At 45.2% G+C, this 127428-nt stretch overlaps 2 protein-coding genes and 1 pseudogene across 5 annotated transcripts; 1 reads left to right on the forward strand and 2 right to left on the reverse strand.

The window, feature by feature from the left end:
- The first annotated feature begins 4149 nt into the window (after positions 1-4149).
- Il16 (interleukin 16) lies at positions 4150-108425 on the forward strand. 4 transcript variants are annotated; one of them, XM_029479675.2, is made up of 19 exons: positions 4150-4251; positions 27234-27646; positions 56357-56465; positions 61666-61799; positions 63856-63966; positions 66454-66568; positions 69998-70071; positions 71305-71521; positions 80944-81061; positions 84541-84673; positions 88140-88227; positions 90003-90490; positions 96074-96218; positions 98544-99627; positions 100446-100614; positions 102623-102724; positions 104860-105118; positions 105474-105596; positions 107360-108425. In XM_029479675.2, exons 1-19 carry the CDS (start codon positions 4212-4214, stop codon positions 107545-107547), a joined length of 4110 nt encoding a protein of 1369 aa, XP_029335535.1. In that variant the 5' UTR covers positions 4150-4211; the 3' UTR covers positions 107548-108425. The 4 variants fall into 4 exon arrangements, with proteins under 4 accessions (XP_029335535.1, XP_021024283.1, XP_029335534.1 ...); XM_021168624.3 differs by lacking the exon at positions 4150-4251 and adding an exon at positions 14590-14673; XM_029479674.1 differs by lacking the exon at positions 4150-4251 and adding an exon at positions 17747-17976.
- Positions 43732-45498, reverse strand: LOC147002946 (large ribosomal subunit protein eL33-like; annotated as a pseudogene).
- A 254-nt stretch (positions 108426-108679) lies between the features above and the next one.
- On the reverse strand, positions 108680-119745 carry Stard5 (StAR related lipid transfer domain containing 5). The gene is made up of 6 exons (XM_021168432.3): positions 119556-119745; positions 118910-118959; positions 118437-118569; positions 114681-114798; positions 113843-113936; positions 108680-111156 (listed from the first exon to the last, which is right to left on the reverse strand). The coding sequence occupies exons 1-6, from the start codon at positions 119652-119654 to the stop codon at positions 111009-111011; spliced, it is 642 nt and encodes a 213-aa protein (XP_021024091.1). The 5' UTR covers positions 119655-119745; the 3' UTR covers positions 108680-111008.
- Positions 119746-127428: the final 7683 nt, after the last annotated feature.

Below are 127428 nucleotides of genomic sequence, written 5' to 3' on the forward strand. Positions count from 1 at the left end.
TTAAAATAACTTCAAGTGATATACTAAATTGCTTTTGATTTCCCAGAATAAAAAAGTAAATGGTGATGTCTATGATCATTTGAAAAACAAGAAGTTGGTTGAACAGTGGTTAATAGTGATGGTTAGTTAATTGTGCTGTCAACTAGACAGGGTCTGGGGTTTGACAGCTACGAGGCAATTCTCTAGATATGTCTGTGAGGAAGTTCTCAATACAGTTTAACTGAGGAGGAAAGGCCTACCTTGACTGCAAACAGCGCCATCTATGGCATAGGGTCCTGTACTGAACAAGAGGAAGAAAGTAAACTGAGCACAGACATCCATCCCTCTGCTGTCTAACTGCTGATGCAATGTGACCAGCCACCTCACACTCCTGCCCCACACTATACCCTCAAATTGTGAGCCCAAATACATCCTTCTTTCTTCATGTTACTTCTCAACAAATATTTTGTTGTTTTAGCAATGAAAAAATATCTAATGCAAGCAGGAACATTGCTTTTTTTAAGGTGGATTTTAACATCCTTGGGTTGAAAGCACATGGTTTAATGCTTATCATCAGGCCAAAGCTACTTTCCTGGCTTTTCTGAGTCATCTGCAGTTCTCCTGGGGTCTCTGTCATGCAGATTGTCCCCTATCACTACATGTGGCAGGCAGCTCTGTCTATAAGAATCAGAAGTGTCTGAGGGATGGAAAGTCAGTGCTAATATATTCCGAGGATGGAGCAGGTCACCTGCTGCACAGACCTTTGTGGACAATGAACAGTGCCTTGGGAGTCTGTGTCGTGATGTGATAATATTAGGGGAACACACAGCAGTCCAGGAAATGGGAGATGGGGGTGAGAGGGAAGTGGGCGCTCCACTTGAGCAGCATATCCCTCCAAGTGTGTCTAATTGATTTGGTTGGCATGGATTAAAGCAATGACTCCATTCTGGATTCCGGGGTTAAGGCAACTGGCCCTGGGACGTACAAAGGAATATTCATGAAAATAAAAAAGCAACTATGCTCTATTTCTCCAAACTTAATTTTGTGTCATGTAGGTGGATGAACAGTGCACCCTGTTTTGTAAACCGCTTTACTCACTTAGCACAATCTCTTAGAACTCTTCCTGTGTCTGTAAATGTCACCACATCTCCCTTTATTTAGCCTGTTTCCAGGGCCACTGCAGTTGGGGATGATAGAAATGTCAGGCAAGGTGGGGCTCTTGTAGTGCACCCCATATGATCAGCACCTGGGAAGCCCAATACTTAATCAGCACAGAGGAGAGCTGACAGCAGGAAGTGCCACTCTAAGTCCTTAACCTCACCCTGGGTTACTCTCCAGGAGCTGTTCTGACCTCAGATGCTCATAGCAGGGGCCTTTCTGGCAACCCAAGAGGTTGCCCTGAGAGACCATGATCATCCGATACCAATGGTTCTCAACCAATGGGTCTCAAACCCCCTGGCAAACCTCTATCTCAAAAAATATTCACATTACAATTCATAACAGTAGCAAAATTACAGTTATGAAGTAGCAGCAAAAATAATTTTACGGTTGAGGGTCACAACAAGCAAGGAGTTGTATTAAAGGGTCGCAGCATTAGGAAGGTTGAGAACCACAACTCTAGACCCAGCTTCTTCAACTGTGGGTACCTATGGCATGTGGGGGCCCCACAATGGAATGTGAGGGTTGTGGACAATGTGCCAAGAGTAAAAGTTTTCTGAACATGTAATATTAAAATCTAATTTAAATGAAACACCAAATTTAAGGTTTTTCTGGAAGTTCTGATTGTGCTCATGGCGTCTCCCAACACAATCAGCCGCACAATGCCAATAAACACTGAGATGCCTCAGCTCAGACACAAGACCATGCCACAGATTGCAGTGCTTTTTGGACAATACACCCAAAGCTTTCTGTCGTTTCTGAAATATAATGGCTTAGTTGAAGACAACTAAGACAATGTTTTTCTATCATCACACCTCAGTATGTATTAAATTTGTAAACCCATGGATCGCATTATGTTAGAATGCTTGATTTAAAGGTTCCCGAAAGACACTCAGTTATCAGGGTGAGGGGGATGAACCTGTGCAGTGTTCAGCCTTAAGTCTAGCATCGGCATCATATTCTGAAGGCTCAGGGAACAGCGTGAAAAGAGAGTGGAAGGACTATAAGAGTTGTTGAGTGACCATAAGGAAAGAGTGCTTTCCGGATGCAACAGGGCAGTTGCACCTATGGACTCACAGAAATTGTGACATTATGCATTAAGCTTGCACAATATCAAGCCAGACAAATGACAACGTGGACAAAGGATAGCTGCTGGGAGAAGACAATCAGTCTTCTTTAAGGGAACAAATGGTTCCTGGTATGTTAACCATGATCCAGTGAATGCTCAAACACCCAAGAGCATATGGGCAGTGCAAATATGCCTCAATGATAGAGAGAGAGAGAGAGAGAGAGAGAGAGAGAGAGAGAGAGAGAGAGAGAGAGAGAGAGAGAGAGAGAGAGAACAAAATAACAAAATTGGAGGAGGGGACGGAGGGGTAGTGAATCTGGGAGGAGGTGTAGAAAGGAGAGGTGAACATGATCAAACTACATTGTATGAAATTCTCAATGAATTAACTAAAAATTGCTCTTTGAATTGCTGACTTGAGTTCTATCAAAAGGTTATTACATGTATTTCATCTTGGGATTAGGACAGAATTTCCAGCCATTTCTGAAATAGCCCCAAGCCTACTCTGGCTACATATTTATGCCAAGAAGTGTTCTCAGCACTGATGATCACAAAATAAAAAAAGTACCAAACAATTCAAAAGCGTTGAAGATGGTTTTCATTCGCTTACATCAAACATTCATCCAAGATTTCACCCTTTATATAAGAATAACAATCACATCCTTCTCATTAGTATGCAGAACAGATCTCCTCTTTAATAAATAGTAAAATGGTAAATCTGCCAAAGAATTGTCTTAAAATAAACTTCTCTATGACCTATTGATAAATGTTTGATTTAAGTATCTACTTTAAATACCTATATTCCCAAGGACATGTATATATTTCTTGGCTGAAAAGGGATCTCGAGGAGAAAGAAAGAAGCCTTGATCTCAGGAATATTTGTGTGTGTGTGCAGGTGTGTCACTGTGACCTGGAAGACTTGAGTAGAGAGTTAGGGGTTCAGAGGGTTAATGGTGGCCTCTATAGGAGCCTGTTCCAGGGATGTCCAGGCTACTTGACAGGTACCTCAGAACTGCACCAGAGCCTGAGTCACTTCTGATCTTCCCCACTGTTAGTTCTGCTTGCCTACTTACTATGGATTATTTTGTCTTTTACGTGAAGAAATCCAAGCATTTATTTAAGCCAGCAGTCAAATTGGTCACTTAAAATAACAGTACAACATGTCCAAGTCCAAAAATACTACCCAGTATAAGGAGGCAAGCAGGGGAAATTGGTTAGAGGAGGCTGACGACATTTAACAGTGCACTGGAACCCCTGTTCTTTGATCCCTCCTCTTCCAGACGTGGGGCAGGAGCCTAGTGCCTTCTGTTTGTCTTGATTAAAGTCAGTCTCCACCTTCCCCGGAGCCCCTCTGCCCTTCTGGGGACACAGGCTGCATTCAGCACCAGCTGCTCTGCCCAGACCCTGTGCACACTTTATGAAAGGCGTTTCCCACTTGGATTGAACAGGCGCTGTGTTTGTGTGTGAGGGAGAAAATGAATCACTGTAACATGGGGCTACGATTTGGGGTGTTGTGTTTGTCCCATGCAAGTACGTAAACACAGCAGAACTCTCTGGAAACATTAGGGGCGGGCACAGAGACAGGAGTGATTCGGTGGCCCCAAGAGTGGGGCATATTTTCCACATGTCGGACCCTCTGGGTTCTGCCCTCTCTCAGCTCTCTCAGCGTTCTCCGAGGCCACGAGAAAGGCTGAGGTTTTTGCATTTCAGTCTGTGGTCCAGGAAGAGGCATAGGATCTGAGGGTTCCCTCCAGTCCAGTGAAATACTCAACTTGCTTTGTAGGGAGGCCGGAGTTGGAAGGGACCGTTGTGAAACGTTAAAGATTTTCTGGCAGTAGGAAAGGGATTTTTTTTTCCTTTCCTCCCTCCCTGCTGAGGAAAAACAGTTCTAAGGAGCGAGTCACTTTGTAGTTGTAACTCCCATTCAAAGACTCCCAGCCGGAGAAGCTGCGGATCCCTGTGCTTCTTGCGCGTGGTCTGTTGGAGACTGTCACCAGCCACACTGCTCATGAGTTTACCCAGGACCATCTTCCCCAGGAGGGAGGCCGGTAAGTGCAGCCTCTTCCTATCTGTCTCTGGGGACTTGAAGGGGCCTGATCTTTTTGGACATCTTCCCGGAGGGATGGGAGAGCCGTTTTCCTTACTTGGTGCAGCCTGTGTGTGACTATGTGCACACGTGTGCTGGGAGTCTGTTTGTCCTTGTAAGGGGTTGCCTGGATCTCACTCTTCACACACTTGGCAGAGAGGTGAAGTGCACATCACAGGAGCTACCCCCTCCCCAAGTGGGTGAGCACACCTGGCCTACTCTGAGGCTGGTGGCAAAGAGGAGCAGGGCTTTCCATGTCCAATGCTGAAGCTGTTGGGATCCCCACAGCACAGGCAGAATATAAGATGGAAATGCAAAGTGGGGTAGGGCAGTGGAACAGTTGGGGACCTCTCAAGTTTAGACTGAGGATCTCGGGTGACCTGGCTGGAGGTCCTGCCTTCCTTGCAGGTACAGTCCATGGGATGATGTCATTTCTAATGACAGCATCCTGCGTGTGCTCCAGAAACAGACACAAACAGGCTCTGGGCAGACAAGGTTAATCCTTCTGCCCAACTGTGAAAGTCAGTGCTGGTGAAACTTGGGTTCAGCTTTAACTTTGGCAAACGGAATATACACATGGTTTCCTTTAAAAAGGAGAGTGACGCGAGTCAAAAGCACAGCCTGACTTTTCCAGCTCCAGGAAGACGTGGGTAAAACTCTTGAGCTCTTTTGACTAGCTCTCACAAAAAACACTCTGAATTCAGAGGGAAAGCAGGAGGGCAGGCCACCACCCGGGCAGGGGTGTGGTGTCTGTGGCTCCAAGAGGAGCTGGCTTCCCAATCTTGAGAAAGATGTTCACCGTTGCTATGGCTCAGCTTCCTCCTTTTGAGATCAGGGATAATCCATGCCTGCCTCACAAGGTGAGAGAGACAAGAACAGAGCTCCTGAGCAGCATGGACATAACGGGGTGACCACGTGAAGTCTCAGGAGTAACTCTCCTAGGTGCTCCAGCAACTATCACAGATTTCTGGGCTCTTGGGTAGAAGCAGTAATGGTATCCTCTATGCCAGGGAGCAGGCTTCCATTCAAATGGCTCTTCTTGGAAAATGACCCTGTGGATGGGGACTCTGCTCCAGCAAGCATTGCTGTGGTACTCAGTGTTGTGTAGGAACACCTTAGCTCTTACTCACGTTCTGTCTCTGGTTATATCTCCTTCACTGAGGTTTCCTTGGCAACAGACTCTGAGGCAGAGTTGCGAGAGTGGGAATTTCCCTGCAGAGTGCTATAGGTACAGCACCTATGAGGGAAACGGCTTACAACAGGGTGGATAGCAGGACCGTGATGGAGTTGCAGCATTGGCTCTGGCTGGTCTAGCTGTTCCTGGAGAGCTTGGTACTGTTGCAATGATAAAGCACTGCGTGGGGCTGCTCCCAAGGCTGGAGCATCATCATGGGTAAGGCAGCTTCAGGACTCTGAGAAAAGCTAGAAGAGTTCAGCTGTGGTTTGTCCCAAGCAACCTCGGTGTTGGCTGTGGGAACGGATGTCTTAATCATGGGGTAAGGAAATGAGTGACAGCCACACAGCAGATCTGACTGAATGCCTGATCCTCTTCAAGTTTACCTCTAAAGAAGTTTGAGCATTAGCAATATGGCCGCCTGTCCAGTAGGAGTCTTACAGAGCAACGTGATCTTGAATAAGTTCTTGTCCATTACAGAACTCAGAGTCCCCAAGGACAAAATGGTTAGATAGGAGATGGACTAGAGACCCGAGGAACCATTCTGGTGGAACCATTGTACAAGTGTAGATGCAAGTGACCATGCTGGTTGCTTGTATCTGTCTAGGTCTCAGGACTGCAACCATCTTAATTTCTTCTGCTAGAAAATAGAATCTCAGACCCTTGGGGGACATCCCTGTGAATGGAGCAGTTGCCAGCAGGGGGTCAGTCTGCAAGGCAAACCCCAGCTCTGCACAGGGCTGGAGGCAGGAGGGCCTAGCACTGGCGACTCCTGCTGTGCACTTTCTCTGCTCCAGGGAAGAAGTTCCGCTGTATGAGACACTGTGTATCCCTTTAATAGTTCAGAGTGTTGTAACGTTTCCAGAGACAAGTATGGGTGCAGCAGTGTTTGCTTGTTTTTCTTTTTCTGTGACACAGCTTGTAATGTTCATTCTATTGCATTGTAGCTTACATTATTTAAATAATTATGCATTGGAAAGTTGTATTAGCAAAACCAGAAACTAGTAGATGTGTTGAAAAGAATTAATTGGTATATTAAGTAATAAAGTATACATTTAGGGTACCACTATTGAAAATAAGCAGGAACGAGTAGAACATGAATTATCAGGAGAATGTTGCCATTGCGGTTTTCTTGATTAGACTGCAGGCTTATATATATATATATATATATATATATATATATATATATATATATATATATATACATACATACATATATGCAAGTATATATATATGTATATATATACATATATGCAAGTTTTAACTTTTTTAGCTTTTAAAGTTAGTATAAAATGTACCAGGTTTAATTATGCATTTTCCTATATGTACCACACTATACTTTGTTCTATGTCATGCCCAGTGAAATCACTTTCTTCAAGCACTTGGGATTCATTTGTAGCACATTGTTTGTCTAGAGCATTCTATGCTTCAGGCACTGTGCTGGATGCTCAGCATCGAATGGTACATGCTAAATAAACAACAAAACCATGAAGCTAGGGGCCTCCAAGAGGCTCTGGTTGAGAAAAGCCAACCTAATCTGCTGGCTTAGAATGGACTTCTGGGAGGAAGTCGTGTTTGAGCTGTGTTTGTTTCTTTGTTTGTTTGGTTTTGGTTTTGTTTTCTATTCAGGATGTGTGGGTGTTAAGACTGCATAGGATCTGTTATGCTGGTGCATTGTCAGCAGGAAATTTGCTTAAGACGTGGGGTGAGAGGATCAAGAGTTTGAGACCAACTTATGCTATACTTTTCCAGATGGGTGTGGTTATGCACACCTGTAATCTTAGTACTTAGGAGACTGAAGCAGGAGGATTGTTGTGAGTTTGAGGATAGGCTGGGTAAAAGGTGAGTTCAAAGCCAGCTTAGTCTAGATAGGGAGATCCTGTTTGAATAAGCAGCATTACCATCACTACACAGGTCAGGGAGAGGGGTGGAAATGCAGATTCTGGGCCAAGGGTACTGGATGGTGTCAGGCTAAGGAAAGAAAGTGGCTTTAGACCTCCCCACTGCACCTAGCCACTGTACAGGAGAACATTTTTGCTAGTGAGGCAAGGTTCTTCCTGTCATCAGTCAACTGTCTCTGTCCTGGTCCCTGGATGTTGTTATAAGGTTTCCCTGTGCCTCTGGAGCATCCTTTGTAAGGTCAATCCTCTCTTCCCCTCTTCCTCCTTCTCTTCCTCCTCCTCCTCTTCCACCTGAGTGTGTTCAGCAGAAACAACTAGTAATGGCTTCCCCAGGCAGAGCTTCCCCTCCCTTCCCCACTCTGTCAGGGCAATGCACTTGTTTCTGTTTGAGAAGTGAGCTAAACGCAGGCACTGGGAGTTTCAGCAGATGGCCATGAAGAGGAACTAACATTTGAATCCTGGTCAGAGTGTTCCATGTATTGAAAAATCATGTATCAATATGCTACACTATTGCTTGAAAATAGAATTCAAACATACACACAATTATAGATATATATGCAAACACACATACACACACTCACACAAGCACACACACATACATGTACACACACACACATACACACACACAGATTTGCACACAGGTGCTTCTGCTTGACTTTGAGTCTAGATAACTACTTAGTTCCTATAAAGGTACTAAAACCTTCAGCTTTGATGGACAAAAAATACCCTGTGCCAGGAGCTGTTTTATAACTTTCTATAATGATTCTTCACTTTGCCTTCAATTTTGTGTTTTCCAAAACAGACTTATGAAGGGTTTTAAGCATACAGAGAGGCAGAAAGCATTCTACTTACTGTTCAGTCAGTGTTCTATCGCTGTGAAAAGACACCATGACCACAGCAACTCTTATAACAGAAAGCATTTGATTGGGCCTGGCTTACAGTTTCAGAGGGTTGGTCCATTTTCATCATGGCAAGAAGCATGGAGGCATGCAGACAGGTGCTGGAGCAGTAGCTGAGAGCTGCATCATGATACATAGACAGAGGGGGAGGGAGGGGGAGGGGAGAGAGAGAGAGACAGAGACAGAGATACACAGAGAGAGGGAGGGAGAGACAGAGAGGGAGAGGGAAAGGGAGAGAGAGGGAGGAAAAGGGAGAGGGAGAGGGAGAGATAGAGAGACAGAGAGGAGAGGGAGAGACTGAGTCAGGGACAGCCATAGAGAGACAAAGAGACAGAAAGAGAGACAGAGAGGTTAGGAGTGGCATGAGCTTTTGAACCCTCAAAACTCACCACCAGAGACTCATTTCCTCCAACAAGTCCACACCTCCTAATCCTTTCAAATAGTGCCACACCCTGGTGACCAAATCTATGAGCACATGCAGCCATTCTCATTGAAGTCACCACACAAACCGTGACTGTATCCAGTAGTTACATTAGATTTGTGTCATCTTCCCTTCATTGTGCCTTCCAGTCTCTTAGCCCTGCTTCCCTTCCATGCTCCATCTTTTTGTATTTGCATGTATGTCAGGTTATCACTGAGCCCGAGGGAATGGAGCTTCCCCAGTATCTGTCAGTTTACCGAGAGTGAGACACACACACCATGTCTTAAGCCAGTGCTTAGGGTGCTTTGAGAAGTGCATGCATTTCTGTGAGACACACTGCTAGGGAGTGCTGGACTGCAGATGTGGCTCAGTTGCTCAGTCGGTGGAGCTCCTCTCCAGCATGCACAAGGCTCTAGGTTTGATCTCCAGCTCTCCTTAAAGCAGTCAAGGTGCCTATAGCAGTCCTATAATCCCAGCACTTGGGAGGTGGATGCAGGACCATCAGTTCACTGTCCTCCTTGGTGACATTGTGAATTTGAAGCTAGCTGGAGACGTGAGACCCTGTGCAATCCCCCATCCCAAATGCAAGGAAGTTTTTGTATGCACTTTCAATTTGCTGGGCAGTCATATAAGGTGCCGCTAAATTTAAAGGCCTATTTACATAAAATGTAGCATCTGCTTCAATGCCTCTTAGCTCTGGAGGCAGAGTCCTTACCTGTAGTTGGTAGGCAGGGCTCACAGTGGGTATCAGTGGAAGTCAGATTCTGCAGCTAGAGGCAGCTTCAAGTGGGAGGTCACTCTCAACTAAAGCTGCTAAAGGGAAGTTATAGAGAGAATGGCCCAGGTTGGGTGAAGGTTGTATCTTTTGGTAAAATAATGTGATGAGAAGGGCAGACTGGGTCAGGGAAGAAGAAGCAGGCACATCATGGGATCCGGTCAGGGATGATGAAGGAACTACACAGAGGCTCTAAGAATATCCACATCTCTCCCAGGGCCTCCTGGGAACTCAGTACATCCTGAGCAGGAGCTGGGTTTTCATCTGCCTCCCTGAGGCTGCCCTGTGCTTCTTGATGCATCCCAGCCTGGCTCTGGCCCCAGCCCTGGAGGCAAAGAGTTGCTTTTACTGGAAAGTGTACCCAGAGCCCTCTCTCAGAGGGCTGCAGGCAGTGTTGGTGGACAAGCTTTCAACTGTCTGAGTGATGCTGTAACAGAGAGGGAGAGGGTCCAGTTACAGCCTGCTGCAGCTGCTGTGCCCTGCTGGTCCCTCCTCTTCTCTTTGGAGGGCAAATGGGGTACTGCAGTAGCTTGGGGCCTAGAAGCAAAGCTGGTATTTAAGCTGCTAGCATGTCAGCAGACACTCTTCAGGCCTTGTTACAACAACCCATTTGCAAAAGAGGATCTGGCATTCAGAAGGGAGAATGGCTTGTCACGCAAGCAGTGCACAGCAGAGCCGAGGACACAGGCTTCTGAACTCTCAGAGCCAGTGTTGTGTTCTTCGGTGCTTCTGCCTCCTGTTGCCAGGATGTGAGCACTTGAGCCCAGACTGATACAAGGTTCGCCTCCTATTTGCCTGTCTGTGTCCATGTCTATGGATCTGACCTCAGCATTCCTCTCTCTGCTTCCTCTTGTCCTCCTTCCTCCCCATCTTTTCCCCCTCTTTTTCTTTCTCCTCTTCTCCCTTTATCTAACAGCATGCTGTTTGTGCCAGGCCTGGCTACTGAGGGAGATGCGAGCCACAGTGCCTGGCATAGGGAAGTCACAGTTACTGCATAAAGAAGATACACCGATGAAAAAGACAGGCATGGAGTGCTTTGATGGAAGGGTAGCCCTAAATTCAGTAATGTAATTGCTAATTCATATCAGGAAGGGCTTCCTGGAGGAGGTGAGTGAGGCAAAACTTGGAAAACATACAAGTTTGCTGGGAAACAGTAGCTGGCAAGTCTCTCTCTGTCAAAGGGGTGGGGTGGGGGTGGGTGGGGGTGGGTCATGCTGACCCTGGGAGGTGGAGGAAGTAAGGCACATCTGTAGGAGACAAGCCTCTGACCTTGGCAGAGATTGAACATTTTTACAAACCGAGTCAGTCAATAACAAATGAGGAAAAGAAAGGATTTCTTCATCTTTTAAATGTTGTTCTCTGATATGAGGCAGGAGGCAGCGTTCCTCAGATAGTTGTGTGGGCAGAGAGAGTGGGGCTAGTTACCGCCTGGCACGGCTGGGCACAGCTCTCCTTAGATTCCTTCTCACTCGGAAAATGACATCCCAGGACCCAAACCCCACCCTTTGGAACACCTCTGATACTCTTAAAAAACTGGAAAAGATGAGGGGTTCAGCCAGCTCCCCTAATTTGGAGCCTTCAGGGCCCAGTAGTGTTCTAGTTCCTGTCAGGGCTGGGCTGGGTGGGGCACCAAGCTTTCTCACCCTGTATGACCGCCAGTAAGAACTGGCTTTTCATTTCTTTTTCCAGGTGGAGGGGCTGGCGGGGTGCTGGTGCTTAGTAAACCACCCTAGTCTTGTCCCTAAAATAGCACTATCCAGGCTAGGACCACTCCCTCCAGCTTTGTGTTAACCCTTTCCAAACCTGTTCGACAGATAGGATGTGGCACAGGCAGAAATCTCTAGCAGCTCAGGCTGGCAAAGTACACTTTCTTCAAGTCATGTTAAAAGGGCAGGGCCATTCAGATGATGCAGTGTTAACATCTGGCCTCAGCATCCTGCTGGATCCTCCTAAGGGCAAGGGTAGGAACTGTGGCATCTGCCAAAGGCTAACTAAGCTATAGGCACTAGGTTGGCCATTCTCAGCATGACACTGCATCTGTGCTGTGAAAACTGTCACCACCCTTCAGGTTCTGCATCTCCAGGTGATTGCCTTTGTGCTGTGACTCTTAAATAAGCCCAGGGCTAATGGTCTCATAGCTAAACTCTGTTCCCTTGAGGGGGATAATGCTCCCCCACCCTTTCCCAGTCTAAGGCCTTGAAGGGCTGGGAGTGAAGGGTACGTTTTGAAAGTGCAATTTAACCTGAGACTAATCACATGAGTTAGATGTAAGGGCTCTTTGTAAACCGTAAAGTACAAACAAATGTGGAAAGCCATTATGAGGCATCCGTGGTTTATTTATTCACTCAGTTACGTGTTGACTCATTCTGTAAATGTTTATGGAGCCCTTATGTGGGGCTGGCACGTTTGGGGGACCCTATGGTGAACAAAGCAGATGGGGTCCCTGTCTGAGGGATTGTATTCTAGATGGGGCCGATGGATGATTCGCAGGCACTCATATAGGCTAATAGGTCACCCTCTGATGGTGGAAGGTCCCCCAAAGGAAATAAACAAGGATGAGGTCGTAGATTAGAAGAGCATGTGTGGGGCGTCATTGAGATTGAGTGGACAGGACAGGCTGTATTTAGGATGGAGCCAGCCTCAGAAAGAGTTGGAAAGGGAACTTTCTTGGATCAGGGAGTAGCTGCAGAAACATGGCCTGTGGGAGAACTAATTCAAAGGCCAAGGTGACTGGAATTCAGTGAGCAAGAGGTTCGCAGGGAAAGGTATAATAGCAAGAAGTGCAAGGAACACAGGCTTCTTCCTACCACCAGGCATTCCCGGGGCTGTTAGCATGTGCCCCGCGTCACGCTCTCTCAGTAACACCCTACACCTTCGAGTTTCTGATTTTGCTTCTTAGAGCAAGCATGGGAGGCTGAGCTCACAGAACTCAGCTGCTGAGTTCTAACCAGGACAGAGCTCTCCTGGCTGTCTCCTCTCTGCCTTCTTCGGGCAGCCATGAGGCCTATGGGCTGCTGGTTAGAGAGGGAGAGTCAGTCTTCCTCCGTATGATGTATGATGGAGTTTCCAGTTTGAAGTGTTATATCATGCAAACGAGTCAGCGGGGGATCAGTCAGGGTTCTGACTATACTTGGGAATGAGTCTGTCTCAAGAGAAAATGGATTACCTCAGAATTGAGGGAGATGAAAAAAACTAAGACCCAGGCCAGATAGTAGGAAGGGTTTGGGTCTGGCGCAAAGGGCTCCAGGATCCTCCTCAGGTCTAGGGTATAGATTCTTCAACTTTTCTGCCAGAGGGAAGTAGCTACAGTGAACAACACCCATTGCAGCCCCAGTTACACAGTTTTCATAACTTCAAGAGACACTGAGGATTAGCAGAACCAAGAGTGCTGACCAATGCCCCTAGCCCCAAGCACTTCAGAAATTCCTGCACCTTCCCCCAGACTAGTCCCACAATAGGGGGCTGTCCCCATGCCTGCTGACAAAGGCGACTTTATGTTCCGATTGCCCTCCCAAGATGTCTCTTGTGACCACCCTGGTTGCCTAGCAGTGGATGGACTTCCACAGTAGTCTTGTATGGAATGTCACGGGCATCCTACAGCTTACCCACCACACCCTTACTAATGCATAGGACCTGGAACATTTGGTAGAGTGTCAAAAAACATACCAGAGAGGCCACCTAAGAGTTAGCCTGCTGCCCACAGAGTCTGTGCTCAGAAGAGGAGTATGGAACATTCTCTTGGGCAGATGTTTTAGATGTCACCTTGAGATCTCAGGTTCGCTGAATTGATGAGAGGGAGAAAGACATGTTGGTCACATGATAATAAACACTCAGGAAGGTCATGTTTTCTTTTTCTTTTATTATTTATTTATTTATTTATTTATTTATTTATTTATTTATTTTTAATTTATGTGAGTACACTGTAGCTGTCTTCAGACATACCAGAAGGGGGCATCGGATCCCATTACAGATGGTTGTGAGCCACTATGTGGTTTCTGGGAATTTGAACTCAGGACTTCTGGAAGAGCAGTCAGTGCTCTTAACTGCTGAGCCATCTCTCCAGCCCATGGTCATGTTTCTTAAGACTGGTTTTCAATGTGCTTCATGGAAGTTAAGTAATTGCTTGTAAATGGAGCATGGTCAGTATCATGTAGAACACAGATACAGAGCTAGCTATGTCTTCTGGAAGGTGGGGCTGGGGCCCAAGAATTCCTACAGTCAGTTCATTTGTTAGGGAATATCTGGCACAAGAAGTCAGGAACACCTTGTTTAGAGCCCCCATGTGGTATTTGTCAGCCATGATCTTGGAGAAAGTTTCGTGACCTTGCTTATCTAATCCGTGCTGTGGCTCACGGTCACCAAGCACAGCACAGAGTGAGGAGCGGTGCACTGAGCTTTTGAGTGGTGATTTTGTGACATGGTTATGACAGCACCTAGTTGCGGGTAGGATTATGTGGTGATATTTTTTTTTTCTTGTTAATTTTCAGTTTTGTTTGTTCATTTTTCTTCCAGTGCTGAGGAATCTAACTTGAAGTCTTGTACACTCTAGGCAAGTGCATGGACATGGGGCTACCATTTCTTTTAAAAAATTTTTGTCTTGGGACAAGGTCTTGCTTAGCTGTCTAAACTGGCCTTGAACTTGTGAATGTCCTGTCTCAACCTCTTGAGTAATTGGGGACTCAGGCGCATGGCCATCAGAACTGTTGTCACATTTATGGAAAACTCCTGACAGGTGCCAATCAATCTCTGGTCTATAACCCTCTTTTCTTTCTAATCATACTTAACCTGTGAATGCCCGGGGCACTGAGGGACAGATAAGGAGTCTCACTGTATTTTGGAAAGGGCATGCCCAGATGGCATACTTTATTCTGAGGCTCAGCTTTCAGCCCTACCATCCCTGTTTGGACTAAGGCTTTCATGGGGAGATGTCAGATGGCTCTAGCTGGGAGTATTCACACAAATCTGTGCCAGGTTGGACTCACTTAGCCAGAGTCACCTGTCCAGAGCAGGTGGCAGCATCTGACAGGGTGTGCCATCCCTCTGAGCTGGCATGTGACTCAGGGCTGGCCTCAGTGTGACAGAGGAGTATTCCCCATTTAGTCCAATCAGGGTGTGGGGCCCTTGGTAGTGCAGATTACTGTGTGCTCTGGCCTCTGCAATTGCAGAGAGAAGCAAAGACAGTGACATCCTGAAGGGCTGTACCAGGAGGGTCAGGTGAGTGAATGGCTCCTCACTGAGTGTACAGAGCGAGCCATCGTTATCTGTAGATGGAGGCTGAGTCTTCTGGCTTGAATGGGGAGGGATTTGGTTGCTAAGATGTATGTTTTGTTTGGAGGTGGTCAGGGAAGGCTCAGTGGGGAGAGCTGTTTGTAGAGTTACCATGTTGAATGATAGGACTTCTCCAATCGTGGTGGGTGATTGGATGGTCTTGCTGTGAGTCTAGTGTTTCTGACTCCTCACCTGGTCTTGTTCTTATTGCTGTGGGTGTGGAAGCAGTTGGGAAGAGGATGGGAGGTAAAAGGCCTTGGGTACCTGGAGGATGCTTTGTTGACCTGGCCAGATGGGCACAATGAATGGGTACATCTGACAGCTTTGGTGGTGAGGAAAGAGTCACTGGAGCATTTGGCTCCCCGCTTCTGCTTTTGACCAATTCCTGTTCTGGTTCCTCCCTAGAGGTGCTAATCCTACCCTCTGCCTCATAGTGTGATTTCTCCCTGTTGCTGGGGACTCAGGTGGGGAACATGAGGGTGAAGAGAAGCAGATGCTCTGAAGCCACAGGGCAGCATCTCTCCTTCTGCTCTTACTTAGGAAAATTGTCTCTTTCTGGCTAAGCTACCCTAAAACGATGGCTGCATCCTGGCAGCTAGCTGAAGCTGTGCTGGGGCTTCCTGGGGCAGCTTGGGGGTCACTGCCCTCTACAATTTTTCTCATTCTTTCCTCGGCTCCTTGGAAGAAGGTCCTCAGAACCCTGTTTTCTCTCTCCTCTTTTGTCCTGTGGTTTCACAGTGGCCAACTTTTCTGAGCCCAGCAGGGTACTTCCCTTGCCCAGGAGGTGCCAGAGTACCCTTGTACCTTGCTGAAGTCCCACCCAGGTATTTATTGCACCCCCTTTCTTAGGCATTCTCCTAACCCCAGATACTCTGCTGGTATCTTCTCACACACTCTCCTGGTGATCTCGTGGTGTGGCTCCATGTGAATGGTGGGGTTCATTCAGCTAAAATGGGGTGTATCCTGGGCCTTAAGTGTAGCCTCTGACTCCAGGTTTTATGATCATCACTGCCCCAAGACACACCCCAACAAACATAACCTAGTCATATATTCACAGAGTAAAAACAACAGAAGAACACTCAGGCTGGAAAGATAGCTGTTGGGTCAGTAGGCACTTCTCATAAAAGCTGGAATTCAATACATGGAACACATGTAAAGGTGGAATGGGAGAACCCAATCCACAAAGCTTTCTTCTAGCCTCCCCATGTACATACTTGTACACATACACACTCGAAAAAAGCTATTGGCTCACAATTCCTTGGAGATTTTTAATTCAACTAAGAAACCACTTCAGAATTAGTTTCTGTGTACTCATTATGATGGTTTATATATGCTCAGCCCAGGGAGTGGCACTATCAGAAGGTGTGGCTCTGTTGAAGTAGGCATGGCACTGTGGGTGTGGGCTTTAAGACCCTCAACCTAGCTGCCTGGAAGTAAGTATTCTGCTAGCAGCCTTCAGATGAAGATGTAGAACTCTCAGCTTCTCCTGTACCATGCCAGCCTGGACACTGCCATGATCCCGCCTTGATGATAATGGATTGAACCTCTGAACCTATAAGCCAGCCCCAATTAAATGTTGTCCTTAGAGTTGCCTTGGCCATGGTGTCTGTTCACAGCAGTGAAACCCTAACCAAGACACTCATATACAAAGAACTAAAGCAGATTTATTTTAGGAGAAAGCCAAAAGCTGAGGACCTGTCCTCTTGCCAACTCTCTCCATTCATGTCTTCTGGATCCCACCATGAGAGACTCAAGAACTTGAAGAGGTCGAGGAGCCCTTTGAATTGAATTTGGTAAGAGCACAGCGAGGTCATATTTCTGAGGGGCATCTTAAACCTTAATAGGCTATGGCATCGCTGTTCTCTTTTCCACACCCCTAGGCTCCACAGCCACCAATAGATTTGTCTAAATCTAATTCAGAAGGGTCATGCTACCTACCTGTGACCCCTTCCAAGTCTCTGCTCGTGGGTAGGTCCTTGGTAAGATGCTTCAGCCAAGGCACTTAACTCAAGTCTCTGCTGGAAAAGTTCCTACACTAGAAAAGTATCTGTCTGTGTCTGTGGTCCCCAGTAGGCTGTGAAGAACCGTGCTTTATCCCATATGGTCCAGGTGCCTGAATCACAGTGCATGATAGAAACTGATTATTGTGCGGGTTGGGGCACACCAACAGTAATTTTAGGGATTAGGAAGATGCCTCTCCAAGCACAAGAACCTGATTTCAGATCCTCAGTACTCACGTAAAAGTGGGTTCCACTTCTTATGTCTATATGCTTAGTACTGGGCAGCAGAGACAGAGAGATCCTGGCGCTAGCTGGCCAGCCAACCTAAGTGAAAGAGCAAGATTCAGGTTTAGTGAGAGATTGTGTCTTAAAACAATAAGGTGGCTAGCCACAGAAGAAAGACAGCCAGTGTTGACATCTTACCTCAAGTGTGTGCACAGGCAAGTACACTCATGTTGATAGCTCTTGAGTATACACACACACACACACACACACACACACACACATACACATTTTATCAGGAGAAGGAATTGTTTGTGTCTGCAGTGCCTATTGAGACTGGCAATATATTTCCATATGTGAGATGTTCTTCATCTTAAACACAGCTCTCTGTCAGCAGCCACACAGCCCCATACGTGGGGAACAAAAATCCAAGGCAGTGAAAATAAACAAATGGCTGCAAGAGTCCCATGTTTCTGTTTGGGAGGCAGCTTCGAATCAGCAAGGGACTCCAAGTTCTTTCGGATTTCTGTTGAAATGAGGACCCATCTATGTCAGTCTTGTAATTAGACAAGGTTGCCTGGTGTCTGCCAGAAACATGAAGAGGTCCCTGCCCAAAAGAGCACGGAGCAGATGGGGTTGCTGAGCGCAGCTTGTGCGTGAGCACGCCGCCTGGGGAAAGGAAGGCAGAGAACCAGGAGCTGTGGTGCCTGCGACATTCGTCCCTGGGGGGAGAGAATTAGATGCCACAGAAGCAGCTCCTAGACTACTAGCTCCCTGCACTGTGACCCAGATGTCAGGATCCATGCAGAATAGGGAATCTTCATGGGTCTTGCACCGTGGGGGCAGAAGTGCATCTGTAATGGACAGGTGCAGCAGCTAGGATGTGGCTGCCCTGCTCTGCCTGCTGGAGGAGGTCACCACCAATATGCTCTTTGGCACATCTATAGGCGCACCCCGCTGCTGGGATGTCAGACAACATCACCCTGTCCCCTCTGCTCATGGCATCTCGTACCTGGCCGGGCTAACTGTAAGTAACTCTGAGCCCTTTCCTCACTCTTCTCTCAGCATAGGAAAAAGACCAGCAGGGAACATAGCCCCCAAAAGTGACAGAAAAAGGTCTGTCACAACCAGGATCAGCTACTCAAGGGCACATGGAGAGACTCAGGAAATCTGGGGAAATGAGAACTCCAAGCCATATACCACAGGACCCGGCTGGAAGCATCAAAGGAAGCTCTCAAGTAGACTGGAAATCAATACAGTTAATGAGAAATTCCCCTTTACATATAAAATGAATAGGATTCACAAATGTATAAGATTCTTCACAAAATCAATCTTCTTGCTTGTATATGTGTATAGAATGTGTATAAATGTGTGTGTTCCCGTGTGAGGGCACACGTGTGAGTGGGTGTCTGTGTATGTGTGTGCTTGTGCACGTGAAGGTCAGAAGTTGGTGTGGGGCATCTTCTTCAATAGGTTGCTGAGGCAGGCTCTTCCTCCGATTGTCTGTTTGACTAGTGTAGTTAGCTGGTTTGCCCTGAGGAATGCCTTGGCTCAGCTTCCCAAGTGCCGAGGTTATAGGCAGGCTACCACACCCACTGTGCATTCCTGTGGGTGCTATTACCTTAGCAGGAGTTTGAAACTCTCTATGTTCCTTATTCTTAAAAGGCGAGTGCTTTACCCCTGCGGCTTCTCTCTCCCAGTCATATATTCTAGGAACTTTCTAGTGTTTTTATTTATAACATAATAATGGTATTAATGTGATGCTGTCTTGCTTTAGTTACGTATATTTATTTATGAATTCATAAACATTTACTTATCTGTGTATGTGTGGTTAATGGTGTGTACCGTGATATAAAATGTAAGCTCAAACTTTGAATCAGATTATAAAAGCCCAAAAAGCAGTATTCTAGGGCCTCAGTGGGGCCGAGAAGAATGTGGGTGTGGCCCTATAGCCTGGAGTATGCCTGACTTCTCTTTGGACACAGTGACTATCTCCCTGCTGTCCAAGGTAAGGACTCCTGGCTCAGCCAGCCATGAGCACTCCTCTCTTTTTCTTACCTTATGCTCTCCTAACTGGATGAATATATCCTCAAGCCACAGTAAGGGTCAGAGGTAGTTGGCTGGTCCAGTCTCACATGTCTGTCCATCTCCTTTTGTTCCTCATCCCTCAAGGGTGGCTTTTGCTACTTCCTGCCAAACCGCACAAGTCCAGGAATGGTCATAGCAGTTGCTGAAGGAGGCAGGGGACTGTCATATTTACTGCACAGGTGATAGCTGGGCAACATTTTTCCAACACTGAAAAGTGTCAAAAGGAGAGAATGAAGTATGTGTGTATGAGGTGGGAGGGGACATAGGAGCTGTCAGCCTCTCTCTGAACATGGGGATAGCTCAAGACATTCTTATAACACTTACTCATCTCATATGCCATCTTACAAAGTTGGCCTCAACGTATGCCAACAAATAGTGTCCAAGACACATCCCTATGGCTACAAAACAATTAAGCTGGGATTTCCTAATAAAAAAATCAAGAAACTAAAAGATGTAAAATTGAAAATTAGTTGACAATAACCAAGATATTCTTCTAAAGAATAGAGTTTAAACTGGATATCAAAGCTTCAATTAATGACCTTCTGAGTCAAGAAGAAGGCTTTGGCTGTGCCTCAGCAACTGCTTAGGTCCTATGTATCTCTCTACATAATAAATATGTACAAAATAAAACATGTACAAAATAAAAAAAAATGACTAGTTATATAACTATAGATTGTGGACAAAGAAGGCTTTGGGGGAGACTTAGCTTTAAGTAATAGTGACAAAGATGGCCAGCATAGTGACAATAACTAACTAACACAGGGCTGAGAACAAACTTCCATCCTTCCATTTGTTATCATAAACTTTATGAGAAGTAGCCACTGTTATCATGCCCATTTGACACGTAACAAAACCAAGACACATAAGGCTTCAGTAGGTTTTGAAGGTCAGACTTTGGCTTCTTGAGCTCCTCCACAAAGCATGTTGCCACTCCATGACACACAGCTATATTTCAGAAATTGGAATACTTACTATGTCTTCTAGTCAGCTTAGTTCCAACAATTCTTTACTTCAATAAATGTTCTAAGCATTGAAAAATGTTTTAAATAATAATTTTTCAATTTGTTGAGACTTTTCTTTGTAATATATTTTGATCCCACTCACTCCCCATATCCCCCAGTTCCTCCCAGATCCATCCCTACCTTCTTACCCACTTACTTTTGAGTCTTTTTTAAAAAAGCTTATCAAGTTCCATTTGTGTTGCCCAAGTCTCTTGAGTATGAGGCCATTCCTTGGAGTGTAGTTGACCTACCAGTGGTCAGATTCTTAAAGTAAACTGGCTTTCTTCTCCCAGCAGCCATCAATAGCTTCTCAAGTGGGAGTGGGAGTTCCTGCCCACATTCCCCATCCATGCTGGGATTTTTGTGTGGTTTGAGTCCATACAACTGCCAAAGCATATCTGGAAATCACTCTTTTGTTGACATCTACTGCTTTTGGCCTTTACAATCTTTCTATACACTTTGCACAATGATCTCTGAGCTTTGTGGGAAGGGAGTGATATCAGTGTGAGGGAAGCTGGAGCGCTCCCATCTTTTATTCTCTGCACATTGACACATTGAACAGTTGGGAGTCTCCATGGTAATCACTGTCTACTGCAGGAGGAAGTGTCTCTAACAAGGATTGACAGTTGCAACGATCTATGGGCATAATGATAAGTCACTGAAAGTTGGTTTAATACTAAGCCCAATTAGCAGACAATAATGTAAGTTCTCCCATTGGGCCTGTGACTTGTCTAGCCAAAGGTTTTGGTCCTGATAATATTGCCAGATATGGGTTTCATCTTTTGGAGGAGGACTTAGCTCCAACGAGAAAATGTTTGCTTACTCAAATAACTACTATTGCATCAGAGGGTGCGTGTCTGTGTGTGTGTGTGTTGTGTACCTGACAGGGTTCACAGATGGGCAATATTGACTATTTTCCTCTTTGGAAGACTGCATAGCAACTTCTAGCACCATAAAAGCTAGACAGTGGGGATAAAACCTCCAGGTCAGTACCACATGATTAAAAAGTAGACGTGGCATTATATTTTTGTCTCCTAAAACACAACTTTATTTTTCTAAATGTAATGGAGAGTTGTGGCTGACATAGAGAACCAAACACAGAAAATGAGTACATAGACCTGAAAGGTTTCTTTACCTCCCCAAAGTGATCACTAGCTTTCAGTTTATCCATAAAGGTATGTTTTCTTCATAAATTAAGATTAAGTTTAGGCAACTCTTTTATAATAGTTCTTAGTTTTTGGTGACTTCCCAACATCCCACCATATCAACACATGTAGATCAGTTTCATTCCTATTGTTGGCTGTGTAGCATTCCTCAGAATGTGCCATTACCTATTTAACACAGTCTCTCACTGGCGCACCTTTAGGCTGTTCACAGTTATTTACATTCTTCTCATTTCCCCTCCTTTTTCTTTCTACTAGCTTTGTTTCTTTCTTAGTTTCCTTCTTTCTTTCTTTTGAGACAAGGTCTCTCTGTGGCTCTGGATGGCATGGGACAGAGAGCAGGCTGGCCTCAAGCTCACAGAGATAAGCCTGCCTTTGCCTCCCGAGTGCTCTGATTAAAGGTGTGTGTCACTGTGCCTATCCCTTCCTCTCTTTCTTATTAATTCAGATAACCAAGCAAGGTAGGTCATCCTTAGCTAGGCTCTTGCTTATCTTATTTTGAATGTGTGTAAATCCATAAACTTAACAAACAGACAAGTTTAAGTCCTAGTCTGAATTATTCCCCTCAGATCTCCCGGGGGCTAGCATAGTTATCTGCATTTCATGGGTAACAAAGCCATATAAGAGTTGCATTGCTTAATCCTGCAGGGATGAGTGTCAGGCCCACCATTCAGATAAGGCTAGCTCCAGGGTCCAGCCTTGGATGTTCTAGTCAGATACCCTCTTGTTATTACTGTAACTACAAGTTTGCTGGGGCTTTATACAGATATTCACTCAAGTGATTCTGCTTGGTGCCTGGAAGTGGAGGAGTCACAAGAACTGAGCCTGAGGGAGCCCCTCAGGAATCACTGCCCCGTCTGGTCCTGTGCCTTTGGACTTAAGTGATGTTGAGTTATCCAAAGATGCCCCAGCCCAACCTGTCCCATAGATTTAGGCCCACTTCTCAGGATGCCAAAAGTTCCGCACCTGTCTGAGATATAAAATATTCACCCTGGGCTCTAAGGTACTTTCCGGATTCTAGAATGTCTTTCTAGATAGTCCTTAAGCTCAGATGTCAGTTCATGTGGCTTCTTTTCACTCCGATGTCTTGTCACTTGAGTCCTCCAGTCTGTGGTCCCAAGTGGGACAGTATTCCTGTGTTTGTGCAGGTGTCAGTGGGAAGGGTCTCTGAGATGCTTTTCAGCTATTGGTCCATATGCAATGCTCCTGCAATGTGCCAAGCCTTAATGAGTACAGTTGGTTTCCTCAGAGATGGAATAGAGTAGAGGAAGAAAACTGATACGTGTAATAATCCAACACTGTCCACTTGACTAGCAGGAATACTAAAGCCCAGAGATGCTCTATGCCTTCCTAGTCTTGTGTACAGTGTATATCGACACAGAGGGTCAGACTCAGCTGTGGGTCCCTTAATTATATTAAAGATCTTCTCTGGGGTGGAGAAGGGACACTCACCTCTTCCCTTCATTTCTTATTTCTGAATCACTTTTTAGTTCAAGACCCCAAAAATATACCCCCTGGGCTGGAACGGCCAGACTTCAAAACTGCCTTTGAAATAGGACACTGTGGGAGACTGCAGAAACTCCAAAACACATTTATCAAAGGGTTCCCCTTTCGCCACATGGTGATTTACAATCCTCTCCAGTTCTGCAGTCAGTGAACGATGTTTCACCCAGACCCAAGTGTGAGGCTGCAGCTTTAGTGAAGGATTTACTCAACACACTGGCTGCATGCAGATGCGGAAGGGAAGGAGGGAGATGATAGAAAGAACAAGGGACAGAAGAAGGAAGCAGAGAGCAGGGAAACAGGAAATGGGGACTGGGGAAGAAAGAGATGAAAGAGAGAGGAAGTAAGGGAATACAGAAGAGAGGGAAGGAAGACTTGCAGACCTTGCTGCCTAGCCTGAAGTCTAGAATTTTCTTCAAGGCCTCTAAAGGAAGCGAGTGTCACTGCTTGGTAGCCCTTGGCACTGCACTCTATGTAAAGGACAGCTCGGCTGTGGTCAGGTGTCGCAAGCAACTATGAGGTCAGTGGTCCCCATTCCTTTTTTCCAGGTAATCTCCTGCATGACAGGAAAGGTGACTCTATGTAGCACCTTTGTGCTCTGGCTGAGAGAACCAATCCTATTCAGGTGTTTGGAGGAACACTGCTCAGGACATGGGAGAGTGGTTTTTCCAGTCCTTTGACCTTCCCTGGGCTAGGAAGGCAGGAGGTTCCCTGAAGATTTCCATGGTGAAGTCCTGTATGTAGGGAACTTCAGGTACGTCTTATGCAAAGCCCACCAGGGACAAAGGAAACTTGTAAGACACTGGCAAGGAATCCTGGGGCTGGGGACCAGATAAGAGAAAAGCTATTGGTTTGAACTTTCAGAGAGGGCTGAGGAGGGGGTGTGCGACACAGCTGGTTCTCAGCACCACTGGCATTTGGTTGCACGAGAGAGCAATAGCCAGTTCTAATGTCTCAGTCACCAAAACCAAGCTGAGCCATGTGACTGCCATGCTGTGTTTTCAATTATTCCTTCTCCCCTCGCTGTCTCTTTTGGTGCTAGGCCTAGAGGGAAGTCCCTTTCCACAGAAGTGAGGCTCTGGTCTCTCCACCTCAGCCCTTGCATTCCTTTCTCATTCATGTTTTCTGGGCTGATGAGGCTTGCTTAAAGCAGTCTCTGCTCTCAGAAGTGCCTTGCCCTCTGCCTTCTCCTTCCCACTCCATGGTCTATGTCATCTCTCAGGAGAGCCCAGCCTCAGAAATGTCCACTCCTTGTAGAAGGGCTTGCTTTTTATAGCTGACAGGACTCACTGGACACACTCATGGGGTGAGCAGTCTCCACCAAGAAATCTGAGCCTCATCTGGTCTAAGTCCTGCATGCAGCCAGTGTCCCCAGCCAAGGGAGCCTATGGCTTTGCACCTCAACCTCAAAGGACCCCATAGATTCTTTACTCTAGAAGATGCCTAGTGAGTGGCTGGCCATGGCTGGGGAACTTGTAGGTGAAGAGAGGACATGGGGGAGAAAGGGAATGGGGTTTATAATCTGAGGGTCTATGAAAATTGGTAGATCAAGACATTCAGAACCAGCTGCTATGAGTGAGAATGGATGGAGGGAAAGGCAAGCATTGGCTGGGGTGGAAGTAGCCTAGAAAACACACTATCTCCTGGAAATCATTGTTTTCCAGGACTTAGACTCCTAGTAGTATACCAAAAGACTTTTATTCCAGGAAGATAGATACACTTTTAAGCCTAAACCTGAAAGTTTTGATTCGTTTAGTGGAATAAACATCATAGCGTCAGGCATGGTTGGATCCAGCTGCTGTGTGACAGCATCTAGGCTTGGTTCTGCTCACATTCCCCCGACATTCTGCTCCTTGTGCTTTTCTCCACTTCTCACCACATCTGCCTGATGTCTGTCTGAACCTACCATGTCAATTTTCCTCTCCACACAGTAGTGCTCAGCAACTCATCCTTAGCTCTTCCTCGTCTGGTTTCAGAAACTCCTAGAAGGATTTTAACATAAAACTTATTTATTTTCAAGCTTTCAAATAGCTAATGTACAAGTTCTGGCACACACACACACACACACACACACACACACACACACACACACATCATGCACGTCCCACTGAGTTTGATCTGAAAGGAAGGAGGTCCAACCAAAGTTATGATCTACAGAGATGTTGCCACGGAGCTGCCAGTTCTGGGGATTTGAAAGGACAGTGAGTTGAGGACCTCCTGTGCTGGAGACAGCAGCCGGAGGGTAGCCGTGATGGTTTGGATTTGAAAGGGGATATCTGAAAGAGAAACAAGTAACAGGAAGAAAAGGGCACTGAGACCTCAAAGACCATGGACGGACGCAGATCAATCCTCTCAAGACAAAGCTAGTTTCAGCTTTGCGTTTGAGGCTGAGGACACATTGAATGTGGAACTGATACGGGAGTTTCCATGGCTCTAGGGGAGGGAAGCAAAAACGTGGTGCCGGATCTGGAAGCAGTGGTGAGCTAAGGAGAGAAAGTGCAGAGCACAGAGCATTTATTCAAGAGTAACAGGACAGGGTGACAGGAAGGTCAGCTGCAAGAATAGACTAAGGAGCCGGATTTATTTGTTTTTCAAGCTAGGGTCTTGTCTGTCCCAGGGTGGCCTTGAACTCACTACATAGCTGAGGTTGTTCTTGAAGTTCTGATCTTCCTGCCTCTACCTCCCAGATGCTGGGGTTACAGGCACCACTGTGCCTGGACTACCACATAGTTTTAGGACAGTGGAGGGTTGATGTGCGAATCTCTATGCAGCAAGAATCACTGAGCAAAGCCAGCTTGGAAGCTCAGGATCTAGCCACACTGCATAGTTTCGTGGTGGTCACTGCCCCGTGCTTTGGTCATCTTTCTGTGACAAGAGGACATTATCAGATCCCACAAGGGTTTATGAGGACTCAGTGGTAAAACAATCAGAGCACTTCCTGGCACACTACAGTAATGACATTTTGAAGTCACTGAGTGCATGACGGAGATAATTATAGAAACACAGCACATTTGTTGGCCAGTACTGGAGCCCAGCTGGTGGCCATGAAGGTTTCCTTGTACCCATCTGCTCAAGAATGAGTGTGGCCTTCAGGGCTCGGAAACCTGTCACCAAGCACAGCTGTCACTACAGAGCCAGTCCGTTATGGGTGGGATTCTATCATGTGAATTAGACGGGCAAAGAGTAAAGGAATTTGGGATATTGGCAAGGGTTTCCTCATGAGGTGGACAACACTGAGTTAAATATTTGAATAATATTTGTTTGTTTAGTGTGCACATGTATGGTTATGAACACATGCATCAGAATAGATGGTGGAGCTTCAAGGTCAGAGGACAACTTGGAATCGTCAGCCTTCTACTATGTGGGTTCCAGGGACCAGACCAATGTCATTAGGCTTGGTGGCAAGCACCTTCATTCACTTCGACATCTCATTTGGTCAGCCCAAGATGCAATGATGCTTTGTGTTTGTTTGTTGTTTTGTTTTTAACATTTAGTGTGTGTGTGCGTGTGCGTGTGTGTGTGCGTGTGTGTGTGTGTTTGCCAGGTGTTTCAGGCAGTATCCTAAGAAGGCATTCTCTTTGGGGGGCACGTGAAGATGTCTATGTCAGGAAATGTTGAAAGCTCTGTGCACCACCTGACTCCATGCTGCGGGGCCACTAGCAGCAGGGTGGGTCCCTAAGAGCATCCCACAGTTTGTTGTTCTGGCAACAGGCTTTATTTTGTGGCTTGGACCCAAGTCAGAACTTGTCTGGCTACAGCATGAGGCTACTTTACCACTTATCTCTTGGACACTGGATCCGTGAGAGGTGCCTCTTGACAAAACTGTGTTGGGTCATGTGCCTGATGGGGAGAGCCAGTTTAGGGTTATGAGGCTGGGGGAATAAACCTGGGGAGTGGCTGACAGAGTACACTGGTGTGACTTAGGGCCTGAGGAAGGGCACGTGTGTTTGTCAAGAGCTAGCTGTGTGCTGAACCGTCTGCACTCAGCCCAGTCATGACAAACTGGCAGATCTTCATCTGGGATCCTAACACATGCCTCAGTGGTCACTGGGCTGAGCCCTAGGCTCTTGAGTTCTTTTGGAGACACTGCAGGAGATACTAAGGAGAACAGGGGGACCAGGGCAGTGGGCTCCGTCCTCCTTGACCTCCTCCTTGCTATGATCTACAGGCTAGAGTTTCATTTAAAGATTAGCTTCCAAGTTTAAAAGCCTCAAAGCCACGGTCCCCTAAGCCTTTCCCATGATTCTGAGTCTTAGCCCACTAGCTAGCACCATGGATTTAAATTTCTTTTCTCTGCTCCTCGGTTCCCCTGTCTTTAGGATGTAGGTTAGAATAAAGAGTTTAGGCTTGGTCTCTATGAGCCTGGACTTGGAGAGGGCATTAACCCCTTGAGTAATCTAAGCGCTATTTGTCCTGCAGAGGAGCTGGGTGCCGGGACTCATCTGCCCTGCTTCATGGGCACCGGAGTTCAGTTCCTGGACTTGAGCCGGCAGCAAGTCACACTACTTCCCATTTCTTCTTTCCTCCAGGGACTCATGCAGTGGCAGCTAAATCCAGTTCATCTGTCACTCACTGGCCAAGGCCTGGAGAACAGGAGAGGAAGAAGCGTGGCCTCACTTCCTCTCTGAGGATGGAACCCCACGGCCACTCCGGAAAGAGCCGGAAATCCACGAAATTTCGCTCCATCTCCCGTTCCCTGATCCTCTGTAACGCCAAGACCAGTGATGACGGCTCCAGCCCCGATGAGAAGTACCCCGACCCTTTTGAGACTTCACTGTGCCAGGGCAAGGAGGGTTTCTTTCACTCCTCCACGCAGCTGGCAGACACATTTGAGGCTGGGCTCAGCAATATCCCAGACCTCGCACTGGCCTCGGACTCTGCTCAACTCGCAGCAGCTGGGAGCGATCGAGGCAAGCACTGCAGGAAGATGTTCTTCATGAAGGTATGGCCAGGGTCTGTGTCTGACAGGGCTTACAGTTGTTTCTGGTGCTCTGAGTTAGTCTTTGAATCCATTTAAGCAAAAATCAGAAGAACAGAGTTTTCATTGTACACTCAGGAGGCTGCCCAGGACTCACGGCAAAGGGCTTGATAGTGATTTAGGTACGGTCAACACTCTTCTCTGAGATATTTGTTAAGAGATGGTGTCAGTCAAAGACAGACTGAGCCTAGATCCCTGGTGAAAAATGGCAGCTGCAGTAGCTCTCATCACCACACAGGCATCCTTTAGCATAGGGTAGGCAGGTCAAAACACACCTATCCTGCATACACATATCCTGCATGGTGGATGCAGGATCCAAAGGCTTTGGATCTCAAAGCCTTCTCAGCCAACCAGATTCTTGATGAAGAATCTCAATAACATTGGAGAGTAGGTCATATGACCATTGCAGGAAGGGCATCACAGGCAGAGGGGCAGCACATGCAATAAAGAAGAAAAGAATATGTTAGGAGAATACAGGAGGCTGATTCAAGAGGGTGGCACAAGTTCAGGACAAACCTGGGCTACATAGTAAGTTCAACTTCAGCCTGGGACACACAACATTTTGCCTGAAGAAAAAAGTATGTTGTGAATATCAAAAAGTCTGGAACATGGTAGTCAGAGAGAAAGGGAAGAGTATTAGGATGTGAAGTTACGGTAGCAGCCTGGGTCCTAGGCATGGCTGTGGTGAAGCTTTGGGGTGTTATTGTAGTGGTGGAGCAGGGAAGAGACATGATTGGGTTGTTTTAATAGGAACTCTCTGGAACCTGGCTAACAGTAACGGGGCGCTTCTTGGGAGGCTGTGGTGATAACCCAGGCCAGGAATTATGTGGGTTAAACTGAGGGAGTGGGGACAGAGTCCCAGAAAATAGTCAGAGCGGGAACTCCCATGGTCCAGGCAAAACTAGAAGGGCTTGTCCATAGGAGGATGCAGAGTGTGAAGGCATGAAAGGAGTTACCTCAAGCTGCACATTCTAGCCAGAGCAGCAGCTCAGGGAAAGTATGTGTGGGAGATCAGGACAGAGAGACAGACGACAGACAGACAGACAGACATACACGCGCACGTGTATGCAGAGACAGACAGAAAGAGACAGAGACAGAGAGAGACAGAAATAGTGACAGAGAGACAGAGACAGAAAGACACACACAGAGGGACAGAGATATAGAGAGGAAGGATGCTAACCCCCAACCATGCCTCTTTGGAGCCTCAAGTCTCTCCATGATTAGGTGTGTCTTCTCCCACTAAAGCCAGACCAGACATTCCTCTGCGATATATGTGCTGGGGGCCTCGGATCAGTGCCTGTATGCTGCCTAGTTGGCAGCTCAGTTTCTGGCAGCTCCCAGAAGTCTGGGTTAGTTGAGATTGCTGGTCTTCCTATAGGGTTGCCCTCCCCTTCAGCTTCTTCAATCCTTCCCCTAATTCAACCATAGGAGTCCCAGACTTCAGTCCAATGGTTGGGTATAAGTATCTGCATCTGTCTCAGTCAGCTGCGGGTTGTCGAGACTCCTCAAAGCACCTCACAGCCACCCTCTTTGCCTTCCAGTGGGGACACTCTAGTCCCTGCTCTGGGCTCCCTCCTTCCCCTTAACAGAAGTGCCCTGTTCTCTGGCATGACTCAGTTGGTCCAGATGGACTTCTCAGCCTTCGGCAGTACCATGGTTACACTGATTTCAAAACAACATCTGGGAGAGACCCTGTGATGTCAGCCCCTGCTCTAGAAATGCTTAATGTGAAACTCGAAAAAAGAGGAAGTTGCTTAAAGAGACAACTTGAAAGTTAAGGGAAAAAAGGAAAGCATCATTGGAAGGTTGTGTGTGGCACACTCAGGACTGAGCTGACTCCTACCTACAGGTGTGCACGGCCAGCAGGGATGCTTATGAGAGTGTGACTAGCCTGTGCAGTACTGAGGCCCCAGTGGCCACTTGCTTCTGGGCCAGCTTTCCAATAGGACTTCAGCTCATTAGGCCAGAAGTGAGTGGATTTCCTGAATACTTCAGACTGGCTGTCTTTTTCCATAGAAATACTTTTTTTTTTTTTTTTTTAAATTCAATTACTCTCCGTTTGCGTGCCTGTGTGCCTGCCTGCCTGCCTGCCTGCCTGTCTGTCTGTCTGTCTGTCTGTCTTTCATTCTTTCACCTAGTTATGTGGGCAAAGATGACCTTGAGGTTTTTATTTTCCTGACTTTTACCTCTGTGACATACCACACCAAGCTTAAGCAGTGGTGAGGATGGAATGCAGGCCTCCTTCATTCTAGGCAAGCATTCTACCCGCTGCGCTTTATTTCTAGCCCCAAAGAGTATTTTTAAAAATGCCTTTTGAGCAGAATCTCAAGGCCAAGGAAAGAGGGCACTCCCTCCTTCCCTTCCTCCCCAATTCTCTCCCTCTCCTCCCTCCCCCTTCAATATTTGCTTCCAGTCTCTACAATAACTGGATTCTTGCATGTTCTAGCTATTCTCTGGAGTAAAGAAACAAATCTGGGTTCTGGAGAGATGTCTCAATGATTAAAAGCACTTATTCATCTTCCAGAGGACCCAGGTTCGATTCCTAGTACATGGTGGCTTGCAACCATCTGCAACTTCAGTTGGAGGGGATCCAAACCTCTCTTCTAGCCTTTATGGGCACCTGGTATGAATGTGGTGCACAGACATTCATGCAGGTAAAACAATCATAAGATTGAAAAAAAAATGTAAGGGAACAAGTTTGGTGCTGTACCCTCAGGGGATCTGTGTGGAGACTGCAGGTGTGAGCATAATGAATCCTGTCCCTTCTTTCCAAGCTGGTCATACTGTGTCCTTAATGAAAAGTTCTATGAAGGGCTATCATAGCCTAGACAGACTCTTCCAGGCTAACAGCTGCTCAGCTTTGTGTTGTGTAACAAAATAGCACAGGCTAGATAAATTACAAAGAAAAGAAGGTTGTTGGGGAAGGCCATGTTCACCTAATGTCAGAACTCAGGCGGTGGACGGTAAAGAGTTGTGAGTTTTGGGGATGGCTTACCTTCCCCCGTACTCTTTTATCTTCAACTTGTGCCCATACATTTAAGGTATAGGTTACACACGCAGCACACAATTATTTACTTTTTATATCACATTCTTTACATTTGCCTCTATTTTGTGTCATTTCAGGGGTTTACAACTGTGTTAACCATCTTGTCCTTTGTTTTCTAGTTGTCTGAAATGTTTTATACCTGTTTTCTTTCTTCTTATCTTTTAAGCTGATATATTTGTTGCATTTTCTTTTGGACTAGTTGCTACCCAGGGATTATCTTTGATTCTTTGATCACTAAAATACATATTATAATCTATTTATCATAATCTCATTTAAACTAGTACTTCACTAGAGCACCCGAACACTACTCAGAATGCGGAACACCCAGTTCCATCAACACTCACATCCTCTTCTCTATTGCTGCCAAAAGTTAGTTTTGCACATGTTTATGATTTCCAAGCATAGCATGATTGTTGCTCTGTGAGTCAGTACTCATTTGCATGGTTGTTTATGTTTATCCCTCTACCATCTTCATTTCTTCTTGTCTTTCTGTGTCTTGCTGAGGTCATTTCTGCCTGAGACAGGCCTCAATTTAACATGGGGTAGGACCTGAGCTTAGAACTCAAAGGACCTCCGCAGGCCAAATATTTAAAAAGTTAAATCCAGATAAAAAAAAGATCTAAAATGCATCCTTCTGTCTTTACAACTTGACCAGCCTCCATATGAGCTTGCAGACCAGCTTCAGTTAGATGCTTGGAGTCCTCAGAGTTCTGCCCTGGAAAGTGGTTGCTGGGAGGTTCATCTTGACTCTTGGCCATCACTCTTTGTCTGGCCATCCCTTCTGTTTGTCATCACAAGGGCCTTAGGTTTAAGCAAGTGATCACCTGCAATTCCCTATTCATGCCCTCCTCCAGCAAGCCCTGGAAGCCCAGAGATGTGCATACCCGTGTTGTAATCCACTCGAGATGACACACACCTCTGGGAGAGAGGAGCCTGGTGCACAAATGCTTTTGATAAAATATCACCATCCAAGTTTGATCCTCCCTTCCTCTCTGGCTGGATCTTAGCTGATCATCACATAGTCCTGAAAATCCATTTGCTCACTTGGTACTCTTTGGAGTTGGTCCTTTTTTAAAGGTTCTGTGGCACACAGACCTTGTTGAGACTGGGAACTGGTTCAGAGTAACTACCCTTTAAGTATTTATGGAGAGAACTCTGTATGAATCGGCACAATGAGGCCACCCTTAAGACAGAGAGTCTGTTGGCATTGAGCTTTCTTGAAGCAACATGTGGGCTTACATTAGACTTTCTGTCAGCATTCTCTGGCTGGAATCTAGAGTCAGTGGTGCTCCGTCTGGGAGGATAGCAGCCAGGAGGCCAGACATGTGTGGGGGGTCCTGCTCCTCCAGCTGCCCTTCTGAGAGGATGTGCAAGGCTTTGATGCACAGCGTGGCACATCCTGCTTTTCTATACAAATTTAAAATACTGGTTAGGCAAAGTCACCACTCATACAGCGTGACTCAGGGGCCATGCAGTCAGCTCAACCATCTGCATTTCTGGCATGTGCTGTGGGTGTGTGTTGGGGGGTGGAATCAATGCCTCCCTGGGCAGACCAATTTCTTCACCCCTCTGCCTATGAGCAGCCCAGTTTGTGGCTTGAGGCCTAGGCTTTCTTGGCAAGCAGGAAACACGATACCCTGGCTGCTTGTCTCTTCCTGCCACAGTAGAGTCTCTTGTGGGTACTGAGAGCAGTCACTGTGAGGGAAGCTTGGGTTTCTAGGACTCCCAAGGAGCTGGTAGGTCCCCAGAGTATATGGAAGGAGGCAGAGGGAGGCAAGGGTGGTCCATATGCAGGAAGTGGGGAGGGACAGCCCACAGGTATGATTCATGCCCACTTGCTGATGCTCACCCAAATTCTTTGTGATTTCTAGTTGTTTCCAATGCTAGAAGACATTTGGAAATATTCCTTTAGAAGTTGGCTTCATTAGTTGGCATTTTGAATCTCATTGGTTTTGGCAAGATGCCATTTGGCTAGTAAAGAGTTTGCCTGGGGAGAAGGAGAAAAGAGGAAACTGGGAAAAGTCAGTAGAGCAGCTACGTTTCCAACTATGGTGTTTAACATCGTCCTTTGTGAGTAGGTTACAGCTCATCAAGTCTTTTCCCAGTCTCTGCACACAGTCCACTCCTTACTGCTATATGGCCACCACTGTCTGGAATACCCATGAACCAAGACTGGGTCAACCTTTAAAGCCCAGTGTGTTAGTCAGCTTTTAAGGACTGTATCAAAATACCAGAGAGAATCAACTCAAAGCCAGAAAGGTTTATTAGGGTTCATGAATCTAGAGGCTTTATCTCAGAGTTGGTTCAGCTGTTTTTGGGTTCATGGTGGGGTAGAATATCTCAGAGGAGGAGGCCTGTGTGGTGGAGGAGCATGCTCAACAAGTAGCAGATGGAACAGAGAGTGTGAGCAAGAATGAGGACTGGATTCAGAGGGTGGGGAGGCTTGCTTTTGTAACAAAGTACCACTTCCAAGTGGTAAATCTGCAAGTGAGTTCTTCCCTTGAGGTCAGAGCACATGCTGCACCAGGGGACCAGTGTGAGGGATGCAGGAGCAGGAGTGCTTCTTCAGTGGAGCATCTGCCATGAAGCCATCACTACCCCCTCCCCTTGCCCTACGCCCTAGTCACCTAATTGAAACATCAACCAATAAAAAATACGTATGTAATTCCATCAAAGAATACATTCTGGGTGCCAGCTGCAGGCAGGAGGCACACTTTAATCATTTGTGTTTCTACTGTGAGCTCAGAAGAAGGTTCAGAGAAGGCCTCTTGACATTCCAGCCCTTACCTGAAAGTATAGTATATATATTTTTAAGTTTAGGATTTAAAACTTTTTATTTAATCCTGGGCAGATGCAAATAAATATACAAAATGCATTCATACTCCATCATCATTATTATTATTATTGTTGTTGTTGTTATTGTTATTATTATCTTTCATCTTTCTTCACAGTCCAGACACTAAACCCTCTCTCGTTCTGCCCTCCAACAGATTCCCATCCCATTCCTCCTGCTGCATCTCCAAGAGGATACCCTCACACCCCCACAAGCCCCACCAGGCCTCTCCACTCCCTGGGGCCCCAAGTCTTTCAAGGGCTATGTGTATCTTCTCTCACTGAGGTTAGGCCAGGCAGTCCTCTGCTGTATATGTGTTGGGGGTTTCAGACCAGCTAGTGTATGCTGCCTGGTTGGTGACTCAGTGTCTGAGAGATCTTGAGAATCCAGGTTTGTTGAGACTGCTGGTCTTCTCATGGGGTTGCTCTTCTCCTCAACCTCTTCTAGACTTTCCTAAATTCAACCACAGAGGTCCCCGACATCAGACCATTGGTTGGGTTCAAGTATCTACCTCCATCCCAGTCAGCTGCTTGTTGGGCATTCACACTCTTAAAGAGTGTTCTACTTACCCTCTTAACATCAGGTTTAAGAATCAAACTGAGTCCTGTGAGCATCCCTACCCAATGCTATCCACTCTTGCATCCTCTCATGGATGACACTATCCTTTGTTTGAGTATATTATTTCCCTGCTTGTCCGTATACTTTGCCCAATCTATTTACTTACTTGAATGGCATTTGGTTAGCCCTGCTAATTGTTGATTGATGTTTGTTTGACATTTTCACCCTTTTACTTCTGACCTACGTTTGCTTTTCCAATACTTCTGAGTTTCTTGTAGATAGCTATGTCCATGACTTCAGTGCTGGAGATTGAGCCCAGGATTAAGGTATTCTACACAAGTACTCTGCATCAAATCTATACCACCAGGCCTCTTTTCAGGTTTTATTTGGGGATAGGGTTGCCCTAAGTTTCCTAGTCTGGACTTGAACTTACTTTGTATCTCACCCAGGCTTTGAACTTGCAATCCTCCTGCCTCAGCCTCTGGAGCAACTGGGATAACAGGCATGCCTGCCAGTCTCAGCTTAGTTTTAAAAATCTGTATCTAAAGCCGGGCGTGGTGGCGCACGCCTTTAATCCCAGCACTCGGGAGGCAGAGGCAGGCGGATTTCTGAGTTCGAGGCCAACCTGGTCTACAAAGTGAGTGCCAGGACAGCCAGGGCTACACAGAGAAACCCTGTCTCGAAAAACAAACAAACAAAAAAAACCAAAAAAAAAATCTGTATCTATTCTGCTAATCTCTGAATTTAGGCCATTTACATTTAAAGTAATAATTTATATGTGAGAACGTAAGGTTTTGTTTTTTAATGTTTGCTGTTCCTCCACTTATTTCCTTTTGCTTCTCTATTTTATTTGAACACCCTTTTTAAAGTTCCTTTTTTAAAGAATGCTTTGGGGGTTTATTTTATGTTGTCACTGTGGCTGCTATGTGTATGGTCATTTATATCACACGTGACTTGTCAAATCACCTCTTGGTACCGACATTTTATTCTCCTTTTTTAAAAAGACCTTACACTTATACCCTGCCCTAATTAGGTTTCTATTGATGACATAAATACCATGACCACACGCACCTTAAGGAAGAAAGGGTTTAGTTCACCTTACAATTTATAGTCATGAAGGAAGTCAGGACAGGAGCTCAAGGCAGGATCTTGAAGCAGAGGCCATGGATGAATGTTGCTTACAAACTTACTCCTCCTGGCTTGCTCAGTTAGATTTTTCATACATCCCAGGACCACCTGCCTAGGGACAGCATAACGCACACAGTGCTGGGCCCTTCCTCATCAATCATTAATCAAGAATATGCCTCACAGAACTGCCTACCATTCAGCTGATGGAGGCAACTTTTTTTAAACTGAGATTTCTTCTTTTCAGATGACTCCAGCTTGTCTCAAGTTGACAAAAACTAGTTGGCATGGGTCTCTTGGTTTTCCTAACTTTTATATCACCATCCCAAGAATTTATAGCTTGATCTCCACAACAGAAGATATACTGTTTGCTTCAAGCATAAATATTACTAAACTCACACTGGTGACAGAATCTATTGTTTTCATATGTCCCGACACTCTTACTTCCTTTCTGAAGGTTCCAGCTGTTTTGTCATTTTCTTTCTATTTTGAAACTTGCTTTAGACCAGCAGTATTCAATTGGTTACCCCCTCTGGGGGTTGAATGACCCTTTCACAGGGGTTGCCTAAGATCATCGAGAACATGAATATTTACATTATGATTCATAATAGCAGCAAAGTTACAGTTGTGAAGAAGCAACAAAAATAATTTTTTGGTTGGGGGGGTCAGCACAACATGAGGAATTGTCTTAAAAGGCCACAGAAGGTTGAGAACCTCTGCTTTGGAAAATCTTTAATAATAGAGTGACTTATTATAAATCCTTCTTATTTTCATCCATCTGGGAATATGTTCTGTTTCTCATTTGTGCCTAAAGGATGAGTAAGTGGTTGCCTGTTTGTTTGAGACATTATATAGAATCCTCCTGCTTCAACCTCCCTAGTGCTGGGATTATCTGGGAGGAGAGCTTTGAGACACACTACATTTCTGGCTGACACTTATTTTCTGTGCTTAGATCCTGGCACATCTTTCCTTCTGCCTTCTGTGTGCTCAGATGTGACAGTGTTTCCTTAGAGATGTGTCATTTGACTCTACTTATTTTGAAGCACTTGGCTTTTGATTTTTAAGGTTTGATTATGAGGTCCCATGATGTTGATTCTTAGGCCTAGATTTGTCCAGTTCTAGCATCTCTTGTGTCTCTTTTTGTGGCATTGTCTAGTGCAAAGAAGAAGCCTGTATCTTGCTACTTACCCCTTTAACACCTTGATTATGTCTAATTTTTGTTTATTTCTAGAGGATTTGTAAGTGGTGGAGGAAGCATTTTGATGGTGGTTGCTTTACAGTTCTGGTCGGACAACACCAGCACCTGGCTTATCTAGGGATTCACTCACCATCTACTTCTCCATATAGTGTGCTCTTAGCTCTCGATGCTATAAATGCTGGCCTTCAGTTGCATGTTGGACACTTAGGTTGTTCTGGTAGAGATGATGTTGTTCTGTGCAGCACTCTGGGTAGGTAGGTGAAACACGTAGTTCTGGTCAGCTTTTTTGAATGTCGGTTGCCATGGCACTGTAGTTTTGTTGTGTTTGTGTTCTGCTGGGTTTTATCCTCATCATACTACCAGATGCTGACTGGGTCCATGAGGTACTGACTGATGGGGCAGAAGGAGCTTCCTGGGGCCCAGTGAGTGACCATTTGCTGCACAAGAAGAGGACAGGAGAAGTTGTAGAACCTAGATCTTTTCTGCCATGTAGGCAAATGGCACCTTAGTAGCTAGGTGGCATGATTTCCTGCTGTGTGCCCCTGATAAAGGTGGTGGTGGAGATGGCTCTACGGTCCTCAGGGTAGCATGTTAGAGCTGTCTGTGAGACCTGTGTAAGGGTCCACTCCAGGTATCCACAGGCCTTCCTTTTCCCTGGTGTTTTATCATACAGAGCAAACTCATTTTCTTGACTGCTTTCTTGCTTTGCCTGTTGGTAACTGTGGGTAGCTGGACTCACAAGCCCCTAAAAAAACTGTAAAACTATAAATGTTCAGAAAATCTAGGAGAAATGCTAGAGGCAGGGACCAGATTTTGACTGTAAAGCACAACAGGAAGGTTCTGTGTGGTGGTGACCATGACCTTACAGTGACACTGTGACACTGGGCTGTCATCTCTCGGGTGATACCACTGGAGGGAATGGTGTGAAAGCACTCGAGTCTCTCTGTGTTGTTTCCTTATAAATTTATGTGAATCTACAGTAACAAACAGAATGTGAGTTAAAAGAACAGTTAAAAATTGCATCCCATATGATAGAAAGCTGCAATTTGGAAACAGCACTATTAAAAAAGATGGTATTTATGATTACATTATAAAATGTTTAGGAAATAATGAAAGGAGAGATGGAGAAGTCTGTTATGAAAAAAATGACAATGTTTATTGAATTGCCATTAAAGGAGGCTTACCTGAATAATGGAGATGTTTGTATGCCATGCTTTTGAAACTGAAAGGTGCTAAGTGTCAATTCCTTCAAACATTTATTGGCGAATTTAGCTAAAATTTCTTTTTAAAATTAAAACATTTAAAATTAGCATACAAAGGTTTATATATCATTATGATTTTTTTGGAGTTAAGATTCTTTACTAGGTATTAGTTCAGGCAGATGCCCTGGTTCTGCAGTCCCCTCTCTCTATAGGTCACAGTGAGTGGGTTTCTTCAGAAGAGCCTGTGGGGCTGGGAGTGCTGAACCCCAGGGTCAGAAGCAGAACTGGAAAGCCTCCAATACATGCTGCTTCCATGTTTCCAGGCAGGGCAGCAGGGAGAAGAGGCCCATGAAGTCCCAGGGTTTGATAGGACAGCAGCTGTATACCCGCCTCTGCCAGGAGGCCGATCATAGTGGGCAGCATCACAGGGTTGGAGGGCTGAGCCCGGAATATGAGCAGGGGTTGGCCCATGCACAGTGGCACCTCTGGTCTGAAGACAGCTCCGTTGAGCATCTGCAGCATTGGTGTGGTGCCCTGGACTAAGCCCACAGCTTGGTAGAGGGCACCTGCCAGGGTCACAGTCAGGAGGCATTCCCCGCTGCCCTACTCCCCTGGAACCCCAGGCCCAGTCACCGGAGCCAGCCCTGCCTGTAGTTTCCGGAACTAAGCGCTTCTGCCCATCCAGAGCAACCGATTCTAAGGCCTGACTCTAGCAATGGCCTTCGCAAATCTGCGCAAAATACTCACCAATGACAGCCTGGACCCCTGCTGCCAGAAGATCCTGCAAGATGGAGGGCTGCAGGTGGTGGAGAAGCAGAACTTGAGCAAGGAGGAGCTGATAGCTGAACTCCAGGACTGTGAAGGCCTCATTGTCCGGTCATCTACTAAGGTCACTGCTGATGTCATCAATGCAGCAGAGAAGCTCCAGGTGGTGGGCAGGGCTGGCACAGGCGTGGACAATGTGGATCTGGAGGCTGCCACGAGGAAGGGCATCCTAGTCATGAACACCCCCAATGGGAACAGCCTCAGTGCTGCGGAGCTCACCTGTGGGATGAACAAGTGCCTGGCCAGGCAGATTCCCCAGGCAACGGCTTCGATGAAAGATGGCAAAGGGGACCGGAAGAGGTTCATGGGGACAGAACTGAATGGGAAGACACTGGGAATTCTTGGCCTCGGCAGAATCAGAGAGAGGTGGCCACCCGAATGCAGTCCTTTGGAATGAAGACTGTAGGCTATGACCCCATCATCTCTCCTGAAGTCGCGTCCTCCTTTGATGATCAGCAGCTGCCGCTGAAGGAGATCTGGCCTTTCTGTGACTTCATAACTGTCCATACCCCACTCCTGCCCTCCACCATAGGCTTGCTGAATGACAGCACCTTTGCTCAATGCAAGAAAGGCGTGCGAGTGGTGAACTGTGCTCGAGGAGGCATTGTGGATGAAGGTGCCCTGCTGCGTGCCCTGCAGTCTGGTCATTATGATGTTTTAAAACAAACTATTTTAGTGGAGTCTTCTCTGTCCTCTCACTCCCCAGCCTCCATGTCCCCTCAATTCTCCCTTGTGACCTTCCCCACGTCTCCTTCCTGTTTTTATGTCACAAGGTGATTTGCTCCCTCTCCTGGATCTCTCTTGACCATCCTTCAGTCTCCTCCCTAATGCTGTAGTCACTCTGCGTTTATACCCACTTAGGTATGCACACATGTATGTGACATGCTAGGAACTGCAGGCAAGAAGGAATGAGCAGATTTTGTCTTTCTTAGCTTGGGTCATCTTCCTTAGTATATGCACAGCCTATCTTTATGTGAATTTATTTAGGTTTATCTGTTGTATCTCAGCTTCTCAGATTTATCATTTTCTATCTTTTCCTTCACTTGGGGTGTAGTCAGTCATTATCTCCTTGGCTACTTTTCTACTTTACCTTCTGCCTTCCAAATTTCACAATCCTGGAGATAACAACATGAGATCTTTTGCTAGTATTATATAGGATGCATGGAAATTTATTTGAATTGTATTTTTGATTTATCTTGTGCTTTTAAGTAAATCTCTTTTTACTCTTAAAATTGGTACTATGGGCCGGGTGGTGGTGGTGCACACCTTTAATCCCAGCACTTGGGAGGCAGAGGCAGGCAGATTTCTGAGTTCAAGGCCAGCCTGGTCTACAGAGTGAGTTCCAGGACAGCCAGGGCTACACAGAGAAACCCTGTCTGGAAAAACCAAAATAAATAAATAAATAAATAAATAAATAAATAAATAAATAAATAAAATGGTACTATGGGCATTATATTTAGTAATTTTCTTGTTCCAGCTTCTAATTTATTTTTTTCCTCTGTCCTTTGAGCCAGTCCTCTATGGTATGTTCAATTTTCTAAGTATATATTGCAATTCTAAGATTTTGATTGGATCATTCCTATCTCATATTGCTTTTCTGAACCTTCTCATGTTTTTCATTGCTTTTAGGTACACTCACAATTTTTCTCACAATACTTCTTGGTTTCTGCTTAAAGACCTTTGGCAGTTAACTTGAGTATTTCTGTTATTTCAGTGTTGAGCTCTGTGAATGTTTTTCTTACTCATTTTGAAATCTGTTTTGGTTTGGGAATGATGGGTAATTTTAAATCAAACACTGGATTTGTATAAGTTACAACTATAAGTTGTAGCTTCTGGAACTTATTTAACGTTTCATTTTAGTTGTTTTTATTTGATATTCCTCTTTAGTCTGTTAATCTACATGTTATTTCATATATTTCCCAATATTAAACAGTTTTTTGGGTCATTGGCTGGAGCTGACTACTGTTTTCTTTGGGAGCTTACATTCAGGTGTGAGATTGTGTCTCCCATTGCCGTGCTGGTTGCGAGCTTGTGTGTGCCTCACGGTGATACCGGGATTTCCGAGATTTTTCTTTCGTTGGTTGGTATCAGGTTTGCTTCATTTCCGTGTATTGAGAATTTTCCAGTCTTGTCTGTTTTTGTCTCTGTGACAAATACCTCGGAGAAAACAGTTTAAAGTGAAGATACTTATTCTACCTTCTGGTCCCAGGAGTCTCCATCCAGTGTCAGCGGATGCCATTTATTATTGTGCTTGCTGTAAACTTGAGCATACTAGAGTGAGCACGTGGTAAGTCTAATCTGTTCACCTACTGGCATTTAGGAAGCAAAGAGAGAGAAAGGGAGAGAGGAGAGAGAAAGAAAGGGAGAGAGACAGAGACAGAGAGAGACAGAGACAGAGAGAGACAGGTGGGGAGACAAGGTACATCTTTCAAGGTCACACCCAGAGTGATCAAATACTTCCAGCTAGTTTCCGCCTTTTATCTATTCCTTCCAGAAACCCACTATAAGCCCACCAATGGATTGATCCACTGGTGAGCTAGAGGCCTCGGGATGCAATCCTCTATCAGTGATTGGATCCACCAGTTGGGGTTCAAACCTTCAATGCATGTGCTGTTTTGTTTCATTTTGTTTTGCTTTTTTAGGGCCTGCTTATATTCAAACCATAACAAATCTCATAAAATATGTGATGTGGTCCTTAGTTACCAAAGTTTCAAATGACTTATTTCTGAAATGATCTGTAACAGTTTTTGCCATCTGGTATTAGTGTTTTCCTTGTGGGGAGGCTTACTTTCCAGCTTATTTCGTTTTTACAAGGCCACAAAGATTTCCTAATTTTTCTGGAATTGATTTTGATAAAGCATGCTTTCTCATAATTTCCCAATTTCATCTGATTGCTCAAATTCATTCTGTGTCTCTTTGCCATCGTTTGGCTCTTGAGACAGCACCAATAGCTATGTTCCTTTATGCCGTTTCTGTTCTCTTCCCCCTGGGACCTCATCTGGAGCAGCATTAACATTTTAAAAGCTTTGAACAGAACCAACTTTTAATTTGTTCAGTTCTCTATTATATGCTCATCTTTATTGTTGAAGTTCCTTATCTGCTCTGTTCAGTTTTCTTTAATGAGTATCTCATTAACTATTTTCATTTTTTTCTTTTTAATACAAATACTTAAGATAGTAACTCTTTTTTACATGTTGCTGTTCCTTCAGACACACTCCGCAAGGTTTGCTAAGTACATTTTCATGACCAGTTTGTACTAAATGCCTTACGTTTCCAGTATGCTTTCCTTTGAGTCATGAGTTTCTTAGAAGGATGCTCCTTAATTTCCAGATGCACCAGTATCTTCCAGCTACCTTCAGAAATACATTTTTACTGCTTTTGAAATGATTACAGACTCACAGGAAATTACAGAGATGACACAGAGAACTTCCAAGTCTTCACAAATATTCTACATCAGCACATCTCGCATAATGAAAGTTACAGTCCCACAACATCGAAATGGCAAATTGGGGGCTCAGGAATGAAGAGTATTCATTACTCTATCAGAAGACATCAGGTAGAATACAACCACTTGTAACTCCAGCTCCAGGGGGATCTAATGTCTCTGGCCTCCAGGGGCACCTGTACTCATGTGCACACATCCACACACTTATACAGAATTTAACATAGTAATGGTGATTTTTTTTTTTGTTGTTTTTGTTTTTTTGAGACAGGGTTTCTCTGTGTAGCCCTGGATGTCCTGGAACTCACTCTGTAGACCAGGCTGGCCTCGAACTCAGAAATCCACCTGCCTCTGCCTCCCAAGTGCTGAGATTAAAGGCATGCACCACCACTGCCCAGCTGGAGAACTTCTTAAAATGGCAAATTTGACATTGCTATAATACATGTGGAGTTCTATGTAGTTTTTAATGTACATGTCTCTTTGTCATCTTTTGACTCTTGAGACAGCATCTATAGCTATGTTCCTTCACACCATTTCAAAATCATTACATCATCCAAGCATCATCCACTATCAAGAAAGTCTCCCTAGTGCTACACCACCCAGAAACACTCTGGGCCCCCTTAACAACATTAACTACCATAGCAAATATTGCTTCTTTTCTCTCCATTTAGTTTCTTTAATACCTCCTAATTTATTTGTGGTATTGCCAGTGTGACATTATAGTTCTTTGTACTGCTAAAAATTGTTTGATAATTCTGGATATAATTATTTTGGAAGTGGTTTGTATACATTTTAGAAGACCCTGCGTTCTGCAGTTACCTTAATTTTTGCCTTTGTTGACCTAGCAGCTTCTTCAGGAGTTTGATGGTTTGAATGAGAATGTCCCTCACAGACTCTGGCATTTGAATACTTGGTCCCCTGTTGGCGGTGCTGTTTGGGGGAGGCTTTGGAGGAAATAAATCACCAGGGTTGAACTTGGAGGTTTCCAAGCCTGGAGTCATTCCCGGGTCATTCTGCCTCCTGTTTGTGTCAGCCCCCAGCATTCGGTTTTAGGCTAATGCCAACTGCCACACTTGCCCACCATGATTGACCCTTATCCTTCTGGAACCATGAACCAAAATAAACCTTTTCTTCTACAAGTTACCTTGGCCATGGTGTCATGTTCTATTTTTTTTTTTCAGTGATGTTAACGATTTGTGAGGCTGTTCAATATGGGTGAGCACATTTGGAACACCTGTATTTATTTTGTGATTTAAACCAGTTATTATTGAGCAGATCAATCACTATTAATCTTTTTTTTAATAAAACAATCATCTTAGTCAAGACTGGAGAGATGGTTCAGAGATTAATAACACTGGCTGCTCTTGCAGAGAATCCAAGTTCAGTTCCCAGCACCCATATGGAAACTTATAGTCATCTGTAACTCTAGTTCCCCGGGATCCAGTACCCTCTTCTGATCTCTGTAGATAACAGACACACACTTGGTGAATATATACAGGCAAACAGCCATACACATAAAATAATGATAAATAAACCTGTTTTGTCTATAAAGTACACCAAGTTTTCTTTTTGTTTTCTCTTTCTTTCTTTCTTTCTTTCTTTCTTTCTTTCTTTCTTTCTTTCTTTCTTTCTTTCTTTCTTTCTTTCTTTCTTTCTTTCTTTCTTTCTTTCCTTCCTTCCTTCCTTCCTTCCTTCCTTCCTTCCTTCCTTCCTTCCTTCCTTCCTTCCTTCCTTCCTTCCTTCCCTCCCTCCCTCCTTCCTCTCTCTCTCTCTCTCTCTCTCTTAACAAATCTACTTTTATTTATTTACTCTCCATTAGTTTAAATCTGGGATGGGTACAGCATCACACAGATTCTGTGTCCAATGGCCTTTGCAGGAAGGTTGCTTCTGAATGTGTCATGAACCATACCACTGTTTCCGTGGGCCCGAGTTATTTTTCCCCATGGTTCTGTTTGGTTTGCCTCCAGGAGTCACTGTGGTTTTTTTGTTTGTTTGTTTGTTTGTTTTTTGTTTTTTTGTTTTTTGCTTTATACACATAAGCACATCTCTTGCCTAAGTAGAACTCCATTTCATCTCAGGCATAAACACCTTTAATTTTAAGAAGAGCTGTGTGCTCTTTTTGGTTCTGGAGACCTTGCTTGTAGCCTTGCACCACAGCCTTCCAAACATACTTGCTTTTAGAAGTCCTGTTCCCAGCAGGTCTCCACAAGTGCCAAGATGGATGGCAGAAAGAGGAGTTTTATTTTCTTTAGCATTTATTTATTTATTTTTGTTGTGAAAGTTTTATTTTTATTTTATTTTTTGATTTCATACATGTATAGTGTACTAACACTAATCCCCCTGCCACTTCTATATCTCCCACTACCTCTCAAATTGGTCTCCTTTTCTTTAATTACTAATGTTACATATATGTATATAAATGAATTAACATATAAACACAAGCTGCTAGGTATATTTAATGTTGCTTGTATGTACATGTTAGTAGGCACCCAAATTTTAATCTAATTTCTGTTCTTTTGTTTTTAACCCCACACATATAAGTAAACATACATATGGTTTTTAATGACTTGTTTCCTGTTGTTTGTCAACAACAGTTCTTGCTGAGAAGTGAGTTAATTGGTTCCTGTTGGAAGACAGTTTCTCATTTCTTTCTGCTTGTTGCTCTTAAACAATTAATTAATCTGTGTGTTTGTGGTTTGCGTTTATGTGGTGTATGTGTGGTGTAATTGCAGATGCACGTGCCTACAAAGGCTGGAGGAGAATGTCAGATTTCTGCTTTATCATTCTTTGCCATATATATATATATATATATATATATATATATATATATATATATATGTGCCATCCACAGTTCTAGTAACCAATTGGAGATGATAAAATGCATCACCTGTAAATAGTTTGAACATCTAAAATTTGATGAATTTTACTATGTAGGGGCATTTTCACCAAATTTTTTCGATCTTTGTTCACAGACTTATTGCTTAGCATTTGCTCCTGTCTTTTGTGTCAAGATTTAGAGAAATGGCAGTAAAAGGAAATACACAGGCACATGTGCACACATGCATATATACATATACACATATGCACATACACACATTATGTGTGTATATATATATATATATGTATATATACATAATATGTATATGTATGTTCTATCTTGTTTTGCCAGCATGTATATCTGTATGTATATCTGTTCACCACTTGTGTGGTTGATGCTGGCAGAGGCCTGAAGGGGAGAATATTGGATCACCTGGAACTGGAGTTCAGACAGTTGTGAGGCGTCACGTGGGTGCTGGGAATTCAACCTTGATCTCTGTAAAAGCAACCAGTGCTTTTAATTGCTGAGCTTTCTTGCCAGTGCCTCAACTTCTTTATTCTTTTGAGACAGGGTCTCTCACTGAACTTGGAGCTAGAATGGTGGCTATCAAGCCCCCAGCAATCCTTCTGTCTCCATCCCTCCCCCCAAATGCTGGGATTAGAGGTGAACACATGGCTCTGCCTGGCATTTCCCTTTAGTGCTAAGATGCATGCTCAGGCCCTCATGCTTGCCCAGAAAGTATTCTTACTCACTGAGCCGTCTCCTCCATCTTGCTTACCGCTTTTAAAAACTAAATAGCTCAGTTTTTGTTTGGGGGATTTTCCTTTTTCTCAGAAACTTTTTGCTACGCTTTAATTTCTATTTCTTTTACTTAGGGTTTACCGAGTTAAATGAATTTATGGTTTCATGTCTCTCAACCATTGTCATGTGAACTATTAGGTAGATAGAGACATAGGCAGAGGATAGATGGATAGATATATAATAGATAAGAGATAGGTGATAGGTGATGGAAGATAGACAGATGACACAGGTCTCTTCATTCTGGAAATTTGTTGCATGCATATACTTGTCACTGTGTCACATTTTGTTTTAAGCTCTCATTAGTATCTTCCATGCCTTTGTGTTGCCATCTGGGTATTTTTCAAAACTATGCCCCAGCTCTGTTCCCTTCCCTTCAATCCTGTCTAAACACCCTGTTCAGCCTGTTAACTTCTGGGTATTAATTTATTCAGTTCTTTTTTGGAGCCTGCTGAGAAATTTTCTGTTTCTCCTCTGAACTTCCAATCACTCCCGTGATGTCTTTAAAGCACGAAGCCTGTCGAATTTTCAGTGTGTGCTGTGCCCACTGTGCAGTTTGCAGTGTGTGCAGCCCTGGCTTTCATGTGTGTGGTTCTCCTGGCTTTCTCTGATCGTGGCATGCTCCGGGGAGTTTTGTTTCCATTGAACTGTTTTCTCTGACGGCTCCTATGTCCCATCACTTTCTCTGTGGGTGTTTTGTAGGCACAGTCTGTGCTGGTGCCTTCACAGAAGATTCAAATTTGCTTTGGTGGGGTAGCTGGGGTATCATTAGCCTGGAGCAGAATTAACCAAGTTCTTGTCTGGAGAGTTGTGAGACGTCCATGTGGCATGAATTAGGCTAAAGCGCCTGCAAATGCTCACTGGTAGTTGCCAATTCTACGGGGACTCCCCGCTTCCCTTCAGGGCTGTATCCGGATTATAATTTCCTTTCACTACCTCAGGATGGCATGGATCCACTCTAGTCCATATTTAAAATAAAGAGATAATCCTTTGAATCATCCTCTTGCTACAAAGAGAATGTCCTGTTAGGCTCTGGTCTTAGGAAGGAGCTGAGATCTCTCTTGCTCTGTAGTATCCCATTAGATTACAAACAGCAATGTCCAAATTCAGCCACTCATCAAATAAGCTCAGAGCCACAGAAGATTCCGGGCAAAGAAGCTGCTCCACAGCCTTTAGTGCAGCCACCAGTTGCTGGCTGTGCCTGATGGTGGTGCCTTTCCGTAGACAGGTTTCTATCCCATTTAAAACAGTTACCTGGCTTTAGCTGAAGGAACACAGTCAGTGGTCACCACACCAGGGAAAGCATGATCCTCCCTTGTCCTTCAATGTCCCACCTACCAGTGTTTTCTATTTTACAAGTGTGGTGATGGGCACCCTTCTACCAACATCCACATGTGTTTTATACAATTATTTCCTACAATAATATCTGAGAATGTGGAAAGACAGAGTTGAGAATCATTTGGGAAGTGGTTGATATTCCTTGGAGACTAGATACTAGGGTTCTTGATGGCCATCACAGATAGGATGTGATCTTGCTATGAAACACAGGCTAGTCTTGAACAAATGGGTGGTTTAAAAACATCTGCCTCAGACTCCTGAATTCTAGGACTATAGGCACATACCACTATTCTGGCTCACTTTGAATGGTTTTATTATACAGTTCATATATCATATAATTAAGTGAATAATATTCTGTGGTCTCAGCAGCATGTCTGTAGAATTGTACAATCATCACTGCTAACTTTAAAACCATTTACCACCTCAAAAGAAACCCCATAGGTTTTAGAAATTCCCTAAAGCGCACCCTCTGTCACACCCCTGTTTCCCATAAGACCATAAGCTTCAGAGACTATGATCATACTTACTCTATTCCTATCAGCATAGTTCTGGACATCTCATAAATGGAGTCACACATATGTGATATTTTTCCACTGATTTACTTTGATTACTATGACACTTCCAGTCATCTTATTGCAGACTGTATTATCCCTTAATCACTTGTAGTTGACACATAATATTATAATGTATGCATATACCAAGCCACCTATCTGTCACTTAATCAACACTGAATACTTTTCTATTTTTGGATACTATGAATACTTCCTCTTTGAACATTTGTGTGAAATTTTGCATGGGTGTATGTTTTCAGTTTTTTTTAAGTATACCTAGGAATGAAATTGTTGGATAATACTGTATTAATTTTTTTGACAAATTATACTGTATATAGTAGCACATGCCTTTAGTCTTATCACTGAGGCAGGGGCAGGGGCAGGTAAATTGCTCTGCCAGCTTGGTCTACATAGTGAGTCACAGGACATCCAGAGCCACAAAAAGAGAACCTATCTTGAAAAATCACAACAAAACATTTTTTTTGAGAAATCTTCAGCCTGTTTTCTAAATCAGTTTCATTGCCTTACATTTTTACCTTTAGTGTGAGACTCAAAATTTTTGTGTATATTATGGTTATATATGTATGTGTTCACACTTGTGGAGATTCTTGTGTATGGGTGTATGCAGGCCCACCTGTTTGCACACTCATGTACAGGCTAGGGGTTAGCTTAGGGTGTTGTTTTTCAGGTGCCACCTACCTCATTTTTATGCATTAAGATATTTTAATAAGCAAATGAAACAACTAACTAGTAGACATGAAGAGGCTATTAGAGTTGTTCTCATTTATTAAAACACTGGAATGAATTTGAAGAACTTAGTCATCCCATTTCCATTCCCAATACTGTGACATCCCCATGATTCTAATGTAGATGGATGAAGGCTGAAAGCCCACACAGTCTGCCTGAGTTTTGTATGATACAAGTAGGTAACTTTTATCTGCAGTTTTTACTGACAGGCCCAGTGGTAGTGATACAATGTAATCTATCATTGCAGGTGAATTTATCTTTTGATGGCTTTCTTCCTTTGATTTTATTATAAAATTACTTTATTGCAGTGAACTCTTAAATAAAAATATCCCACAGCTAGATTAAAGTAGCCACTCAAAGACCTGTTCAGTTCCTAACTCTACTCATCTCAGTGAACCGTTAGAATGGCCATTGTAAAACTGTGGCTCTTGGATTAGGGTTTTATATGTTCACTATCAACTGCATCTTTATACACTTAGTCATCACCTGACCCCCTCCCCTCCACAGAAACTATGATGGAGTTGAAAATAGAAAAAAACAAAACAAACCAGCATTAGCTTTATATCTTCTCCCACAACTCTTGTGCCCATTTACCTGCATTCTGTGCTTTCTCATTACCTAATGCCACTCTCTTGACTTTCCTAATTAGTAAGCTGTACCCACGCTAACAATGATTTATACATTACAGGCTAGGATCCAGGTATGAAAGAAAACACCTTGTGTTCTAAGGCAGGATCTCACTGAGTAGTCGAGGCTGGCCATCGAGCTGTTATAAGGATGGCCACCTTCCCAGAAGTGGAATCGTAACTGTGTGCCACCAGGCTAGGCTGGGGGCTGAATTTAGGTGCTAGTATTGCAAGGCAAGCATTTTTCCCAGTGAGGCACCTCCCCAGCCTCTGGATCATTTCTAAAGTATCTTCTCTCTGCTGGTGGGAAAAGTGAGGGTGTGACTTTAGCCCTTGTAGCTTGTGTGAAACAGTGCCTCACCTTGGCCTTGACTGGCATGACTATTATTCTGTTTCCTTTCTGTTGCTATGACAAACTCCAGGACCAAAGACAACTCAGGGCAGGAAATGATTTGGTCTACATTTCCATTTGCCTGATTTTCTTCTTGGAGTTTTACTGCTCTGCCTCTTTCTTAGAGACATAGAACCATTTTGAACTACTTTGTATGTATGGTGTGAGAAAACAAGTCCAGAGCCTAAACTTCTCCCAAGGCTTACAAGTCCCACTGCTCCACCAGGAAAGCTCATTTTGCATGTGGTCTGCTACCTGACCTCATTGAAAAGACTGACACTTCTGGGGCTTGCTGGCTGCATTCCTCCACAATGGAAACTTTTCTGTTTTCTTTTGAATGGAGTTGCTGTGAGTGCTGCATCTGAGGGAACCCCACATCATTACCCTCTTTCTTATAGGCACAGGACCGTTTTGAATTACTTTGTGTGTATGGTGTGAGAAAGAAGTCCAGTTCCTTTATGTAGAAATATGTCTTTCCAAGTATCATTTGTTAGAATGATTCTTTTCAAGGCATCAAACACCACGGTAGCAGGCTGACCTGAGCCAGGACTTTGTACTGTGACAGGAGCAATAATGGGCATGTTGAAGAGGCATGAGAAGATGGAGTTAGGACATGGTGACAGTGGTCATGTTGTGGATAAGGGGGTGAACATCAAAGGGAAGGCTTGGGTGTGTTTGTCCCTTCCCCTTGAGACTAGCAGATATGCAACATCTTCCTTTTGACTAGGTAGTTGCCCCACAACCAATCTGTAGGAGCCTATTTTTTTGTTTGTAAGACACAATGCCCTAGAATTCGTTGCCATCATCCTGGAGTCACCCTCTTATTCCATGGGAACTATGTAGCTTTCCATTTTTAGAGTTTAGGGCTGTTGGTCCCTAAAAGCAATATGGCTAATATTAATGTTGAAAAAGACTTTTTTGGCCAAGGCCATTTGGTCCCATGAGGACTGGTTGGTACAGAGATGGAGGTTTAGGTAATAGTGGGGTGTGTTGACCACAGAATGGCTGCCATGCTCTCAGACTCTGATGAAAACAAGGGTAAGTGTGTTCCAATGACTTTGTTAGCCCCTTAACCTCAGTGACAAAGCCTCAGCATGGAGAGAAGCCCCACCTTGGGAGCAAGAACAGAAGAATCCTGTTCTGTGTGCTGCCGAGGGAGGCCTCTGTGGAACTGCTCTCAGGGATCCTACAGAGCCTCCTTTCATGAGAAGCTGCCCCACCCAGGACTTGCTTGTCCAAGAGTGGTCAGGCTCCTCTGGGAGCCAAGAGAAGCAGCTTGATTCCCATGAATCATTTTCTGATATGTGATCATTTCAGAAAAAGAGGCAGCCTGGAGGCTTTAAGCATAACCATCTCTCAAAATCATCACTCAAAAGTACAGAGCTGTAAGTGATGGCAAGGTTTGGTTAGCACATCTCTCAGCCTAGAGAGAAGGAAACCGAGCCCGAGCAATGATACAGCAAGTTTGGAGCCAGGAGGAAGTCAGCTCTGCTGGCCTCAGGATCCACCCTCCATCTCCTCACACAATTCTGGTGAGGAGGTCACCAAGTTTGACATCTTAAAAACAACTTGTTTTGAGATTTAGTGTTTGTGTGTGTGTGTGTTGCCTGTATGTGTATCTGTGCACCACATGCATGTGTTACCCATGGAAACCAGAGGAGACAGTGATGTAAGAAGGTATTGGGTACCCTGGAACTGGAGTTACAAATGGTTGTCAGCTGCCATGTGGATGCAGGGAACTGAAGCCCAGTTCTCTGGAGGAGTTTAGCCAGTGTTCTAAACTGCTGCGCCATCTCTCTAGCTTCTTCTTTAAAAAAATTTCTTGTGACAGAGCACATACATACTCATGTGCACATACATGGGTACACACACACACACACACACACACACACACACAGGTTTGAGCACAAACTTGAGTGTCATCCTCACAAATTCTATCTACCTCCTTGAATACAGGCTATGATATTAGCCTGGAGATTGCCTATTAGGCTAGACTGGGCAGCCAGTGAACCCTAGGGATCTTTGTGTGTCTACATCGCCAGTGCTGAGATTAGTTCACCGTCATGCCAGACATTTTTGTGGGTGTCAGAGATTAAACTCAGGTTATTATCTCACACAAAGAACACTTTATCAACTGACCCATCTATTGAGCTTCCAGCTTGGCAATGAAATGAACTCAGAGCACATAAGAATACTGCGGCATTGGTGTTCCAGGCACAGAACGTCTAAAAACATGTGCATTGCCTCGTTTCAGGAACTTTTAGGTTGCAAGTTTTTTCCTCAGTGATGCAATGTTGCCGCTTAAGTCTGATCTTCATCCATCAGTGTGTTTCTTTGTCTGCCACAGTGATATCTGTGTGGTTCCATCCACGCCAGGCTAAAGAGTTTTCACACAATTATGCAGACGCTTACTGTCATGGTCCTGATTAGGTGCAGCTTTTTGGAGCTTCCGGTCTGCTCAGCAACTGACCACGTTGCTGAGGAAAAAGATCAACTGCCATGAGACTTACATCAGAGATGGCTTTGTTTGGGGGATATGGAGTGGTAAGGCAGGAGGGCTCAAATAAATGGTCCCACTGCCCTGGAGAGCAAAGTCATGAGACAGAAATGTGCTCCAGGAAGTAATGGAGTCCCATGAGGGATCAAGATGGCTTCTTCTGGATCAGGCCTTCTTCAACCAACACTGAAAATCTCAGTGAAAGACTCCCTCAGGTTAACAGAGCCCCTGCCCTCTCATCCAGGTGGGAAGGGAATAGTTTTTCTCTGTTTCCTGTGATTTTTCTGCCATCTTCATTTGACTAGCCAACAATTTCTATTTTAGATAAGGGATTTTTTATAAGAAAAAAGATTCGACTATTGCTAACAGTTGAAATAAATATCATGTTAACAATTTAGCTTGGGCCTGATTACAATGTAACAAACACCTACTGTTAAGCTGGGTGTGGTGGCTGGGTCCTATAATCCCAGTACTCAGGAGGATCAGAAGTGAACGGTTATCCTCTCCAAACTGAGTTCAAGGTCAGGCTGGGTACAGGAGACTCTGTCTTAAAAGGGGGAAACGGTACTGGGAGAAATAGCTTCCCCCAAAGAACTTGCTGTATATGCAGGAGGACTTTAGCTCAAATCCCCAGAACCTGCATTAAGAAAAAAAAGCTGAATTTAGGGCTTAGTGATGGGAATTTGTAATCCAGCACTGAAGAGTTAGACAGATGCCTCCACATACACAGGCCTATGCAAGAACATACACATACCATGCAAGAACATACACATACCCAAGCAAGAACACACACATACCCATGCAAGAACATACACATACCCAAGCAAGAACACACACATACCCATGCAAGAACATACACATACCCAAGCAAGAACACACACATACCCCATGCAAGAACATACACATACCCATGCAAGAACACACACATACCCCATGCAAGAACATACACATACCCAAGCAAGAACACACACATACCCCATGCAAGAACACACACATACCCATGCAAGAACACACACATACCCCATGCAAGAACATACACATACCCAAGCAAGAACACACACATACCCCATGCAAGAACATACACATACCCAAGCAAGAACACACACATACCCCATGCAAGAACATACACATACCCATGCAAGAACACACACATACCCCATGCAAGAACATACACATACCCATGCAAGAACACACACATACCCATGCAAGAACACACACATACCCATGCAAGAACACACACATACCCCATGCAAGAACATACACATACCCATGCAAGAACACACACATACCCCATGCAAGAACATACACATACCCATGCAAGAACACACACATACCCATGCAAGAACACACACATACCCATGCAAGAACACACACATACCCATGCAAGAACATACACATACCCAAGCAAGAACACACACATACCCCATGCAAGAACATACACATACCCATGCAAGAACACACACATACCCCATGCAAGAACATACACATACCCATGCAAGAACACACACATACCCATGCAAGAACACACACATACCCATGCAAGAACATACACATATCCCAGACAAAGGAAAAGAAAGGGAAAAGTAGATATCATTTCATCATTCAACTACATTTTTGCTAATTCATGAGAGCTGAGTTTTGTATGTCATGTCTTACCTATTGTGTATCTTCACAACTAGGAAGAGAGCCCAGTACATTGTAAGGTTTTAGCAAACAGTTGTTGAATGAATCTTGCTAGTTTGGTGCATCTATATTTAGTTCTTTTTACTATATTTTTTATATTCTGTGGTTAGACTATTATAAGGTATTTTAAAACTTATAGATTACACAAGTACAGTCACAGTAAAAACTTTTAAAAATTATTTTAAGATGAGTTTAGTGGGCTGTGTCTCATGTGTATACCATTTCCTCTTTACTTTCATATTATTAGACAGTTAGAAGTGGAAATATACAGTCTGAATACACATCTCAATTGTGCTTCAAGAATAAGGGTCACCCTTGGATGGGTAGACCAGTTATTTGCCATGCCTAGTGGGCCTGCAAAGGTCCCAAAGCCACGTTAATATACATTGTCCCCGTAGCATGCATGAAATGGAGCTGATACTGGAGAGGAGTCTTCACATTAGAGTTGGGACATGACCTTACCTGACTGTTGTAATAAAAAAAGTATCTCTTGGATATTAGGTGAGATATTTCAATATGCTCAAAGAAAGAGTTCATATACTTAACTTTGGAAATCAGAGCCTTAAGAATTTAACCAAATCAAACTTACTATTGTATATAATCACAGTTTTCATAGCTATTAAACAATTTCTCATATTAGCACAATTAAAGATTGGTAATCTTGCTCAGGTCAGGTTAACACAGCGCCATCTGTTGCTAAATAGAAAAATGACAGCCTAGGCATCTGCCCAGACTTAATCTCTGATTTTCACATTGACTTACACAGGAAATAAAAGGGAATTGATTTGTGGTTTCTTGTGTCAGAAAGGACACAAGCTTTAGTTTTTAAGGCTGTTACTGGACTTCTGGGTCCATACTGCTTACAAAGTCCACCAGATTAACTCCGCTAGTTGCAGAAAATTCTTTCAAAATTCAAGAGAAATAGAACAGCAGCCAATGGACGGAGTTTAACTGTGCTCTGGCACCTGTGAGAGATTTCTGTATGCCATGTAATGCAGGTGGACTTGAATTCAGGGAGGCTCAGTAGCCTGCCACCAATGGCACAGCAGAGGAAAGCTTTGAAATAAATGGGGCAGATGGGAGCAGTATCTTCAGAGCTGGCTTGCTGTTGGGGACAGGGTACTGAGTAAGAGGCACCAAGTGAGAGGTAGCGAATGCGAGGCAGGACAGAGGGGGACTTCCTCTCTTCAGATGTTGGAGACTGTGTACCACTTGGCACATGGAATTAACCAGGCCCTGCCATAGCTGCCTTCTCAGACAGGTAGTTATGTTAGATAGAATAGAGGTCTCCAACACAGGGCAGTACTAAGTGCCTGACCCCAAATCCCTAAGCTCTCTATAGCTACAGCTTTCAGGTCCAGTGAAAAATATCCAAAGGTCATTTACCGAGCCATTCAAATTCAACAGCCCACAGATATGCTTTTGTTTAGCGGGTTTCCCATCTATAGGTTCCCTGAAACACCCCCACCCCCCAAACATGTGTGTGCTTGTGTGTGTGCATGCATGCACTGTTGTGGAAGTAACTGATGAAACCAATGTTTTTTATAGCTAGTAAAGTTGCAAAATAGAACATAACCGCCTCACCATCCACTTCTAATCTCTTGGAGAAAGGAGAGGAAAAAGAATTCAAGTTTTTCCAGAGTCTTCTCTCACACAAGGAAGAGTCATATTTCCTTTTACCATGAAAGAGAAATGAGACCAACCATATTGTTTAACATACTCAATATAATACAGATTCACTCTCTCTGTGAGTGTATGTGTGCGTAATGTGTATGTGAGTGTGTGTGAAGTGTGTTGTGTATGTGATGTGTGTGTAGTAAGTGTGGGGTATGTTTGTGAGTATGTGTGTGAGAGAGTCTGCATATGAATGTGTAGTGTGTGTATGTGGTGTTCGTATATATGTGTATGTGTGTGTTTGTATGTGTGTGGTGTGCATATATGTGTGTATTGTGAGAGTGTGAGTGTGTGGTGTGTGTATGTTGTATGTGTGATCTCTGTGGTGTGTGTGTATGTGTGTGAATACTCTGTGTATGTGCAGAGATCAGAAGTCAACACTTCCCCATTCACTCTACACTTTATTTTTTGGAGACAGGATCTCAAACTGCACCCAGAGCTCACTGATTCAGCAAGACCTGGCCAGTGAGCTCCAGGGGTCCACCTGCCGCCGCTTCCCCAGTATTGACACAGGCATACTAGGCTGCACCTGGCTTTTCACGTGGTACTGGGGATCCAAACTTAAGTCCTCATCCTTACTCAGCAAGCACTTTATAGATTACACCAGCCCTAGAACTATTCATACAAAAAAAAATCATTGCTATGAAAGAAGCTATGATGTCATTCAATATGGTAAGACAGAAATACAAGAGAATCATAAACAACTTGATATGACTTTTAAGGTTCTAAATTAAGTGCTGACAACTAGAAATTAGCAATGTAATAAATTTACAATGCACAGAAGAATGCATGGATGTTTCAATATTCTAAAGCTCTATAATATATGTTCAACAATAATTTTGTGAGTGTCTTTGGTAGAATCTCAGGACAGAGTAGCACGCTCATTATCTCTAGCACAGCTCTCTGTTCACACCACTTCCCAAGCCACATCAGAACACTGCCTTTCTCAGTAGTGATCTTTCATATTTGCTTATGGTTAGCCTTTGTTTACTAAAGTGTCAGTTATCCAAGGTCAGCTCTTGTCTGTCCTGATCACTGCTGAATTCCTCATGTCTAATGAAGAACCTGACATATGCATTTGGTGCATTTGTTTAATATTTATATAATTTCTATTGTTAATTACCCTTTAGTTTAATGAATGTGTATCTAGGAATAAATGGTTGTGAGTGGTCCTAAATCCAGTTATCACAGTGCCTGCTACTTTAGTAGAGATAGAGGCAAATCAACAAGTATTTCTCTGGTCCGTGCCAACAGCCCATTAAGCTAAGCATACTTGTCAACTCTAACTTGCTGTATAAAAAAGATGGGAACTGTTTTCACAGGAATCTTCTACAACTTCCTCTAAAGAAAAGTCTGGAAAACCAGAAGCACAAAGTAGCAGCTTCCTGTTTCCTAAAGCTTGCCACCAAAGGACACGCAGCAACTCCACCAGTAAGTATCTTCCCAAAATATCTTCTGGAACAGGGCTGTGTTAGTTCCTTTTCTGTTGCCGATAAGACACCATGACCAAGGCTGTTAAAGAAGGAGAGCTTTTGTTGTTGGTGGTGGTGGTGATGATGGTGGTGGTTGGTTGATTGATTGGTTAGGTTTTTTGGCTTATGATTCCAGAAGGCTAGAGTCCATAATGGCTGAAAGAAACAGAAAACAGTCATGCTAGCAGGAGCAGGCTGCTGAAAGCTCACATCTTGAACCACAGGCAGAGAGCAGAGAGAGAACTTCAAGTGAGATTTTAAACTTTCAAACCCGCCTCGTTACAAACGTCCATCACAAGGACTCAGCTCCTACACCTTCCCAAACAGCACGATCACCTGGAGACCTATGGATCTACATGGGCCTATAGGGGACATTATCATTCAAACCACTACAGGAGTTTAACTGCTCCTGAATATCAGAACTAGCAGGACTGCCAGTGCTGTGAGGGAGATTAAGACTGGCTCTTCCCTGGTCTTTCAAGTATAAACCAAGATGGAAGCTGTTTGTTTCTCAGAGAATATTTTTCATGAGTGTGCTTCCCAGACAGCTGGAGAGGTTATCATTGGCCTTATCATGTCTCTGTGATCAGTTCTTCCTGGGTGACATGCTGAGAAAGAAAGGAAGGAAGAAAGGAAAGAAACAAAGAAAGAAACGAGCAGAGCAGCTCCTCTAGCTGCTGGCTGAGCTAGCTTCTTTGTGTCCCTCCCTATGACCTATGTTGCCTTATCAGTGATATGATAGGGCCTGAGGCTGGAAGACCTCAGGACTCTTGATTACTGTAAATAGAATCAGAAGAATGAAGAAATTAAGACTACAGTGAAACATAACACTAGCCATGCTAATACTGATCTCTGCTGATGTTTTCAGTTAATTCCATACTCTTCCCATGTGACTTCAGAAAACTCCTATGCACAAGTCACTGGAAATTCTGTTCTAAACACTACTTTTTTCTTTTAGTGGAAACACACTATTTAACTATATGAACATTACAATCTACTTAACCAACTCTCTCTTCTTAGATATTTGCATTATATATTATATAGAGATAATATATAATATGTAGATATAAATTGCTATATTAGTCTCTCACTCGCATAATTCATATTGTTTACTTGATACATTAAATTTTATCTGCACCCATGTTGGTTTTAAAGGGTAACCTTGTTAGCCTCCATATCTGCAAATAGGAAATACTTGAAAAAAATTACATTTGTATAGAAAATGTGTAGATTCTTCTCCTCGCTGTCTTCTAAACAGTCCAGCATAAGAAGTGCATGTCTATGCATCTATTATGTGATGATAATGCAGTAAGTTTATACAAAACATGGAAAAGCACTACTTATTCTGGTATCTGCAGGGGTTCCTTGAAGCAATTATTCTCCGTGAACACCGTGTGACAGCCACATAGGTTGAAAGCCAAGTGTGTGGTTTATAGCTAGAGTCCTACCATGTGGGAGGTAGAGGTAGGATGATCAGGAATGTGAGGCCAGGCTGGGCTACAGCAGTTCCTGTTTCAGAAACAAATCAAAATAAAACAAACTAAAACCAAACCAACCAAAGAAACAACAAAACCAAAGCAAAAAACACAAAACAAAACTCCAAAGCAAAACAAAAGAGAGCAGATTCCAGGGCGAGTGTGCTTGGGCTGGCATCTAGCTTCTTTGGAAGTGATTATCTCAGTGACTTTAGGGAGGTTTCTTGACTCTCTGAGCCTCATTATTCTATGTCACTGTCAGCCATCCTTAAATGAATTAGGACCCATTTGGAGGCTTGTGTAACTTGGTTTCTTGTTAATGTAATGACCTAGGAGTTGACTTTTGGCTTAAACAGTAGGTCGATACATCTTAAGAACTGTGGCCACACTTTAGCCTGACACTCCTTCAGCAGCAAACATGATCACCTACTTCTTCACACTGGATTATTCTTATTTTTTAATATTCGTCACACAGCCTTCTCTCTCTTCCCTGTTTCTGCTTCTCTGCTTTGCTTTGCATCTGGGACCAGTTACACACTTTTTCGGGGCTCCGTCTAAAATGAAACAAAGAGACCCTGTTCAAAATTATTAAGAATTTCAAAGTGGCAACAGCCTAGCATTAAACCAAGCTGGGAGTCTTCTGGCCGCAGGCCCTGGTGACTGCACAGGCAACATGTTCATAATCTCAACCATGCTGGTGTCCTGGGAGTTGATCTCTCAGACAGTGCCACCCACCTCCCAGCTGAGTTCAGTTACTGAGAGCATTAGTGGGTGACTGGCTATAGGACAGACCCTTGTAGGTACTGCTTTCCTGATACCCTGACTGTCCATCACCCAAGTGGCTTGTCTTCCCTAGATGTGGCTCAGTCAGCCCAACTGATACATGCCCAATTACCTCCCTGTGCCCATAAGGCCTCTGCAGGTAATGGCCTCCAGGACCCCAGCACATCTGGCTGTTTGTGTAAGTGTGCCTTTGGTTTCTTATGCAAGCTATGACTTGCACACTGGCTTATAAAACAGCTGGAAGACAGACCTCTTTAGACAAATGGAAAGATTTCTTCATTTATTTAGTACATATTTTGGTGACTTGTTGGTTTTCTACTTGGGTTATCATTGTCTTATTAATTTATCAAACTTTCAGTTAAATTAATATTGAACATTGGATTTCTTAACCACGCTTTAGAGAATCAACGGTGCCCTGCTCTGTCCTCTGTTTATACAGGCCTGGGTCCATGGAAGGGGCAGAGCATCTGGAAGTACAGTGGCTGCCTGGGTCGGGGGGGGGGGCAGATCCTAGCTCAGTGGCTTGCCCATGGCTGTCATTAATGTGCTGTCTCTCATTTCAAATTCATTTGTACTTATTTCTCTTCCTCTCCTTCATTCAGCGTAGGTCGTGGTCATGGGAAAGCCCAGGACCCAGAGGTCTGGATGATATTCTAGACTTATTTATTGCAACGAAGCCACTGAGCCTTTGTCTGCTCACTAATAATAAGTAGAGCAGGGCTCCTGAAAGCCTCTGATAATTGGCTGAATCACCAGGAGAGTTGCCCAGGCCCCATCAGTGGGCAGGATGGGTGTAGGATCTACACTACTATTCAACACTTATATAAATGTAGTGCGTATGCAGATTCGGATTAGATGACCTAAGGCTACTGGCTATGCATCCTGTCTTCCCCAGGCTTCTCCCTCCTGGCCCATCTGGGAGCAATTGGTCCCTACAAGTTACAAAGGATCAGTGTTTCCGAAAAGACTTCTGGAAGCAACCATCTTGGCAGGGAGAAGTTTTTCTAGCTACTTTCAGAGCATTCAAGAACCAAATCTCCCTCTTTGCATTGTGTCTCTACCTCTATTCTCAATGGTCTTTAGGTATCTTATGTCCTCAGGAAGCCTCATTCTGACCCTACCTGACTAGTCACTTCCTTTCTTTTGTTTATAAACAAGTCTTTCCTAGTCCCTCGCCCCTCCAGGAAGGAATTCTTCAACCTTGATGCATATTGAATTTCCTGTGAGCCACCAATCATTATGTCCTTGGAATGGAGGGTTGGGGTCTCCACTTACTCAACCTGAAGAATGCTAGGGAAACATTGTCCCTCTCTGGGCCTCTGGAACCCCTCTGCCAAGGCACTGTCCATATATAACTCCTGAACACATGGCAGCTCACTGTGGAGAACACAGAAACTTTAGAGGACATGCCTGGTTGACTAAGTATGAGGAAAAAATAGAACATGAACATCTCATTAATGTTTTTATATATTGTTTGTATGTTGATGGCATATAGCTTATACTAGTGAACAGAAAAAATTAATAAAATTAAACCAATTTATTCCATTTCCTTTTAGTTCTTTTTATTTAAAAAAAAATTAACCCATTTTGTTTGTTTTGACTCTTTGAGACAGGATCATACTGTATAGGCCAGGCTGGCCTGAACTCTCTCTTTTCCTTTTCCTTTTTCTTTCTTTGAGACAAGATCTCAGATAGCCTTTGTGCTTTTAAAACCGAGTATATGGTGGAGACTCCCCATCCTTCTGTGTGAGTGCTAGGATTATGGTATGCACTACTCTGGCTGGTCTTCCTCTTTCTCTCTCTTTCTCTCTCTTTCTCTCTCTCTCTCTCTCTCTCTCTCTCTCTCTCTCTCTCTCTCTCTCTTTCTCTCTCTCTCTCTCTCTCTCATTTATTTATTTAAGTACACTGTAGCTGTCTTCAGACACACCAGAAGAGGGCATTGGATCCCATTACAGATGGTTGTGAGCCACCATGTGGTTGCTGGGATGTGAACTCAGGACCTTCAGAAGAGCAGTCGGTGCTCTTAACCACTGAGCCATCTCTCCAGCCCCCAGTCAGTGCTCTTAACCACTGAGCCATCTCTCTAGCCCACTTCCTTTTACTTTTTCAACATGACTACTAGATGAATTTAAATGGCCTCTGGCAGCACACTTTTACTCCATGTTGGGCAGCTCTAGATGTCAGCAGGTTAAGTCTGTCAACCATAAAGATTTGCAAACTGTGATGGTTGAGAGGTGGGAAGTGACTGGTGGTGGGACACAGGTGAATGACAGGAAGACCCATATCCCACACAGACTAGAAAACTGATACTTAGCATTTCCATAGATCCCCAAAGATTCATGCTGTCTGCCTGTGTGTGACATGTGTACCTACCACAGTGTGTAAGAGGCAGTGGTGTGTCTGTATGGAAGACTGAAGGATTTCCTGGTCCTAGCCTCTCCCAGCCTGGTCTCCCTAGGTGGGCCACTCATCCTCTTCCTGCTTGGCTTCCAGCTCAGTTCCTACCCAGGAACCTCTGTGCTGTCTCCTCTTCCTTTGGTTGGGATTGGAAACTCTTCCAGCAGCCTGGACTAGAGGTGTAATGTAGCAATTGAGACCATGTCACCTCTTGCTGAGTTGGATAGGGGTGAAGAGGGAGGGAGCCCATTCTGGTGAGGAATCCTGTTGCCTGCAGTACCAAACTTGTGGATGAAGGGAGTTAAAATGATGCTGTATCTATCTTCGGCAGCCTCATGACAGCACCAACTATCCTGGGTGCTGAATGGTTTCTGCCCACACAGAATCCTGTCTAAGGGAGGACTGGAGATTGACAAGGCTGATTTTGTTCATTGTCAGGCTTGGTGTTTGAGTGCACACAAATGATTTCTTCCTGTTTGTTTCCCCACTCCTATCTCTGTTTAGGTGTTAACCCCTACAGTGCTGGAGAAATCGATTTTCCAATGACCAAGAAATCTGCAGCTCCCACCGACCGGCAGCCCTACTCCCTCTGTAGTAACAGGAAGTCCCTCTCTCAACAATTGGACTACCCAGTTTCGGTAAGATGGAGGGAGGGGCCTGGATATGTGGGAGGACAGAGGTCTGAGTTATTTCCCAGTGGCTGGGGGATGCTTCTTAGTAGTTTTCTGCTCACAGACTGCAGAGGGCTTGTTTGGTCAGCTCAAGCATCTGTCATTTAGCAAGGCCCACCTGTTAAGAGCCTCATGTGCCAGGCACACGTAACCACTGTTGCTTGTATGTATGCGGTTAGGAGCCAATGCATAGAGAAACTCCTGTTCTCAAGCTCGCAACTAAAGCCTCCCTTTATTTTATTGGCCTAGTAACTGACCTGGGAGGACTAGGGAACTATGGCTTTGCTAAGCTAAAGAGTTTATTATCAAAATTCTAGATGTAACAGAATTGGGACTTGGAGTTGCATTACTTTAAAAAATATTTATTTATTTAGCATGTGTGAATATCTATTTGTGTGTGAGTGGTGGGGAGGGTTGGGGGAGTGGATACCACACAAGTGGAGGTCAGAGGACAAATTATGAAACCTGGCTCTTTTCTTCCATCATGTGGGTCCTAGACACACACACACACACACACACACACACACACACAGAGAGAGAGAGAGAGAGAGAGAGAGAGAGAGAGAGAGAGAGAGAGAGAGAGAGAGAAACAGAGGCAAAGGCAGACAGAAACAGAGACAGAGTTTGACTAACTATCTGGGCATCTCCTGACCAGTGACATTGGTCAATCAGCCATCACTGATGCCCATGCATGGTATCACTCTGTCTGCATAGGGGCTTCCAATGGACGCAGCAAGACAGGATTCCAGAAGGGCTGTTTCTGGGGTCAGGGGAGGGACAGACTTTTGTGTGGCTTAGGGCTACAAAGCCTAGGGTAGTCTGGTAACTCTGGGCAGATCACCTAGACAAGTAAGAGCAGCTTCAAGCCAACAATAGGAAAAAAGAGAACAGCAGGGGAGGGGAGGGAAAAAGGGAGGGGAGGGAAGAAAAGGAGGGAGGTAACGGGAGGGTAAAGGAAAGCAGAGGAGAGGAGGAAAGAGGAGGGGGAGAGAGGACAGGAAGAGAGGAGGAAAGAGGAAGGGAGAAGAGAGGAGGAGAAGAGAGGAGAGAAGAGGATGGGAGAGGAGAGGAGGGGAAGGGAGTGTAAGGGAGGGGAAGAGAGAGGAGAGGAAAGGGGAAGATAAACTTTTTTTTTGGCGGGGGGTGGTGGGGGGAGGAATGATCTTGAAGCCCAAATATATTCCATGCTCCTTGCAGGCAGTTATGTGTGTGTCTTACCTTGCAACATCAGATCTGAGTGAGCAGGGACCCTGCAGCCCCCTTACACACTCAAGGCTGACACATTGCTTTAGTGGCCAGATAGGAAGCAGCAGGTAGAAAATGAAGGATGTACAGTCACCTCCTGGGGACCAAGCCCTGGCCTAAGCATCTGAATGTTTAATTATTCCTGGAAGCTGCTCACACAGGTAAATCTTTTTTTTTTTTTTTTAATGATCTTCTACACTAGGAAACTGAGGCTCCGAGGGACAAAGTCACTTCTCCAAAGCAATCTGCTGATAATCGGCAGAGCCAGGAGAACCATCTGGGAAATGGAAGTGGCTTTCAAAGTTTCAGCATACCACCAAACCATGCTGTTTGTCAGTGGGGCTCTGAGACACAAAGCTGCTCTTTGTTGACCCTTTCTGCTTCTTTTATGCAGCTGGTTAACCACCAGCTGTGGAATTCATCTTTCCCCTTTGAGTCTTTGAGTTCTAGACTTCTTGTCTACTGCACAATCATGCCTAGCGCAAGCAAGCTTTTGGAAAATGTGCTTTGAGCTGAACACAATTTTATAGTGATGTCTCGAACTCATCTCAAGGTCTTGCTTGGCCTTTGAGACTACTTCTGGGGCAGTGTGGTGTGTGACGCTAGCCAGGTCATTTGGGGCAAAGCTTCCTGCATAAGCCACCATATCTGAATGATACTCCTCGAATCACCTTCTAGCTCTTATACTGCTGGCCCTTGGGAGACAGAGAGTGGGGCTCTTCTCCTTGGCTAATTTCACAGGTGGCTCATTTCTGCCCTCTTGGGTTCCTCATTACAGGGCACTGCAAGACCAACTCGGTCACTGAGCACAGCTCAGCTCGGGCAGCTGTCTGGGGGTCTGCAGGCGTCAGTCATCTCCAACATAGTGCTGATGAAGGGCCAAGCAAAGGTGAGCAGAGACCATCACCAACGGGAAGCCGCAGAGCAGCACTCACTCTCTTCTGGGAAAGTTGCTCCAAGGAAGAGTGGGACCAGGGTTATCATCCACTGGAGGGGGCAGACAAGTTCGCTCACACGTACTTGTTGAAGTTAAGGCAATGCTGATTCTTCCAGTTCCACTAAGTGATCATTCTCTCTCTGAGGACACCACAGTGCTCCCCAACTGCTCCAGCACTCTCCAGGCTGGTTCCCTGCTCCTCTTGACATGATATCCCCACAATGTCATCTTGCCTGAAACATAAGTTAAAATCCCTTACATTGATTTACAGGGCTGGATTTCACATCCACATTCAGATGTTGATAGAAGAAAGTTGGACTCAAACACAAATTTTATAGACTCTGTGTTTCCATATGGGTCATTTGATGGCCACATATGTTCTGGCTCTGTCGGAGCATCCTGAAGAGTCAGAATGGACTCTGTTCTGTCTAGATGATGACACATCATACTAATGTCTATCCCATATCTGAGAAGTATCAAAAGGGGAAACCAAGGTATAGATAGTGAGAGAATGCCCCAGTATCTCTTGTGCTCACCCTAAAGCATGCTACCTCATGCCTGGGACTTTGTGTTGGGTACCTTCCTGGCCACTTATCAGCTTAGGGGAGGAAGGGTTTATTTAGCCTCACAGTTTGAGTGTGCAGTCCACCACGGTAGGGAAAGCACCTCTGCAGAAGCTGGCTTCACCCATGGTGTCAGGAGCATGGGGCTTCTTGCTCATATATCAGTGGCTCCAGAAATGGAGGCTGAATAGGAAGTGGGGTCAGGTTACAAATCCTATCACCAATCTTCCGCTGGCCTGCTTCCTCCAGGGAAGCTTTGCTTCCTAAATGTGCCACATCCTCCCCAAACAACACCAAGTGTTCAGACACTTCATATCCAAACTGTACCAGACTTGCACATGCTTAAAATAACTAGGGTAGGCACAGGTAGTGACTGCCACATTTTAAGGCCTGTTTAAATAAGTTAGCTGCTCAGATGAACAGCGGGCTTATTTAACGTACCTAACAACACTTCAGCGGATTTGGGGTAAGGGCTTAATGGCTGCTGTATTCCAGGGAGGGACCCCACCACATACCTGGAGCCGTCTTTCCCTGTCACCTGTTCCTTCTCAGTCCTGGGAGCTCAGCCGGGAGTACAAGGCAAGGCCCCCCAGGTGACAAGGGAGAAGTGTGTACAGTGTGGTTCTCTCTGCACAGTCCTACTGTCTCATTAATAACCCAGTCATTTGGTCCCAGTGACCACAAAGGAACACAATGCAAAGTCTCAGGCATGAGGTAATGAGTATGCTTTGGGATGAGCACAAGAGATATCTCTCACCACTGACATTTTTGTTTCCATGTGGGCTCTGAGAACCGTGCACCAGAGATGACTAGTCTGTGAAGAGTGGTGCCATTACTAGTGGCAACTAGTTGCTTTAAGAGTTTGTCTAGGAATCAAGCACCCGATCTCACCTAGATGCTTCTGAGGTGAACCGAAGGGCCCTCGCTTATTTTGCCCCTTGTGTGCTTAAAGTAGCTGTATGAGGCCAGTCATGAAAAAAAATGAAATTAGCTGACTTCTGGTAGCTCACAGTTTAGAAGGGAGTTCCCTAAAGCTGAACTCAGCTTATTGGGGGAATTGCAAAGATCCTTTATCTTCAACATAATGAATGAAGCTGTAGATATTTCCTTTGCTGCTACCTAAACCAACCCAAATTGTCTCTTTAATCCACTGGAAAGTCTGCAGGGGAATCCAGACCCTCTATCTCCTCATTATTACCCTGCATGGGGCAGCTCTGCATCGGACTGCCTTGGCTCCCTTGTAGCTGTCCCCACAGCTGAGCCTGTCTACTGAGCCCCAGCTTCTCCCTGTGCCACTGTCACAATCCTAGGATGTGTCCGTCAGCCCTGGACAACACCCATAGTAAGAGCAGGTGACTGGTGTCCTTAGGCAGGGGACAGGTTGGGCACAGGATGGAGGGTAGCAAGGGGCCTTTGTTAGCAGAAAGGATGCTTTCTGTGGCACACGCTGTGTTACTACTGATGCCGTTGATGTCTCTGTGATTCTCCTGGGTATTGCAGCTTATTCTCAAATACAACCTGTGAATTAAGTACCATTATTTTTATAACCTGAAACTGAGGTTCAGAGGGAGGAAGTGACTGGATGAAAATAGTCAAGTGGAGAGAATAGGGTACTAGTTCTAAGCCAGCTTCCATCTGTATGGGAAATGCCAGCTTCGTGGGTGAGCCTCCAGCTAAGCTGCTGATATGCCATAGCCCAAGCTGCCCATGAACTACTCTCCCTACCTTGCCTGATTAAGCTCTGAAACTCCTGGGACTAAAGGGACGTTGTCTCCTCCCCATTCCTTTCTGCAAAGGTTAGGGGTAGGTCCTTAGGAAATATCAGCTCAAGAAACAGCTGGAATATCCCTACAATATCCCTCTCTTCTTTCCCCAGGGCCTGGGCTTCAGCATTGTTGGAGGAAAGGACAGCATTTACGGCCCTATTGGAATTTATGTGAAGAGCATCTTTGCAGGGGGAGCAGCTGCGGCTGATGGACGGCTTCAGGAAGGTAGGTTTCTATCTTTTTGAGTGTGGTTGAGAGGTCACAAACAGCATTCAGAGCTACCAGGGCATCAAAGAGACTGCGAGCTTAACGTACACTTCCAGGGTTGTGGGACGGGGCTCCAGGCAGTGGGCGACTACCCCCTTGAAAGGCTCCATCTTAGTAATTCCTGACAATCATTCCCTGACAACACCACCTCCCCTTCCAGGTGCTGGTGTCAGTCTGGGGCAGAAGCATTTGTTCTGTTCCTTCCTTCTCAGTGCCCCTGTTCAATTTCTGGGACTCACTGATACCCCATTCCCTTCACCTTCTCCGCCTCCTCACCTGAGACCATGGGACAGCAGAACCTGCACTTCTCTCACAGTCCCACCAAGCTCTAGGGCCCAGGGATAAAGAATATAAGGACAGAGATCACAGTTCTCACACCAGTGAGAATAAAGGGAAGTTTATTCTGAGCCAAATACGAGCGGACATGGCCCAAGGACATGCATCTAGGTTGACATAAAGTGGGCCACATAACCTCTTTTCTGGGCACAGAACAAAAGGAAGTCATAAGTCAGGGCATTGTCACATAGAGCAGCAGGAACATCAGGCAGGTGGGTTTCAGGAACTTGGGTGAAATTCTGACCTAGGTTCTAGAGAGCATGTGATAGCATTCTTAGCTATAGGTTGGTGGAAGGTGGTGACCTTAATACATTCAAAAAGATCTTACCTGATAGTCTGAAAGATGGTATTCAGGTATAAAGGTGGTGAGTGACTCAGAGCTATTAAGGCAACTAAAGCTAGCCTAAGTTAATTTTGGCTTTTGATCTGCAACTCTCCATAGTGAGATAGTTCTGAACAGCCAGTTATTCAGCAGAATTTTAAACAAAGAGGTATCTTTCTCAGGGAACTTTATCCACAGAAAAATCAGACAGGACCCCTCTTTTGAATGGTTAATGGTCTCCCCATGAGCAACTCTCCCTTCTGCCTTCCTTCTGCCTCCCCTTCTTTCTCTCAGCTCCTTTTATATCTCATAGGACAGATGCTCCCTCTAAGTAAGAGACCTGGGGACACAGTTGACAGACACCCCACTCCACCCCACCTCAAGTCTGCGTTTGGATGATGGGCAACCAACTTGTTCCAAAGAGATCTCTGGGTTTCAGTCAGGGAGCAGAATTCAAGGGTAGGAACAAAAGGGAAGGGAAGAGAAGGAAGGGAGGGGAAGAGAAGGGAAGGGAAGGAAGGGGAGGGAAGAAAGAGAAGGGAAAGAAATTGAATTGAATTTGAGAGAACAGTTACTTTCTTGTCAGAACAGTGTCTGTAAGTCAGGCTGGCAGTCTAACCACCTGTAACATCTGAGCTATCTGGGGGCAGGGGGCTGTGGGAACACTACAGTCCTAGATGGCAGGCATATATCACAACAAAGGAAGGCTTCCAGCATTCTAAATGAGTAAAAGCATCCTGTGAGCGGCTGGAGAGATAGATGGCTTTGTGGTTCAGAGCACTGACTGCTCTCCCAGAGAACCAGGGTTTGATTTACAGCACCCACCCAATTGCCCACAACTACCCATAACTCTAGTTCCAGTGGATCCGATGCCCTCTTCTGGCCTCTGAGAGTACTGAGAGTACCAGGCACACACGTGGTGCACTGATATACACGCAGGCAAAATGCTCATACACAAAAACTGATGATTATCCATTAATAAAATATCCAGTACATTGAAAAACATCCTTTCTTGATTTTTGTGACATGTGCAAATTAGGATGAGATTCAAATTTCAACCACATTCTTTCATCCAAGGCCATGGCTGCCTTGATGTTTCAGCCCCGTCACCATTATAGAGATGTTGTAACTCCCAAGGATTAAAATATTTATGGTCTTGGCTCTTTACAGAAAATGCTGCATTTATAATTGGGGAGGCACTGGGTGTAGAGGCTTTGGATGAGTCAGGAGGCAGTGTATAGAATGCAATTGGCTGGAGAGAGATTGGAAGCAGAAGAGAAGTGCAGAGGCTGTTGTTATGGATGCTTGGAAGAGTAACCCTTCCATCGACTAGAGCCAATGAGAATAGACAGAGCCTGGGAAGAGGCAGCACAGGGATGGTGGGAAGTGTGAATGTTTCTAGTCTCTGACAACTGGAGAAAAGAAAAGGTCAAGGAAGAGAGAAATGGAAAAAGATTAAGTGGGAACTTCAGGAGGGTGATGATCCTAGGTGAGCACTAGATGGCACTGTTTGGCAGGCCTCGGAACAGAGGTTTGCCTCTGTGGGAGCTCTTGGTGGAAAAGGTGAACTGAAAGGATTAAACAAGGAAGGTTTAGAGGAGGGAGAAAAGGAGGGGGATGGGGGGGGGTGAGGATGAGATGAGGTCTAGTGGAACAGCTAAGCCTCAATCAGGAAGAAAACAAGAGCCCGGGAGAAGGGAAGATGTGTGGGTTAGAATCCAGGGTGTTTTGTAACTTTTGTATGGAAACCTTCATTATTTGGGGGTAGGGGTGGGGGACATTTGTCTCCATTAGTTAATAGCAATAATAAAAACAGAGAATTTCAAACAGTCCATTCCTGGCTCTAGCCTCAAACAATTGGCCAGATTGTTTTCCAAAGTGACACGCTCAAGTCTACTCTGTGAAAGAACATGCTATCCATGACAAGCTTGCTGTACGGATCAAAGCCACTGACCGTTAGCTTTTGTTCTCCTTCCCAAAAACAATTGTGTGAAATGGATATGGCACAAGCTAGGCTCACCAGTGCTCACCAGCTAGGAGCCAACATAGCTCGTGAGCTCATGCAAATGAGGACACAGCAGACAAGCCCAAAACAGGGTTATTGGCCCTTTGGAGTAGATATTTTGATAACTTAAAGCCAGCCTCCGTGGAATGAAGAATGGTCATCCTGAAGTTTTGACTTTGTCTATTCCCTTCTCAGCTCACAATTAAGTATGTTTCAATTGTGTTTGTTTCATAGCCTTGTCTAGCTGTGGACTTGATGTGTAGCCCAGGCTGGCCTCCAACTTCTTGTGATTCTGTGGCTTGTGATTACTAAGTATTCGAATTACAGTCATGAGCCCTCAAGGCTGGAGCATTTTCAAATATGTTTACTATGTGTATTCTCAGTCATAGAGTCTTCCAGTGACAAGGGTTGAATGCTGTCATTGTTCCCTTTGGTTTCAGAATCCCAGCATTCCGAGCTGCTCTGCAGCCTCCACACTGACACATAAAACAGTATCTGAGTCAAAAGAAACAGTTACGGCAAGCTGTTAGGAAACAGAGTTATGTCTTAGTGTAGCAAAGTCATTCCTTGATGATTGATGGCCCAGGCACTGCACAAGCATGATGAATCCAAAGGCTAAGAGCAAGGTTTGGAAAGCACACACAGGGACAGGACACAAGGCTCTGAGCATATTCCAAAATACTGAATAAAGCTTGTTAGCTACTGTCTTTCTGTCTCTCAATAGGTGATGAAATTCTGGAACTCAATGGTGAATCAATGGCTGGCCTAACACACCAGGATGCTTTGCAGAAGTTTAAGGTAACTTCTCAGTCTTTGTCCATACTCTGAGTGTAAATATTATATACTAGGCCAGATGTAATTGGCATCTCAGAGGCTTACTGCTTTCTAGTTATTTCAGAACTCTAGCTGGCAGGTTCAACTCAGCTGTCCTGGCTCAAACTCCTCTCCAAGCTGACTGATTCAATCTGGCTTCTCTCTGCTTTTCACTGAATTGATCTGCTTGGCCTCAAACTCACTCTGGCAATTTATTCTAATTTTCTGGTTCCTTCTTATTCTCTGGCTTCAGCTGCCTTTGCTGATCTGAACCCAACTTAAACAAAATGAAACGAAACAAAACAAAATAAAACAAAACAACTCTACTTCATTGAACTCACTGACTCCCCACTAACTCTCCAAACTCAACTCCACTCAGCTGAACTGACTCTCTCCCTGTTCTGCTCTTAACTAACTTCTCTTTCCTGTGCTGTTCTCGTGAGAGTTGGTCCCATCCTATATTTGACTCATTCTGTCAAATCTTTCTCTGATTTACCACTTTGTCTGCCCCTCAATTAGATATCTCTTTCAAACGTGGCTGTTTCCTTCTACAAACTAATTTTATCTTAAAGGTATATACTAAGGATGTGTTTGTATTCCATCCAGAGGGATTAAAGGTGTGTGGCATGTCTGTATCCTAGCTGGGTCACACATACCTAGGCCTTTAGATGAGATCCCTTGCCAGAGCAGCCATGTTGCTGGATTAAAATTGCTGTACATTGGAGACTTCAGGCAATAAAACCAAAGCTAGCATCACCTTCTTCCACAAGGTACACAAAATGAAAAATTGATCCTTTGCAGAGGTGCCTAGCCAATGCTGGCCCTGGGCCCAGCATTAAAGAAATTCTTCTACAAAGGGGAGTATAATCAGGACTGGTGTCAAAGGATATCCAAACTACTTAAGATTTATAAAGCTGCCTCAAAGCATTCCATGAACTTATACTAGTAGATTTATGGATATGTTTTTAGTTTTTAAGATATCACTAAAAGCTACTTTTCATCTCCATTCAGTTTGTTCAATTCATGAGTACATCATATATTATATAACATGTATACCTTGGTGCATGTGCATGCATGTGTCATGTGTAACTTGTCACATGTCTGTACATTACCCATGCACATACACCTATATTTCCTTGGGGGAACATCTATCATTGTTACTGGGCATGTTTTCTTCATCTGTCTGGAACTGCTCCAGATACGGTCACTCTTTTCCAGCAAGCCAAGAAGGGGCTGCTGACTCTGACAGTGAGGACTCGCCTGACAACACCCCCTTCACTATGCAGCCACCTGTCACCTCCTCTGTGCCGTTCCCTGAGCTCCAGCACATGTGGTGCCCAGGACAGCAGCCCCTTCTCCTTGGAAAGCCCAGCATCTCCTGCTAGCACTGCCAAACCCAACTACAGAATCATGGTGGAGGTGTCTCTGAAGAAAGGTAGGAGTACAGTGCCAAGTTTTTTTTATTGAATATTTTCTTTATTTACATTTCAAATATTGTCCTTTTTCCTGCCCCTGTCCAAGACTGTGCCAGTTTCTGCCTGTCTCTGTCAGAGCTATCCAGGCCTCTATGATATGGAAATATCACAGAATGAGGTTGGCTAGCAGATAATAATATAATAATAAGGCATATGCCTTATCCAGTTAGGTTTAAATCAGGTCCCTTCCTTCCTTCCTTTCTTGTTTCCCTCCTTCCTTCCCTCCTCTTCCTCTCCTTCCACCCCTTTATTTAGTCTGTACCTGTGTACATGCATGTGCCTATCCCCCACAGAGAACAACTTGTGGGAGTTAATTCTCTCCTTCCACCATGTGGGTCCTAATGATTGAACTTAGTTCATCAAGCTTAGGGACAGTTATCTTTGCAGCTGAACAATATCTCACTGGCTCCTCATCCTGCTCCTGGAAGCTTATTTGTGCCATCCAAACCCAGACAATATATTTTGATGAGATGGCTAGCAAGCATATAACAGAGAACTTACTACACACACACACACACAAACACACACACACACACACATCATACCATAATGGACCAGGCCCTAGACTCTGCAGTTAATATCTTGCTGAGACCTTGAGCAGCTCACTGGACCTCTGTGGGCCTATTTTCTTTCTTCTGCAAGACGACCAAGGTTTTTTTTTATCTAGACAAAATTCAGAGTTCCACAGCCATCCTCTCTGCCCAGATGCTAATTCTAGAAGGCTTTAGAGGCCTGCTCTGCCAAAATGAAGCTGAGCTGAGACTGGAAGGACAAGGGACAGTGTTAGGCGCAGAGCTTGTCTCCACCTACAGCGATAAGCAAGCATTCTGGGGACAGAGGGAAGACGGGAGTAACTGGTGCAAGTGGAAGGAGGTGGGGTTGAAAGATGGAGAGGAAGGAAAGGGTTTCAACAAAGAGGCTGGGAAACCAGAGGAAGGGATAAATGAGGAGCAAATGTGTGTAGGAATAGGGGCCAGAAGCATGCAATGGGCCCCTTGCCTGATGCATGTCTCAGTGCCTCTGCTGGACCACAAGCTTGCTAAGCCTTCAAGCATCTCTGGCACAAAATCTCGGTAGCCATAGATCTATCTTTGTACACTGCCAATAGGGCTCCTGTGGTGAAGTTCAGGGAGCAGGCATGGCATGGTATGTGGGTGAGTCATGGCCTTAGTGTGCTGCTTCTCCTGATGGCCTGCACTAGAACCAGTGCTGAGATGCTTTAAGCAGCCACATCATAGCCTCTGTCCCTGCAGATTGTTTCAGCCTTGCTTGGTGTGAGCTTCAGGGATCCACAGGCCCATTAGGCCAAAGAGCTCTTGCACTGGTTAGGAGACCTGGGTACCAGGATCGACTTTGATCTCTGTTCACAGTGCATGTCACAGCCCATAATTTTTACCTTGATAACAATAACCCACAACAGCCATCCCTCTTCGTGCCGTTGGGAGAACAAACATCAAAAGGTGAAAACACTTTTTCTAAGCTATGTATGCCTAAGGAAAACCCGAAGGAGGCTCTTTCTCCTTACTACTCCATGGACCTTCCATTTGGTCCTTCTTAGCTGCTATGTTTTTGTTTCCAAGGCTTTTCCAATCTAGCCAACCATCTGTCTCCCCTGCCATTCTGGAGGTCCCCATACCCCTAACATCACCTGCATTCTGTTTGTCTAGGACCTCTTTACCCCTCTGGACCTTTCCAGTGATCCTTGCACTTCCATTCTTTTTTTTTTTTTTTTTGATTTTCAACTTTTTTTTATTGGGTATTTATTTCATTTACATTTCCAATGCTATCCCAAAAGTCCCCTCCCCCACCCACTCCCCCACCCACCCTCTCCCACTTCTTTTTTTTTTTTTTTTTGATTTTTATTACATATTTTCCTCAATTACATTTCCAATGTTATCCCAAAAGTCCCCCATAGCACCCCCCACTTCCCTACCCACCCATTCCCATTCTTTTGGCCCTGGCATTCCCCTATATTGGGGCATATAAAGTTTGCAAGTCCAATGGGCCTCTCTTTCCATTGATGGCCGACTAGGCCATCTTTCGATACATATGCAGCTAGAGACAAGAGCTCCGGGGTTCTGGTTAGTACATCATGTTGTTCCAACAATAGGGTTGCAGATCCCTTTAGCTCCTTGGGTACTTTCTCTAGCTTCTCCATTGGGAGCCCTGTGATACATCCAATAGCTGACTGTGAACATCCACTCCTGTGTTTGCTAGGCCCCGGCATCGTCTCACAAGAGACAGCTATATTTGGGTCCTTTCAGCAAAATCTTGCTAGTGTATGCAATGGTGTCAGCGTTTAGAAGCTGATTATGGGATGGATCCCTAGATGGTCCATCCTTTCATCACAGCTCGAAACTTTGTCTCTGTAACTCCTTCCCTGGGTGTTTTGTTCCCAATTCTAAGAAGGGGCACAGTGTCCACACTTTGGTCTTCATTCTTCTTGAGTTTCATGCGTTTATCAAATTGTATCTTATATCTTGGGTATCCTAAGTTTTGGGCTAATATCCACTTATCAATGAATACATATTGTGTGAGTTCTTTTGTGATTGTGTTACTTCACTCAAGATGATGCCCTCCAGGTCCATCCATTTGGCTAGGAATTTCATAAATTCATTCTTTTTAATAGCTGAGTAGTACTCCATTGTGTAAATGTACCATAATTTCTGTATCCATTCCTCTGTTGAGGGACATCTGGGTTCTTTCCAGCTTCTGGCTATTATAAATAGGGCTGCTATGAACATAGTGGAGCATGTGTCCTTTTTACCGGTTGGGACATCTTCTGGATATATGCCCAGGAGAGGTATTGCTGGATCCTCCGGTAGTACTATGTCCAATTTTCTGAGGAACCGCCAGACTGATTTCCAGAGTGGTTGTACAAGCTTGCAATCCCACCAACAATGGAGGAGTGTTCCTCTTTCTCCACATCCTCGCCAGCATCTGCTGTCACCTGAATTTTTGATCTTAGCCATTCTGACTGGTGTGAGGTGGAATCTCAGGGTTGTTTTGATTTGCATTTCCCTGATGATTAAGGATGTTGAACATTTTTTCAGGTGTTTCTCTGCCATTCGGTATTCCTCAGGTGAGAATTCTTTGTTCAGTTCTGAGCCCCATTTTTTAATGGGGTTATTTGACTTTCTGGAGTCCACCTTCTTGAGTTCTTTATATATATTGGATATTAGTCCCTTATCTGATTTAGGATAGGTGAAGATCCTTTCCCAATCTGTTGGTGGTTTTTTTGTCTTATTGATGGTGTCTTTAGCCTTGCAGAAGCTTTGTAGTTTCATGAGGTCCCACTTGTCAATTCTCGATCTTACAGCACAAGCCATTACTGTTCTATTCAGGAATTTTCCCCCTGTGCCCATATCTTCAAGGCTTTTCCCCACTTTCTCCTCTATAAGTTTCAGTGTCTCTGGTTTTATGTGAAGTTCCTTGATCCACTTAGACTTGACCTTAGTACAAGGAGATAGGAATGGATCGATTCGCATTCTTCTACATGTTAACAACCAGTTGTGCCAGCACCATTTGTTGAAAATGCTGTCTTTCTTCCACTGGATGTTTTTAGCTCCCTTGTCGAAGATCAAGTGACCATAGGTGTGTGGGTTCATTTCTGGGTCTTCAATTCTATTCCATTGGTCTATTTGTCTGTCACTATGCCAGTACCATGCAGTTTTTATCACAATTGCTCTGTAGTAGAGCTTTAGGTCCGGCATGGTGATTCCACCAGATGTTCTTTTATCCTTGAGAAGAGTTTTTGCTATCCTAGGTTTTTTGTTATTCCAGATGAATTTGCAGATTGCACTTTCTAATTCGTTGAAGAATTGATTTGGAATTTTGATGGGGATTGCATTGAATCTGTAGATTGCTTTTGGCAAGATAGCCATTTTTACAATGTTGATCCTGCCAATCCATGAGCATGGGAGATCTTTCCATCTTCTGAGATCTTCTAGAATTTCTTTCTTCAGAGACTTGAAGTTTTTATTATACAGATCTTTCACTTCCTTAGTTAGAGTCACGCCAAGATATTTAATATTATTTGTGACTATTGAGAAGGGCATTGTTTCCCTAATTTCTTTCTCAGCCTGTTTATTCTTTGTGTAGAGAAAGGCCATTGATTTGTTTGAGTTAATTTTATATCCAGCTACTTCACCGAAGCTGTTTATCAGGCTTAGGAGTTCTCTGGTGGAATTTTTAGGGTCACTTATATATACTATCATATCATCTGCAAAGAGTGATATTTTGACTTCATCTTTTCCAATTTGTATCCCTTTGATCTCCTTTTGTTGTCGAATTGCTCTGGCTAGGACTTCAAGTACAATGTTGAATAGGTATGGAGAAAGTGGACAGCCTTGTCTAGTCCCTGATTTTAGAGGTATTGCTTCAAGCTTCTGACCATTTACTTTGATGTTGGCTACTGGTTTGCTGTAGATTGCTTTTATCATGTTTAGGTATGGGCCTTGAATTCCTGATCTTTCCAAGACTTTTATCATGAATGGGTGTTGGATCTTGTCAAATGCTTTTTCCGCATCTAACGAGATGACCATGTGGTTTTTGTCTTTGAGTTTGTTTATATACTGGATTACGTTGATGGATTTCCGTATATTGAACCATCCCTGCATCCCTGGGATGAAACCTACTTGGTCAGGATGGATGATTGTTTTGATGTGTTCTTGGATTCGGTTAGCAAGAACTTTATTGAGGATTTTTGCATCAATATTCATAAGGGATATTGGTCTGAAGTTTTCTATCTTTGTTGGGTCTTTTTGTGGTTTAGGTATCAGAGTAATTGTGGCTTCATAGAATGAGTTGGGTAGAGTACCTTCTGTTTCTATTTTGTGGAATAGTTTGTGAAGAACTGGGATTAGATCTCCTTTGAAGGTCTGATAGAACTCTGCACTAAACCCATCTGGTCCTGGGCTTTTTTTAGTTGGGAGACTATTAATGACTGCTTCTATTTCTTTGGGGGATATAGGGCTGTTTAGATCATTAACCTGATCTTGATTCAACTTTGGTACCTCGTATCTGTCTAGGAACTTCTCCATTTCATCCAGGTTCTCCAGTTTTGTTGAGTATAGCCTTTGGTAGAAGGATCTGATGGTGTTTTGGATGTCTTCAGGATCTGTTGTTATGTCTCCTTTTTCATTTCTGATTTTGTTAATTAGGATGCTTTCCCTGTGCCCTCTAGTGAGTCTGGCTAAGGGTTTATCTATCCTGTTGATTTTCTCAAAGAACCAGCTCCTTGATTGGTTGATTCTTTGAATAGTTTTTCTTGTTTCCACTTGGTTGATTTCACCCCTGAGTTTGATTATTTCCTGCCGTCTACTCCTCTTGGGTGAATTTGCTTCCTTTTGTTCTAGTGCTTTTAGGTGTGTTGTCAAGCTGCTAATGTGTGCTCTCTCTAGTTTCCTTTTGGAGGCACTCAGAGCTATGAGTTTTCCTCTTAGAAATGCTTTCATTGCGTCCCATAAGTTTGGGTATGTTGTGGCTTCATTTTCATTGAACTCTAAAAAGTCCTTAATTTCTTTCTTTATTCCTTCCTTGACCAAGGTATCATTGAGAAGAGTGTTGTTCAGTTTCCACGTGAAGGTTGGCTTTCTATTATTTATTTTGTTATTGAAGATCAGCCTTAGTCCATGGTGATCTGATAGGATGCATGGGACAATTTCAATATTTTTGTATCTGTTGAGGCCTGCTTTGTGACCAATTATGTGGTCAATTTTGGAGAAGGTACCATGAGGTGCTGAGAAGAAGGTATATCCTTTTGTTTTAGGATAGAATGTTCTGTAGATATCTGCCAGATCCATTTGATTCATAATTTCTCTTAGTTTCACTGTGTCCCTGTTTAGTTTCTGTTTCCATGATCTGTCCATTGGTGAAAGTGGTGTGTTGAAGTCTCCCACTATTATTGTATGAGGTGCAATGTGTGCTTTGAGCTTTACTAAAGTTTCTTTAATGAATGTGGCTGCCTTTGTATTTGGAGCATAGATATTCAGGATTGATAGTTCCTCTTGGAGGATTTTACCTTTGATGAGTATGAAGTGTCCCTCCCTGTCTTTTTTAATGACTTTGGGTTGGAAGTCAATCTTATCAGATATTAGAATGGCTACTCCAGCTTGTTTCTTCATGCCATTTGCTTGGAAGATTGTTTTCCAGCCTTTCATTCTGAGGTAGTGTCTATCCTTTTCTCTGAGATGAGTTTCCTGTAAGCAGCAAAATGTTGGGTCTTGTTTGTGTAGCCATTTTGTTAGTCTATGTCTTTTTATCGGGGAGTTGAGTCCATTGATATTAAGAGATATTAAGGAAAAGTAATTGTTGTTTCCTGTTATTTTTGTTGTTAAAGTTGGCATTTTGTTCTTGTGGCTGTCTTCTTTTAGGTTTGTTGAGGGATTACCTTCTTGTTGTTTCTAGGGCGTGGTTCCTGTCCTTGTATTGGTTTTTTTCTGTTATTATCCTTTGAAGGGCTGGATTCGTGGAGAGATAATGTGTGAATTTGGTTTTGTCGTGGAATACTTTGGTTTCTCCATCTATGTTAATTGAGAGTTTGGCTGGGTATAGTAGCCTGGGCTGGAATTTGTGTTCTTTTAGTGTCTGTATAACATCCGTCCAGGATCTTCTGGCTTTCATAGTCTCTGGTGAAAAATCTGGTGTAATTCTGATAGGCTTGCCTTTATATGTTACTTGGCCTTTTTCTCTTACTGCTTTTAGTATTCTATCTTTATTTAGAGCATTTGTTGTTCTGATTATAATGTGTCGGGAGGTATTTCTTTTCTGGTCCAGTCTATTTGGAATTCTGTAGGCTTCTTGTATGTTCATGGGCATCTCTTTCTTTAGATTTGGGAAGTTTTCTTCTATAATTTTGTTGAAGATGTTTGCTGGTCCTTTGAGTTGAAAATCTTCATTCTCATCCACTCCTATTATCCGTAGGTTTGGTCTTCTCATTGTGTCCTGTATTTCTTGGATGTTTTGAGTTAGGATCTTTTTGCATTTTACATTTTCCTTGATTGTTGTGCCGATGTTCTCTATGGAATCTTCTGCACCTGAGATTCTCTCTTCCATCTCTTGTATTCTGTTGCTGATGCTCGTATCTATGGTTCCAGATTTCTTTCCTAGGGTTTCTATCTCCAGTGTTGCCTCATTTTGGGTTTTCTTTATTGTGTCTACTTCCCTTTTTAGGTCTAGTATGGTTTTGTTCATTTCCATCATCTGTTTGGATGTGTTTTCCTGTTTTTCATTAAGGACTTCTACCTGTTTGATTATGTTATCCTGTTTTTCTTTAAGGATTTGTAACTCTTTAGCAGTGTTCTCCTGCCATTCTTTAAGGGATTTTTGTGCTTCCTCTTTAGTGTCTTCTGCCTGTTTAGCAGTGTTCTCCTGCATTTCTTTAAGTGTGTTATTAAAGTCCTTCTTGAAGTCCTCTATCATCATCAGGAGATATGCTTTTAAATCCGTGTCTAGCTTTTCCGGTGTGTTGGGGTGTCCTGGACTGGGCGAAGTGGGGGTGCTGGATTCTGATGATGGTGAGTGGTCTTGGTTTCTGTTAGTAAGATTATTACGTTTACCTTTCGCCATCTGGTAATCTCTGGGGTTAGTTGTTATCGTTGTCACTGTTTAAAGATTGGAGCAGAAGCTGTGTTCCACTCACCAGCAGCCCCAAAATCCTGCGGCGGGGGTCGTGGGTAGCTGGCGGGTGTCAGGCAACCCTGCTCTCCCGCTACCCTGGCGCTGATCCGGCTGGATGAGGCCTGTGGCCCTACTCCGGCCGGTTTCTGCTTCCCTAACTAATGCAGTCTCAGGTCCCGCGCAATTGGATTGGAGCAGAAGCTGTGCTCCACTCACCAGAAGTCTTAAGATCCTGTGGCGGGTGTTGTGGGTAGCTGGCGAGTGTCAGCGGACCCTGTACCCCAGCTGCCCTGGTGCTTTTCTGACCGGAAGAGGGTTGTGGCCCTATGTAGGCCGGATTTCTCTCTCCCCAGCCAGAGCAGTCTCAGGTCCCGCGTGATTGGACTGGAGCAGAAGCTGTGTTCCACTCACCAGCAGTCCCAAAATCCTGCGGCGGGGGTCGTGGGTAGTTGGCGGGTGTCAGGCAACCCTGCGCTCCCGCTACCCCGGTGCTGATCCGGCCGGATGAGGCCTGTGGCCCTACTCAGGCCGGCTTCTGCTTCCCTAACTAATGCAGTCTCAGGTCCCGCGCAATTGGATTGGAGCAGAAGCTGTGCTCCACTCACCAGAAGTCTTAAGATCCTGTGGCGGGTGTTGTGGGTAGCTGGCGAGTGTCAGCGGACCCTGCGCCCCAGCTGCCCCGGTGCTTTTCTGACCGGAAGAGGGTTGTGGCCCTATGTAGGCCGGATTTCTTTCTCCCCAACCAGAGCAGTCTCAGGTCCCGCGTGATTGGACTGGAGCAGAAGCTGTGTTCCACTCACCAGCAGTCCCAAAATCCTGCGGCGGGGGTCGTGGGTAGCTGGCGGGTGTCAGGCAACCCTGCGCTCCTGCTACCCCGGCGCTGATCCGGCCGGATGAGGCCTGTGGCCCTACTCAGGCCGGTTTCTGCTTCCCTAACTAATGCAGTCTCAGGTCCCACGCAATTGGATTGGACGCACTTCCATTCTTAACCATCCATAGTTATCTCTCCTTGTAAAGCCAGATATATTACTAAAGATGGAAGTTAAGGCATATCACTTCCTCATTCCTGACTGTCCCATGGCATCTCTTCTCAGTCAGTTTGTTTTTGTATACCTGTGCATACAAAGCCTTTTGAGTCCAGCCCTTGATCCCTGCCCTATGCCACTTCATCTCTCTCTGCATCCCGCATTCCTGTTTGCCTGGGATCCATGCTCTTGGGTCCATCACCTCTCTGCATGTCTATCCATGTTCTGCCCACATTGGCCTTTCAGGACCTATAGCAACATGATGTATTCCTCCCAGCCCAGCCTATGCATGGGCTGTTTCTGCTAGTCAATTGTCTGCCCTGTCTCCTCATCCTGGCTCTTTATTGTCATCCATGGTTTACACTAAGTGTAGTCCCTGAGGCATGAAGGGCTGTGCTGCCACCTTCTAACACGGTCCCATTCATTTCCTGCATAGATCACTATCTCCTCCCCTCTTCCCACTTCCTCTAGCTCCTGCCCGGTGTCTTCCCTCTCTCATTTTCTAGTGTTTCTCCATTTGACCTTACTACACCCCCTTCTCAACTGTCTGCTTTGGGCATCATTTGTTCCCCAAGTGGCCCCTGTGCACAGTGACACTCCACACACAGGGGTGGAATGAATGTTGTGACTAAGACACTTGACAAGCCTAGGATGTCAGGGGTCAGAGACACCTAATAGGCTAGTCCCCACCCCAGAAAGGCTCACATCTTCCGCTCTTCCTCCATTTTGCGTTCCAGAGGCAGGTGTTGGCCTGGGGATCGGCCTGTGCAGCATCCCCTACTTCCAGTGCATCTCAGGCATCTTTGTTCACACACTGTCACCAGGATCCGTGGCACATCTCGATGGACGGCTGAGGTGAGTCCTCATTTCTGAATAGACCCTTGTCTTACAGCGTGGAGTATCTTGAGTTGAACTCAGCAGAAATGGTGAAATATTCAGTCTTGATTCAGTTACACATCAACAGCTGCCATGTCAGTCACCTGATGTGGTAAATACAATTTGGGTGTTTTTAAATCTCACCTTAGATTGTTATGTTCCCAAATAAAAGACACAAAAGCTTTATATTTATAATAAGCCTTAAAAGCACTAGAGCTGGGCTCTAAGCTACTTGATCTATTTCCCTGTCAATAACCCTGAGATATCATTTGGCCTGTTCTACCTGGGTTGCTCTTTCAACTGGCTGGCCATGTTCTCACAATCCACCCACCACATGATGCTCTCTTCCTTCTTCTTCTCCTTACCTTGTGGTCTCTGCCTCAGACCCAAAGCCTGGGAACCCAAACTCTGCCTACCTTTCTCCTGCTCAAGCCATAGGCATCTTTATTGACCAATCAGGGATAATTTTGGGGGCAAGATGACATAGCATCACTTGGTATACATAGGGATCTCTTCATCCCCGAGGATCTACTCATTGGGGGCAACCAGATCTCAGGGGCCAGTATTTAGCATTGCAATGCATAGCAACAGATCAAACCTCAACAGCAAGATATGTGGTCTTCGCAGACCTACACCAGAGCTGCTATGCCCAGTGTTACTGATTCCTAAGCAGTCTGTGTGCATGTAACAGTTAAAGAAACACGGCTTCTGAGAATGCCGGGCTGCAAGGGCAAATAGAAAGGAAGCATATTTTAAATCAGATTCAACACACAGAATCCATGGTGTCACAGATGGGCATCTCTCAGGTTTACCTGTGAGCTCTACATGCAGACAGAGGTGTTTTAAGCCATGTACATGCATGTCCTTGCTGAGAGAAGCAAAATGATTTTAGATACTGCAGTCACAACTCTACAAAGAACTCCTGCAATCAGTAAATGATCTGACTGGGTAGAAATCATTTATATTAGTTTAACCTGTTACAATACTTTTGCAGCCATTCTAACATCTGCCAGTGGTATAAATGCATCTGTTGCTAGGACACATTTTTGCTAAGCAGGAAGGTTTTGTCCTGATTTTCAGTTTTCTTTTTTTCCCAGTGTGAGAGTCAGGATAGAGATGCGGAGCTAGGAATAGATCTGTGCTGCCATCTGCAGGAGAAGCACTGCTACTGTGCTGGGGACACTCCTGCAGAGATAGGGGCCCAGTAGCAGGGCTGGGTGACCTAGCTCTAGAGTCAGGGCATCTTGTTGCAGAATTGGCGGAGCCAACTCAGGGTTCGGGTGTTTATTTTATCTCTTCTGCCCCCATCAGAGGCCCACCATGGGGTAGGGACTCTTCTGTGTTGCATGGCTGGAGTCTTCAATTATTCAAAAGTCAAAAAATTAATTAAAAATCCACATCCAGAGAATGTGAATCATCTTGGCAAAATAAGGGGGTCAGCTCTGCAGAAACACAGAAGGAAGCAGAGGGTGCAGAGTCAGGAGACTCAAGTTCTCATTCTGACCCAGCTGATCACTTGAAAACAACCACCTGCTACCTTCATTTATGCTAACGTTTTATTTGAACATAGCCATGCACTGTTCTTGTTTGCTGCCCAAGGCTGCTCTGTCACCTACAGTGACAGAGTTGAACATTTGTGACACAGACATCGTGTCTTGGAAAACAAACATTTACTCTTGGCTCTTTACAGAAAAGTGTCCCTCCCCAGTATAGGTTGCAATAGAAAAGTCATTTCACCATTGATGCCCCAGTTTCTCCATCTGCAAGGGTGGAAGGAATTGGGCCATGTCTTGGGGTTACTCTTGCTATGATGAAACACCATGACGAGACGTACCTTGAAGAGAGGGTTTATTTTACTTATGCTTCCATATCACTGTTCATCACTGAAGGAAGTCAGACCAGGAACTCAAGCAAGGCAGGAAACTGGAGGCAGGAGCTGATGTAAAGGCCGTGGAGGAGTGCTGCATAGTGGCCCGCTCAGCCTGATTTCCTATAGAACCCAGGAGTGGCACCACCCACAATGAACTGGGTCTTCTCCCATCAATAACTAATTAAGAAAATGCTCTTTAGGTTTGCCTATAACTTGATATTCTGGAGGCATTTTCTCAGTTGAGATTCCCTCCTTTCAGATGATTTTAGCTTGTACAAAGTTGCCATAAGACGAGCCGGGACAGTTTATATCAATAACACGATACAATCCTGTCCTTTGTATCTTTGTTTGTTTTCTGTTTCAGTGGTTGTGTTAACCAGCCTTCTGTCACTGTAGCGATTATCTGAGGCAATCGACTTATAAGAAGAGAGGTTTATTCTGGCTCGCAGTTCTGGAAAATCCATATGTGTCTGACCAGTCCGACTGCATGTGGGTCTGTGATGAGGAAACACATTAGGGCAGGGAGAGGAGGCAGAACAAAGTGTTCACCTCTGACTAGAATGCTGACAGAGAGGAGAGAGCAGAGCCACAGTGGTCCCTGCAAAGACACCCCTCCCCCCCAGTAACCAGAGGGCTTACGCTGGGCCCTAGCTCCTCAGTTTCACCACCTTTCAATAGCACCCCATGGAGGATTAAGCCTTTGGTGCAAAGGCCTTTGGAGGGTGTCTTAGTCAGGGTTTCTATTCCTGCACAAACATCATGACCAAGAAGCAAGTTGGGGAGGAAAGGGTTTATTCGGCTTACACTTCCATACTGCTGTTCATCACCAAAGGAAGTCAGGACTGGAACTCAAGCAGGTCAGAAAGCAGGAGCTGGTGCAGAGGCCATGGAGGGATGTTCTTTACTGGCTTGCCTCCCCTGGCTTGCTCAGCCTGCTCTCTTATAGAACCCAAGACTACCAGCCCAGAGATGGCACCACCCACAAGGGGCCTTTCCCCCATGATCACTAACTGAGAAAAATGCCTTACAGTTGGAGCTCATGGAGGCATTTCCTCAACTGAAGCTCCTTTCTCTGTGATAACACCAGCTGTGTCAAGTTGACACAAAATTAGCCAGTACAGAGGGCACCATTCTAAACCACAGCAGTTGCTAGTACAAGCAACACCTATGTTGGAACTAAAATAAGTTTCCTTGGCGGATGTTCTTGCTTCTCTTTGCAAGGACCTCTGCTGCATCCTTCCTCAGTGATTTCTTACCTTTAGCACATGCTGCCCAGTCCTTCCTCCTCTAAGACACTCTACTTCTGGGGACACCAAGGGCCAGGATGTGATGAATTATGTTATGGCTGGTCAGCTAGAGAGGGTAAACCATGACCTCAATGTTGAGCGAGTCAATGGAAGAAGGAAGGGAGAGTGACAGGTGAGCAGAGTCTGGGTTGACTGCTCTACGCATGAATCACTGGCCTAGATGGTGCACAGTGACAGGAGTGCATTGCTGCATTGACACACGAGGAGTGGGCTCCTGAGAGGTGACCCTCTTTCTGTCATAGTTGTTAGTGTGTTTTAGGCTCCTGTGGGTGCTTTTGCAGGTGTGGTGACGAGATTGTGGAAATCAATGATTCTCCAGTGCACTGCCTGACTCTCAATGAAGTCTACACAATCCTGAGCCACTGTGACCCTGGCCCAGTTCCCATCATCGTAAGCCGACATCCGGACCCACAGGTAATGTGCCATCGGGCTTTTCTCTGCCCAGGCTCACTCGTTCAGTATGAACGTCAGAGCAAGAACTGAATGGAAAAAGAGATGTTGCTGGCTGGGGTTTGATCTGTACTCATCCAAACCCTTTCAGACTTTGTGTGGGAACAAATCTCTATAGCAGAGACCCACTGACAAACTCCTGGTCAGCAGAAACAATTGATATCCACGTAGGAAAATCTTATAGCTGAGTTACACGCTTCAGGACAGAGAGACAGAAACCCAGAGTCCCAGGTATCAAGTGCAAGAGATCTATTTGTGTGTGCATCTGGTGGGCACTCACAGTGAAAATATCTGGAGCTCAGCCATGAAGATTTAAGATTGAGCAAATTTATAGTGGGGATCCCAGAATAAGCTCATGGCCCCAGTAAAGAGACCACAGAGAAGGGGAGGGATCAGTAAAACAGAGGTCACTAGAGGTTAGGTTTCTCTAGAAAATCATCCCAGTAAATGGGAACACGAAGTTCAAAGTCAGAGTCAGAAGCAATGAGCCATAGCTTTGTAAAAAGGAATGTTGGGTGGAATTGTACTATAAGTGTGCTCACACTGCTGCTGAGTCTGTTCTTTTCTGGATCCAGTGGGGAGCTACAGGCCATTAGCCCGAGATGCAACATGTTCATATTTTATTGTTCCGACCTTTGAACAGGGTAGAATATGTGGAGTATAGAAGAAAGAAATAGATGGTGAGGCCCTGTGCTACACAGAAGGCATAGGAAAAGTCTAGAGAAGAAGGAACGAGAAGCCATACTTTTGAAGATTCAGCAGGGGCTTCCTCACTACTTAGCTTTGGGCTAAGAGACAGAATGTGACTAAGGGATTGGAAAAGGACAGAATGACCTAGGAGTTGGGGGTGGGGTAACATGTCTCTGGGATATCAGGATATTTAGATGTCTCTGGGATATCAGGATAGAGACACTCCATAGGCAGCTACCCTGAGGGTTGATGCTTTTGTGAGTTCCAGGCTAGACCTAAGCTTGAGACTTGGTGCCACGCTGACAGGTAGGTGAGACCACCTTGGGCTCCCTGGTGAGAGCCACTTCCACTGGCTATTCACTGTTTCCTAGATGTGAATCCCAGTAAATGAGAGCACAAAGTTCAAAGTCAGAGCCATAGCTTGTAAGTGGATGACAGGTTTTGTAGAGCAGGCAAGTGTGAGAGCTGATGTTGGCTGGAATTGTACTATAAGTGTGTTCACACTGCTGATGAGTTTGGGTTGCCAAGCTCTGAGGCTGTTGTGTTGTTCCTCACTCCAAGTCACAGACAATGAAACCAAGGCTTGAAAGGAGAAGGAAGCTACTCAATTGTTGTCTTGAGCACAGCTTCTCAGTCAGAAGTATAGTTCAGTGGTTCGAAGGCTACCAACACAGTTGTGCAACCACCACCACCACGTTTTTTGTCTTGAGAATCTGAACTCTACCCATTAAAGAATTCCTTCCACAGGGCATTAGTAATCACTTGTTTGTTTTTCTGTTATGCCTTTATACCTCCTGTAAGCACAGCCATGACTCATTTGTTCTGTTGTTACAGCCTTAAGGCATTTAGCCTTTCACTCTCATGGTTTATCCATGCCACAGCCTGTGACATTCACCTTCTTTTCTAAGGTTGGCTAATAGTCCCATGTATGCATATGCTGAGGGTTCTTTAAGCACTTAGCTTTCAATGGAGAGTTACTTGTTTCTACGCTGGACTATTGTGATAGTGGAAAAAAGAACATGAGGTATGCACATGGCTTTGAGATACCTTTTCAGTTCTTAGTTTGAGACCCACGTCTCACACACTGTAGTTCACATTGCCACACTGTAGTTCACACTGCCCTGACACCACATAACTCAAACTGACCTCAAACTTGAAACAATCTCATGTTTTTAGTGTCTCATGCTTCCAAGTGGTAGGATTTAGAGGCACGAGCCACTTGGTATTTGTTTGTTCATTTGTTTGTCTTTTGTGTGTATGCCCAGATGTGGCTCCTCTACTAATTCTATTCTAATTATTTAAGGACTGTCTACTGTCTTCCATAGACACTGAACCACTTTAAATCCTTATCAACAATACACAGAGTTCTCATTTCTCCTTGCCAAGACTTGTTATTTTATTTTTATGTGGTGTGTGTGTGTGTGTGTGTGTGAATGCAGTGCCTGGAGAGGCCAGAAGAGGCCACTGAATGCCCTGGACCTGTTCAGTGTGAGTTTTGGAACCAAACTCTTGTCCCCCAAAAGAGCAGCAATCTTTCTGAGCCACAGAGGCCTTTCTCCAACCCCAAGATTCATTCTTTTCTGTTTTGGTTTGTCTGTCTGTGTGAGTAGCTACCCTGATAGGTGTGAATTGATTTTTCTCTGTGATTGAGATTTTTGTTCAGGGTAAGTGCTATTGAACATCTTTTCACATTTCTTGACCATCTGTATATCTTCTCTGGAGAAATGTTCACCCAAGTCTTTTACTTATTTTTTTTTCAAATAAATTTTGGTTTTTGTTATTGTCCTTTATTGTCTGGATTTTATATTTTCACTAGATATATGATTTATAGGTATTTTTTTCCTCATTTGAGAGTTGTCTTTTCAGTCTGTTGACTATGCCTTGAATGCATACTTCAATATTTTGATGTTCACTACTTCTTTATCATTTATTTTACTGTTGAAAATGATGTGTGCGCATATATGTCTGTGCATGGGTCTGTGCATGGGAGTGCAGGTGCCCCAGATGTCAGGAGTCCTGGAGTCACTGCAGGCAGTTGTGAGCCACCCTGCGTGGCTGCTGGGTACCGAAGTCTTGTCCTTTACAAGAGCGGTGTGTGCTCTTAACTTCTGACCTGCCTCTTCTGCCTAGGAGGTTTATTTATTGTTTTTATCTTTTGTTTATCACATTACCAATAATTTATTTTGTAAAATACATTCTTTCTACACTGTGAAGATTTTTGTTGTTATAGTTTACAGAACAAGAAGTTGAGATTTAGAAGGTTAAGCTGTGTGTCTTAGAGCCTGTGTCTAGTCTATGAAGAAACTGGGATCAGGGTATAACTCTGCTTGACTCCTAGACTCACACTTGACTGTTATTTTACTATATGTGTATGGGTGTTCGCCTGCTTCTGTCAGTGCACTGTGTTCATGCAGTACACAAGGAAGACAGAAGGGGGTGTCACATTCCTCGATACTACAGTTATAAATAATTGTTCACCACCATGGGAGTTTTCCAGTGGTGAGAAGAAGGTTGGAGGTAGAACTAAGGTGATCACTGGTGACACCTTTATTGATGGACAGTGATCTACACCAGGAAGACCCTGGGGGCAGGGTGTTGCTCAGGGCATTTCCAGAAGCTGATTTGTCAGCTCTTGCAGAGTGGAAAGTGAAGCCATGCACGGACAACAGCAGGTTCAGACTTTGGAATCTGCTGTGCCTGCCTTTGCTTCTTGCTTGAGGTGGTTGTGGATGTTTTCCAGGTTTCTGAACAGCAACTCAAGGAAGCTGTGGCTCAGGCTGTGGAAGGCGTCAAGTTTGGGAAGGACAGGCACCAGTGGAGCTTGGAAGGTAAGGGAAGTGGTGAAGGTTGACTTGAGAAACTTTGTCTCCTGAGAAAGCTTGGGGTTTGGCCATTAACCCGCCCTCTACCTCAGCACTATGAGAGCAGTCTTGGTAAGTGTGCTTGATACTAGATGATAGTTGAAAGACAGAAGCCTGCCAGGGAAATTTGGGTCACATTTTTTTTCCTGCATGGGCAAATTTAAAAGTGGCAGATGCTCCACAGTCAGTTCCACCCCTTTCATTGTCTGCCAGAGGTAGCTATAGGCCTTGCTTAGATAGTGCCCCGGCAGGCTTCAAATTTGCAGTCCCTACTCTGTAATAATAAGCACTGGTAATTACTAATTAATCTTAATGTAATGTATTATTTCACCACATCCTCACATCTAATTTTTATGTATATATTATCAAAATAAGCAAGGCCCTGGAAGGCACCTTGCCAGTCATGTGACCAGTACATGGAGAAACTGGTCAGGGACCTGGCTTGCTAGGTGGTTCCTGTGCTTAGCCTTTGGGCATTAACCAGGTCACCTTGGGGCATCCATATTCGAGGACAACCTGATATTGTCAAGGAAGCTGAAATATGTGGGAAAATATTCAGAGGAGATGGCAGGGCCCCATTTTATTTCCGCTATGTCCTACTCAGGGCTCCACACATCCCATATGCACAGAAGCACAGGAGAGTGACAGGGAATCCCTCCCATCCCCAACACTGTCACTCGCTGTTCTTAATAGTGGAAGAGGAGAAGATGATCAGATGCAGGGGAATGTTCGCTTTTATGCCTTCCTTCAGTGATTTAGGTCTCTCATATAAAGATGTGTTATTCTGTGACCAAGATAGAGCAAAGATTTTCCTTTAAAGTGTGTTTGGACTGGAGTCTCACTCACTTTGATGTTTTCTCATAAGGGTCCCTTTGGCTCTCCTGGTTCCACTGAATGAATCCATACGTCACCAGGTCTCTGTGGCTCCCATTGCCTTGAGTTGCAGCTTCAAGAAAGGGGTACCTGTGACCATTTGTCACTAGGAAGAACTAGAAAGCATCTTAGAGATGTGTCAATGCCACTGTTCAGGAAACCATGGGTGTGGAATAAGAAAGGAAGGGAGGCAGGTGGGCTGTGTCTGCCCTTCTTTTGTTGGAAGATGGTACCCCTTCAGGTGTAAGGTTCAAAGCATCTCCAAATGTTTTCTTTCTTTGCTCTTGAACTTCAAAGAGAGCTTAGCAGGTAGAACGGCAGCTCCTTTCACACAAGCAGAAGTGGAGTGTTAGGCTCATCCCAGATAGTGTGTAGCACATAAGATATAGTTTAGATTTCCTTGGGATCTGCTCTTATAGAGGGAGTTTAATAGAGGAGTAGAGTTTGGTGGAACTGAGATCAGACAGCGCTGGGGCTCTGCAGCTAGCATGATCTACTCAAGTCAGAATGAGTTGGCAGGAATGGGTAGATCTGTATAAACTGCCCTCACCTCCACCAGACCCTGAAACTAAAATCCCTCCCACATTGGCATGGTAGCTCACCAGTCTTCCCACAGCTGGGGCACTGAGCTCTTGCATGACTAGTAATGCTGTGTGGTATGAGTGGTGTGTCTCTGTGGCTGTCCCATGCAGGCTCAGAAAGGTTGAATGATGCTCTCAACTCAAAGTTAGAAAACTCATCAGAGTCTGAACCCAAGGCTACCCAGGCTACAAGTCTCTACTAGAGCAGATGGATGCACAGGGTGCTGCCTGCGGTCCGTCTGGTCTTTTGAGGCTCTGTTTGGATGTTTCCTTGTGCTTACCATGCAGGTGTCAAAAGGCTGGAGAGCAGCTGGCATGGGCGGCCTACCTTGGAGAAAGAACGTGAGAAGCACTCGGCACCCCCACATCGAAGGGCCCAGAAGATCATGGTCCGATCCAGCAGTGACAGCAGCTACATGTCTGGGTCACCAGGGGGAAGTCCCTGCAGTGCAGGTGCGGAGCCACAGCCTTCTGAAAGGGAAGGCAGCACACACAGTCCCAGCCTGTCCCCAGGGGAGGAGCAAGAGCCGTGTCCAGGGGTCCCATCCAGGCCTCAGCAGGAGAGCCCACCCCTTCCTGAGAGCTTGGAAAGAGACAGCCACCCACCACTGAGACTGAAGAAATCTTTTGAGATTTTGGTGAGAAAGCCGACATCCTCCAAACCCAAGCCTCCACCCAGAAAATACTTTAAAAATGACAGCGAGCCTCAGAAGAAACTGGAGGAGAAAGAGAAGGTCACAGACCCTTCTGGGCACACCTTGCCCACCTGCAGCCAGGTAGGAGGGTGTGCTCAGTGGGACATGTGTCCCCTGCAACATGCAAAGTTGCCCTTGAGCATTAGAAATGTCTGCAGGTTTCCTGTACTCTGGCAGAGAGAAGCACTCTCTTTAAGCTCACTGTGCAGAGACATATGAAGCTTCGCAGAACCAAAGCGGAAGTTCAAGGCCTGCCAACGGTTGGCAGTAACACTCGTGGGTCATGTGGCTCATGCGCTGGTGTATCAGTAGCAGGGTTACTTTGTGGTGGGGAGGCTGAGCCCAGGAATCTGAAAAGCTCTGCTAACCACAAGTAGTGACCTCAATAGGTAAAAGAGAGGGAGAATGATTGCCTGTGGGAATACAAGATGTTCATGAGAAATTAGCTTTGCCTCCTGTAGGTGGGGAGACTCGGAAACCATCCTCTCTAAGTCTAGGTGTCCTTAGCTGCTACTTTGGGCTTTTTGAGTGGCTCCCTCTACGGGCTGTTGTAAGACTTAGATCTTCCCTTCAGTATATAGCAGGCTCCAGCACCATGACTTCTCTTGGAAGTGGTTGTTACCACATCACCCTGTCAGGAGCTTCTTCCTCTAGCTTTACACCCAAAGGATGGTAGGCAGATAGGAAGGAAGCTGCTGAAACATGAGCCCTTTCAACAAAGGGCACTGTTTTAGGGTTTCTATTACTGTGAAGAGCCACCATGACCATGGCAACTCTTATAAAGGACGTTTAATTGGACTTACAATTTCAGAGTTTTAATCTATTACTGTTATTGTGGAAAACATGGCACCAGGTAGGCAGACATGGTTCTGGAGGAGCTTTGTTTACCTCTTGATCTACAGGCAGAAGGAAACTGCCACACTGGGCATATCTTGAGCATATAAGACTTCAAAGCCTGCCTCCACAGTGACATACTTCCTCCAACAAAGCCACAACTACTCTAACAAAGCCAAACTCCCTACTAGTGCCAGTGCCTATGGGCCAAGTGCTTAAACACACAACTCTATGAGGGCTGTCCCTACTCAAACCACCATAGGCATTATGCTAGATATGTTCACGCACGTTGTTTTAGTTCATCCCCGTTACACAGAAGAAGAACTTACTTAAGTTTGTGTTGCTGAGGGGTGCAGTGAAGGGTGCTGTATGGGTGAAGTAAGGCCTCTGGAAATCCCCTAGAAGAAAGCAGGAGATTTGTCAAACTGCCCATTGACAAGCTTCAGTGAGGTGGATGGGGAAGGAAATTCTTGAGTTCCCTGGTGAAGACACAGTGAAGGAGGAGCTGTGTTACCAAACAGGATGTGCAGACTTTCAGGCAGCTGAAGGTGCGGGGCTGACTAGCAACCAGAGAGGGTGGGGTATCCTGTGAATGTGTTTCCCTGACTCCCCCTTCAGCAAACACTTCATTTGGGTGTGAGGCGGAATCTACAAGGCAAACCAGAAAGAAATGTTGAAAGGGTAGACATTTTGCTTTCCTCCTGCAGACCCAGGAAAGGAGAACAGGTGCCTTGATGAATCTCTTTGGCTTCCTGATTGGGTGGGGCCACATGTCTGGCAAGGAGCATTGCCAAGTAAGACAGCCAGGGGAGGAAGCAGGTGTTCTGTAGGGAAGGCCAGGCAAGGAGCCAAGGTATTTAAGAGAGCACACAGACAAATATAAACACATGTACGTGCGAGCGTGTGCACACACTTTCTCTCTCTCTCTCTCTCTCTCTCTCTCTCTCTCTCTCTCTCTCTCTCTCTCTCTCTCTCTCTCTCTCTGATTTCTCTGTTCAGCATCCCACATCTTGAGCAATCTGTCCTCCTTTGGCTTCCTTCCCTGTCCACACCAGCAATATGGTCCACACTAACACAAAGGCCATTCTGTGGCTGCTCTTTTGTCCTCTCTGCATTGTCCCACGTGGCCAGTTGACCCTTCTGTAACTTAGTCACACAACCAACAGAGCATTGTTGTGCTGGCAGAGAGATCACAAAGACAGGCTTCTAGTCTGACAGAAAACAGGAAGCAGTTGACCTTCTACACCATTCTTAACACAGCCTTGGCCACTCCCAGACCTTTCTCAATGGATCTTATTGCCTGTGATTCCATGTTCAACCCTTCTTCTCTCTCCCTTTTCTCCCTCTTCCCTTCTTTTTTCCTACCTTCTTCTCTTGTTTCTGTCTGTAGTCTTTTTTCTCTAGGGTCTTAAGACCCTTCTCAAGCAGATATGTATGACAGGTTTCCCATTTAATGTAACTGAAGGTAACCCAATTTCCTGTACCCAAATGACCTTCAAGATACTTCCCATGGACCTGGAGAGATGACTCAGGATCACTGGCTGCTCTTCTAAAAGATCCAAGCTCCATTCCAGCACTTACACGGAGGCTAGTAATTGCCTGTAACTCCAGTTCCTGTGGATCTGATGCCCAATCAGGCCTCCGTGGAAGCTTTGTGGGCACCCACATTGTCTTAAAATACCACTCACAAGCCAGGCGTGGTGGCGCATGCCTTTAATCCCAGCACTCGGGAGGCAGAGGCAGGCGGATTTCTGAGTTCGAGGCCAGCCTGGTCTACAGAGTGAGTTCCAGGACAGCCACGACTACACAGAGAAACCCTGTTTCGAAAAAAAAAAAAAACAAAAAAAACAAAAAAAACAAAAAAAACAAACAAACAAAAAAAACCCAAAAACACTCACATTTAAGAAAATAATTTTGTATTCTCTGATTAGTCTCCATCTCTCATCCTCTTGCCTTACCTCCCCCATCTCCCCTCATTCACCAAGTGCTGAGCCAGGGAACATTTGCCTGAATAAATTTTGTGTAGAAATCAAATTAAGTTTGGGATTAATTTAAAAGACCTTTTCCAAAGATAATGCAACATAAGAGGTGTTATTAAAAGGTAAAACATGGGTTCTGAGAAGACAACTAATCAATAAAGGAGCTCCAGAGAACTGTAAGTTCCTGAGCTCAGTCCAAGAACCCACATCAAAAACAACATCATGAGACCAACATGGAGAGGCAGAGGCAGGCAAATCCCTGGGGCTTGTAGCCAGCCAGCTTTGCCTATTTGGGGCACTCTGAACCAGAGAGTGACCATCTCAAAACACAGGTATGTAGTTTCTGAGGAACAACACCTGAAAGTCCCTTTGGCCTCTACACCCATATACTCACAGGAACAAGCACACATACATACAAGTACACATGAGGAAGAAAAGAGAGAGAAAAAGGAAGAGAAGAGAAGAGAAGAGAAGAGAAGAGAAGAGAAGAGAAGAGAAGAGAAGAGAAGAGAAGAGAAGGATATCCACAAAATGGAATATTTCTCTGCTCTAAAGAAAAGTTAAATAAAAAAAATCAGAAAAAAGTCTTTTCAGGGAAACAGATGACTTAGAATGTATACTATTAACCCAAGCCATAGAGTCTCGGAAATAAAGCACATGTTTATATGAGAGTATGTTGGATTTAGCCAATACTATATGTACACATGTGAACAAATGTGTTGATATTTCACACAAAGACAGAAAAAGGAAAGCTGAGTATAAGGGGACAAGGAAGGACTTTATGCAGGGGATGAGAACAAGTTGGAAAGGGGATGGAAAGTTTTAGTGATCATGTGATCGTGGATTTTTCTGCTTTGAGTGGCAAATAAGTACATAGATTATATCTGACCCTGGAAATGTAAAATTTAATATGAAGCTTCACAGCTTTCATTTCAAATCCTAATTCGAATTGTATATGAGTTGTATAGCCTTTGGGTCTGGTTAATTCTAGAGTGTGATTTTTTTTATTTCTTTGTAAATTTTTTTTTTAATCAAAACAAAACAAAAGTTCATTTAAAAAAAGAAAAGTGAGACAGACACACAGATATTGCTTTAGTTACTTTTCTATTATTGTAAAGAGACACCACACTCAAGGCAGCTTATAGAGAACAAAGAGCTTATTAGGCTTACAATTACAAAGGGTCAGAGTCCATGACCATAATGGCGAGGAGAATGTCATTAAGCAGGCCTGGTGCTGGAACAGTAGCTGAGAGCTTACATGTTGAGACAACAATGCAGTAGAGGAGGGTTGGTTGGAATGGTGTGGGCTTTTGAAACTTCAAAGCCCACCTCCAGTGATATACTTCCTCGAACAAGGCCACACCTCCTAGTCCTTCCTAAACAATTGCACCAACTGGGGAACAAGAATTCAAATATATGAGCCTTGGAGGCCATTTTCAATCAAACCATCACAGACATATACTAAAGTCTTTTCCAAGATGGTTTGATGGCATTGGGTATGCTTCTCTAAAATTATCCAACAATCTGTGGATATGGATGGCAGTCACCTCACAGAGGTGACTCCCGAATGGGCAGGACTTGAGAGCCACCCCAGCACAGTAAAATATTTCTCTTCCACACACGCATACATCAGAAGCATCATTTGTATGGGGCCCTGGCTTTGCCTTTTCTTCTAGAGGACACTATGCTTGATGTCATGCATGGTTGCCTAGGGAAGTCTCAGCTTTGCTCTAGAACCAGATGCAAAGCATTTCTCTAGCAAGCCTTCTGTGCTACTGAGGTTCAGTGTGCCCTCTGCTGACTCTGGGCCTCTTGCTCCTGAAGCTCACTCTGGCTTTGTGGTAACTCTACCTAAATAGTAGGTGGATACTTGGTATTTGGTCCAGCTCCTCATAGGGCTGTTTTAAGGAGAATTTTGAGACAGCAGCCCTCCTCATAGAGAAAGAAACTTCAATAAATGTATGGTGTCACCCTAGGTGCTGCAGAGGGAAGCCAGAAGTTGGGTGCTGACTTGGCACTAAGCTTGAGAATCTCAGTGTGGAGCTCAGTTGGTAGAATGGTTTTTTTTTTCTAGTAGAACAGAAGCCTGGATTTGACTTCCAACACTATATAAAACAGTATGGTGGCACATGGTCTGAATTCATGCCCCTGGGATATTTTTAACTACACAGATAGCTTGAAGCTAGTTTAGGATACCTAAGACCTTGCCTCAAACAAAATAAAAATTGGGGCTGGCAGGAAGGCTCAGTGGGTAATAGAGCTTGTTGCTAAGCTTGATGATCTGAGTTCAGTCCTCATGTGGTAGAGGGAAAGGAGTGATTTCTACACATTGTCCTCTGATGCTTAGGTTTGTGCTGTAAATACAATAACTAAACAAATGAAGAATGTAATTTAAAGAACTTAAAACCAGTGAGGTATGCAATGGACGTGCTTTTCTTTTGAGTGGGCTTAGGTCTTAACTTAGGCAACACTAGAAGACAGTTCCCTTGGCCCCTGTGTGTACCTCCTGGGGTCAGATAGTTTTCCAACATGCTATTTTAAGCAAAGTTGTGCTGGCACATTTGTTATCCCCAGCTCTTGTGCCCATCACAGACAGCCGGTAACTTTCCGTGTCTATGATGCATGGTATACAACAGGTCATTGGAAGCTTAGGGACACCTGGAACATCTAAGAGGGACTAGCTGTACAGCAACATCCCAGGAGGGAAGAGACCCCTTTCTCATGACTGCTGGGAATTTCCCGCTAAAGGTGTCTTAATACTCACTTTCAAGTCCTAATCAAAGAGTGCCTTGCCTTCTCACAGCTGTAGACTACCGTTTTGACACAGTCTGGCTTCCTGTTTACACCACAGGAAACCAGAGAGCTGCTGCCACTGTTGCTACAGGAAGACACTGCAGGGAGAGCCCCCTGCACCGCTGCCTGCTGCCCAGGACCTGCAGCCAGCACTCAGACTTCATCCTCTACAGAAGGAGAGCCAAGGAGGAATGCCAGCCCAGGTGAGCCGCCGTAAGGATTTTCCAGAAAGAAAGATTTTCTTTCTGGAGAAAGCTCTATGGATCAAGTAGGTGCTAGAGTTTGGTCTGAGGTCAGTGTTTTGCATGGAAACAGTGGACACAGCCTGTGACTGGGGTTGGTGGACAGTGAGGTGTCCTGGGTGCAGGGGCAAGAGGACAGTGGAAGTGTTCTTTAGAGTGATAGATATGCTTCCTGGTTGAAGCAGTGATTCTGGGGTGGTGGTGGTGGTGGTGGTGGTGGTGGTGGTGGTGGTGGTGGTGGTAGTAATGAAGCAATTCCTGAGGGTCTACATGGACAGATGCCCAAAGGTTTCAATAGTCCAGCTACCTTGAGCAACTGCTTTTAAGTGGGTGTCAGTAAGACAGCACACTTCATGCATTATGCTCAAATCTGAGAGTGTAGCATGGGAAAAGCCGAAGCAGTGGTCACCATGGCGAGGAGGTGGATAGCAAGGGTAGTTCCAAGTGGTACTTCAGTAAATACAACCTGGTATCTTGGTTATTTAACAGCTTACTAGAAAGAACAGAGGATCCCGGGTTCACCCATTGTTAATTGTGATTCTGGGCAATCAGCTTTGCCTTTGTCAGCTCATTCACTAGTGAGCAAATATTTAAGACCACATAGAATCCTAATATGTGATATACTGCTGCTAGCACATGGTGAATGGTAGGTAGGTGAGGCTGTGCTTGCTGCCAGGGATGAAGGAGGAAGGGGTGCCACAGACCCGTTCCCGACCTAAGGAGCTCCCAGTGTCGCAAAAGAGTAAATAGGGAGGCTACTAACCATATTCCCCATGCATGGGAAGGCCTCTGGAGAGTTAAGGGCACTATGAATGAATGATCTAGACTTCTCACCCAGAGAGGTGCCCCACCAAGGGAGACTCCACCTGACCACCCTCCCTTCTCTTAGTCATCTGATTGAGGACACATCCTAGTTTGCAGAGGACTTGCCTGTAGAGCTTTGGACTCTTCCATTCTTACCACATAAGCCCCTTATAGCTGAACACGTTGTAAATGTAGAGGCAGGCTGAGAGGACCAGACTTCCTTGCTGAAGTCCCATAGTCAGTAGTACTTACCCAGGCCTCCATGATCATGCAAGGGTCCTCTTTGGTAGCAGCAGAGTTCTACTTCCCTTGAGGCTAGGCCGTGTGACAGGACATAGGAGGAAGCAATATTCTTCAAACAAGGGTGCATTCTCATATGAAAACTGTCTCCGAAACATGAAGTCCAAGCAGCCTAGTTGTACGTAGAGAAGGATGAGGCATGGTGAACACAGAGAACAGCCCAGTGACTTTCCTCTTGTCTGTTAGGGCTCATGTGCCAACCTCCCCTGTTCCTCAGGAAGGGAGTTGGGTGCTGAGTCTCCCCCACTCATGCAGGTAGATGTCAGTTTAGTGTTATCTTATTCTGAGAGAGCTTCTGCCAGGCTGCCTCTTAGATATGGCAGCCTGAGAACATCATGGACATAAGTGGATGATGAAACTCCTTGTGGGCCTTACCAAATCCCTGTTGCCCAGGCTACAGCTCAGATATATCAACTCAGAACTGAGAAAGGGCTCCTCTAGTCCTATGTGTAGCCAAAGTTCAAAGTCAGTGCCACAGCCTTTCTCTCCCTGGAACAGTTTCATCAACTTTTTTGATTGAGAAAGACTTATTTTTCAAGCAAGCTGGTCAATTACCTGAGTATGGACAGAGTATCACACCTTGTGACTTCAAAAAATGGGCAAGTCCATAGCTATGAGCCGTGCCTATGAAACGAGTGGGCCCCAGTAAGCTGTATACACCCTACCCAGTAGGCATGCCCATTCTTCTTGCTTTTGAATTGCATAGATAGTCCAAATCAAATATGATGACCAACTTGAGACTTGTGGAGTGAGTTTAAAAGGCAAAAGAATTGTTTTCACTTTATTATTATTATTATTATTTGGTACGTTATCTGTGTGACTTACTTTAGACAGTGGAGAGGACATTAGAATGAACAGTCAGAAGACATGTGCTCTTGCCTGACTCTGACAACTGTGGCTCCTCATCCATCTTGACTGCTAGAGTCCTCTCTTATCAAATGATAAGAGCAGATATTTCCCAGGAACACATCTAGTTCTAGGATGTTTAGATGGCCCATGTCACTCTCCTCTGTTTCTCCAGTTTTGCCTGTTGGTACCCCAGTTAGGTGTCATCCCTTGAAGCCAGCACCCACTCTGTTCACTGTTTCTGCTCCTGAGCTCTTCAGCACTGTAACTTGAATTTAGGAGAAAATATCCCAATAGAGTATAATGCTCAGGTTTGGCTTTGTTTCTGCCCGCCAGAGACTCCAGCATCCCCAGGAAAACACCCACTGCTGAAGAGGCAGGCGCGGATGGACTATAGCTTTGATACTACTGCTGAAGACCCTTGGGTTAGAATTTCCGACTGTATCAAAAACTTATTTAGCCCCATCATGAGTGAGAACCATAGCCATATGCCACTACAGCCCAACACCAGCCTTGGTGAAGAGGATGGGACACAGGGCCGTCCAGAGGGAGGCCTGTCAAAAATGGACATTGCCAATGGTGCTCCCAGAGTTTACAAGTCAGCAGATGGCAGCACTGTGAAGAAGGGGCCTCCAGTAGCCCCAAAGCCAGCTTGGTTTCGGCAGAGCTTGAAAGGTCTGAGGAATCGTGTCCCAGACCCCAGAAGACCCACGGAAGTAGCCTCAGCCATTCAGCCAACACCAGTTTTTAGGGACCCACCAGGGCCACAGTCTCAGGCCTCCTCCTCCATCAGGCAGAGAATCAGCTCCTTTGAAAACTTTGGCTCCTCACAATTGCCAGAAAGAGGAGTCCAGAGACTGAGCCTGCAGCCCAGCTCTGGGGAGACCACCAAATTTCCAGGAAAGCAAGATGGAGGACGATTTTCTGGTCTCCTGGGTCAAGGGGCTACAGTAACGGCTAAGCACAGACAGACAGAGGTAGAGTCTATGTCCACAACCTTCCCTAACTCCTCAGAAGTCAGGGACCCAGGTTTGCCCGAGTCTCCTCCCCCAGGTCAGCGACCCAGCACAAAAGCTTTGTCTCCAGACCCTCTCTTGAGACTGTTGACTACACAATCCGAGGATACTCAAGGACCAGGTCTCAAGATGCCAAGTCAGCGGGCACGGAGCTTCCCCCTGACCAGGACCCAGTCCTGTGAGACAAAGCTGTTGGATGAAAAGGCCAGTAAGCTTTACTCCATCAGCAGCCAGCTATCATCGGCTGTCATGAAATCCCTGCTGTGCCTTCCATCTTCAGTCTCTTATGGCCAGATCACCTGCATCCCCAAGGAGAGGGTGTCTCCAAAGTCACCTTGCAACAACAGCTCAGCTGCAGAGGGTTTTGGTGAAGCCATGGCCTCTGACACAGGGTTCTCTCTCAAGTGAGTGTCTGTGCCCTGCTTGATCTTCTCTGTCCCCATTTTTCTATTTTATATTATATAGCATTTAAACATTTCTCAGATGCACTGGTTAAAAAGATCATTTTATCTCATGTGTGTGTGCATGTGGATCTGTGTGCATGTGTGTGTACACATGTGCACTGGAGTTCTGTCTTCCATGTTAAGAAGTAGTTTACATAATAGCCGACCTTGGCTGGGATGAGAAGTGGGGGATATGCCCAGGCTCTTGGTAATCTGCTCACAAAGATACAGGAGGCTAATGAAAAATTCACCTTTATCTTAAGGAGCTCTGGGTGAGGCTAGGGAATGCTCTCCAGTAAGAGTCTGTCTTGATCTTCACATGGGCCCAGGACCTGGGCAGTGAGTAGGACATTTAGTTCTGTTTTAGCTCAGCCTCTAACTCTATGAGCGGAGTCCTGGCTTGTACACCTGCCTCCCTCTTTAGGTAAAGTCAGGAGGTGGGTGAGACCAGCTTAATTTTTGTGAGGGTTAGTAGGGAATCCAAGGTCTTCTGCTGCGGGTCTGGGTCTGGGTATTCCCTCTTGAATCAGCTGTGATTTATTTATTGTTTGTGCTGCTGAGAGTGGATATGTCATAACAGAGTTCCCAAATAGCATGTAGCTAACAGAGCCCCTGGCAGGATGGAGTCGATAAAAAATCTTGCAACAGAGAAACCCTGTCTTGAAAAAAAAAACAAAACCAAAAGCCAAACCAAACCAAACCAAACCAAACAAACCAGAAAAACAAAATACCCCAAAAGAATCTTGTTTTTCACACCGTGTTATCTCTGCTTGTGAAAGCCTTTCAGAGCTGAGAGAATATTCAGAAGGTCTCACAGAGCCCGGGGAAACCGAGGACAGGAACCACTGTTCTTCTCAGGCCGGCCAGTCCGTTATCTCCTTGCTGAGTGCAGAAGAACTGGAAAAACTCATTGAGGAAGTGAGAGTTCTAGATGAAGCAACATTGAAGGTAGGTTTCCTGCATGCACATCTGTAGGGACAAGGGCTGTTGTTTGTTAGCTTAGCTAAGCCAGAGGGGAAGTAGCTAAAGAAGTTTACGGTTTGTAGCTTAAGGTTTGTTATGGTGTTGGCTGGCATCAGGACAGGTTTTGTCCTGTCAGTGGTAGAGGTACACACCATGTCACTTGACATAGCAAGTGTTAACACCTGATTTTAGCTGGGATGGGAAGTGTTTGTGTGTGTGTGTGTGTGTGTGTGTGTGTGTTTTGGAGGGACATGGCCAGGCTCCTTGTCCTGGCATCCTTTGCCATTTTATGGCTGAGAAGGAAGATCCATGGTCACAGAGCCAGGGTGCTCTGACTCTAAGGTCATGCCCAGTGCTATGCCAACATCTCATGGGCTGCTGACCTGGCATGAGTGTCCAGAGGGAGAACCCACATGGTGTAGCACTTCCAGTGGTGAACAGCATAGATGCTTTGGTTATTTCCTCTGCCCACCTCAAGGTGAGCTCAGGAGGGCCTGTGTGCCTCAGCCACATCATCCTGAAAGCTCCACTTCCCATGTAGTTGCTGAGCTCAGCCAATGGTGTGCAGCGAGGAAATGGCCCAGCCAGAGCTGGAGCCAGCAGTCAGGAGGTGGCTTTGTGGATCTCACTCTCTGGAAACCTCTTAGGCTCTGTACCCTGTACTTGAACTGGGATAATGAAGATTAGGAAGCAAGGAGTCCATTTTTATTGGAAGAATTACAGTTGCCCTTCCAAGGTCAAAGGTGTGGTAGTAAAGTCTGATGAACCCACAGTACCTTGGGGCTGTGGTTTCTCAACCCAGGGTCTCACTAATCACTTGTAGCCTGCATGAGCCATTGGTCCCCAGGGCCTGAGTCAATAAAAATAATATGCTGGAAGGAAAACTTCAAGTTCAGAGCTGCCTATCTAAAGGGTCAGTAAGAAGATTTTGTTTCTAGTATGGCAACCACTCACAGGAGAAATAAAACACACACACACACACACACACACACTACAACTCCAAATAATCTGATATAAGTGGGTCAGTGTGGGTTGATGGGACCTTCACACTCTGGTCCCTCCTCTGACCTGGGATCTCCATATTAAGAGATTGAAAAAGACCTGCAAGTCAGGGACTCTGGTAGCTCACAGCCAATGACCTGCTTTGCCATGTTTTTATTTCCTAGTGCCATATACAAACTAGTGGCCCAAGAGCTATGGGCCTGAAAATAAAATTTACTGGATCTTTTAAAGTGCTTGGTTGTCATAAGTCCTGATATTTCTGAGTGTTTTGTTTAAAGGGAATGAGCCAGTAGTGGCAGGATTGCCTTCCTCTGAGGTAGCCGATCCTAGTTATGCAGATGTGTTTGGCCTGCCCTCTATTACCTTTCACTCATGCCTGTCCACCTTGCCCATGTATGTGACCTCCATCGCTGCTGTGGTCACTGGAGCTCCAGGATTCAGCTTGAGAGTAGAATGGGAGCCTCTGCCTTTGGAGAGTGTAAGAAAGTTGTCCTGGATCCTGACTGGGAGTTTCTGTTTGTGCCTGTTTCACATTTGTACTGCATGTGTGACAGAGCGAGATGAGAACTGGGCCCTTTACTGCTGCTATGCCATGGAAGAAGGAGCAGCCAGCACCTGTGAAACAGCGCTGACCTCTGAGAGGTTGACCCAAAGCCTAGCACCAGCTCTTGTCTCAGAATGCCATGGGAAAGCGGCATCTTCCAGCCTGCAGGGCTCTCTAGCTGACTTTGCAGTGTGCAGCCCAGTCTGTGGGAAGTGGGGGTGTGAGTGGGTGAGTAGGAGCAGAAGAGAGCTGGGCTTGCTGTTTTACATACATTTGTTTACCCTCATAAGCTTCTTGTAATTCCTGTGCTATGAAACTGAAGTCTGAGGAGGTGGTAGTACTGGCCCAGCTGGTGTTTAATAAAACAAACCAGTGTGGTGTTAAAGCATGTGTTAAACTGTTCACGTTGCTGCAGTACTGTGTGAATGTATGTATTTTCGTCCACAGCAATTAGACAGCATTCATGTCACCATCTTACACAAGGAAGAAGGTGCTGGCCTTGGATTCAGCTTGGCAGGAGGGGCAGATCTAGAAAACAAGGTGATCACGGTGAGTGGCCCAGGGATGGGCACGTTGGAGCCAGTGTGGGGTTGCTGGGGGTCAGAAGACTTGCCTGGAAGGGGTCTTGTGCAGGGGAACACCAGGCCACTGGGCAGGGGTCAGGACAGGAGGTGTAAAGGAAAGTTATTGTGACCATCCTTCTCAAGAGGTACACTATGGGCTCCTCTAAGATCTGCATTTAACCCCTCGGAATTATATGCCTTTAACAAAGAAGGTCTCTGTGCACCCAGAGCAGCCTCAGTACACCAACGCAAACAGGAAATGCACGTGGAGAATCAAAAAACATTGTGAGTATGTGCACACATGCACACGTGTGTGCACGCACATGTTCTACATCATAACATCTGATCAGCAAGTTAGCACAGCTTAAAGCCCTCATCTCTGTAATTTTGAGAGTATGTAGAGGATATATTAAAAATGGAGATCAGGATCAGGGAGATAGCTCAGCCAATAAAGCACTTGCCTTGCAAGCATGGGAAGTTCAGTTTGATGCCTGGAATTCACGTTCAAGCAAAGCTGCGCATGCATCTGTAACCCCAGAGCTGGGGAAGCAAAGACAGGCAGATTCCCAGGGCTGGATGGTCAGCCAGCCTAGCCTACTTGGCAAGTGCTAGGCTAGTGAGAGGCCATGTCTTAAACAAAAGGAATGGTGGGTGCCTAAGCTGTGACAGCTGAGATTGTCCCCTATGGCTCTCACATGTATGTGCACATATATGCTGCTGAGAACACACGTATGTGTCTATACACCTGGGTGAATTGGGGACAGCTTTGGTACAGTATCACATAATTACCTCTGGAAATTAAGACCATGGCAGTCACAAGGATTTAGATAGGTCCAGTTTATGGTCACAGGGCATTTTTAGAAACCTCTAGTCTTAGAATGTAGACTTTCCCACACTATGTAAAGAGGAACCCATGAAAGGGAAACTATTGAAAGGAGGGGGCTATCCTCCTTTTACCTACTTGAAGAATTGTTCAAGTGGACAACTGATAACTGGGAATGTTCAAATGTTCAACTGACTTGTTGGTTAGCTGAGCTCAGTAGGATCCAGCCAAGGAGTAGAAGACCTTCCTGTGCAATGTGCAGGCTACACGTACCACAGTGTTCACCCAGTCTGCAGAACCTATGCCTAGTCCCCTGTTTTTCAGGCCCTAGAGTCTGGGAGAGCCCAGGGAGGTGAGCAGACCTCTATTCTAAGCATCTTTCTCTAGACTCCTAGTCATATCTGGCCTAGTCGATCTGACCAGAATGGGCTACTGTCACTGCCCATAGCTTCTGGTCACCGGTGGCTGACTCACATGGTTTCTGGCCCCCCTGAGTTCATAATCCAGGATATTCATGTGGCGTGGATCTGGGAATCAAACTCAGGCCTCAGGTGAGATGGCAAAGCACCTTTCCTCACTGAGCTGTCTTTCTGACTGTAAGACGGTTTTTAATCCTGCGCATCATGCAGAAAGGAAAGAGGGACCAGCTAGAGAATAAGGATGCCAAGGCAGCCTAGGATAGTGTACCTCAAGTACTTCCAGTAGGAAATGGGGCATGAACATCTCTCCGGAAGGGATTAGCTCTCCTGAAATGCAATTGGGAGTCACCATGTTATTACACTGCTTACTCAGTGAACCAAGATGTAAACTGGCACTGTAGGATTGCTAGCCTCTCTAAACAATGAACATTTTTGGAGCTTTTCTTTAAACTTTGCATGCCACCAAATTTCTTTGATCTTAGAAACCTGTTCTTATAAATATCCCTCCATAAGTCCCAGAGTCAGTTTTCCCAGGAAACCATCCTCAGAAATGTGCTCTAGTGTAGGTAAGGCAGAAGATGTTCCCGGGGAGTGGCTGGGGTTATAGGAGAGGTCAAGGGTATTGTGTGGGAAGAGTGCTGAGTACTCACTGGCCATCACTGTTGGTGGTCTCTGCCCTGACTAGAGAAGGAAAGGGAGGGATGCTGGCCCTGTCCAGTTGCTCTGCCTTGAGATGTATTCAGTCTGTGTTGTCTTTGGCCTAACCTCCTCTGGGGGGTTAGTTGGATACCTGTCTCAGAAGCCTCTGCCAGCCCTGCCAGCACAAATAGGGATCTGAATCGGGTGGTTTGTGGCTCCTGACTCCTTGGTCTTGTTCAGGTTCACAGAGTGTTTCCAAATGGGCTGGCTTCCCAGGAAGGCACAATTCAGAAAGGCAACGAGGTTCTTTCCATCAATGGCAAATCTCTCAAGGGCGCTACCCACAATGATGCCCTAGCTATCCTTCGCCAAGCTCGGGACCCAAGGCAAGCTGTGATTGTCACCAGGAGGGCAACTGTGGAGGCCACTCGTGACCTGAACTCCTCTACTGACTCCGCAGCCTCAGCTTCAGCAGCCAGTGACATTTCTGTAGAATCTAGTAAGCGTTCCCAGTGCAGTGGGGGCTGGTGTGGGGAGATGCGCCTTTTGAGGCGCGTTCTGTCTTTGGCCTCTTAGATCCATGCTTGGCGGCACTGTGTGGTAATGTGTGGCTCCCACACCATACCTTCCTAGCATGCTTGGTGCACTGCAGAGATGTGAGTCTGTTTCCACATGAGTGTGTGCCTGTGTATCTGTGGTGTCTGTGTGTGTGTGTGTGTTTGCGTGTCTCTCTCTGTGTATATGTCTGTGGTGTGTGTGTGTGTGTGTGTAGTTAAGCAGCCAGCATCAGCCTGGGCAGCTGGGCCTGAGAGAGAAGCACACCACTGACCAAGCCCATGTGCTTTCCTCTGCAGAGGAGGCCGCTGTCTACACAGTGACACTGGAGAAGACCTCTGCAGGGCTGGGCTTCAGCCTGGAGGGAGGAAAGGGCTCCCTGCATGGTGACAAGCCTCTTACCATAAACAGGATTTTCAAAGGTAGGCTCCTTTTTTTTTTCCTTCTGTACATTCTCTCCACTTGTGACTATGCAGCAAACACCTCCCAAACCAAGAACCTTTTGGGCCATGGTGGGTTCCCACACTCTCTTGAGTCACGTGTTGATTCCTGTGTGTTCAGTTCTGCTTTTGTGACCTTGTGCCCCTTTTCAGCCCTGCCCTAACTTCTCTTTTTGTTGGGTCCTCTCCCATGACTGAGCTCTGGGCTTGGTTCAGCTTGGCAGGACCAAGGTTAGGAAGAGGTGAGTAAGGCCCTCACCTGAGTTGAAAGGCACCAAAAGATGCACTGGGAGAGATCAATACTGTTCCCATGCAATGTACTTAAACATGATACAGCTATGATAGGACTGAGGCGAAGACAAGATAACCAGGAGCTCGAGGTCACCCTTGGCTACAGAGTGAAGTCAATAAACAGTTAGCCTGGGTTATATGAGTGAGTATGTCTGGAACCAACCAAATGATCCAGGATGCACTGAGTAAAGCCAGAGGCTGGTGTTTGTCTGATAGCCTGGCTAGATTTACCCTAGCCCTGGATTCATCCATTCTTGTGTTTATTTTCCATTTGATGTCTTATCCGTCATGGATAGGGCTGCCCAATAATGACATGTGAGTCAGCTGGATATGGATTTCCTGAGAAAATTATGAATGCCTTGTAGCTACCATGCAAATATATCATGCAAATACACCTTGCCACTTCTTAGTTGGAAGCCTTAGGCAAGGGAACAGGGATGTGCACAAAGGCACAGCTGCAAGACCTGGGTTCTCATGTTAAGTTTGCGATGCAGAGTGGCAAGTCACTTCACTATTGTGGGCCCATGTGCAACACATGGGAATGAGCCTCCAGCCATAGGCAGGCGTGGCGCCATGGGATGTGGATGCCAGAGCCTGCAAGACAGAGTTCAAACTGAGATCCTACGACTAGCCACTTTCAAGCTCTGAGTAAGGGTCTCTGTCTTTGGTTTCCATGCTGTGAAAAGGGAATCTATTATTGTGTACCCCAAGGAATGCTGCCATGGGTGCAGAACACCAGCACAACATCCACTGCATTGCTCAATAGCCTGAACTATTTTTCATTATTATTCTATACTGTTATTCACTATTGGTTAAGGCTATGGTGTCGAAAATGGTGTGTGTGTATTGGGTGTGTGTGTTAGGGAGTTCCCTTCAATATAAACAGTAAAAGAAGATTTTGTGATTTCTATATGCATCTGTGACAGAGTGGGCACCGTGCACGGTTATGAGTGCATGCAGGGTTAGGTCTTTCCGAGTGGATACAGAGTTCTTCCCAGGCTGTTTGAAGCCAAAAGCCGTGTGAAGATTGCTTCACAAATGTCTCAGCAGCTCACACCTCTTCCCACCTGTTGCCAATGATGTCACTAGAAGCAGATTGTCAACGTGAATCAGAGAGTCAATAGAGAGGTTCAGGGAGGACCCAGAACCCCAGGGGTTCTCTAGGAATTATGGAAGTCTCTAATCAGGCTCTGGCTTGGGACTGCCTGCCATTTCCTCACTTAAAAACAGCATGGATTGGCTTGTCTAGTCTAGCTTTCTATGCCCCAGAGAGATGTTCCTGGTGGCCACTGTGTGTTACCATCCTGTGAAATGCTTCACTTTAGAATCCCTCACAAGCTCCCAAAGATGGGTGTGCTATCCACTTGTGAACTTCCCTGATTCCCCAGAAAGTGTCTTTTATTGTTCCTGTTACCCACAAAGCCCAAGCTGACCTGTCATCTTCTTCATTATAGGGACAGAACAGGGTGAGACGGTGCAGCCAGGGGATGAGATCTTGCAGCTCGCTGGCACTGCTGTGCAAGGTCTTACCCGGTTTGAAGCCTGGAATGTCATCAAGACATTGCCTGATGGACCTGTCACTATAGTCATCAGAAGGACCAGCCTCCAGTGCAAGCAGACAACAGCTTCTGCAGACTCATAGGCAGGCGGCCAATGCTAAGATAAAGCAGGAGCTGGAAGCTCCAGTAATCACTGATTCTCAGGGTCTCTGCTGCCCACCTCACCCAGGCTGGGAAAAGCCCAGGTGTGCTTCTGGTAGCTGCTGCTCAGGTTTGGACCTCCTGGCACAGTGCCCATCAAGAGGGCTGTTCCAAATGTCAGGACAGAGTCACACAGAGGTGGCTGTTACAAACCACGCCAACTGTATATAGACAGCTTAGTGATAATACCCTGGTGCCGTAATAAAATGGTTGTATTGCAGTTTCCCAAGAAACAAATGGCCTGATTTGGAAATCCCCTAGGGACTATGAAAGCCAACCCATGGCAGCGCTTTTTTTTTTTTCTCTCATGCATCTCACGTCTTGGAGGGGAGCTCCTTACTATCAGCTAGAGCAAGTCAAGGCTGGGCTGGGGTCCTGTGAAGGGTCACTGCTTGTGGCTCTCCCCAGAGGTGCTGGCTGATGACTGGGGAAGTCTCTTCACGGCTGGTGCTTCTGCACCATGCGGATTCTGCACCACACTGCCCGGCCACACCACAGTCAGGTAAGGGTGCATCTTTTAAATGTTCTGCCTTTGAAGACTCATAACATTGCTCCTGTCACACTTCTACCAAGAGCAGGCAAACACCTGCCTGGGTTTAAGGACAGGGGATAAGTTGTTAGAAACAGCTCTGTGAGATGCTGCCTGCCATGAAGAACACTTTCAAACACGGAGAAGACTTTTCGGTTGGGTCGAGAGCCTAGGAGGAGTGGAACCAGAAGACAGAGGAGTGCAGTGTGAGTTAAGGTGTGGACAGGTATGTCTATAGGATGAACCAGGATGGGTACGAGAGCATAAAATAAAATTATTACTAATGACCTATCTGTCACGTGTCAGGCACCCTGCTTGGTATTAAATGATAGTTATTGGTGATCACAGCCACTTCACCAATGGCAGTCCTGCACCAATGCATTGGAGGGTACTGAGCCTCAGAACAATAAACAGCTTGTCAGGCTAGGATGCGGAAGGGCAGAGGTTTAGTCATTCCTTCAGTGACAGGAGCAGGCCCAGGAGATTGAAAACATGGCACATCAGAGAATAAAAACAAACAAACAAACAAACAAACAAACAACTGCTTAGCATTTTGCAGTATGTGCATGGCCAGTATATTTGCTTTGGTCATTTCTGAACAGCTGATAGCCAAACTCAGGGCAACTTACTGTGACTCTCAATTATCCACAGCAGATATAGCTTTCACCAGGTCTGGGCCAGGGGTTCAGATCCTCAGTCATTCCATGAAATACAGATGACACGGGAAGGCCTGGCAAGGGTCACAGATAAAACACCAGAGCCCATTTATTTTAGGGCCTTGCCAATGGAAGCTTGCTACTATATATAACTTGCTGGCTTCTCCATAATTGGAAGCCAGAAATATTTGCTGGAAGTGGACTCAGAGACCCCAGCTGGATCCTCTCTTCAGGTAAAGCCCTTCAGTGACTCTTCTTGGCTAGCTTGGTCTCACTTACTCTGAAAAATGACAGCATGTTACTGGAGCTGACATGTTTGCTTCTCCAGTTCACTCTGAGTTCTGTCCTATAGCAGACAAGTAAATGAGGAACTCAAGATACCATTTATATCAATCTATCAGGTTTAATAGAAGGTACATTTGATCTAACAGGAAAAGATATGGAGCTGGGGGAACAGCTGTCAGTAAGTAAAATGCTTGCCATGCAAGCATGGTCACCTGAACTTCATCTCCAGAGACAAGAAGAAAACATAAATAAAACCAACCAAGCAACCAACCAAACAAAAAGAAAAGAAAAGAAGAGAAGAGAAGAAAAAAAAAAAAGAAAAGAACCAGATGCAGTGGCATTCAACGTGTAATTCCAGACCTGGGGAAGTGGAAAGGTGCTGGTCCCTGGAATTTGTTGGTCATCCAATCTAGCCTATTTGGTGAGTCTAAGGCCAATGAGAAAGCTGGTCTCAAAAATCCCAAGGTGGATCACATCCTAAATAATGGTACAGCAAGTGAGTAAGCTTAATATGGAGACAAAACCAGAGAGAGAGAGAGAGAGAGAGAGAGAGAGAGAGAGAGAGAGAGAGAGAGAGAGAGAGAGAGAGAGAGAGACAGAGACAGAGACACAGAGAGAGAGAGAGACAGAGAGAACCATAGAAAGAGATCAACAGTCAGCATCCAAACCCCAGGCAACAGGGCAGCAGCAAGAAAACCTGACAGATCTATAGAGATTGTGGGAAATTCTGAACAAGCCCTGTCAAAATGAAACTCTGTCCTAATGAGCCCTTTGACTAAATCCAAGCTGCTCCAACAACAGGGAGAAGAACAAAGGTAGAAAGAGTAGGGGAATTATTAAAATTATTAAAGTCTACTAGAGAGGAGCAGCTGGCCTCCTCCTCTAGCTGAGGGTACTGTGTCTCTGAAGACAGTGTCAGCCGGCAGAGATCTTTCCTTTCTCCATCTGATGGAAAGCAAGGATCTAAATTTATCTGGAAAGCTAAGGAGAAACCCTTTGTCCCTAAAGGAATGGCAGACCTTGTGGTCAGTGTCAGATACTATAGGCAGCACAGTTGCACAGCATAGCAGACATTCTTCCCTCCTGCCTAATGGCAGCAAAGCCTGAGGGGCCAGGAGTCCCCAGCATTCTTGCCTCACCATCATGACTGAGGGCACAGTGAGGTACATGCCAGGGGGCTCACCTCCCCAGAGTCCAGCATGCACACAGGAACTGCTGGCCCCGCTTAGAGTCACTCATAGGGGCCACAAGAATTCACACTCCTTCCCAAAGATACAAACTGGCCTGAGGCAGTTACAAGCCGGTTTCATGGGGATGTGAACCTTAACCCACAAAGGGAGAAACAGATAGAAAGAGATGATTCTGATGGAAGATATCACAAATGGTAGATTGAAAGTATTTTTCCTTAAGGCTTATCCTGTGGTTTAAAACATCATTTTCCAAGTTGACACTTTTGTAAAGGGGGAAAGTTTTGTACCTAAAAATTTGTATACAAAAGCATATCCAGAAAGGGAACACAGGAGTCTGGGAACTCCAGATGCCAGAGGAAGCAGGATTTAGTGATCAGAATGGATGATGATTCTTTAAGACCCACACAGGGACAAGGTGTCTGACAGCAACCAACACACAGGGCTCTGGACCACAAGGAATCAAAGAGTACGTGAGCCATCTCTCAGGTGGCCATAGTGGAACCTGCCCTGGCCTGCCAGGCCTATGTGTGCACCACATCAAGCTGATGGTTAGCTCTTTCCACACCAAGCCCAAGAGGAGGGAGGGTGGTGTGGAAGGATGGGCTGCTCCTCTGGAATGGAACCCTGAGATTTGCTGTTAACTATGGCATCTCAAGAGGCCTCAGCAGCTCTTCCGTGTTCTTTGAGGCTCAACAGCTGTAGTTCCTGAAGGACCATAGGCAATCCCTGCCAATAGGCGACTGTCAGTGATGGAACTTCCTCACTGCCTTCTGAAGGTTGGGGTAGAACTCAGCCATGCTTCGAGGGAAGAAGGAGTCCACCACACTCTGAGGGAGGTAGCCACTCAGGTCTGTCTGGAAGAATGTGACCAGGTTGGTTTTGTTGGGCTCCCTGAAGAAATAGCAGAGGCGGGTTAGATATGTACCATGGAAGCATCTAGCTCAGAGCCATGACCAAAAGAAGTGGCCCAGACATGGTGGTCACTTCTACTCCTGCTCTAGATTCAGTGCCCAGGACTCCTCTCTGCCTCCTTGTTGTGGATGACAGTTGCTACAAACACCATGGGGAGCTGGTGCCATGCCTTGGTAAGACAGGTGCAGATTCTGCTTATGGCTACTGACAGCCCATCCTCCCAACCCCTCCTGGGCTTTGTGTGGAAGGAGCTGTCTATCAGCTTACCCCTGTGCAGAGAAAGAAAGCCAGAAGGGGGGGACGGGGGAGGGAGAGAGGGAAATACAGAGGGAGAGGGAACAAATCTTCCCCTCTGTCAGATTCCATGTTCTCCCTCCCTCCCCACCTCCCACTGATTCTGGGGTACTTCCTCTGCCCATACACCACCCCTACCCTCACCCCAAGCTCAAGCTATCCCTCATACTCACTCAGCTGTGTTCTCTTTGGAAACTTGAACAGGTAAGTAAGAAATCTGAGTTAGTGACTATGTTTCTCTCTGGGGAGCCCTGGGCTTGATGGGAGAACATCACGGAAGAGACAGACCACGTGGGGAAAGATACACAGAATAAGTAAAAGTGGATAAAAGGGGCCTCAGAGGCACCACGGCTGTCTTTACAGGAAAGCCAGGAGTTTGCCTGACATACTCATCAGAATACATGCAGAACATAGAGAGTGCTCCCTGCATACAGTAGGCAGAACACCGAGAATGCTCCCTGCATACAGTAGGCACATCACAAATGCAGCTCTGGTGCTGCGTCCTCCACAGACTCTCCTGCCCTCTGAGATCCTTTTCCTCTGTCAAAGATAGTCTGAGCCCAGACACCTCAGATCTGATCTGAACAGTCTTGCCCCCAGTGTGGCCTCTTGCCCTGACTCACAGCTCCTTCTACTCTGGGCACAAAGCAGTTTACACTGAAGTCATGGCACGGCTGCTCAGACCTCTCTAAAGCTCCCAAAATGTCTAGAGGGGCCTGGCCCTGTTTCCTCAATGATTTCTTCTGGCCTCTCTTCTGGCTCCACTGAGCCAACATAGTGGCTTCCTCCCAGGCCAGTCCTCTTGTGGCCACACCCACTCCCTCTCACCAAGAGGAACCTTGCACCTGCACAGGCCACTGTGCCAAGCGAGGCTCCAACCAGGGGGATTTTGGTGACCTGTGCGGTGACTCACTCCCACCGTACCCCAGGTGCTTTCATCATCCTTTAGTTTTCTACACAGCACTTAGCTTGTAGTAAGCAATTCCTAGTGTATGTATAACATAATTACTTTAATTTGTGCCTTGTTTATCTTCTCCCACCCCATCAGAATTAAGCACTCAGAGAACACATGTCTTTTATCTGTTTTTTTTTTTTTTTTTTAAAGAGAAAAACAAAGATAGTCAACATAAAAACCACCTGGCCGGGTTGTTGAGTCTATTCATGGTCTTGGGGTAGCTACTTAACCTCTCTGGCCTACCCACCCCTCTTATAGAACTTGTACTATCACCACTGTTACGTAGTCTGAAGCTTGCACCCTGTGTGTTCCCCAAGCCAGCCCTAAGCCTCAGCTTAAAGGAGAAATGGCTCTTACTTGTCTAGACCCTCCTTGAAATATGCCCGGCAGGTCTCAGCATCTGACTGTTGGGAACACGACAACGAAAAGTGGTCACGGGTAGTTTTCTAGGCCCACACCAGAGGGTCTGGTCTCCTCTGCACTGGGAATAAAGCTGTGTGTGTGTGTGTGTGTGTGTGTGTGCATGCATGCTTTACCACTGTCAAACTCAAAATATTTGTGACATTTAAGAAAAGCCTTCCCAGAGCTGTTTGGAGAGCCAGCTTAGCAGACATGGTGTTAGGTGGGGGTGCTCTGTCTGGGTTTTAGTAATCTAGCACTGAGACCTGCTCCTGGAACTGTGTGGGGAAGGCCACACCTTCCCCTCCGGCTATGTGCAGGGACCCATGAGCAGGTGCAATCTCTTTCACTGTTAACTTGGGTGCTGCTCATTATAAACCTGGGGCCTTAGGGTAACTCATTACCCAGAGAGCTCGCAGGAAAACCCTGGCCGTGTCTGTGAGTGAATTTAGGGCTCTTGGGCTTCTTTCCAGGGCTGATTCACAGCATGGTCTCAGAACTATCCTCCATGCCCTGAGATCTGCCGCCTTTCTTGTACAGGAAGGTGGTCGCTGAGTGAACATAGGGTGGGGAATTTGTTCTTGGAGCTACTTTAGTCTGGTGGATATCTTCAGAGAGTCCAGAAGATCTGGAGCTCAGGCAATACACTGTGCTCCTGGACTTTGACTGTGGACGCATAACTTAATTGTCCTAACCCTCAGCTTGCTTATTTGCCTAATGGCACTGGGACATTTGCCTGACCTGTCCTGTGAGGCTGGGCACCTGGCCTTTAACCCCAGCACCTGGAGGCAGATCTCTGAGTTCAACAACAACAAAAGCTAATCCAGGTAACACCTCCTTACCACTTTGCCAGGTGCCACCAAGAGTGGCACATCATGTCATGCATGCCTATGCGTGACAGTGCATTTTGTAACATCGATATTATTTTTGTAGATTACAGTTGAAGTGCCTGTTTTCTGAGTTCACAGTGGTGGTATGGTTGGGTCTAAGACAAGATTCTGTACCCACTTTCCTTACCCTGGCAGTGGTTCACAGAAGCACCCGCATGGGTGGTTAAATCCTCTCACAAAACCGGGCTTTGGGGGACACAATGGATGTTCCACATGGGTAGCTGGAAGACAGACATGAAGTCAGTGGACTCACCTGCAGACAGCAGGGTCACCACCACCAGCACTGAAGATCCTCTACCTGCACAGGCCAAGTGCCTGAAGCCCAGCATGCCAGCCAAGGGTTCTGCCACCTGTCAACTTCCTTCCTTATATTTACACTCACTCCAGTTCACACCTATGCATCCTCACCCCAATCCCCCACGCCCCCACACACATGCACTCACTACCACACACAGTTTTCTCCAACCCTTTAAGAATTTCGGAAGAAAGAGCATTCCAGAATATAAGGCTCCGGGTGGAAGAAAGACTCCTCACTCAGATTTCAGCCCAAAGAAAGGAGGCTGTGTCCCTCATCTTCCCCAGGGGCAAATACAGAGAAATCACTGGACTCTGCTCCGCAGAAGGGAGGAACCCCAGAAAGCAACCATATGGTTAAGATGCTCCGTGGACTTGACAAACTGACTTACAAAGAGATTAGCTGCTATCTGCATGTCCACAGCACAAGCTGAGATCAGCAGAGATAAAAACAGCACTGACAAAAATCTGGGACACACATAATAAAGCCCTGGTATATGGTCTCCCCATTTTAAACCCTATGACACAAAATCTCAACTCTACAAGGGAAGAGGATGGAACACAAGAGCTTGTTGGTGGCTTCCAATCACCAAGCTTTCCTTGAAGATTTAGGGGTGCGTAAGACCGAGCCCAGCATCTAGGCCAGCCAGTGAACACCGACTGCCACTTACCATTGGAGCTGATGGTGCCATCCTCATACTTCTTCACCAGCACCAAGTCCACAAAGTCCCTGGGAGAAATAAGCTTCATGGCAGCTGAGGGCGTGGAGGTTCTGCTCACACACAGCATCTGTCAAAACAAAGGAGGCTCAGGTCCACTGACGACAAGTCCACCTCATACCCAGCATCTGGGAAACTAAGTGCATGGGCAACATGGAGAGCTGTAAGCAGGGCGAAAGGAAGCCTCGGGGCACTTGGGCTCTTTCCAGTGGCTGCATTGAGGCCAAAATGATTTCATCGCTTTCCAAACAATTTCATCTCCATGTTTCTTTATAAAATAACTCACCTGAGAACAGTGTCCCTACAAAATGGGCCTCCTCCCCCACCCATCTAGTACCATCCTAGCTTGCACTGCCCAGAGTATAAGATCTCTTGGGGTGCTACAGATCTTCAGGAATTATAACTGCAATATTTGACCATGGTGGCCCATACTGGGCTCAGCTCAATGTCAGTTTCCCTTTCAGTCCAAGAAACAAGTCCATTTCTGAATTCCTGTATCTCGCTCGCAGCAGGCACAGGGGAAGTAATGGTTATTTTCTACAACCATAACAATCTTCTGGTTCCATCTGGAGCCTGAAGGAAAAGTCTAATTTTAAGAATATTGAAGACAGAAGCACTTGTTAGAGACGTGAGTTTACTCCGGGTTCATGTCTCATCCACACATCCTTTACTTTACCCATCTTCTATTAAGAGTTAGGATGCTTGAGGGCTGTCCAAAGCACGTTGACAGACACTGTCTGAAAGGGTCTTTGCCCCCAACTTCAATGTTTCATTTAGTAGATAAGACCCAGACTTGTTACTGGCGTCTCTGCTTTTCAGGATGTGCAAGTTCCCTGGCAGTCTGTGCTTTCTCTCCCTCTGTGCCTAGTGTCCACTGAAGAGTATGTCTCTCTGGCAACAAGCCAAATCTCTCCATGGGCACATGAATTAATGAGAACCAAGAGTTCCTACATATCTCATGCAGAGATAAAAAAAATTCTTTTCTTTTTGTGTTTAATCATTCTTCATCCAAATTTCTAATGTTACCTTAATAAATTACACTCATACCTCAATCTAGTACTTAAAAAAAAAAAGGCCTGTGATCAAAAGAAGTACATGATTAGAACAGTATTTTTAACTTATAAGAATATCTCTAATACAATTTGGTGATGTCCAAAAAATCCAATGAGGGCAAAAATGGACTGGAAAGCCAGGCCTAATGGGGCAAGCTTGTACTTGCAAGGCAGAAGCAGGAGGATCAGCCTGGTCTATAATATTGAGTTCCAGGCCACGCAGGGCTACATAAAGAGACCCTGTCTTAAATTTAAAAAAAAAAAAAATCAGTGGTTTATATAAAGCAAAGTGCAACAAAAATAATTACATACTGATTAAGAAAAACGTACTTCCTGTTAGTGGCTTGCTTTGTTTATTTAATTGAAACACAGCCCTGCCCAGCCTGGTGCTCATAGTCTGGCTGACTCCAACTCCCAGATCCTCATATCTCCATGGCTGCTGGGGCTACAGGTATGCAGCAATGGGGAACTTTTTTTTAAGTACTAGACTGAGGTATCAGTGTAATTTATTAAGGTAACATAATTACGTTCCTTCTGGCTCCTTTGTCTGTGTGCACTTGGCAGCTTCTCTTTACCTCTGTCAGACTGTTTCTTCCCCAAGGTTTCAGGATAGGGAGTTTGTGGTCAGGAATAGAACACCCGGTAACTGCCTTGAAAGCACTGGCAGGTTAGCCATTGTTATGGCTGCTCAGGTGTCAGCCTGTGGATTTTCTAGCTTTTCATTCTCTTTGTCCCACCAGCCACTGTGCTGACACCAAGAGGGGCGAGTGTGCTAAAGAGATGGAGCCACTCTGGTTTCCAAAAGATGACCTGCAGGGCTCTGGGGGCAGCTTAGTGGGTAGTGCTTGCTGTGCCAGGGTGAGAAGCAGAACTCAGGTTCCCTAGAACCCACACACAAGCCGGTTGGGAGTGTTAGTTCAGCTGTAATCCCAGAAGGGAGTCAGAGGCAGGGAATCTCAGGAGTAAACTGGCTAGAACTGCAAGCTCTAGATTCATCAAGAGACTTTGCCTCAATATGTAAAGGTAGAGAGTGACTGCAGGAGATACTTCTTGAAGCTCAATATACAAATGAGCATGCGTACATACACACAAGTATAACACATACACATAATACAAGTCCTTTTGTTGTGGCATACACATAATATATAAAAGGCATTAACTAGCCAGGCGTGGTGGCGCACGCCTTTAATCCCAGCACTCGGGAGGCAGAGGCAGGCGGATTTCTGTGTTTCAGGCCAGCCTGGTCCACAAAGTGAGTTCCAGGACAGCCTGGGCTATACAGAGAATCCTGCCTCGAAAAAAAAAAACAAACAAAAAACCAAAAACAACAAAAAAGGTATTAACCAAGGGTTGCTCAACTTCACCATTTATGCGTAATGATTTGTATACACTCTTTGCATTGTTTATTTTTTCTTTTCTGATGCTGGTTTCACTTAATCCAGAATAAGAAAATCCTATCAATTTATTGTGGTTTCTCCAATGTTTCCACTTAGAATGGCTTTTATAAAGGAAGTTATTTAACTGTAAATGGGGGAAAAAAGAGAAAGAAAGAAGAAAGAACAACTTGTCATAAATTAAAGGTAACTCCAAATTACATGCAAAATTGCTAGAGTCAGATTCCCAGCCCAGGTCACCTATTCATCTCTTAAGGGAAAGCAACAGCTAAATAGGATCCAAGGCACATTAGTGCCTGAGGTTCACTCTCCTCTTCTTGGTACCAGAGGGCTGAAAGAAGAGTTGAAACACGGCATCATCGTCACCGTGTGTTTCAATTCTGTCTCTGACATAAACTTTCATGGATAACAGATTGCTGAAATGAGGATTCTGGGTCAGAGCAAAGACACCTGGCTCCACAGCTTGCAAAATACTGCAAGGTTTCACAATGCTACCTGCTTATGTAAGCACCAGACAAGATAGTGCCAGACAGGGCCTAGAAGCCAACACTAAGATGCCATTCAAACCACACAGGTCTGCTCGCCGAGAGCTACTTGCATATCTGTTTCCACTGTGATTTTCTATTCTTCTGAGTTTTCTATAGTCAAAAATGAAGCAACGATCTTACAGTTATAGGTGATGCCAGGACAGGTCCATCATGATCGGAGCTGTCTCCCATAACACTCCCTACCTCACGTGGCTATTTGAATTTACATTTATATTTGTTAAAATGAATAATTCATTTCTTCAAACCAGCCACCTTTTCATGCTCTATGGCCCCATGGAATTGAGGCTGCCACACTAGACAAGGCAGTTGCAGAGCAACGTTGCTGTATCCCAAGGCTTTCTGCTGGGTAGGGCTGGTCTGCAGGATGAACACTTTCCTGAAGGAGACTTGTAGTGGTCCCGCTGTGGGCAAAGGACCAAAGTGGCTCTGTTAAGAGACAATGCTTCAAACTAGATCTGTTTGTGTAAATCCAGGCCTGCCTCTTTGTCTGGGGAGCCCAAGCCTTGCCCTGCAATTCCTCAGCTATAGTCTGTAGATTCTGGTGAGGGTTTTTGGTCTCTCAGAGACACATTGTTTCCTGCCAGGGACAAGGCTGGACTCATCTGCATGGCACTCCTCTTGCCTACAGTTGTTATAGATTCCTCTTCAGAGAGGTGGTGTCAGGGTATTGCAGCAGGACAAGACACTACAGATAACACAGCCAGAGACACTTACATCTGTGATGCTCTGGACAATTTCAAAGCTGCTCACATTATCATCCCACTTCTCCCGGAGGCCCGAAGCAACTGGCTTTATGCAATCCCACACCTCGTCTGGTGTCCCACACAGAATCCCTTCTCCTCGGTACCTAGAATGGAGAGGAATTTGATCCACGGCGTCAATTAAACTCGATTATCTTAGAATTTTATCTCAGGTCTATTACATTTTTGTTCTGGTTCTAGGACTTGCTGACAGAAAATGGCCTAAAATATGCTAGCCCATCTCCCTTCTAGCCTGCATAAACATGTACAAAGTCCTCACAGAACACAGCTTGCTAGAAACGATTCAAACCACAAGCTAATGCTTTTCTGGAAGGTAACTAGTGATCACAGAAGGTTGGGGCGGATTGGAATCTTTCATGATGCAACCCCAGAGACACCAGGAAGGGAGTAAGGTTCTGACAGACTTTGTTAAAAGTGCGCACTTACAGATTCCCTGGAAACTCCTCAGATGGCCTCCAGGAAATTGAAACTCCATTCTGTCAAAAGGCATAGGATTGTAGAATTTTAGAGCTAGAGGAATTCTTGGAGATGAGATCTCAAGACTTGATTCCCCAAGGTCACCCAACCTGTTCCTGGCACAGTTGGGGTAGCTGCCCCCTACAGCAGGCGATGAGCAGAGCGATCCTGGCTGGCTGATTCCTGGAGCTGTGGGAGTCTCTCCAGTCGCCTTAAATGCCACCAAGAACTTTTTGTTTTCTCAGGCAATTTAAGGCTTTTTTTTTTTTTTTTTTTTTTTAAATCAGAAGCGCCAAGGAAGGAAACTATTTTCCTGTCACTCCCTGGGAGAGGGATTGTGCAATAATGAACGGAGGAAAGACTTGGTACTTGGAGTTTCAGGTCCAATCCTAACCTCCTAGTAGTCAGATGACCTTGAGTGGGTTTCGAAATGAAAGGGGCAAAGATCTCCAGGAGTCTCAGAGAGCATCAACCCACAGTGGAATCCGTCTCTCAACCCACCTCTGGGGTCCAGGGTGCGGATAATCTCGGGGAGAGGAGAAGCCTGGGAGTTTGGAGGACTCCAAGCCCTGGGAGCAGTCTTCAGTCCCCTTTTCCCGCCCAGTCCCTCACTCACGCCTTCCCGGCACTTCTTCCAGCCCGACGCGTCCCGCCGGTACCGGAGCACCTTCTCTGCCACCGCCTCACTCTCTTGAGTGGCCCAGGACGGGTCCATTCCGCCAACGTGCTGGGTCCCAGCTGTGCCACACGGGTTCTGCTGGGCGGAAAGCTGGGCCTTGGGCGGAGCCTGAAGCCCCGCCCCGAGCTCCGCCTCTCTTTCTGAATTGGTTTTCGCTCTCAGACAATTCCGTCCTTTCTTGAAATTGGCCGGCCCTGCGCAGTAAGCGTCATCTCTGGGCGGGTCTCCGGCAGCTCCTGCTCCGCCACAGCAGGCTTTGGGCAGAGCCAGGAGCTAGCTAGCTTATGGAGTTTGGGTGTTTACCCCTTGGTGCTCAGGTGCTTTCGGCCCCCAGTGAAACCGTGCAAACAACTTCGTAGGGGGGTTCTGCAGGGTGGCCCGGAGAATGTGGAGGAGCCGGCCGGTGGTGGAGGTAGGCAGGAGGGGTACACACCAGTGTCAGTTCAGGAGGCCTGCACAGGAATGTCTGCTTCTGATAACAGAAACTGAAGCGATTCCCAATTTTATTTTTTTCTTTTTCTTTCCCCCTTGAGTAGCTTAATGTCTTTTCTGAGTAAAGGAAGAGACAACTTCGAATGGGTGGAGATGGAGGTGGAGGAAGAAGCTGAAATCAATGTCAGATCTGTTTGGTTCCAGACACCCAGGGAGCTCTTAATAGATATACAAATCCAGCAGACAGCACTATGCATTGACGCCAGGTGGAGACCTCAGCTTTCCCTTGAGAGATTTAATCCAGATTCTGGACATGGAAGCAGGAAGACCACTCATTAAAGGTCTGCCTGGGAAATTTAATGAGGCCATCAGCTCAAAATAAAAGAAGTAAAAAGAGGTCTAGTGGCATAGTGCAATAGTAGCATGTTCACCTAGCATGTGCCCTATCCCAGCATCATTAAATAGGCAAATAAATAATCAGCAGACTATTGGCAACTTCTGAACACAGAGGCAACCAGGCCCGTGGGAGAGTGTGGACTGGTTTCCCCTCTGTAAGAGCAGCCCAGGTTCTCTCCTCTTCAAGCCTATTTCCAACTGATTGTTTGTAACCTCTCCACTGTTTCCTCCAAAGACAAGGAAGGATGAGACCTGAAAGTCCCCTTTGGAAGAAAAGAGGGGCTGTCTGGCTGGGAAAGCAATTGGGCACCTTGAGCTCCAGCCCCAATATTGACTTTGTAGGTTTGGGCAGGACTCTAAACATCTTTGAGATTTGCACAGGCGTGAAATGTTATAATAACATGTATCTCCCTGGGCTACTGTGAAGAGCACATGAAGAAGAACATGTGAATCCTTCTGAGAGTCATAAAATAGATGGTTCACTCTGCCGTACTTTAAAAGTGAATAGAATCACAAATGATAATCTGAGATAACGTTGAGATATGGGTTGACTAAAAGCAAACTGTTTGGCTGTTTAAACAAGGCTTTAAATTGTTAAGAATTGTTGAGAAAACTTAAGCAAAAAAGAAAACCTCATACATGGAAAGATGCTTTGTGGCAAAATAAATGACCACCATGACACAAAAGGATGCAGAACCCTGGTTGTAGGGAATTACAGATCAAATAAGGGGACCCATCTAGTGGACAAACAGGAGAGGATTTGTTAGTACCTGCTTTACTCACAGTACTGAGAAAGGTTTTTTCTATATTGGGTGAGAGCTTGCATGCTCTCATCCAAACCAAGCAGTAATACATATTAACAGTTACATATTAACAGATACATATTAACTTTCTCTTCAACACAACAATCTTACTTACACAGAAGCACGGACAATTGCCCTTGTAATGGAAACTAACTTATTTGCCAATGCATTAAAATACCCATTATGTGGGATATGATGTACCCATCAAACTCATGTAACATAGCTGAGAGAACTGACTGCTGGGCCCTGGAGGACTGCTCAAGAGAGCAGAGGGCCAGACTGGGTCTAACCACATGGCTTTATAGGAGGCAGCTCTTCTCATTGACAGCCATTTGCTGTTGGAGGGACATGGATAGATTTAAAGCTTAACTGAATACAATGTGAGTTCTTATCTTTCTCCAAATGTGATCACTGTTTAAGATGGTCATCTGTTACAGCAAGTAAACAAGTCACATATATGAGTTTCAACTCATGAGGGCAACAGTGTTGTGGATACAAAGGTCTGTGCTTGGAAGCCATGCATGGTGGTGCATGCTTGTAATTCTAGCACTCGGGGGCAGAGGAGAAGGATTACCACAAGTCTGTTGCTTGCTTGTTATACATAATGAGCTACAGGCTATGCAGGGCTACAGAGTATGAGAGAGAGAAAGAAGAGAGAGAGAGAGAGAGAGAGAGAGAGAGAGAGAGAGAGAGAGAGAGAGAGAGAGAGAGAGAGAGAGGAGATACAGTTCAGCTAGACAACATTTGCATACTATTCTCAAGGCCTTGGATTGCATTTCCAGCACTGAAAAAATACAATATAAAAGTAACTTAAAAAAAGAAAAAGCCAGCACTCATCAGATCTTTCAAGTCACACATTGTGTTGGCAAGTATTTAGCACTGATGGCAAATGAGTAGCCATTTGAGACCTTAAAGTTTTCTCATTGTTTTACTTGAAAAGTGAGAAAAGCGATAGTGCTAGCAGTTGAAATGAAGGCCAAATGGCTTAACAAGGAATAGTAATTCGAATGGCAGTAAACATTCACACACCATACCATATGTATGAACGTGTGTGCGAGTTTGTTAATGTTTATATGGATCTGTGAACCACATAAGGATGTTATTGTATATTGGCTAGTTTTGTGTTTCAGTTTAATATAAGCTAGAGTCATCAGAGAGGAAGGATCCTCCATGAAATCCAGTTATTTAAAGTATTTTCTCAATTGGTGATTTGTGGGGGGAGGGTCCAGACCACTGTGGGTGGGGCCATCCCTGGGCTGGTGGTCCTGGGTTCTATAAGAAAGCAAATTGTGAGTCAGCCAGTAAGCAGCACCCCTCCAGAGCTTCTGCATCAGCTCCTGCCTCCAAGTTCCAGCCCTGCTTGAGTTCCTCTCCTGACTTCACCTAATGATGGACTATGATCTGGAAATGTAAGTCAAATAAACCCTATCCCCCCAACATGCTTTTTTGCTCATGATGTTTCATAACAGCAATAGAAACCCTAACTAAGACATCAGTCATACGCAGTACGTACAACAGTGTTCCCACGAGATAACGTTGCCCAATGATGTTGTAGACCTCTTGCACTTCATAACACACTGCAACATCCATGCAAGGACAAAATCACTTCATGACACACCTCTCAGGGCATTTCTCCACAGAGCATTGCATGCTAGGGATGTTAATCCATTACTCAGAATGTTCCAGTCTAGAAAGCTGTGATTTTAGAACAGTGCAGAGTAGGCCAGACACTTCCTTTTCATTTTAAATCATCATATGCTCCTTCATTATTGCATTTTAAAAGTCTTATTAGAGTTCAGTATAATGTATTTCTATTAAGTTCTGTGACTCTAGCTTGAGACTCAGGATAGAGCCTATTAGAATTTTGTTTGAGCATAAACAAAAATGAAAACAAGAGTAAATGGAAGTGTGTCTTGCCCCCTCCTCCCCTTTTTAATGCCGTGTATGAACCCACGCATGCGAGGCAAATGTTTGACCACTGAGCTTCACTCCAGCCCAGGAAAGCCAATTTTGTTATAAAAAATGACTCTTAGCAACTATCAGTATCGAAGAGGTGACAGGCTTACAAAGTGTAGTGGGAAGGTTTTTATTCACAAAAAGTTTTACTTTTCTTTATATGTGTCCATATGTGCATGTATGTACAGATGCCTACAGAGACCAGAAGGTGCTATAAGATACCCCAGAGTTGGAGTTACAGCTGGTTGTGAGCCAACCAACACAGGTGCTGGGAACTGAACTTGGGTCCTCTGCAACAGTAACGTATGCTCCTAGCTTCTAAGCCATTTCTCCAGGCCCTCCACAAACAAAAACAAAGTTACTTATAATTAACTTTAATCCTTGCTCTCTCCAAAATGGGAGGTCCTGGGTAGACAAAATATTTAGAGAAGTAAATTTTGTATCCAAGGCCTGTGACAAACTGGCTGCCAAAGGCAGGTGAGATCAAAGGTAGCCTAGAGCTGGTTCATCTGTTTTGATGCTGGAGGCAGGCCCAGGGGAGGGAAAGCAACTGGCTGGAGCAAAGAGGACCTGGGCAGCACCCACAAACCTCTTCTATGGACATAAGCAGGAGCTCCTTTGATGTCTGCTTAGGGCTATACTTGAGAGCTGAAGGGGAAGAGGAAGACTTGAACTCTTAAGTTTATTGTTCAGTGTCCTCCCACAAGGCCCTAGCCTCGTGGTCCACCAAGTGCCCTGGCAGAGATCACAGGACTCCAAGCTGACATTGAGATAGGTGCTCAGCGCAGGGGTGTCACAACATATTTATTGCATTAGCTCAGGACACTGTAGACCTAGTAAATAAGCACAGAGATGCCCACTTATCATTCCCTTAGCAACAGTTGTTGTTGGTTCAGGCTTATTGCTTGCCAGCTGCTGCCCTACACGTGCATTTTACCTGGATTGAGTCATTTAGCATCTAGTCACCTAGTTACAGAAATGAGAAGTAAAGACCAGTGGCTACCAGGAACTAGGAAAAGATAAAAGGACCCAATCATTTGCAAACACACACACACAAAAAAAAAGAAATGGGAAAACCACATTTCTATGTAGTGATTTTTAGGATAAGTGTGTGTGTGTGTGTGTGCACATGAACACAGTGTTTTTGGAGGCCAGAAGAGGCCATTGGATGGAGTTAGAATTACAGACAATTGTGAGGCTCTCAATGAGGGTGCTGGGAATGGAACTCACCTCATGTCTCTGCTAGAGTGTGCATGCTTTAACCATTGAGTTATCTCCTCAGCCTCCTAGACTTCTAATAAAATATTATTGGATCATGCTACCAATAATAGTTTGATGACAGGGTAATAAAGGAGGCAATCACTCTTGCCACAGACCATTACTAAGCGATGCAGGCATCTTGTGAAACCACAGTTACGCAAAGCAAGCTTGATAAGACAGCTTGATCGCCTTCCGTTCCTACAGCATCGATAAGGGCTAGTTTTCTGAGAGTGAAGGGAGATGAGTGAGTGGCAAACTATGCTTTTGTTAGGAGCTCATGTACCCATTCACACTGGTGATGGCCCTGCAGCAGGAAAGGGGGTAAGGTCACTGAGAAGTGAATCACACATCGGCTTGCAGAGACAGGAAAAAGAAAAATAAAGAGCAAAGGCAATAAAACCATTTGATTTATTACTTTTTCATCAGATTGATAAGAATTGTAGCAAGATTAGGTTCTTGGGGAGCCTCTAAGGAAAACATTCCCATCACCTGCCAAGACAAGAGATGCAACACATGGGCTTGCAAAGACTAATAAAGAGGAAACTGGAAAAACCTAATATGTTCGCCTGCCACAAGCTCAAGTTTCTCTTTTATAGAACTAATAACCTCAAAGAAAACACACAAAAGATAGTTAGCACATATTTTCAGTAGGGAAGATACAGAAATTCCCATCATAAAGAGAAAAGAAGAAATATCATATAGTTTATCCAAATAATGAAACACTACCCAGCTGACATAGGGTGATTTATCTGTGCATTGTCCTGTGCTAGATCCCCAAATACAAATAAATATAGTAATAGATATAGGACAATAGTATTGACTTAAGACCTAGGTATTGCCTATGGATGCTTATATGCATATATTCACAATACAGTATCTGTAAATACGACAATATATAGTGGGTTTGGCTTAATGTTTCTTGTAGGTTAATGCTTCTAATGTTAATTTGGGTCCCCCAAAACTATTTGTATGAGAAACTCCACAGGTAAGACACTGAGGGACCTTACTCCCAGTTAATTCTGATTGGCAAATACAGATGCCAGAAGCTAATAGCTGGGGAGAAGAGACATAGGTAGGGTTTAGGTTTCCTGGGCTTGGGACCATGAAGAAGGAGCAGGAGGGGGAGAGCTGCCATGCCTTAGAGTGAGGCCAAGGAAAAAGATGCCAGAAAGCATAGTTATGTGGGCTGGCCAATTGGAGCTAGTAGCAGCCCAGTTGAAATAGTAAGTAATAATAGAGTTAAGGATAGAAAGTAGACTCTAACAGCATGGAGTCTAGGCAGTTGCCCAGGTATTGTGCTGCATACGGCATATTAAAATATAAAGGCTATGTGTGTGTCTTTCATCCAGGAATATAATGGTCTAAGATAGGAAGGAACCCTGCTCCTGGATTATTTAGTATTTCAACAACAACAATCTACTGAGTCCATTTAAAGTGAGCTCTTGACAGTGTGAGAGGGAGGACCTCTAGTGTGAGGACAAGAGAGAATCTGATTATCTCTCTCTTCTGATTATTCTCATGTAGCCCAGGCTAGCCTGGCACTGTGTAGCTCAAGCTGACCTTGAACTTGTGGTCCATTCCTCCTGTTTCGGTCTTCCAGATACAGCTCTATAGTGCTTTATTATTAAAACCAAATGGCTCCATGGAAACAAAATACAAACATTTGTTGACCCTTGCAAGGGAATATGGGTGCTCCCCACACTCAATTTTGTATTATTGGGTCTCCTAATTTTCCTAAGTTGGAATCATTTAACACAAGGTACCATATATTCATGCCCCGAAACTCACACATCAGCCCTGGCTATGTTATGGGATGCCTCTGTTTTCTTGCAATGACTCAGGTCTGCTCATGCTTTCTCCTCCCTTTGTAGCACAGGTTGCTGATCCTGCCTGTGTCTGGAAATAGGTTTGGCTTCCCTAACCTACTTCCATGTCCCAGGGAACTCCAGGCCTTAACCCTAACCCCAGAACCTGGGATAGGCGTCCTCACTGTGGCACTGCTGTGGGTGCCTCTGTCACTAAAGGACATCCCAGGCACTGCAGAACCATCTAGACCATCACCTCTTAGAGCCAACTTGACATAGAATTTGAAAACTTCTACACCCATCCTCATGAGTTCAGTGAGGAAGATTATCTGTGTGGACTTTGCCAATACCAATATTTATACAAACCTTCTTGGTTTGCATTGGGAGTTATCTTAGCCTCTAATCATATGTGGCTAAGTTACCATATGTGATTTAGTCATTAGGACATTCATCCATTTACCTCTAGCAAGGTATTACGTATTTGTGGCAGGCCTCCAAGAGTCCTGCCTCTTTGGGATGGATGGTTTGTGGAATGTCCTGGACAGTATGAAATTTCACCCTATGGTGGGGTTATGTTATACAGAAAAGGTGAAGTGGTCTTGATGCTATGATTAAGGTCCCCCGTGAGCCAACTTCTAGGAATCAGGAAGAAGGGTTTTCAGCTTGTAAAGTGAGGACCCATATTATCTCTCCTAATAGGGACTGGAAACCGAATAGGGACACATTATGCTGCCAGTGAAGATCCATTAGCCATGTTGTGTAGCATGGACATGCAGGAAGCTCTAGAACCCAAAGGCTTGGGCATCTGACCAAGAAGTACATGAGACTGGAAGAGGGCCTGGGGCCTCTGTGAGATGTCAGCCCCGACTGTTGCCTCAGCCGCTGCCTGGTGAGACCTGGAGAAGAGGACCCAGCCGGCCATGCCTGCACTCCCAACAAGCGTGTGTTCTCTGAAGCCACTTAGTTTCTAATTATGGTGTGAAAGTCACAAGAATCAGAGTGGAATTGCTCTGACAAGAAGCATATGAAGCATGGGGATTGTGAAGCAGGGAGTTTGGTGCACATGGACCTGAAAACAGAAGATCTGCCCGGAATCTCAGTCTGGCACTAAGGTTACCGAAAGTTTTTACAGACTGTACCTCTGCAAGGACATCTTTC

Source organism: Mus caroli, unplaced genomic scaffold (genome assembly GCF_978045245.1).
Source record: "Mus caroli unplaced genomic scaffold, Mus_caroli_1 scaffold_8, whole genome shotgun sequence".
Taxonomy (NCBI): Eukaryota; Metazoa; Chordata; class Mammalia; order Rodentia; family Muridae; genus Mus; species Mus caroli.

What these genes read in the sequence shown, in the direction of transcription:
- Il16 (XM_029479674.1), top strand. Translation starts at nt 17,772, where the DNA reads ATGGGTCTTGCACCGTGGGGGCAGAAGTGCATCTGTAATGGACAGGTG. An exon ending in CATCTCGATGGACGGCTGAG is followed by an intron (nt 81,062 to 84,540) that starts GTGAGTCCTCAT and finishes GTGCTTTTGCAG; the next exon opens with GTGTGGTGACGAGATTGTGG. An exon ending in CATAAACAGGATTTTCAAAG is followed by an intron (nt 105,597 to 107,359) that starts GTAGGCTCCTTT and finishes TCTTCATTATAG; the next exon opens with GGACAGAACAGGGTGAGACG.
- Stard5 (XM_021168432.3), bottom strand. Translation starts at nt 119,654, where the DNA reads ATGGACCCGTCCTGGGCCACTCAAGAGAGTGAGGCGGTGGCAGAGAAG. An exon ending in TTGTCCAGAGCATCACAGAT is followed by an intron (nt 114,799 to 118,436) that starts GTAAGTGTCTCT and finishes TTGTTTTGACAG; the next exon opens with ATGCTGTGTGTGAGCAGAAC. An exon ending in TGGCACCATCAGCTCCAATG is followed by an intron (nt 113,937 to 114,680) that starts GTAAGTGGCAGT and finishes TCTGTCTTCCAG; the next exon opens with CTACCCATGTGGAACATCCA.